Raw genomic sequence first — 144,179 nt, 5'->3', positions numbered from 1 at the left:
TGACCACAAATTTTCAATCGGAGTCAGGTCGGGTGATTGCGGTGGCCAATCCATCAACTTCACACGAGATTCAAGAAAGTAGGACATCGTTTTGTGTATGCTTTGGATCGTTGTATTGCTGAAAGATCCAATCCAAACCGATCTTGCGTGCAGATCTCTTCTAATTGTACATAAGGATATCGATGTACTTGCAGCATTCGTTATACCATCGATCTGAACCAGGTTTCCAACACCGGCCCAAGCAAAACACCCCCAGACCATGATGTTGCCACCACCGTGTTTCACTGTCTTCTAAAGGTTCATATCAGGCGGCTCCTCTCCTCGCTTAATCCATGCCCTCGGGTGTTGTTTCGTTCCGAAAAGCTCGAATTTGCTTTCGTCTGACCGCAGCATTTTTTCCAGAACGAAATTGGTTTGTGGATGTATTTATTGGCGAACTCCAAACGTTTGATCTGGTTGACCTGACGGATTAACGGTCGCCGAGACGCAAACTTGTTCCTCAATCCTTCTGTTGCAGTCTCAATCGCACTGTTCGTTCCGATATGTTCAATGATAAGCTTTCTTTTATAGTTCTGCTTGTAGCTGTCAGGTTTTTCACACTTCTCTGACGATTCCGGGATGATCCCGGTACAAGGCAGCTGTTCATACTTTTGACGTAGGACTACGTCTAACCGGAAGATATAGGGGGTGAAATGGAAATCTAGGCACTAAACAAGTAGGAAAAAATGCAAGATTTGGAACGCTTATAACTCGAGCATTTCTCAATAGATCGCAAAGGTTTTTGCATCAATTGATAGGAAATATATCTACGCATCTATCATAACGAATAACATTTCATTTTTCTTGAGATAAATAATTGAATAATTGTGAAATATCAAGCATTGTCAAAATGCACTATGTGCCCATTTTTGATTGGTCCATTTTGTGCTCCTCAAATCGTACCGACCAAAACGGGCAACCAGAGCAGCAGCGAAATAGAATGAAGCACGATTGGGAAGGAAAAAGAAAAAAATGAACGAAACATTGGTCGCAGTCTCACACATGCGTAACTCTCGAGCCAGCCAGTCAGCTTAAAAATCCCCGCTCCGCTGCCGTAACGATCATTCTTTGTGTGGACACCGACTGGACGAGCTGAACGGCGAAGGATCGACTGCCTTTCTCAAGGCAAGAGGCCGGAGGTGGTAGCGCTGGAGTAGAGTAGCGTAGAGTTTTCAAAGGGCCTTTCTCAAAGCTAGAGACGAATGAAGTGCAAAAGTCTCTATATTTCAAGACCTTCCTTCCGTAACGATCATTCTCATCCAAACCGTACACCACATCGATTCGCATCACAACACATCAACAAACCAACCCAAGCAGCCATGTCTGGACATGGTAAAGGAGGAAACGTGAAGGGAAAGGCAAAATCCCGCTCGAACCGTGTTGATCTGGAGTTCCCCGCAAGGGTAGCTAGGCCGAGCGCGTTAGTACCAGTGCACCAGTCCACCTAGCCGGCGTTATATAGTTTCGGCCGCCGAAGTTATCGAGTTAGCTGGCAAAGCTGCTCGCGACGATAAGAAACCCCGCATTCGGAACAGAACACATTCGGTTCGGTGGACATCAAGACAACAGGTAGTTGCAGCGAGTGGCGAGTGGCAAACGCAATCGCAAAACGGCATCAGGTAGCAGAAGAAAAAAGTTTGTTCTTTATACAAACTGCTTTGGTGGCAAATCCAGAACAAGGCGGCATCGAAGGCGTTCGAAATGGTTTTTTTGAAAACCACGAGTGCTAAGTTTTCTAAATTGGAACCATTCCATAAAACAAGGCGCTTTTCAGGGCCATTAAACCTTCCAAAAAAGAGTTTAGGAAATACAGTTTAATACTTTCTAAAACAATATCCAAAATAATAATAAAACACAAATTGATTTTTTCATGATTTGTTTGCCAGGATATGATGAGTATGTGAATTTGGCAGTTGTTCTGAGCTTATTGATTTTCACCAATTCTTAAATTGCTTCTAGATTGAAAGTACAGTAATTTACACTTATCTCGACATTTAGCTAATTGGACGGACCTGTAATGCGACATATTTAGTTGGACATTTTTGTAAACATAGAGTTCGGGGTCCAAATTATGACCCCACATTGAAAGTCAACACTGTACCACTGTCATCACAAATGTTCAATTACAGGTTAAAATTACCTCCAATCCGATACTGAGTGGTGGTAATGCGACGTGCCATTGAATGTAATTTACTGTAAAATATGTCACAAGCTGGATGGGAAGAAATTTTCCAACTGTGAAAGCTGTGGCGAGTGGCAAATACAATCGCTAAACAGAAAGGTTTAGCCGAACAAGATGGGGATATCGAGTGATAACAAAACAATAAACTCTTTAGATTGAAGATAATTTTGTGATCCTGAAAAGGACCCTTTTTAGCCTGCATGTGAATCCAACGAGCGAACAAATCGTAATGAATGTATTTTTTTGCCATCGCTCCCTTTTAACGCTCATTCGTTCGTCTCCTTGGACTCGCCCCTCTGGCCGAGTCTGCCGATTTGTCTCTATCCTGTGAGTGTGTACCGCTAGAGTATAAAACACGCGGACCCCAAAAAAATATCTTATTTTCTTTCAAACCGTAAACCCGTGTGGTTGTACGGCATCGGCATCGTGGACGTAACAAAGGAGGACAAGTTAAGGGAAAGGCAAAGTCTCACTCGAACCGTGCAGGTCTCCAGTTCTCTGTTGGTCGCATTCACTGATTGCTCCGCAAGGGTAACTAGGCCGAACGGATTGGTGCCGGAGCACCAGTATACCTAACAGCGATTATAGAGTTTCGGCCGTCGGAGTGCTCGAGTTGGCTTGCAAAGCTGCTCACGACAATCAGAAAACCCGCATCAAGAACAGAGCAGCTTCGGTTCGGCGCTCATCAAGGCAACAATTAGTTTCAGTGAGTGGCAAAGTGTTTCTCCGGCACGTCGCATTAAATGTTATTTACTGAACAACATGTCACAAGCTGGATGGGAAGAAATTTTCCAACTGTGAAAGCTGTGGCGAGTGGCAAACGCAATAGCTAAACAGGAAGGTTTAACCGAACAAGATGGGAATATCGAGTGATAACAAAAACACAACACCAAAGGTTCTTTTCAGAACCATCAACATATTCATAAAGAGTAAACAGTAAACTAATCCATTTTTCAGGTAGATAGGTAGGTATTCACGTAGGAGAAGAAAATAAAACAATATATTTAAAATATATATTTAACAAAAGCTATCCCCTTTGTATAGTCCTACGTCACTCCGGTTATGTCCCCGACATTACCCACCCGTCTTTTTAGTTACAAAGCAAATACAGGTAAACTTCGATATAACGTACATTTCACTTTCAAAATTGTACGTTGTATCGAATTGTACGTTATATCGAAGCATAATAAAGTACTCACAAACGTAGTCTATAATACATTATTGTGTTGCTGTTTTAGTAAAGTTAATGAACAACTCCAATCAGAAGACGAAGCCAGCCTTTCTCATGATGTTTCCCTTCGTACTGTTGATTGAAGCTTGATTCATTTAGAATCCGGATTCACAAAATCAGCTGTATTTCGGGATTGATAGAAGGTACAAAACTTGTTTTAGCATCACAATACAGATAATTCATTGTTCTATCAGGAAAAAAAATATTGAAATTTTTTTCCTTTACACTTTGGAAATGTGCATTATATCGAGGTAAAATGTACGTTATATCGAGGGTACGCTATAACGAGGGTACGTTATATCGAAGTTTCGCTGTATGTTGAATTCAATTGAATTCGAAAATTGTTTCATTCAATCAATAATTTTAACAATACAAACAAATGCTTACTGAGCCAACGGTAGTCCCACGTCAACGTTGCGGTTATTTCAGAGATATAACCCACCCATTTCTTTTTCAATATCGTTCTAGAAATGTTGATGTTAAACCTTGAGATTCGAAAAAAGGGTACAAGTAGGTTGTACTTATATTTGTACTCGGATCACAGCGAGAATGGCTAATCACCACTACATCATGACTACTAATTTATTTCACCTACTTAGTCTTATCATAAGATCTCCGGAAGTCAAAACGATGAAATTAGGATTAAAACAATTTAAAATTATCCACAAACTGCTGAGCCAAGTTCCATTTGGAACTTCATTAGACTAATGTGACTCCAAAACAGCAACCCACCACCCGAATGGATACGATAATTCCGGACAAACATAACTTCTACCGCGTAGACTACATACTACGACGCAACGGATGCGGGCCGATAGCGTTCCCCCGAATACACCTGAGAATACAGCAAACCGAAACCGGAGCGACAATGGGTGATGATGGTTCACCCAGTCACAGGGCGGAACAGGGACATAGGGATCAACGAATTTAACAAATCATCATTATAAAAGCGAAGCAAAGATTTTCACCGAACACAGAATTCTCGGGTCCGGGAGGTGTTTTTTTGTTATTTGCATATATACATCGTCGTTTCGTCTCCCCTAACCCAAGCAATTTCACATTTCATGCTGACGCTCCGGGATGATAACAATCCGGAAAGGATCTACTCCACGTGGGCGGTGACAGGAAGTAGGAGGAGAAAGGACCTTCGTGTGTTGCTAGCGGGCGTATGTTGTATAATAATAACAATAATGCTAGTGGTTTGTTCTTGTTCCATTTTTCGGTGATGTTCATTCGATATGATGGGAGCAAACACAGTACGTGTGCTATCCCGCATCCCCCCTACCTCCCTCACTTTGCGCTTTGCTTTACTTGATGAAGTAATTAATTAATTATAATCAGTAGTTTCAATTATTCAACGATGTTTGGCGGATGATACACACCCACGCTGGATAAACTGTTGCCGTGGGATTGCAAGTGGAGTATTCATTATTAAACATGAAAATGATCGCCTAGCGAGAGATAATACAGGTAATTAGTTGCAAAGTTAGGTTCCTCTTTTGGTAACGGGAGAGTTTTCATTAGATTTTTTTATTTCGTTACAATTGAAAATAAACACTATAATTATTCACATCAACAAAATATCGAGAGCTCAGGTTCCACCGAGATTTGAACTCGGATCGTTGGATTCAGAGTCCAAAGTGCTAACCATTACACCATGGAACCGCTTCAGGCATTTACAAGTGTGACTGGGAAATCATTGGGAATGAGAATCCCCTCTCCCGTAGCCTTACAATAAATCAATGTGAGAACTATTCAATCAGACTTAACAGGTTGAGCACCGAGTTACCCTTGCTGTGCTTCCTATTCAGCCTGCATCAAGAGCGTTTGCACAACATCTGTCTCGGTCCCAGCTCCCAAAGATACTTATGGAATGAATAGAGATCTTCGACTAGAAAGTAGTTAATTTCTGTAAAACATCCGAAAACAAACCATATATATTTTAATATTTTTATTCTGTAATTGTCAGTCCCAGTCATTCAGCATGTTCCTACCAAAAAGCTTAACGTCGGCCCCGCGGGGCTTAACGTGTTATTGAACGCTGCTCGCTGGCTAGAGCGATACTGAAATAGAAACCGAAAATAATATATTATGCTCTCACTCGGTGTAATATGCATTGAACGAGACCGACCCGAACAGCAGAATAATAACAAGCACCAAACACATAACACATAAAAAATCTTTAGTAGAAATATTTGGTACATCCAAATTAATTTTTGGCACATGTTTTGGCATCTCGATTTATTTCATTAAATGAGCTTAAAAATAACAGCAAATGTGCTACTCCCTCATACTGTTATAGCATTTGTATAATATATATGCTATGGCAATATAAAAGCAATATAAGCGAGCGAAACAAAAGGAAAATTGCAAATAAGTACGCATTAAAGCTTTCCGCTTGACGTTCAGTCTGAGAGAAAGAGAGCAGACATCTCAATGCATACAAACATTGTGAAGCTTTTGAAAAATGTGGTTTTATTTGTTCATTCATCACACGAAAAATCATTTTTTCTGCCGAAAATGAAATGTTTTCTTTCAACGCTAGTTTGGGTGTGGAATTAAAAAAGGCCCGTGGTTTGCGTCGTTTTGTCGCAACTTTCTCGCAACACTTGGAAAAGATGATTGGAAAATTAAAGAATCAGTTCACAGTGCGAAACTGGAATAGAAATGGTTGTTTTTTTATACCGGTGCAATTGTTGAGCAAAGACACGACTCACGTTGTAAACGTTTCCCCTTGTAAAAGATAAGTACTTATCAATTTATGCGAACATTAAGCAATGGTCGAACTGTTTAAAATTTTCCAATATTTCGTTTCACGTTCAATTTTCAGATTTAGGTGCTTCATAAGAAATCCAGCAATTTTAACTTTTAATTTTTACATTTTATATTTAATTAAAAATTACAATTTAAATTATTGAAATAATTGTCCTGGTGGGGTTGAGTTGGAATGTTGAGTTTACATCCAATGCATGATGGGAAGTGTATTCATCTCTTTTTTCTATCGCTTTCTCTGTTTTAATTACTGGACAGACAAACTATGATAAAGAACGAAATTATTCCTCTCGCGAGCGGCAATCTTCTACGCGTCGTATATCACGAAATAAAATTGACAAATGAATTGACGAGTGTTGAGAGCGAGGATGACTGATGAGCTATTCTAGTCAAAGGTTATTCTAACTGACGTGACTAATGAATTCCCTATGACTGATGAATTAGCATTAATTAGTGATGCGTTATCTAATCGAGTACGGCATTGACACAAAACTTCAAACGTGTTTTCTCGAAACTAGTTTTTTCAAGCTGATGTACACGATATCTCAAGTTCTACTGAACCGATTCATTCAAAATTTGGCGTAAATAAATCTTTCTACATCTCTCTATCGCATGAACCAAATAAAAAAGTATTATTTTTTTTAAATTTCAATAAAAAAAATCTAAAGTAGTCATAAAAAACGTGCTGAAAAGCAAAATTTTCTTTTCAAATGGCCGCCATTTTGTCAAACAATTTTTTAAATTTGTCCGAGGTTCATACTACAGACGAATTTCATGCCAACTCGACTGGCCATATGTAGCACTATCTCAGATGGCAGTGAAACGTTGTGGGTGTGAAGACATTGGTCATCTAAACTACTTTGCATACTCGGAGTCTTCGAAAAAGGATTAAACTACTTTTTGAAATAGGCCAAAATTGTTTTCTTGAAATATTACAAAAATTTGAAACTCAAAAACTATAATATCTGAACAATTCTGGTCAAAGAATCAAATGTAGGAAATTAGATTTCATAAAAAAGTCCCAAACATTTTTCAAAGAAGAATTACACTGAAAAAAAAAGTTATTTCAAAAAATTAAATTCGATTATCTCAAAAACACATTTCTTTAAAATCTCAAAAAAAAATGTGAATGGCCATTGCAACTCCAACAAGTCACACATACATCAGAAGATGAAAACTTTTACAGGAAAAAAGTTTTTTCTTACAACAATTTATCATGTTTTCTTTGAAAAAATAGCAATATAGCGTATTCGAAAAGAGTTTTAGATCTTACTTAAATATCTTATTAAAATACTTTTGTCGGAGACATTATCTTTCTATCTTTTATAGTTTCTGGTATACGACAGAATACGACATTTTGAAAATTAAAATTCATTTTTCTCAAAAATATGTTTTTATAAATTCTGAATAGCCATTATAATTTCCAACAAGTATGTATGGGTGCATCGGAAGATGAGCACTTTTACAGAGAAAGAGTTTTCTTCACAATTTTTTTCATGTTTTCTTAGAAAAAAAATTATTATTAATGTTTAACTGATTAATGTTTAACTGCTGTTGTTTTCACCACAAAATACCCAGTGCAAAATATGAGCTCAATCGGGCTTAATTTGCTAGTGTCGAGGACGTTGAAATTTGAGTTTTTTGAAAACCGAAAAATCACCGGAAATCGGGATTTTCAAAAAAATGATGCCAAATGCCCTAGAATTGCACGAAACGTTAATATTTACTCGATAAAAATGTTTTTGTCAAAAAAAAAACAATTTTTTTCGCACTTGATCGTTTTTCCATCCGAAAGGTCGATTTTGGACAATTTTTTTGAGATAACAGTAAATCTCGACGTGTCATTTTAAGATACTTGGCACAAAAAAAATTTTTTAGACTCCGATTTCCGGTGATTTTTCGATTTTCAACCTTAAACATATTATTTAACGTACTTTTCATTTCTTGCAATACAATCCCAGTCGATGAAGAGATTGAAGTTGGAAGTCCACAATTCGCATGCACCATGGGTAACAATCGAACTCTTCGCTGCCTTCTGTCCTAGTTTTCGTCCTTTATCCGACAAACTAGGAAGAAATATTTTCCAAGAAGGTCGTATATAGAAGATCGCTAGAATTCAACGAAGGAAAACATTTTTGTGTCCTCCCGAGTTTCTTTTTCATTTTTGTTTCCATCCCTTGTTCGTGAGCTCTCCCCTTATTAGCGGAAGCATTCGGAATGTGAATATCCGAGTGAATTTGGATTTTTAAAGATTCGACCTAATGAGTAGCATTAGGAAAAAAATACAGCCACAGATTTCGCAATGTTAATAAATTTATTCGACTATCATTCATAAAAAGAACCTAAATTATGCAGGACAAGATATTTCTGAATGAAATCCATTTTCTTAGCTGTTCAAATGCCACATACTTGGAAAATATTTTTTCATTTGCACCTGAGAGATGTCCCCCATAAAACGCTACAAAATCGATAAATGCACAAACCTTCACTTGCATGCATATCTTTTCTAGAGAGGCTGCATTCGGTGAGCAGCAGCAGCAGCAATGCTACACACATATTTCCGGAATGGACGGCGTCGAAAATTTGCTGTTGCTTAATTGAAATTCTTATCATTCCCACATGGAATGAAATGCGCTGCTACCGCGCGCGGTATGATGCCGTGTGGAGTGTGGATTGAACTCCATCATCAGCACATCGATTTCAGATTTGGTTTGCGGACTCTGCAGTTGCATCTGTGCGCGCAGTGGGTTTCCTCTACCCGCGCCAACGCCTTCGATTATGGTGCAATTCCAAATGAAATCGAACTAAAAATGTAGGTTCTACATTTTTGATTCGACTTGAATTTGTATTTTTGATTCGAACGAAAGTTTGTATTCCGTTTGGGTTGGAGAAAATATGAGTTTTCCACAGCATTTGTGAATTTTTTGACTGAAGTGATGTTTTTGAAAAGGGCGTATCGATTTTAGTAAGAGAGGTCTTTGATAATTTATATCTCAAAAACTATGAGTCCTACCGAAATAGTGTCTTAGAAAGAGTATAGGAGCATTGATGTCCAAACGTGAGAAAATATACACTGAGAAAAAAATTAGTACGTTTTTATTTATTTACTTTAATTTGCAATATCTAAAATATATAGGGGAAGGTTGCCCTAATCCGACCGGTGGCCCTGAACCGACCACCCCATGGATCTCGGGAATGGCACAACCTAACGAACTTAGAAGTGTCAAATGAATGGCTGACAATTTGATTGTATAGTGTCCTTTTTCCTGCTCCCTTCATTCTAGCGTTTAGGCGTCGTTTTGTATTTTTAATGCTTAAAAACAGGAAAAGTTAGATTTTTTACCTGTACGAAAAATGAGTTAAATATTCTTGTATATTTCGATAAATTACAAAACTGAGCAATTTAGATTGCTTATGGTCAAGCTATAAAAAACAAGCTATATAAATTGAATTTACCTGTTACCTGTAATACATGCCGTTAATTGAAAAAAGTCAGGATGGGCCAAAACCGATCCTTTGTTTTTGCTGTGTGTGGGCGTTTGTGCTTGCGCGTTGACCGTTGAACGTTGAGCGCAGTCGTTGCCTTTGTTTTCGTTTCCGTTTTCATTTCCGTTTCCGTTTCTGTTCGTGCATGTGTTTTTTACTACCGCCATTTCGCTTTCAAAATGGCATCGGAATACGATACACTGAAGTCGCTTTTTACGCGGTTTATTGTTACGCGGATTTCGGAATTTACGCGATTTTTTAACGCAGATTTCGAAATTTACGCGATTTTCTTACACGCCACGTATCAACCGCATAAAAATTCAATATGCTAATTTATGTGATTTTTCACCAAATAAGTTTGTATTGTATCACTGATAAGTACTTGAGAAATAAAAGGAGATACAGATATCATGATTGCAAAAAAAAAATCAGTAAATCAATTGTTAGAATATGGGTTGCATTTAAAACTAATAATTCGCTGTTTGTTAAATTGTTACACGGATTTGGAAAGCTACCCGATTTACGCAGATTTTGAAATTGACGCGGATTTCTTAAACGTGGTTTAAAGCTATTTATGTAATTTAATTGCAATAGAGAGTATATTCGCTGCAAAAGAGTACATGGCCGGTTCAGTACCATGGGAAAGTCGGTTTAGGACCACCATTTTTGAAGGTGTCGAAAAATGGAACTTCCGATTTGGCCTCAGTTTTACCCTTCTTTAGCGCTCCTGAACCGCACTGCCTAGTATAAAACATAATTTGAGAGTTATAATATTCATTTCAATGCCAAAGTTGCCAAAAAACGAACATTTTATGTGATGAATGGCCGTTGTAATTTTGGGAGTCGGACTAAGGCCACTTTCCCCTATTTTTGTTTATTTGTTCATATAAAATAGAAGTCATGTAGAAAATTTGAAAAATGGATACAAGATGGCAAAACTATTTTTGACAAACTTTGTGACACATCGAATTTTTATGAATTTCGAAACCTCGAATTTTTGTATGTTAACAATCATTTTTAGCCACAAAATATGAATCCTGATGCGATTTCAAATAAAAAAGCTCTCTATCAATCTCTTTCTAAATGCAGCCTTTCTCGAGATATTTAGAAACATATTTCTAATTCATTGTCTTTTTAATAGCTCTTTCAATATGTTTGTCGTGTTATATCACCCTGTAAATGAAATTTTATGAATTTGCTTAAAATTTTCAATAACTTTTCCAAATGCATTATGGTAAAAATATATGTTTCGGAGTTACGTTAAAAAACATTGAAGACATGTGGGTTAATACAAAACGTAGCGATAAAGTTTTACCATAATGATGTATTTGGAAAATTTGTTGGAAATTTTAAGTAAATTCATAAAATATCATTAACATGGCGGTACAACACGAACGTATTTACTATAAAAAAAGACAATAAATTAGAAATATTTTTTTTGAATGTTTCGATAATGGCTGCATTTAGACGGAGATTGATAAAGAGCTTTTTTGTTTTAAATCACATTAGAATTCATAATATGTGGCTGAAACTGATTGTTAACATACCAAAATTTGAAGTCTCGAAAATTAATAAAAATTGGATGTCAAAAATAGTTTACCATCTTGCATAAAATTTTCTACATAACTTCTATTTCATCTGAAGAATTAAAAAAGAAAAAAAAATATATTGAATATTGAAAACATAAAATTGTGTTTTGTAAATAAAAAAAGTACCAATTTTTTTTTATCGGTGTATATTTTTTTCACGTTTGGACATCAATACTCTAGAACTCTTTCTAAGACACTATTTCGGTAGAACCCATAGTTTTTCAGATATAAATTATCAAAGATTTCTCTTACTAAAGTCGATACGCCCTTTTCATAAGTTTCACACTTGAGTCAAAAAATTCCCAAATGCTCTGGAAAATTCATATTTCCTTCAACCCAAACGGAATACAAACTTTCATTCGAATCCAAAATACTCATGTTTAGTAATTTGACGATTTCATTGGGAATTGCTCTATGACCGAGTTCACCTGGAGGTTTTTGTCAGGTGGTGATGATTATAGGATATCAAACCGGCCATGGCGCGTGCTTCGCCGAATCGCTGGCGCTGCGTTTGGTGGGCAGCTAGCTGACCCCACTCCATCCATATGAGCTCATCCCTCTTCGGTGATGGATATTCGACAGAGAAAGAGCGGCGTTGGTATGCAAAATATTTCACTGATTGATTTTCTGACATTTACGAGGCCGATGCAACCCATTTTGACGCTTTTCAGCCGTCTCCGGGAGTAAAAAGATTTGCGAGGCTCAGTCACGTACTCATATGGTTCAGCCGAAGGGGGTCTCAGCGGAAGAGGAAGAAAATTACTCAGTTCCTTGTGCTCGAAACTACTATCCGGAGGCTGATATGATTGCAGTTAGGCTTCATCTCGTGCGCCCAGTAGATAATAGTGGCTCGGGAAATTTTCCCAACCGTACAGAGAGCACAACGTTTCGTGACAGTGAAAATAACGGCAATTTACCGTGAAATATCACCTTCATCAGGTGGTTCTATTGTGGGCGAGCGAACGAGTGAACGAGAAGCCTATCTTAAAGTTCTTCCCTTATCTTCTCGCGCGTTTTTACCCATGGGTAATAAAACGAGGAAAAATGATATCCAACATGAAACTAAGCAAGATAAATCTGTAGTAATTTCCTGCTCATTCTGCAGCGAGAGCGATTTCATCGTGATGCTGCTGTAGTTCATATTCCACCGTAGGACACCAAGAATAAAGGGGAGAAATGGTTAGAACCCTAATAGAAAATTTCAGCATAAAGTGGACGACCGGACGCCACTTTCCGATGTCAAATCGGCTCCGATTTTGGGTAGCCAATAAACAGGGACAAAATGTAGATTCACAGAGTGTATCATCTATCAAATTCAGCTACGAAAGTAATTTCATTACCAACAATATGTTTGCTCCTAATGGGGGAAGGGGGGAGCTATAACGTGGAAAAAAAGCAAATTCCTGCGAACCCAAACCGGTGAAACGCGCAATCAGGTTCCAAATTTTCCGCCAAAAGAAACGCAACAAAAAAAGTGACGTTTGGCCAAAACTCCAAGATAAACATTGGAAATAATTATTTCTTTCCACCGTATCGAAACCATGGGATATGCTGCGGAGTCCTTGCGCACGTCGAACCCGAACCCGAACGCGCCAAACTTTCGGCCCATCAATAATTAATGCAATCTTGCGGTGTAACCCGAGAGCTTCTCTCCATCATCCTTCCAGATGATGATGTATGCACAAGGTGGTGCGAGATTTATGAAGGCAAAATTGAACTCTTTTCGCTTCTCTTCCACTCCAGCTCCGACTCCGGCTCCGGCACTGGGTAAACGTAAGCAAAACAGCAAACCATACGCATTGGTGGTGGCGAAGTCAGTGCAATTACACGTGCCAAAACCGAGTCTGGGCCAGAGCTTGGGTTTGTTGGATTTTTGAAAAAATAATGAGCGAAACTTCATTTTGTGAGAATGCCTGCCATTTCATGTCTCTTCCCCCCGTCGCGTCGCCGCCTAGAGAAAAATAAACAACTCGGAGTGTGCGAGTTGGTTGTGTTTAAAATTGAAATGAAACATTAGTACACTCCGGGGAGCAGCAAAAGGAAAGATCGACCCGAGACAGGCGACACAATTCGCACGTGTTATGCCTAATGTGGGCGCACAAGGCTAGGCTAGCGCCCTCTCGAGCATACAAAGTTTGTGCCTTGCTGTTGCTTGTTAAAACTAGCCGAGAGTAATCTTTTAGCTCGACTCCTCGGTGGCAGCAGAACTCATCCAACGAGATGTCATTAGTCACGTCCGAGCCAATGGGCACGATCTGCGCCCCGAAATGGGCTACACGGGAGAAGTAAGACACCTTCATGGAAATGTGTGAATGAACGTCAAAATCCGTCGGCAGATGGACGTTTTTAACCGTGGGAATAATATTATATGATGGGAAAATCCTACATGTGATTAATATGACAGTCAGCCCTTATAAAATTGGGATCACTTTGGCGAAAAATCATATATACTGCAGGATCGTCGAAGTTTTTGGAGTAATTCCTCGCTAAATCAGCCGATTTTGCCGCGACTTTTTGATTTTTCACGTAGGACTACGTCTTTCATTTCTATACTGAAGTGTAAGATCAATGTTTCGAAAACAAGAGCGTTACGCCGGAGCAACGAGATTTTAAGCGTTAATACCTCCTAAACAACTAAACGAGATGGTATGATATACACTTCATTTGAAAGATTAAATGTCTACGCGTTATATGCTTGTTACTCACTGATCCAAAAACTTGTTTCAATAGTTCAAAACAGGCTATTGAAATCACACAGTTCTGTATATAAGCGGGTGCCCGCTCGGAAATCCACTCAGTTATTATTGCGCAGCCGTTGATGTACGATTGTTAGAATCTGTTTGTTTCCCTAACACAGACAAAGTTTCAGCTCAATCGGACATGATTTAGGGGTGCCTCAAAGCACTCAAAGTTTAGATTTTTTGACCACTCAGGCTAAGTCCCAAAAAGTCGATTTTCGGCCAAAAATTTTTGTTCGAGATAACACTAGATCTTGACGTTTCATGCATTTTTAAGTCAATTGGCATCGAAAAAGTCACAGGAGGGTTGTGTCCGAGACACGACCGCATAGTTGACGAAGGATTCCGTTAGGCTATCTGTTGATTTTGGGTATGTTTGAAGAATTACATCGTTAAACTCTTTGATAATGATTTGGTGGCCCTGAAAAGGGCTGTGTTGTTTGGTTGTTGGGTGTTGTTTGTTCACTCCTCCAGTGTTTACCGAGTGATGATGACAGAAGGATGGTAAACAGTCGTTGGATGGTGCGTATCAGATAAAAGATACTGAAGTGGAACGAGATATGACGAAAACCGCCCTTTGTGATTCTAGATCAGATGCCTCCTGTGATATGTATGGATGAAATAAAGGAAAAAATTGAGTAATAAGATAATTATCAACACCGAACACAATTATCAATCCTTCTCATCAGTAAAAATATGTTACTTTAATATAGCGAAAACCTTTTTGAAATGGAAAAGGTAATTTTCTTTTAAAATTTTTCCATTTTGAGATTCTGAATTACCCAATGCCTATTTTAATTGGACTAACAACATCTAATACTATATGTAGAGCACATGAGAAATCAGTTTTTCAAATAATTCTTCACTTCACAATTTTTCTCGACGTGAAAACAGACAGCTTAAACCAAACGACCCGCTCTCGAGAGGGAACACACCTTGGTTTTTATTTATGAAAATTGAAATATCTCGTTTCATATATCAACTCATTTTTAACACAACGGCTACTTTACACTTACACTTGTGCTAAATTTTTAACAATACACGATCGGTCATTGATATGCAATTTCATGAAGCAATCAACATTAAAGTTCCAAATTTAAATTTTATTGGCTAGAATTAATCGTATCTCTCACCTTACATGCAATACAAAAATGCCACCGACTTGCATATATTTGGATTGTCGATTTCCCCCAGGCAGCTTGGTTTTGATGTTTCTGTTAGGGAATATATTTCGGTAGAAACAAAAGTTCCCCCAACTTTCATGTATTTGCAATGCAATGATTTCCCCCAGGTTTTAATGTCTCTGTTAGGGACCCGCCGCATGTGTCGTCAATTTCGACCAATCAGAAGTGGGTATTTCCGTTATGATAGGGGTTGAGATTTTTCAATTGTTCGACAGTTAGTTTCATGACATATATTATCTTCTTCAATATAAAAAATTGTTATGGAGTGCCGAAATCGGTTGACGCAAAATTTCATCAATCCATCATGAAATGACTGAGCAATAAACGTTTGAAATTGGACAATTTTCACGATGTACTAGATTATCGATTTTTAATTTGTACCCCAATATGTTCCCGAAAGACGTAATCCTACGTAAAAAAAAAATCGATTTTCCAAATTTCTTTTAGTCCCCCCCTTGGAAGATTTTCGAGGATAATAAAAATTGGAAGGGGTTGTATCTAGGACACGACCGCATATTTTCGACGTAGAACTATTGAATTCGAATATCATTTGAAAATCGAAATTTTTGTAATGATTATGTTCTTCATTACAAATAAATTTGATAAACGTCCTTTTACGCTTGATGATGCCTAGGACTACCAAAATATAGGACCGGAAGAATTGTCAAACGATTTCCCTACATTTCCCTCAGAAATTATTGCACATCTCATGTTTACGTAGTTCTCGAACCGCGAAAGTTCATTCACCTCTAGTATCTGAAATAACGATTTTCCCAGGCTTCTCAGTTTAAAAATACCGTGAAGTCCGTGTTAGGGAAACACAGCCCGACTTGCATGTATATTTTCAGAGCGGATTTCCACACGTACATCGATTTTGAAGTCTGTGTTGGGGCAACCGTAAATCGGGCCAATCAAAACTTGGCAGTTAGGGCGTTTAAGAAATGCTTGACATTTTACAGTTATTCAATTGTTCATCTCATGAAAAATTATATTTTATTAATTGTAATAGACGCTTAGAAATATTTCCTATCAATTGATGCAAACATCTTTCTGGTCTGTTGAGAATGTTCGAGTTACAAGCATACGAAATACGGGTAGGGTTAGCACACAAATCGGCAGAACAAATGTATGGGAAAAAAGGAAGTTCTTCCAGTTTTCATGAATTTAAGCCGTTTAGAGATGAGCGAATTGTAATGTATTGTAAATCAAACGCAAATCTTAGAGAATTTCCGATTCGATTGGTATACAATTCATGAGAATTCATTCACAGTGAAAATAGTTATTAACGTTAACTTTGTTTCATAAAAACGTGACCTGTTTTCTGATTTGGCACCCCTCCTGAAAGACGTAGTTCTACGTCAAAAATCAAAACTTTGAGAACTTTGAGGCACCCCTAAATCATGTCCGATTGAGCTGAAATTTGGCACAGTTCATTTTTGGGCCAATAAACAAAATGTACATGCCCACCATGTAACCTTGAAATTTGACATGACCATTTTCGCTACCACCCTAGTGTAGAGTGAGGTAAAAATCGTGATTTTTGAAGATTTTGCTTGAATTTTCTATTTAAACTAATTTAAACTAAATTTTAACTAAAACGATACTAAACTAATATGTACAGTGAGATAAAATTCGGGATTTTTTAATGTTTCGCTTGAATTATCACCAGGAATAGTTTATATCGACATTGCAGCGAAATTAAGAAACATAGAAGTTGGGTGTCAAAGAACAAATTGTACAGCGATTAGAAAGCTTTAATTCATTTGATAGAAAGAACGAAAACATACCTTTTTTTTGGCATAAAAGAAGCCGTTTTCGATTTCTATTATGAATTCTGGTGTCACAAAAAGCGATGCTTGATACGGAATACGAGTGAAATCTTTCATTCACAATACACTGTCGGAGAATCGATAACTCTCAGTGGCTCGATTAAGTCGACGAAATGATTTTTTCAAACATTTTTTTTCTAATTTACTTATCAGCACATTTCCATTCTTCATCTATTTATATTTTAATTAACTCGTTTCAGGGGTCTGCTAAAACGACATAAAAAAATTGATTTGATGACAAATGTCTTAAAATTGTATAGACGTCGAGATTTACTGTTATCTAAAAAAAAATTTTTTTTTGTCAAAAATCGACTTCTCAGACAGAACGCCACAAAGTCAACTTTTGACGAAGAATGACTCGATTTAGTCGACCAAACTTAACAAAATCATTCTATTTTTTTATCGGCACATTTTCATTCTTCATCTATTTATATTGTAATTAATAGAATCACAAATGATTTAAATTTGTTTTGATGACAAATGTCCTAAAATTGCATGAATCCCAAACTGTACGTTCCGTATTTCGAAAAAAAAACCACTGAATCACTGAAGAGTCGATTTTGACAAAAAAAAATCGAGATGACAGTGAATCTCGTCATTTCGTACAATTTGAAGACATTTGGCATAGAAATATTTTTTTAAATCTCGATGTTCACCCTCCCCTATTGAGAGATTTTCGAGCGTCGAAAATTCGAAACATTGAGCGCTCTCAGACACCCTTAAATCATGTCCGATTGAGCTGAAACTTTGCACAGGTCATATTTTGTGGGCCAATAAACGAAGTGTAGATGATCGGTTCTTTACTTTCGCTGATGAAATTTTTCCATACATTCATTGCCACCCTAATTTATATATTTGTAACTATGTAGCACTGTTTCCAATTCTGGTATTACAAAGCATCTGTACGTAACGTGGTTCCATGGTGTAATGGTTAGCACTTTGGACTCTGAATCCAACGATCCGAGTTCAAATCTCGGTGGAACCTGATTGTGAACATTATTTTATATTCTGACGAACCACGAGTAAGTTTAGTGAAAGTAATCTAGGATAGTTTTACAAAAGAAAAAAAAAGATAACTGGATTACGCACTTGTGTGAGTGCATCGCAGTCTATAGAAAATAACTTATTGATATATTTTGACACCACTCCGTTAATCTAGTGGACTGTCCAGGTAAATATTTACTTTATACGTTGAAGTAGATTCTTTCGAGGGATAATCATTATTAAAATGGAATCAAGACACTTTTAATTCAAATTATTTTTTATTGATTATAGCGATTTGCATGTCCAGCTAAAGTTTTAGATTATCCGTAGATATGTTGTGGCTTCAAGAATGTCGTGTACATTCTGAACGAGCCTTCCCGTTGGCAGCACTCAATTTTTTTCATGAACGTATCCATTTTCCGGGAATCAGATAGCGTTATATAGATTTTTTTTTCGTCAATTCGAAATCGATAAAATCATTGTTTTATCTAAAGGTGTGCGTATTCCACCTGAAATCCATTATTCAGAAGCGAGTGAACTGAGCAATAAATGTTTTACGGTGGTTAGACACAAAGTTAAAATTCCCTTTAAAACAAACAACTAACTAAATGAAAACCTCTTATTATTTTCATAATAATGGAACATTAAACTCAATGTCTTCAACGGTAATTCCATTTGAAGAAATAGAAATCAAAATTGAATTCTTTGGGAACTTTTCACTATAGAACATATGTGTAAACGATTTTCTTTTTGAATATTCCCATTTTTCTTCAATACAGGTCGGACTCGATTATCCGGAGTATTGATTTTTTTTTCACTTCGGATAATCGAATCCTCCGGACAATCCAATCATAAAAAAACGATTTTTCTCTCGGTAAACGTAATATAATCATAATTTGCACTTATTTAATAAACGGTTTTATCTAGCTTGACCCGTTTGTATGTTTGTGACTTTGAAACTTTGTAACTTTGTCTGTAGCGCTGTACCACGTTAATAGAAATTTACCCCCTTCCTGTTGACCGATTGACCTGAAGTGTGGAACTCATCTTTATCTCTGGTGTCATTATAAAACTGCGTATTCCATGATCTTTACGTATTTTCTCAGAACCGCTTCAATGTGGTTATCTAATGAAAGGGGTTGACTAGTAGAACACAGTTATTTGTGAAAAATGTAAATCCAAAGTGGCCACCACCACAAAATGGCGCCAGCTTGACCTGTTTGTATGTATTTTTGAATTTTTGTAGGGCTGTCCCACATTAATAGAAAATTGACCCCGTTCCAGTTGACTGATTGATCTGAAATTTGGAAGACACCTTTAATTCTACTGTCATTATAAAACTGCGTATTCCATGATCTTGAAAGATTCAATTTGGCCGTCACTAAAAAATGGCTGGTTGGCTTGATTTGGAGAACACAAAACATAATGAACAACATAAATTCAAAAAGGTCGACGGCACTAAATGGTCGATTATGTATTTTTTGCAATCTCCTCAATATCAGTATCAGATGAAATGGTTTGACTAACGGAGTACAGCACATCATGAAAATATTCCGAAGAAAATTAGGTAAGAAATAAACATTGGATTTCCATTATCCACAGTTAGTTGTTTCATCATATACCCCACGATTTTATTTTATTCTCATCTTTGTCCTAGATTAATAAAGTAATGGATGTGATAATTACTAACTGCTACTTGCTTAATTATTTTTTTTTATTGTACTAATACAATAAAACGTTTAAGTTGAAAAGTTTTTTTTAATTATTTTATTTTCTAGTTTTTAGTAAACTATCTGTATCGTTAGTATACTTCTCTACAATAAAACCATTCAACTTTTTATGTTATTCTTATTTCTTAACTAACTTTCATCGGAATATTTTGATGATATATTGTATTTTATTAGTCCATTCATTTCATTTCATACCAATATTGAGAGGATTGCAAAAAATACATAGTCGACCATTTTGTGGCGGCGATCTTTTCGAATTTATGTTGTTCATAATGTAGTGTATTCTCCAAGTCAAGCCACTCAGCCATTTTTTAGCGGCGACCAAATTGATATTTTTAAGGTCATGGAATACGCAGTTTCATACTGACAGTAGAAGTAAAGGTGTGTTCCAAATTTCAGATCAATCAGTGATCAGGAACGGGGTCAAATTTCAATTAATGTGGGACAACCCTACAAACACTCGAACATACATACAAACAGGGCAAGCTGAATGAAACCATTAAAAAGTTATTGTTTATTTGGGAATTGCGGCCACCTTGGATTTGAATTTTTCATGATCTACTCTGTTCTACCATTGATGGGGCTTTGAAAATAAAATATGGCACCATTTTGTGGTGGCGGCCATTTTTGATTTGCATTTTTCATAAATAACTGTAAAATAATAAATCTAAATAATTTAAATCTACTAGTCAAAACCTCTCATTTGATACCCATATTGATGGGGTTGTGAAAAAAATATATATAGCACCATCCTGTGTGGCGGCCATTTTTGATTTGCATTTTTTTGTGAATAGCTGTGTTCTATTAGTCAATCCCTTTCATTTGATATACATATTGATGAGGTTCTGAGAAAATATGGAAACCGCCATCAAAATATGTAGTGGCGCCATCTTCGATTTACGTTTTTCGTAAATAACTGTGTTCTGCTAGTGAAGCCCTTTTCATTTGATACCTATATTGATAAAAATAAGAAAAATCAAAATTAAAATATTCCGGATAATCAAGTCCGACTTGTATTCACCAATTTATTCTACCATTCTAATTGGGGTGAAGACGAACACAACGATATACAGCCATTCCATGTCAAACCGATATAGTAGTTTTAAGATTTGCGTGAAAAGTGATATATTTGTTCCTTATCGCTTATATTAGACTCGTATTTTTTTTTTCATTAGGGTGCTCATTTTCATTCGAAAAATCCATTGTTTCGCCTTTTTCTTAAAAAAGACCTTTTTCGAAAATTTATAATTGTATTTATTTTTTGTTGTTTTAATTTCAAGAAAAAATATAAAAAAATATAGCGCGCTCTATCTTTAACCGAGAAAACTATGAAAAACTAACACAATAAATAATTACTAAATCAAAAATCCAGATTTTTCGCAAATGTAATATTTTTTCAACGAAGACTAGGCTCATTGGCTTCAACTTGATATGTCGATCATCTGAATCGGTTCAGTTGTCCAGAAGTTACATTTTTTATCAAAAAAATCTTTTTTGGAAAAAGGGAGAAAAATATGATTTTTTAACCATCGGTTAACTTTGAAAATTCATTACAGAAAAACGAAAAAAATCACATCACATCTTTAGATATGTTATGTAAAAGGTATTCAGCTATCAAGAAAAAAAAATCAGAAAAATATGGCGTCCTCTAGTCCAAAGCCATGAAAACAACAAAAAAACAAATACAATCAATAATTAAGAATAAAAAATCCAACCTTTTGGTAAACGTGATATTAAGACTAAGTAATTGGCTTCAATTTGATATATCGATCATCTGAATCGGTCGAATAGTTCAAATGCTATGAATTTTCAAAAACAGTCATTTTTGAGAAAAAGGCGAAAAATTCGATTTTTCGGACCACCCTAAAATGAAAATAGTCACCCTAATAAAAAAATAAAAAAAAACGGGTCGAACATTTTGCGATAAAGAACAGATCTACTACTGGTTCACGAAAATCTGAGAACCACTATATCGGTTTGACATGGGAATGGCTGAATGCATATATTTCAAGGGATAGTAGCGTTAAAAATGAAAGATACAAGTATGGAAAAAAGTGACCCTCGAATTTTCAAAGCGAACTTGATTAAAAATGTTGATTTCCACGAAAAACTACCCTATGTAAAATATCAGCTCAATCGGACTTCATTTACTAGTGTCGCACAGCGGTCAAAGTTTGAGTTTTTTGAAAATCGAAAAATCACCCAAGGGGAGAGTAAAGGAAATCGGGGTTTTCGAAAAAAAATTGTTGATGCCAAATGTCTTTAAATTGCATGAAACGTCGAAATCTACTGTCACCCGGAAAATTTTTTTTCTCAAAAATCGACGTTCTGGGACCTTGTCGTTTTTTCGGAATACGATGCAAAAAGTTAAGGATGCCAATTAAAACCGTCATGTCGATTTTTCATACGAGACTCCCTGCGGAATGTTGTTTCATTCGGACGTCATTTACTAAAATTTAAGTCAAAATTTAAGTTTTCTGAAAATTCAAAAATCCTCCAAGGGGAGTGAAAGGAAATCGAGGTTTTCAAACAAAATTTTTTGATGCCAAATATCTTATAATTGCATGAAACGTCGAGATTTACTGTTATCTCGAAAAAAAAAATTTCGTTAAAAATCGACTTTTCAGAGAAAAAAACGACCAAGCGCCAAAAAGTCAATTTTTGACAAACAAAAATTTTGAGATAACAGTAAATCTCGATGTTTCATGCAATTCTAAAGCATTTGGCATCAATTTTCCTTTTTTAAACCCCGATTTCCTGTACTCTCCCCTTGGGCGATTTTTCGGTTTTCAAAAAACTCAAACTTTGACCGCTGTGCGACACTAGTAAATGAAGTCCGATTGAGCTGATATTTTACATAGGGTAATTTTTCGTGGGAACCAACATTTTTAATCAAGTTCGCTTGGGAAATTCGAGATGGCCATTTTCATTGACACTCTACTGACTACCCTTCTTTGAGCATCTAGAAAGCTAAATATTAACATAGTTTGCACTCTCTGACACTTTTGGATCAGGATTTGTTGCTGTATATGAATATGAATCATTCGCTTTGCGTAGTCCGTATGATTTTACTGCTTTATGATGCATGGAGAGGTTCGACATGTAATGAGTCAGAGGAAAAGAAGAATATAAACTTTCTACGTCGAAACCATTCATGGCGGTTCTGGTTTGCTGGCTCGTGTATCATGAAGTGCAAATCGAGTTGCATCGTTCTCTTTTGTATCATGATTTGTAGCACGTAAAAGCATAAGAATGCCACTGGGGGAAACGATTGCTGTAGGATCATATTTGAACAAACGATAGCGAATTATTCAGTTCTCGATAAAAATTCGATACAGAAGATTTGAGTATGATTCTAAAAATGATGTGCAAAAAAACAAAACTAACATTGAAAACCATCTAAACGGACCGAAGCATTGCATCTTGTGTTGCGGCCGGGTATTCATTTAAACCGTGTCGCGCATAAATCGAACCAATTTGGTCCACAGTAATAACTTCGAATTTGAGCACAGTACTTAACACTGATGGTTATTTTTTTATTGTTTCGCCGGTTTCTCTCTCTCTCTTTCTCAGAAGTGCAACTTGGGCAAAATCTCTGTGTCTGACTGTGGAACACAGCGCACGCCGCACTACAACAATAGTATGTAAAACATTTATATTCCCATGAATTTCTAATCGTGTTTTGCGGATATTTCCCTTAAAGCGATAAATTATTAACCGCTTCATTTCTCTCAATTTCCCTCCTGCTCCTCCTCGGAGGCTTTGGTCGGAACGAGCAGAAGATTAGGACTTTGGACTTCGGTGTAGCTGGAGGAGAAGATGGTCAAGGTACGTGTGGGATGATGACGACTTGGGGGGCGCCACCGTTGTTCGATGGGGTTAAGTTCAGTACTAATGGTTTTTGGTGAGTTGCAGCAGCGGTAGCGTTCTCTTCCTGGGGTTGGTGGTTTTGTGCGAAATCGAAAAGACAGTATAGTGTAATGGCTTTTATTATGCTGATAAAAAATGCAGAACGGACCAAACCAAACTCCCAGCAGTCCGAGTGAACGGAATGCGAGAGTAAATCTTTAGCTCAACCCGAAAAACCAACCACAAAGAGGGAGAGAGCGGGGGAGGAGTTTTTGGCTCAGTCGCACTCGTTTGAAGTAGTTTTAATCCTCCACTCGGCGATAGGATAGAAACCTCGAAGACTGTCTCCCAACTCGATACAAAGGGGTGCAGGCAGGAGAAGAGGTTCTGATCCTAAAGCAGTCTTCCTGAAGGTGAGAAAATGGCAACTCTTGACCGCAACGGAGCAAAACCCGTTCGCCGATTTTTTTTTTGTGTATTCTCGTATTCTCGAAATGGAATTTTGTACCTTTCTGAGCTAAACAACTTCTTCCGCTGAAGGTGGAATGAATTTTTCAAGTATTGTTACACTTACTATCCGGCGGTGTAAATCTCCAGTGTTCAGGGTTCGCTGAAAGCAATTATGGAAATGTTTTTTTGCTCTGTTCGTCGTTCTCGAGGCTTGAGGAGGGTTGGATTATGTTTCAATTAAACGCTACTGCAGGTCAGCCGAAAGTCTTAACAGGTTCCGACGAAAGTATAATCCACTGGAAAAAAGGCAATCGCTTACGAACGAATGAGATGAACAATTTTCAGAGAATAAATTGCCTCTGTTTCGATTCTTAATCAGAGAAAAATAAACACGGTTACGACAACGAAAATAGACAATTTTCATCACCAAGAAACAAGTATTTTAATTATAGTTTAGGTATTCAGAGGACCTGTATTGCAGTAAGTTTAATCCAACAAACACACGCTGACCCAGGCGGGTTTATTTTTGGAAATATTGAATCAAGCATCGATATCCCTATGTTATCAGTTCTGTTGCATCAGTAACGGTTGTCGTGTGCAATTTCGCAACATTTTATATTACCCACCAGAGGGGTGGCTTCCATCAAATGTCAGCAGGATGATTAGCTAACAACGAACACGGGGATCGGGATTAATTTATCGATGACAAAATGTTTTATAGCTCGCATCGAATCAATTACTCCAGAACCTGAGCTGTCACCAGTAACGAACCGGAAGGATGTGAGATGATCACGACCCCTTTTCTATCCTGTTGTGGGAGGCATTCAGCTATCGATCGCATCATGTTAATCTATGGCGATGGGTCACTCTTGACAGTGACATACAACAGTGCAGAATGTGATGGACTGGCAGACACGAGTGATAACCCTCTGCAGATAGTCTTTTAATCCATGTTCTCATAAGTTCTTTGGAGACTCGTAAGAGAGATGTACCATCCGCATGAAAGTTCTCAATCTGAAACGTATTGAAGTCTCGTTTCCCGGTTAGAATGTGTTAACAAACTGGAAAACTCAACTGAGTTGCAGAGCTGCTCAAAATGGATGATCAGAACGGCTCGTGAGTTAGCAACATTCACATATTAGGTGTACTGTTCGCTTACCCAAATAGAGTTATTAGTACGAGAGTTTGATAACTCGGGACAGAAAAACAAAAAGTTTCCTGGCTCCAGAGAGGATCGAACTCACGACCTTCGCGTTATTAGCACGACGCTCTAACCAACTGAGCTATGGAGCCGCTTGCGATGTTTGGCAGAATAATTTGAAAAAAAAACTCACATTCGAATCGATGGAACACATTAGAGCAGTTCCAAATGAAATCGTCCTAAAAATGCAGATTTTACAAACATGATCCCTCAGAAAGGGGGAGGACTATCGAAACGCCATTAAAACATTTATTGCCCCCTAAAACTTCCACTTGCCAAATGTGGTTCCATTTGCTTGATTAGTTCTCGTGTTTTGCAGAAAGGGTCTGGCTGAGTAAGGAAGTAAAAAGTTATTTAAAAAGTACGTTTTTTGACAAATATCCCATGGTGAACGTCATGGGGGTTCAAAAAAAATAGTTTTCTTATTTGGTATCCTATACAATATTTTCCATAGAGCGGGTGATTTGGTTTGGGGTCGCTTTTTACTTCCAGCCAGGCCCTTTGTGTTTAGGGAGAAGGTGGAGAAATGTTCACTTCACTTGCAAAATTTGAGTCCGTTTGCTTGATTAGTTTTCGAGTTATGAGGAAATTTGTGTTTCATTTGTATGGTAGCCCTTCTATTAGAGAGAGGGGATGAGTCTCGAACTAAGTCTAAGAACCTATCCCGGCTCCAAATACCCCTAACACGAATTTTCAATATTTTGTACCTGATGTCAGGTCCAATCTAGGCATAACATACAAAACTTCTATGTTTCGAAAATTCATAAAAAATCGATATTCCACAAAGTTCGTCAAAAGCCGTTTTACCATCTTGGACTCATTTTTTGAATTTTCTACATGATTTCTGTTTTACATGAAATTAAAAAAATTTTTTTTCAGATTTCTTGAAGTTTTTTTTGTAAATAAAAGAGAGTACTAACTTTTTTCTCAGTGTATATTTTTTTCACGTTTGAACATCAATGTTCTATAACTCTTTCTAAAACACTATTTCGGTACGACCGATAGTTTTTAAGATATAAATTATCAAAGATTTCTCTTACTAAAATCCATACGCCCTTTTCAAAAGTTACACTTGAGTCAAAAAATCCCAATTGCTGTGGAAAACTCATATTTCCTCCAACTCAGACAGAATACAAACTTTTATTCGAATCGAAAATACTCATGTTTTGTCATTTGTCTTTTTTATTTGGAATTGCTCATATTGGATATTGCAACGATATTGGATATTGCAACGCTGACATGCCGCTTGATATCAAATCAAAAAGTTGCATAGTAAAGCAATTCCAAGCAAAAGAAAACCGAAACAGAGCCGATTTTGATTCAACTTTGTACGTGTTTTTTTAAACTTTGACTTTATGCTAAATTTGAGTTGCAACTGATTTTTCAGAAGAACGTATTCATAATCATTGACCTTTTTTTTTAATGTGACACGAATGCATGCTATCGGATTTAAATATGATGTTGTTGGAAAATTTATTAACCAACTAGGAAAAATAAAATATACCGTTGAAAAATTCGCTCAAAAATATAAATGGAATTTAATAACTTGTGTGTCTCAAAATACCCCTTTTTGATGTTTTTATACAATTGCATTAGAGCACTGTTTGAATTTATGAAATTTTGATGTTTAGTGATACCGTGCCGGACGAAAATCAAAAAAATATAGATTTTTGAAAATGTATGATATTTTAATACTTTTCAAAACCGTAACTATCTAAGAAAAGTAATATAAAAATCGAATCAACATGCAATTCTACATGAAAACATATATAAAACGTTTTATTCTGAGAATAACCACCCTTGAAATAACAATTGGAAATGGTTTTTGTCAAATAAATAAAAGATGTCACCAGTGTTGTACACATTTAAATCTGTACCAGAGGGTTAAAAAATCTTACTCATCTGTACTTTTTGTCCAAAAATATGTACCATCGAAAATATTTGCTGTAGAGAAAAAAATAATTTATTTGTTGTAGTGAATAAAATATTTGTTGTAGAGAAAAAAATAATTACATTTACATTTGCAAGTCATTCGTGTGTTTGATACTTAGTTTTTTGACGTGGGACTACGTCTAACCGGAATATATGGAGGGTAAAATGAAAACCTAAACACAGAACATGCACGAAAAAATGAAAGATTTCGAATGCTTATAGCTCGAACATTTCGTACTGGATAGGAGAGATGTTTGCATCACTTGATAGGGAATATTTCTACGCATCTATCGCAACTAACAAAATGTTGTTTTTCATTAGATAAACAATTGAATAACTGTAAAATATTAGGCGTTATCTAAACGCCCTAACTGCATCGTTTTGATTGGCCCGATTTACGGTTTCCCTAACACAGCCATCGAAAACCAAGCAGCCTTGGGGAAATCGGCATTGCAAATACATGAAAGTAGGGGGACTTTTGTTCTCATCGAAAAATGTTCCCTAACACAGACTTTAAAACCAAGCAGCGAAATCGGCATTGCAAACACACGAAAGAGCCTAGAGGCGAGTGAACTGAAAAGTTTAAACCCTCTTAAAGCCAAAAAGAAGAAGAAGAACACACGAAAGTAGGGGGAGCTTTTGTTCCCACCGAAATGTGTTCCCTAATAGAGATTTCTAAACCAAGGTGCCTGGAGAAATCGGTATTTCAAATTCATGCAAGTCGGGGGTATTTTTGTTGCGACTGGAATGTGTTTTCCTAACACAGACTTCAAATCCATGGAGCGTGGGGAAATCAGCATTGCGAATTCATACAAATCGGGGGTATTTTTGTTCCGATTGAAATGTGTTTCCCTAACACAGACTTCAAAACCGAGGTTTCTGGGGAAATCGGCTCTGCAAATAAATGCAAACTGCGAGTACTTTTGTCCGACGCCAATCCTTTCAGACGATCCTTGTAAGGAATTTCGTCCTTATGAAACTGATCAATCATTGCATTGTAAATGCTTTCATAATCAGCATAACCAAACGATACTGCGGCGTAAAAGTCGTCATGTACCTCAATGTTGATTTGTTCAAATGTAAGAAATTTCACAAATGGAAAAAATCTGTACCAATCTGTACTTTTTGACGAAAATCTGTACTCCGCACCGTACAGAATCTGTACCAAAAATAACGAAAAAATCTATACCATTCCAGATAAATCTGTAAGGGAAGTGGGGGTAAAACGGATATGTTAAGAAGAACTTCAATTATATCTTTGGAATCTCATGTTTCCCAAAACTTTTATGCAGTTTCTTGCAATTCCATATACTGTTTTTCTACCTAATTGGTCAAATATTTTCCAAAAAAAAAATTTTTTTCAATGTTTTTTACTGAATTAAAACAGACCGAAAAGTACAACATTTTTTTCGATGCAGATATAATGGACATGTAGTGAGGAGAATATGGACAGATTTGTAATATATGAAGCGTAGAGGTTTATTTATCGCGAGAGGAATAATTTTATTCAACCAAGGTCTGAACTCATCACGAATGTCCGTTAAATGATGAAAAAAAAATCGAATTAATCTACCTAGAAGTTATATCGTGCTTCTCAGCAGTATAAGCGGACAGACCCTCAACTATTTTGCTTTTGGGTCCAGTCAGCTTCTGAACAGTTTACATTATGCTATTTGATTTCCATTTATAGACGCAGAGCATTCCTTAGGAATAGATCAAAGAGACTTTTCACAGTCCATCTCACTCCCACTGGCAACTGTCCGTTTTACCCCACCAGTACAATTATTTCAAAAATTAAAATTTCCCACTCAAAAATGAATTTACTTTTCCGTGCATACCTAATATTGCTTCTCTGTTAACTCACAAACCGAAATATAACCATCAGCGAATTGAATTTTGATATTAAACCACTCAAAATACTTAATTTTGACTCCACACGCGGAATCATGTGTGATTTTCGGTTTTTGTTTCCCTGTTCCACTTTTGATTAGTATTCATTGCCATAGGGTGGCCTAAATATTATAGAATACCGTGTAGAAGGTGTTCTCATTAACAGAAATCTGAAATTCAAAATGTAACTATACAAATCAACCACCTGTCCATATTATCCCTACTGTCGACATTACCCGCGGTTCCCCTACGTGTGGCAACACTGGTTGTCACATAGTTTTTCAGTATGCCCTACTAAAAATTTTCATTAATCGAGTGAAAATAAACTGATTAGAACAAATTCAGTGTTTCGCGCCTTTCGATTTCTAGGCAAAATTTTGTACCTTGGATTCCTATATTTTTTTTCTAAAAATAACAATCCCATTGACCCCGACGTGATTTGAACACGCAACCTTCTGATCTGGAGTCAGACGCGCTACCGTTGCGCCACGGAGTCATATGTTAAGTTATAAAGTGAAGAAAGATGTTTTGTTAGTTTGTACTAATTGTCTCAATATTTGCTTCAATTACACTAATCGGCTCAAAATAGTTCAAACATATGAGTTCCGATTAGTGTGTAAACGCACATTTTTTTCGAATTGTTCCCCTATTTGAAGAAATCACTATAGCTCGAAAGTCAGATGAAGTTCTGACTTAGCTCTGAACAGACCTTCGATAGCTCAGTTGGTAGAGCGGTGGACTGTAGAGAGAAAAACAAACATTAGCGCACAGAAATCCATAGGTCGCTGGTTCAAATCCGGCTCGAAGGATTTTTTTTAACTCAGTCTTTTTACTTACGCGGACCAAAGGGGTATTATCTAATGCGCGGGATTTCCAGGGTAACATAGTTTCTGAATGAAGGGAGAATAGTGAGAAAAAATTAAATTTACAATTCAAAGAAAAAGTAAGCATATTACGATCTTGACGATCAATACTAATGGGGAAATCAGGATAAAACTGACACCTCTTGATTTTAACAGTTGAATGCTATTTTTGGGTAAATTTTCCGATGCCCTTTGTACAGACATGTAATTTCATACGCTTCCCTTACGACTGCTGATGTCAAATGACAATTTAACGTGTTGAAAAATGCTCTATTCAAACGTACGGACTATAAAAAATATGACTAAAATTTAGCTTTTAGTCATTATATGTATTAATACTATGTTTACTTATGTATGAGAAGCATCGCGGAAATAAACTATCCCTTATTTATTTAGTATTCCTTTGTGTTTTAATTTTCTAAAATATTGTATCCAAACGGTCTTTCTCAAGACTAAAGTACCAAATTTATCCAATTCCGGAGCTATCCATATCGAGGTCTCCTTCAGCCGAAGGATCCGCCATTTCCAACAATGCTCAGATCCAACGTAAGCTTGAGTGTGAACAAGTTCGAGCAAGATAATGTGTTTGGGTGCACAAGTCCTTCAGGCACGTTTTGACTTGTGCTCTATTCGAAACATATACGCGCTTGAACAGATGGAAGTTAAGATCAAATTCAAGTCCAAACATTCTCCTAATATTTTACTGTATAACAAACTTGCTTTTGGGTTGCAAGTTTTGAAAAAAAAAAACATTCGTAGGCATTTTATCTTTCGAATGAAATGATTACCATACCACTTCATTCAGCCGTCAAAGAATTATTAAGGCTCAAAACCTTGCATCTTCGACGTAACCACTTGTTTTTGAAACTTTGAATTTACACCCCGGTACAGAAATTAAGGACGTCGCACAGTGGTCCCTAAGAAAATTTAGGCGGCCAAAACTCAGATTTTTGAACTAAAAATACAATTTTTGGTAGACTGGGGTTTTCGGATACGCTGAGTTCATTTTTCAACTCTGTTTCACCAAAAAACCAAAAAGGGGGAGGGGCAATGTAGCAAAGTTCAAAATTTACATTTTTTTACATTCTTCGTAATTTTTTTTCACTACTCGGTGCCGCAATCCCTAAAAAACATAAAAATTATTGTAATCTATAAAATATTTTTAAAGCATCATTTATAATACGAAAATACTACAATTACCAGTTTCTGAAGGAATTACAAGTTCTAATATCAGCCATGTATCTTCTTTATTTGTAAATCGGTTCACCATATTGTTTGCATAGCCCTATTTCTCTACTTATTTACTAACAATCACTGTTTCAGGTCAATCACTGAGAGCAACTACGAAATGTACAGTCTACCTAAGCCCAAGCTCAAGCTAATAAATAATAAACTGAGCTAAATTGCGTAGCTAAATAAAGTGAACTGAAGTAAAGTGATTTGAAAAGAATTGCTTAGTTATCCACGAGCGTGGCGTAGCTCATTTCTGCTGTTCATGAAAGAGTAACAGAGTAAATACCAAAACATGTTTTAATATTTTTCTATGCTATTTTTCCAAGCTACTTAAATTACTACTTGTTACCGAAAAGTTATAAATGATTGGTTTTCTGTGCTTTCATTTTTATGGCGCTGTTACACAAGGATTTTACAAAGAGGATTGAGGATACCCTAAATTTACAAATTCCTTAATGAAAGAAGCCAATATGACGATGCAGGAAGAGTTGATTACCTTCTGCACAGATGAGCCAACTTAGCCAATACTATCAGAAGCTCTGGTTGCAACGCAACATTGGAACACTCGTCACAATTTCACACGCAATTTTTGGCTCATTTTCGAAAAAATATCGCGAAAAAAAACTGCGTAAAAATCCAGTGCACACTGAAGTCGCTTTTTTCGCTTTATTTGTTTACGCGGTTTTAGAAATTTACGTGGTTTTTTTACGCGGATTTCGAAATTTACGCGGCACGCATTAACCGCGTTAAAAATTTAATGTGCTAATTGATGTGACTTTTCACGAAATCAGTTTGTATTATAATACTGATTATGTAGTAGCTGAGAAATAAAAAGAGAAACAGATAACATGCAAAAATGCAAAACATCCATTTAATGAAATGTTAGAATGTGGGTTGCATTTTAAACAAATAATTCACTGTTTGTTGGATTTTAAACGGATTTTGAAATTTACTCGGTTTATTTTTACGCGGATTTTAGGATTCATGCGGTTTTTTTACGGGAATTTTGTAATTTAGGCGGTTTATTTTACGCGAATTTTGAAACTTTTTTTTACGATTTTCTTTTACGCGGTTTTTGTTTACGCGGCACGTATCCCCCACGTAAAAAGCGACTCCAGTGTATTGCGGAACATTGCTGAAAAATATATTATCGATTCTCCATCTTCATTGCTTGTCGAAAAAGGTAAAATATTCGAAAAACAAAAAAAAAAGTTTGAAAATCAACGAACGTGGAGATTTAAGTCCAGTATGTGATCGAGTCAAAAAAAATTTTTTTCTTCGTTTTTTATTCATATATGTTTTGTTTATTGAATATAAAAGAATTTAATTTTTGATTCATCCCCTTAAAGTCATATAACACCTTTCTCACATGAAAAAAAAATTATCCAGAATCTCTCAGGGGGTGATAGACGATCATATTTGACGAAAAAATTTTAACAACGACAGAGTAATAGAACTTTTTCTCTGTTTCGGACTCTGTTGCCCCAAACTGGCCCTACATAAAAAACTACACTACGGAAGACAATTCTGGGATTCATGCGATTTTTTTACGCGGATTTTGGAATTTACGCGATTTTCTTTTACGCGGCACGTATCCCTCGCGTAAAAAGCGACTCCAGTGTATTGTGGAACATCGCTGAAAAATATATTATCGATTCTCCATCTTCATAGCTTGTCGAAAAAGGCAAAATTTTAAAAAAAAACAACAAAAAAAAGTTTGATAAACAACGAACGTGGAGATTTAAGTCCTGTGTGTAATCGAGTCAAAACTTTTTTTTTCTTCGTTTTTTATTCATATATGTTTCGTTATTGAATATAAAAAATAAGAATTTGATTTTTGATTCATCTCCTTAAAGTCATAAAACACCTTTCTCACATGAAAAAAAAATTATCCAGAATCTCTCAGGGGGTGATAGACGATCATATTTGACGAAAAAAATCCTTTTACGCATATGTACGAATTTTCACAACGACAGATTTATTAAACTTTGCCTCTGTTTCAGACTCTGTTGGCCCAATAAAAAAACATAAAAAAAAGTACGCTACGGAAGACAATTCTGTTGCTTCTATTTGAAAGATGAGAAAATTTAGTACGGGATATAGGTGTGGAACATCTAAATTAGTGGATTTAAGTAACATTTCGGAAGTGAAAACTTGAAAGTTTGTAATTTTTTAATGTGTAATTATGAACTTTATTCTGAAAATTCATATTAAACTTGATTGATTCTATCAATTAAATTAAAGATCTCTAACCGCTCTACAATTTGTTCTGACACCAAACTTCTATCTTTCTTAATTTCGCTGCAATATCAATACAAAAAAATCCTGGTGAAAATTCAAGCAAAATCTTCAAAAATCATGTTTTTTTTCTCACTGTACATATAATAGCCACTTAAATTTCACTTTAACGTTGAAAGGTTACGTTTTTGCTGGAAATAAGTCATATTCGAAATATATATTTTTTTCCAAACTGTATATAATCGAGTCCAAAATTGTATATAATCGAATCATATATAATCGAGCCTGTATATTACCGAGTCTGACCTGTTTTGGTAGAAAATCACTAAGTTCGTCTAACACACTGAATTTTTCATGTTTTTTCTCTTCCTTTTCGATTTTTTATACCTATTTTTTTATGATAATTACATTTTATATCCACCAAATTTAATGTCAATTTATTGTGTAGAATTTCGATGAGGAATAATGTCAAGTCACCTAAACAGCCCCAATTTTTTTAAATGTTAAGTATTTCGAATGATTGAGAAGTTTGGCTATAGGGGACTGATATATCACTTCATTCTGGAAAAGGGGTCTTTTGACCAAAATAGTGTGTACCAATCAGTGGCAGCGACCTTTTCGAATTTATGTTGTTCATAATGTAGTGTACTTTAGCGGCGACAAATTGAATTTTTCAAGATCATGATATACGCAGTTTTATAATGGCAGTAGAATTAAAGGTATATTACAAATTTCAGATCAATCAGTGATCAGGAACGGGGTCGAATTTCAATCAATGTGGGACGATCCCACAACCACTCAAACATACATACAAACATGGCAAGCTGAATGAAGCTATTTAAAACGTAATTAGTTATTTGGGAACTGCGGCCATCTTGGATTTGGATCATTTTGTGGTGGCGGCCATTTTGGATTCGCCTTTTTCATAAATAACTGTGTTCTACTAGTCGATCCTTTTCATTTGATATACATATTGATGGGGTTTTGGGAAAACCCATATTGATGGGATTTTGAGAAAATATGTACATAATCTGCCATTTTGTACCGGCCGCCATCTTGGATTTTCAATATCATGGAATAAGCAGTTTTATAATAACACCAGAGATAAAGATATGTTCCAAATTTCAGATCAAACGGTCAACAGGAAGGTGGTTAACCCTTTCACGTACAACATCGAGTCTCACTCGATTTGAAATGATTGTGCCAAAACGTACAACATCGAGTCTCTCTCGTGGTGCGCTTGCAACGCAGGAGGCACAGAGACGCTCAGCAGAGAAGTGAAATTACTCGATGCGTGATCCATCAGAGCGTTTGCATTTGGTTCGCTCTTTCGAAAATTAAATCGTACGGGAAGGACTTAAATTTCTATTAATGTGGTACAGCGCTACAGACAAAGTTACAAAGTCACATACAAACGGGCCCAAGTTAGATAAAACCGTTTAATAAATAAGTGCAAATCATAATTATATTACGTTTACCGAGAGAATTTTTTTTGTGATTCGATTATCCGGAGGATTCGATTATCCGGAGTGAAAAAAATCAATTCTCCGGATAATCGAGTCCGACCTGTATATAAAAATCTTTTTAGAAAGACATTTCTGATGGCATAAGATTCACAAAAAAGCAAAAATTAAAAATTCGATGTTTTCGACCTTCCAGACCGGGCCTCCCTTAAACCAAGTTTTGAATTTAACGAAAAATAGTGGATTTCTTTTTCCCTAACCTACACACAACTTGATTCGTCACACCAAACTAGAACATTATATTCAAAAATACATATAAAACATATCCTTCTTAAGAATAACTACTAAAAACATTTGATTTAAGCTGGGATCAAATCTTCTCATGTTTCAGTCCTTTCGAGCCGGCAACCCTATCGGGAGACGGCGAGAGTGAAAGCTTTCTGCAAACAAAAACATCAGAGATCACGACAGCAAGCTGGGCTGAGCGCCGCTGCTGGAGGAAAAACAACTTTGGCTGGTCGGGCAGCTTCAAAGAACAGGTAAATCCTGAAAGGAAAATCAGCACTGAACACTCTCACACATACCCGCGTATATCCACACAAAAGCAAGGAAGGCAAACGGCAAAATATGCACACTAACACGACTTCAGAGGCTTTATTCGGGCTGAATTTGGCCCAAAGTTGCCATCAGAATTCCCCGCGAATTACTGAAATGGTTACGATAATGAGCATATATCGGAAATTATTTATTCCCGTGACAAAATAATCGCTGAAAAGAAAAGCACCTACCAATACAAGCCGTGCCACTGGCGATAATAAAAACGGCGGCTGGCTGTTGCTTTTGCTCACGCGGAGAGCTTTCGCCTCTTGTTGCTTCACAGAGAATAGGTTCACGCAAACCAGCGCACCGAAACGGAACACAGGCCCCAATAGCAAAAGCAGCTCTAATAGTGGTAGCTCGGGAGGAATTTTCCCTAGGCAGAGAAACTGGAAATTTTTCACTTGTTTCCTACTTGTCAGTGGTAACTAAATTTCAAACTTCACTGCCACTAACGAGAACACGTGCGTTTTATCTACTCCGAGGGCAAAAGTTAGACCGCAAACGTCACTACCAGCGGCTGGAGAACTGTCAAACAAGTGGGTAATAGTTCTGCAGCAGTAGATTTGCACTCGTGCTTTTTTCCAGTGGGAAGACGCGCAAGGGTTGAGGGGTTGATGGGGGGTCGGTTGGTCGGGAAAATCGTCGCCGCTTGTTGCTTGTGTCAAAATTTCTTCCTTGAGCTGCTCTCTAGCACCAATACAACAGAGTCACACAATCACATATGCTACTAACACACGGCGGTGGCGTGCTGTGTTTCGCGCAGAAAGATTTTCCACTTGCTGATGTTGTTTTTGTTGTTGCTTTATCCTCTAAAACGAATGGCAACCGCGAATAGCACAAGTGCCACTGTCAATGATAATGTTTTCAGGTTGAACAAGCACTTGGCGGTTAAATTGATTGAAATAATTACACCTGGATTTGCTTGAAACGCTCTGCTCTTGGTGACGATTCACTGTTTGTTTTTGTTTACAAGTATGTCAGCAATATGGCGTTAAGATGTAGAGAATCCTGTTGGGAGAGAAAGCCCCTCGCACAGTGCCGTCCTGTTGAAGAACGGCAAAACGACACTCACACCAATGAATTGGCACCCTTCCGACCGCGGTCTCACACACACACACACACACACAAAACGGAGGCAGCAATAGGGGGTGAAATTTCCACCCTCCTTGATAATGAGGCGCTGCTGCTGCTTGTACACTTTTGATATGTGATTTGTTGAGGTCTGTTTTTCCTGCCGAGTTATTTTTAACCTTCACTGGAAAAAGAACGCGAGCTGCGAGTGGGGGCTTTCAAGTTCCACAAGGCGCCAATATTTTCACACTCTCTTCTGCACACAATTGATTGTTGTTTGATGGTTTTTCTGGCACGAGAATCTTCACAGATTCCCCTGGAATCGAGGAAAAACACGTGAACGATCTCAGCTTCGACTAAACTACGACTCGATTGGGACGATATACAGGAGACGCTCACGATTCACGAAATCCAGGTTTTTACTACCCAACAAACGCGTTTAAAATCATCGAAAACACGGTAGACGAATTAGGTTTGCTACGATTTTGCTGGATTCAAGGGTTTTTTGACAGACAGTCTCACGGTTCTTGGTTGTGTAGCGCTCTCTCTCTCTCACAAACACGAGGAAATATTCACGGTACACCTACACAGTCACTCGCTCGCTCGCCCGCGCTCCTAGCGCATGTTACAATGGATACAAAATGTTGTTGTTTTGATCACGTTGCCTTCTGTATTTAGTGTCAGAGACTCGAAATAAACGAAAACCTATTGCCGATGATGAATAACATCAGGGTAGGAGTGATTGAAAGCCTGATCATTATTTCATACGATAATATATCTGAAATATTGGTGACATGGTGATTCTAATTTCCTCCCCCCATTCGATGATGTCATCCAGTTTACCGAAATATATCGTGCTGAGTCGAGCAGTGGCGCGGACAGCGAGACTCTGCCGCGACTGTGTCTCGGCTTACAACAAAAATATATGTGCTCGAATCGTTTTTCTTTAACCTACAAAAAACCCCTGGCGGAGAGTAGAGTCGAAAAATGATGCAAAGAAAGTGATTCGAAGGGACACGGCATCGGTGCATTTCGCGTCGAATGGGGACGGACGATTTTTTGTTATAGATTCGCCAAAGTATGCATTTTTCGGATTCTTAATAAAATATGTAAAAAAAAACTTTTTATGTAACTAAAATGAAATAAAATCGCGGGGCAACCATTAAATGCGGATAATGGAAATCCAACGCGCCCCACGATTTTATTTTAGTCTCATTGATATCCTTGATTAATGAAAGAAGTGGTATGATAACTGTTAGCTGATACTTGCCTAATTATTTTCTAGCTTTTAGTACAATACCTGTATTATTATTATTATGTTCAATCACAAAGAAACTGTTTAACTCGAAAAGTTTTTTTTACATACAGTGACTCAAATCCGTAATCGTACTCCACCATGCAGATCTCTTTTCTCTTTTTTTGAAAGTCGAAAACGAGCTTTCGGAACATTCTATTTAGATAAAGTCATAGTGTTAAAAGGTTTGCTATCTGTTTTCAGAATAATGGTTTTTATTTCTCTACAAATGGCGAATGTATGTGCTAATGTATGAAAATCGACTCAAACTCATAATCGTACGCTGGTTGAAAACTCTACTCGATTTCGAAGGCGCTGGTCAATTTTCGAATTCCATCATTAGTATGTTATCCCTTGTTCATTGCAACTATCTTTAGCTGTCTATGGCCTTATCTATGATTTTTTGGTATATTCGGAAGGAGTATTTATCAATTTTTTCATCAAATGGTTTTTAAAACCGTTATTTTTAGAAATTTAATGGTTTCTAAATTTCCTACACAGATAACTTCTCCAGTTTTTTTTTACTGGGATTGATGTCGGAAGATTGTGGAGGAATATCAATTACTTTGGAGCAATTGTAATGTAACCATTTACGAACTTTATATGTCTTGAGCTCTGGGTCATTGTCTTGGCAAAACTTGAATCGTCAGGATGTTCAAGTAAACATTCTGATCCATTACACCATCGAGAAAAACCAAATTGAGCAAACAAAAAAATTGTAATGTGCCTAGGAAGGGCAACTTGAAGCCCAAGCACAGACAAACCGTTTCTTAGTAAAAAGAAATCAGCAACTCCAATTTGATTATTCCAAACAGCATGAAACACATCAATGTCTTACTGGTAAGATGTTATTTCCATAGATGGGTCCTAATTTGATATTTTTGGCTCCGATTGTTATCGTTTCGTATGGAGGAAGCCTACGACGAATTAAATGTAACAAAAATCTGAGAGCAACGTTTAAACATGATGATGGGGGAGGGATGGTATGAGGGTGCATGTATGAGCAATTTGCTTTTCATCGATGGTGTATTGGATCAAAGTGTTTACTTGAACATCCTGATGGAAAATATGGAGCAAAGTGTCAACAAAATGGGATGGAATCGAGGTTTTAAGTTTTTCCAAGACAATAGGCCGTATGAATAAAAACAAAATTCACCTTTACTTTACTTCATTCGAGCAGTCGAGCAGTGAGATTAAGTTTTTACTACGTTTGGTATGAATAAAAGAAATAACAAAGTATTTACTTTTCGAAAATGGATGTTTAGCTGATTTCGTATGAATAAAACAGCATTCATCAAGTATTTACTTCGTTATTATCAAGTATGCTCATGAGCATACTTTGGATCTGAAAACACTATCATTCGTTTTGATGTCATATCCGATTTATGTTTAATGCTGCTATCTTGCGCTTGAAGTTAAAAAAGTTAACGATCCGCATTGATGGCATTGAGCTTCGTTCACTAGTTCAGGGGAGCGTAAAAAAATTGATTGATTTTCAGGCGGAATGAACACGTTTTTAAAATTTAAATTATGAATGAAAAATAACCTTTCCGTACCAATTTGGCATTCTGTTCAAATGGAAAACACTTTTGTTTACAGGTGGTGAAAAAATCTTGTACGATATTGTTTTTGAAGACAACTTTATATTATAATGAAAAGTTTCAGTAATGATGTTGGAAATGTATAGACAAAGGGTTAAATAAAAGTCGGAAGAAAGTGTTTTAAGTGATTAAATAACATGATGCGAACATTTTCATTCAAATTTGAACATTTGAAAACTGGCTTCGTGTCTTCTAATATGATAGGTATCACACAAACGAGATAGGGACCCAAACTATGGTCCCTAATTGAAAGTCACCACCAGACGTCGACACTATTCCTTTCTCATCGCGAATTCACGCTTTGTCCAAAAAAACGTTTTGAAACGAAACCTAAACAATCAGTTGATAAATGTTTGACAAAGTAAAAACTATGTTCGAATTCGAAAATCAAATTAGTAAAGTAAACTTTTATTCATACGGATTCAAGTAAATACTAGGAAAGTTTATTTTACTTGGAAACGGGCAGAATAACTAAATACTTTGTTTTATTCATACGACCTAATGACCCTTGAGCTCAAGCCATATAAAGCTCGTACATAGTTACATTACAATTGCTCAAAAGTTATTATTATTCCTCCACAATCGTCGGACATCAATCCCAGTAAAAAACTGAGGAAGTTATCTGTGTAGGAAGGTAGCCGTGATCCTGATCTTCTGCTTCATCTATACCTGTTCCTCAGAAACGCCGATGTCAACGTTTAATGATGTTTCCTACTACTGTGTCCCTGTTTCATATCCCTTCTATCCGATCTATAAACTTTTACTTAGTCGCGGCAATACATACACACACTCTTTACAGATACACGGGCCAAAGGTTGTGCAGTCCACTGATGATTTAACAAGAGCCAAAGATTGTACCGCTCATGACAACTCTACACGAGCTGATGATTGCGCCGGCTAGTGTCCATTCTATCCTGGATTCCTCGAGTCGAGAAGACGCACCACGCTAGATATGGGGTACATACTAGGGGGGCGTTGCTGATTAATGGTCAGCTGCATCCCAATAGGAAGTATCCCGTGTCGGGTACACGTACAGAGCATTGGAGGCAGCAACATCCCAATTATGAGAACACTTGTAATACTAACCTCGAGCCGACCGCGAGTAATCGGTTACATATTACTAACATAGATAATAAGAAAAACTGTCAAAATATTGAACTCCGGCCCCGTCAGGCTAACGCCATATGAGCCTTGATAAAAATATATATTTTGGAAAAAAAAAAATCTGTGTAGGAAATTTAAAAAGCATTAAATTTCTAAAAATAACGATTTTAAAAACCACTTGATGAAAAAATTGTTAAATACTCCTTCCGAATATACCAAAAAAATCATAGATAAGGCCATAGAAAGCTAAAGATAGTTGCAATGAACAAGGGATACCATACTAATGATGGAATTCGAAAATTGACCAACGCCTTCGAAATCGAGTAGAGTTTTCAACCAGCGTACGATTATGACTTTTAGTCAATTTTCATACATTAGCACATATATTCGCCATTTGTAGAGAAATAAAAACCATTATTCTGAAAACAGATAGCAAACCTTTTAACTTTCATATGACACTATGACTTTATCTAAATAGAATATTCCGAAAACTCGTTTTCGACTTTCAAAAGAAGGGAAAAGAGATCTGCATGGTGGAGTACGATTACGGATTTGAGTCACTGTATTTTATTTTCTAGTTTTTAGTACATAATTTGTATCACTAGCATATTTCTCTACAATAAAACCATTCAACTTTTTTTTTTAAATTTTTTTATTTATTACCTAATTTTCCTCGGAATATTTTTATGATGTACTGTATTCTATTAGTTAAATCGTTTCATTTAATAATGACATTGAGGGGATTGCAAAAATACCTGGTACCTACCCCACAGACATTCTAATATACATACAAACAGGTGAAGCTGAATGAAGCCATTTAAAAAAGTAATGGATTATTTAGGGACTGCGGCCATCTTGGATTTGGATTTTTCATGATCTACTATGTTCTAATAGCATTTCCATTTGATACCCATATGGATGGGGTATTGAAAAAAAATATTCACCGTTTTGTAGTGGTGGTTATTTTGGATTTGAATTTTTTAGAAAAAACTATGTTCTACTAGTCAAGCCCTTTTATTTGATACCCATATTGATGGGGTTTTGAGAAAATATGTACTCCACCATTTTGTGGTGGCGGCCATTTTGGATTTGCATTCCTCATGAATAACTGTGTTCTACTAGTCAAGCCCTTTCATTTGACACCCATGTGATGGGGTTTTGGGAAACCCCATACTGATAGGGTTTTGAGAAAATATGTAATCCGCCATTTTGAAGTGGCCGCCATCTTGCATTTTCAAGATAATGAAATACGCAGTTTTACAGTGACTGCAGAGATAAAAGTGTGTTCCAAATTTCAGATCAATCAGTCAACAGAAAGGGGATCAAATTTATATTAATGAGGGACAGCGCTACAAACATGTTACAGAGCAAGCTAAATAAAACACCGTTAAAAAACAGACTTTTGTGGCTCCAGAGAGGATCGAACTCACGACCTTCGCGTTATTAGCACGACGCTCTAACCAACTGAGCTATGGAGCCGATTGAAATGGATATAATTACCCAAAGGTGAGGCTCCAAAGTTTACCTGTTTTGCAAAACTTTATTTAATACTAGCTGATCCGGCAAACTTCGTCCCGCCCAAAATTATTTTTTGTTATCAATACCTTCAAACATTCACGTTTTCTTAATATAAGCAAGTTCATGGGTCGAATCGCAGAACTGTTCATTGATTGATCTTCTATTCGACCCCGTTGAATTTACCTTTCTCTATAAAATTCCTAGTATTTCTAACAAAACTCATCATTATAATATCAGATTATTTTCAGACACAATTCTCGTTCAAGATTTTTCAACCACTTGTAAATAACATGTTTCTTTCCAATTTCGAACAAAGATCAATTTCGCTAGCGCAAACATCAAATGGACTAACAGCACTTGTCCTGTAATTATAGAACATATGGGAATTTAATTTACCGAATTTTCCCTTTTTCCTTCAGAGTTTTCTGAAAATTTTCAATTGTCATGTTTGGTTGGAATATTTTTGGTTGAAATATATGTAATATTTTTATGAGACCCCCTTTCTTCAATCCAGAGAAGGGAGGGGTGTCATACCATTATAGAAACATTTCTCATAACCAAAAACCCTCACATCCCAAATTTAGCTTGATTAGCTCTCGAGTTATGCAGAAGTTTTTATTTCGTTTGTATGGCAGCCCCCCCTTAATGAGGGAGTGGAGAGTCTTACTATCATAGAAACATTTATTGCACCCTAAAACCTCAATATGCCCAATCTGGTTTCATTTGCATGATTAATTCTCGAGTAATGCAGAAATTTGTGTTTCATTTGTATGGCAGCCCCCCATTAATGAGGGAGTGGAGAGAGTATTTTCCGAGTCCATAAGAAACAGACAGACAGACAGAAATCCATTTTTATATATATGGATAGATACTTAATATAATACTCAAGAAAATTCAAGCAAAACAATTACAATCAAAGACATTGGTCCATAACGATAGAACCGCACATGTTTTTCAGTTTCTAGATATATTTAACTGACATTCTTCCTTCAGAATGGAAGTAAGGCCGTGGCCCGAGAGACGAACCAACCAAAAAGTTGAAATTCAAGTTGAGAGTTTACTTAAGCGCGAAACATTCGAATAACAAAAACGCTATTGTTTCAGAGCCAGATGGAAAACTATCTAGATGAAAAAATATCCCATCTTTACAAAATGAACATTAATTTCACATGAAGTTCAAAATCAGTTAAAAAATTGACGATCAATATGATTCTTTAACATTAGTATGTGTAGCTATTATCGTGTGAATTCCGGCTCCATACTACTACACATGGTATAGGAGCGTCTCAAGAGGAAGAGTCTGATGATTTTGATTATTCATGAAATAAATAACTTCGTTGCAGTTTGTTGCTACTGGGTTTAAATACAAATGTTTTTCACTTCATTGTGAGATGGTTAAAATATCCATCGGGAAAATCGGAAAGAGAGGAGGAATGAAAGGAAGGAAAGAAATAAGAAAGAGAAAATTATAAAAAGAAATGAGAAACAGAAGATGATGAGTTACCCTAAACTTTTTATATTTCTGTTAAGGCAGTATTCTAGTCTAGAAAACTCATTTTTTCCAATCAATTTTTTTCCTTCATATTTCTGTAGTTTATGCATTCAAGAATATATCCTAGAAAGGATTTTTCGAATATCTCATTATTTACCGAGTTATAGTGTTTTTAGTGATGCGGTATCTAATATAGTACGGCCATAACAATGAACTTCGAGCGCGTTTTTCTCGAAACTACACCCAAAATTGATTTTTAGCTCATGTTTTCTCATCCCGATTTAAATGGGACATAACATAACAGAAAATGTCATGACTCACAAATACTGGTAAGCATTTCTATAATATACATGGTACAGCAATATAAGATTAATACGAGCGAGCAAAACAAAAGACAAATAAGCTTTCTGCATACCTTGTCACATTCACGGCCCAGACCGAGATACATATTGTTCTCCTTCATGCCCTTTTTTTTACTCTTAGAAAACACTTTCCAACTTCATTATAAAATCAGGTGCAATATTATCACGTATTTGCTGAGCAACTGCTGAAGCATTACTAGCCATGTGGATAGCGTGGTCGTATAAAATAGCTTTGCATTCCAGCCGGCCTTGGTTCGATCCCCATTGACGTCGTATGGACTTTTTTTCGGCACAATCTCAAATGAAATGAGAAAAAAAAGTCACAGAAGGTTGTGTCCGAGGCACGACCGCATAGTTGACGTAGGATTACGTTAGGCTATCTGTCGCATGCTGATTTTGGATGTTTGAAAAAATATATTGTTAAACTCTTTGATAATGATCTGATGGCCCTGAAAAGGGCCGTTTGGTTTGGTTGTTGGGTATTTTTTGTTCATTTCACCAGTGTTACAATCGAGCTTTCGGTATCAGTGATAGAAAGTTTTTTCAGCTCCAAGGCACGTTTACGAGATTGGCGCTCATATTGCGTGAACATATATTCCGACATATTTACTCGCGTAAAAATTTATGAAGCAACAAAAACAACAATTCACTTCTGTTGTTTTTTTGGCAGCGGTAGCTTTTTCGGAGCCGCTGCTGCTCATTTGTGTTTTTATTTTAGTGGTTTTCGTTGACACCATCACGTCGAGCTAAACGGCGAATAGCGAGTTTGATACACTGGATATTGTCATGTTGAATCTTGCGATACGCACCGATCCTCCTTTGCCTTCTTTGCCGCATGAAGTCATGTTGGTTGATGTTGATCTGATGTGACCACACTTAAAACACTAAAAACATATATGTTTACCGATCTGAGCGTCGATCAAAATGAGAAATCTGACTGAGCAGCAGCATCAGCAGAAAGAGAGAACATGCCTGAAACTTTCTGCTCCTGATGTTTGCTGTTGCCATCAGTACTGGACCGATGCGGGACACAGCTCGATTGTTGATGTTAGGCCTCGATGTTTACCGCCGCTGCTGCTGCTACTGCCACTTAAGTTCGAGACACAGCTCAATTGTTGGCCGCTCAGATTCGATGCTCGTCTTGAAGTTCACTGCTGCACTTTCACGATTCCAAGAAGCGTGTGCTCGCACTTCTGATGGAGAGAGCGTGCCCGAAATGCTCCGCTCGCGATGCTTGCTGCTGCCACTAGTAGAGTAGTAGTAGTTTGCCTCTGCTTATACTGCCATAGAAGCTTGATGTGAGGCACAGCTAGCCTATTGACCACACAGCTTCGATGCTCGTCTATATATTAGCCGCGTCCACTGCTGCTGCTCTCCACTGTTGTCCGTTCCACGTCCGTTGTAAAAATGAATAAAATCCACGAACGCTCCTTCCTTTTATATCATTTAGTATGTGTGAAGTAGGCGCTTCCTACTTGATTGTCAAGCAGCTTGCCGGTGAACGAACGAATCAGGCGCGAAAAAGAAATGACGTCAATTTCGATCAATCAGGCCTAGGTATCTTCTGTTTGGATAGTGGTTGAGATTTTTTAATTGTTCGATTGTTAGTTACATGATATATATTATTTTATTCAACGTGAAAAATTATTATGGAGTGCCGACAACGTATGATGCAAACATCTCATCAATCCATCATGAAATGAATGAGCAATAAGCGTTTGAAATTGGACGGGTCGCTCATTTATTTTCTAACCGGGAAGCAGTTGACATACTACGCTGCGCTTTTATGTACATGAAAAACCACTTTTAACATGCGGGGGAAAAATCTTATATGAAAATGTCAAAGATGTCAATGTTGCCAAGCGTAGTTATGGATGGTTAACCCTTCCGTTACGAGCGTCGTCTATAGACGACATTCGCGCGACGAGCTGTGTGTACGAGCGTCGTCTTTAGACGACATGAAATTCATACTGCTCTTCGATCACACCAGCGCGATGTGCATACTTTTCGGCGCAGTGCTCCGTACAGGGGTAGCACTTCGGCGGAGCACACTGCCGTAATGAAAGGGTTAAACCGACGCCGAACCGATTAGCGATGAACGCACCCATATCACGAACTTCGACATTTGATTTGCTATTATGGTGCTACTCGCTCGTGTAGTTCGCGCAAAGGCATCGGCAAAATATTATTTTAGAAAATTCCTTGAGGCATGACCGGAGCCGTTTCGCTATATATATATATATATATATATATATATATATATATATATATATATATATATATATATATATATATATATATATATATATATATATATATATATATATATATATATATATATATATATATATATATATATATATATATATATATATATATATATATATATATATATATATATATATATATATATATGCATACATATGTCATTCGCCTCCCTTACCGCATCCAGTCAGGTTGGTTGATGGAAAGTATGTTTCTGACGTGATAAGTTTCCTGTTAGTTGCACATGATCAAAGAAAATGTAAAAGTAAAGTAAAAGTATTTTTGATCGTAGTTTTATATCATTTTTATGATAAGTGGAAAACAATAAATTAAACTCTTTCGTTTCAAAGCAATATCGAAAGTCCTGAAAAGGACTGGAATGGTTAAATGGGTTGTACGGAATCTGCTGCGTTCTAATGTGAGGTTTCAGTCGGATGTAGCAGTTGTTAACTTTTTGGCAGCGGTAGTTTTTTCGGAGTCGCTGCTGCTTTCCTTGGCTTTGGCATCTTCGGCTTCTGTGCGTCGGTTTGCAAGGGTTTTGTTGACACCATCACGGTGAGCTAAACAACGGATAGCGGGCTTGATACACTGGATGTTGTCATGTGGAACCTTGCGATACACTCTTCCTCAACCGGATCCTTTGTCTCCTTTACCTCCATAACCGCATCCAATTGTATTGGTTGATGTTAACAGGAGTACCAGCAATGCACACTAGAAACACATATGTTTATCGATCTGAGCGTCCAACAAGAATGAGAAATCTGACTGAGTAGCAGCAGCAGCAGCAGCAGCAGCAGCAGTAGAGAAAGAGAGCATGCCTGAAACTCTCTACTCATGATGTTTGTTGTTGCCAACAATAGTGGACCGATGCGAGACACAGCTCGATTGTTGAGGTTCAGCCTCGATGTTTACCGCCGCTGCTGCTGCTACTGCCACTTATGTGAGACACAGCTCAATTGTTGGCCGCTCAGATTCGATACTGCACTTTCACGATGCCAAGAAACGTTCTCGCACTTCTGACGGAGAGAGCGTGCCTGAAACGATCCGCTCTTGATGCTTGCTGCTGCCACTAGTAGTAGACCGGTTTCAACAACCGTTGCTACTGTTTACCGCTGCTTATGCTGCCATAGAAGCTCGATGTGAGACACAGCTCGCATTTTGACCGCTCAACTTCAATGCTCGCCTATATATTAGCCGCTTTCACTTCTGCTGCTCTCCACTTGTTGTTGTCCGTTCCACGTTCGTTGTAAGAATGAATGAGATCCACGAATGCTCCTTCCTTTTATATCATTTGGTATGTGTGAAGTAGGCGCCTCCTACTCGATTGCCAGCAGCTTGCCGGTGAGAGAACGAATCAGGCGCGAAAAAGAAATGACGTCAATTTCGACCAATCAGGACTGGGTATCTCTGTTTGGATAGGGGTTGAATTTATCCAATTGTTCGATAGTTAGTTATATGATATTTACTATTTTATTCAATGTGAAAAATTGTTATGGAGTGCCGTAATCGTTTGATGCAAAAATCTCATCAATCCATCATGAAATGAATGAGTAACAAGCGTTTGAAATTGGACATTTTTCACGATGCGATCGATTTTCATTTTTCAATTTGTACCCCAATATGTTCCCGAAAGACGTAATCCTACGTCAACAGAGAGAGATGTCTGCTCGCATACGTACAAACCATTTTTAAGCTTTTAAAACAGCTCATTATTTGCGCATTTGACTCTCTAGCACACGGAATGGCATCATTTCTGCCAAAGATGAAATGTCAATGCCAACGCTGGTTTGGGTGTAGTTTCTTCAAACTGGCGTGCTCGATTACTCAAGTTCTACTCAACCGATTCATGTCGAATTTATATGAATACAATCTGTATGCATCTCTCTATCGCATGACCTTTAAAACAATATTTTTCAAATTTCACTATTTTTAAAAAATCGGGAAACGTTTTAAACCTCATTTCGTTTTTCAAAGGCCACCATTTTGCCAAAAAAGATGTTTTTGGCTTGTTCGAGGTTCATGCGATAGCGGCACAACAGAAGGGCTGGAATCGTGTACGCCATGGCACAATTTTTTTTTTTAACTCTCAAACTTCATCAGCTCTCAACTATTCTAATTACGAATATTTTTTCTCCATTCAATTTTTGTTTTATTGTGAAAAGATAGGTGAACAAATAATGATATAATGGATAGTAAAAATATTCTGTGTTTTATCTTTACGAAGCTCGAAAAAACGTCCGAAGTTCGTGTCACTACAATGGAATACCCATTTGAGAATGTTAAGAATAAAATAACTATTCAAGGAAAAAAGACAGACACCGTGAGACTATGCAATGGAAAAAAAAGGAAAGCTTAAAGATTGGGAAAAGGAAGACTGCTATATCCCACAGTACTAAGGTAATTGCCATAGTCGATTCAACGAAACTTATGTGATATATGTCTCTTGGAATCACAGGTTTACATGACTCCGTGGCGCAACGGTAGCGCGTCTGACTCCAGATCAGAAGGTTGCGTGTTCAAATCACGTCGGGGTCAATGAGGACTTTTTGTAACGTAAGACCCCACATTCAACAAGTAGGTTTTGGGTGTGAGATGAAAGCAATTGAACAGGTCAATAAATAATGAAAGAGTTCGAATGCTTACAACTGGACCATTTCTTAATAGATCGCAAGGATGTTTGCATTAATCGATTGGAAATATTTCTACGTATCTACCGCAATTTAGAAAATTTTATTTTTTAAAATTCAGATGGTCCAATGTGTGCTTCTCAAACTGTGCTGTTCAAAAAAATCGAGGTGAAGGCTTGATAAAAAGATGTACCGCGTCGGTTTTCATACCGACATGTGGAACAAAAATATAATAGCGTGTGGTCGTATTGTGTGTCTAACAGAAAAATGTTCGATGCAAATGCTATCTTGTGTATTGTTCTCGTAAGAAAAGTATGAATCATGAATCAACCATCTTCAGCTGTTTCTACAAAACCACAAACCATCGAGCCTTTCTAGGGTTACCTAAACATTCTACTGAAGAGTTATTTCTAAAATTATATTAGAAACTAGCTGACCAGGTGAACTTCATCCCACCCACAATTGATATTTTCATTTAAATAATTTCGGACACACAAGTTCCAACAGAAATTATATTTCTGTACGTGATCTATATTCGTGATATAAAATTTGCTGAAAAAAATGTTCAAATCCATTGTTTCGTTATCGAATTAAATCATGAGGAACGGACACCAAATCAATGTGATTTATATAAAATCATCAAACCTGATACTGACTATTGAAATTCGTTCTCGAGTTAATTCGTGAGGAACAGATACCAAATCATTTTTATTCATATAGAAGATAAACAAAAGATAATTGAATAAAATAAATCCACAGTCCTACGTCAAGAATCCGAATTTGATGTGAATACCATTACGTCATGAAGCAATCTTATGTTCGTCTTACATATCATTCATTTACTTCGACATGTGTTTTTGATTAAATTATTGTAATAAAAACTTCAAGTGGCTCCATAGCTCAGTTGGTTAGAGCGTCGTGCTAATAACGCGAAGGTCGTGAGTTCGATCCTCTCTGGAGCCAGCAAGTTATTTTTAGAACTCCATCAATATTAGCTTATTTCCTGCATGATCAATCTCAAATGAACTCCTCATAAAACAATGAGAATCATATAAATAATATTAGTAACGCTACTACACAAATTATCAAAAAACTAATGTTTTAATACATTCAAACACAAGCAATTCCAACCCTGTGATTACTGTTCATAGATTTTTCTAAGCTTCTTCTCCGATAATTGAGTTTAGTTCCATTTTTTTTCTGTTCAAAAGATCAACAACATACATACCAATAAACAAGAAATAAAGTCGGCCCCAGAGAGGGTCAACCATATTGGCACAAAGTCACAAAGTTCCAAATTGTAACTCAATAAGGAACCTACTGCATTTCAAGATGCATCTTATTCACACTGGCTCAATAGTTTGCTTCTTTTCCTTCACGCTCCATGAACAAAATATCTTTTCTCCTTCGTGTACACGCTCCAGAAGGCAAACATTAGTAATCAGATGCCGACGCCGGTGGTGTAGTGGTAAGCGTGAGTACCATTACTAGAGGCATAATGCCAATTTTTTGGAAGATGGACTGAAATAATCCATTTTGGTGAAATGAAACATATGAAACAAATGAAACATTCCATTGAAAGCGTCGAGCGGCCTTTAACATGCGAAATGTAACAGTGATAAAGTTTAACGATAAAATAAACGATGGATGAAGATTGCGCGGTCATATCACGTCGGAAACATTGCTGGCATATCCCTTTAGTTGTTCTGTTATTGTTCATTCTCTGAAGAGAAGAAATAAATTACATCGCAAGCTCCACCTCTTTGTTATTCTCCTGCCAGCTATCATAGCGGCAGTATGTGAAAAAAAAAAGAAATTAAAATGAGTTTTGCACGTTATTCCATATTCAAATTCGGTTGCTTAGAAACATTCAAAAAATAATTCTCTGATAATTAAAACAAAGAACCTTTAAGTACCCAGGCAGAGTAGGAGTGGCAGACTCTCGATAACCTAGATTTTTTTTGGAAAATAATAACTTCTTGGCTCCAGAGAGGATCGAACTCACGACCTTCGCGTTATTAGCACGACGCTCTAACCAGCTGAGCTATGGAGCCACTTGCGTCGTAATATTGGGCCTTATTATGATCGTCACGCCACGGTGTAAACGAAGTGTAGTGAGTACAACCTTTTTACGAACACTACGTGAGTGAGAAAATTTCACAGAGCTTATCCGAAGTGTAATCTTGCAATCACGGATGACCTCGGAGTTATTATGATTGCCATGACGCTACCACGACACCAAAACAGTTTACACTTGCCGTGCATTTTTGACACTTCAGTTTTGGAAGGCGAATTACGAATCACGAGAAATGTGGTAAGTTCGAATTTAATTACAATTGTATTTGTTCGTTATCATTTTCTGAATTTGGTTACTTGTTAGAGCCAAAAAAAAAGCAAGCACTTTACATCTCACGAAGTTCATTTTGTCGTGTCTTGTAAGTGATGATCGTATTAAGACCCATTATTTCATTGGCAAACCAAAACTGTAATAAAATTGTTTTAAGAAATCAAATACTACTTAGGAACCTACATTCTAACAGACTCCGTGGCGCAACGGTAGCGCGTCTGACTCCAGATCAGAAGGTTGCGTGTTCAAATCACGTCGGGGTCAAATTTGGTAACCTTCTGTTGCTTGCTCTCTTTTATCGATGTTGATTGAAAAAAACCTTTTTTGAACCAAAGCTTTGATGGACGATTATTTCATTCGAAATATTGTGATAAATAATTTTTTTTTGCCATTATTCTCATTATTCTCATCTGGATTTGCCGTGGCAAATATGCCAACCGTTACATTAATTTTCAAATCTATATGCACTTGTATATCATGTTTTCTTTCTCATTAATATACGTTATCCCACAAACGAAAAAAAATCTAATAATAAAATTACAAACAAAGCCGAATGTTTTAATCAGGCTTAAGCCTTCTTTATCGATATTTTGACCTTGAATCAACAAAGTCGATTTATGGTTAAAAAATCACATTCACATTAATAAATAAAAACAGAGTTGGCTCCAGAGAGGATCGAACTCACGACCTTCGCGTTATTAGCACGACGCTCTAACCAACTGAGCTATGGAGCCACTTATGAGTTGTCCCTAAATTACTCACGTAAAAAAAAGAACGAAACATAGTTGAACATAAGCGTGTGGTATCCGAACCCGAGTGTCAGCGATATCCGAATCTAACTATCAGCGGACTCCGTGGCGCAACGGTAGCGCGTCTGACTCCAGATCAGAAGGTTGCGTGTTCAAATCACGTCGGGGTCAATCTTCAAACACATTTTTAGTCGCCACTTTATCGACATTGGTTAAAGGAGAATTTCGTGTTCCACAAAAATGTTCACTGGAATATTAAGTTGAACAAAAACTTTTCCGGATATCATAAAAATCGTACTTCGATCAGGAATCGAACCCAGATGCAACTTGGAAGCAATACGATGATCTGGATAAAAATGGTACTGACAAATTTTACCCGTTCAAAATTTTTAAACCAAGATTTATTCATTTATATATTTCTATGTTATCAGCTTATGTGTTATAAAATAAATAACTAATTCATGACAAAAAAATATTTTCGTACACAAACTACTACATTATCGATAACGATAATTGTCGGTTCTATGAAAATCTTTATAGATTTTCGCGTTTTGCCTGAGAAAAATTTTTCAATACCTTGCTTTCTCGCTTCACCCATGGTGTAGTATAGGGTAAATATTCCAGGTATCTTCAGTTGTATGAAACAACAGCTTGCCTTCAACGAAACGTCGATAAAGTAGTGATTTAAAAGATATATCCAATTTGACCCCGACGTGATTTGAACACGCAACCTTCTGATCTGGAGTCAGACGCGCTACCGTTGCGCCACGGAGTCCGCTGAAATGCGGAAAACTAGTTTGTTATGGCGTTCTGAGTAACTTTTTATTGATGATGTTTTTTTGATGTGGGATTACGTTTAACCGGAATATATGGTGGGTAAAATTAAAACCTAAACACAGAACATACAGGAAAAACTGAAAGATTTCAAATGCTTATAACTTGAACATTTCTTAATAGATCGGAAAGATATTTGCATCAATCGATAGGAAATATTTCTACGCATCTATCACAGTTGATCAAGTGTTATTTTTCCTTAGATAATCAATTGAATAACTGCAAAATGTCAAATGTTATTTACACGTCCTAACTGCTTCGTTTTGATTGGCCCGATTTTCGGTTTCCCTAACACAGCCATCAAAACCAAGGTGCCTTACATTACATGGCGTTTGTTCAAATTGTTTACTTACACGGCAAATATGTTTAATTCGATTGAATTCGAAAATGGTTCAATTTAATCAGTACAAACAAATGATGACTAAGCCAACGATAGACCCACGTCAATCTTGTGCTTTTATCATAGATATAACCCATCCATTTTTTTTCGCCAGAGTAGTCATTCTAGAAATCACAAGTGGCTCCATAGCTCAGTTGGTTAGAGCGTCGTGCTAATAACGCGAAGGTCGTGAGTTCGATCCTCTCTGGAGCCAGTTTTTTTTTATTTTTAAGATTTAAAAAAAATCAGAAAAACTGTGTCTTCTAATGATGAAAAGCGTGAGTCATCCAATATATTTTATTTATGTTTTACGAATGAGGTTTCGAATGATTCCTAAGTTGAAGAAATAGAACGAGCCAATCGGTTTTAGCGCAATTTTCTATGTTCAGCGTGTAGCGTCGGTGGTGTAATGGTCAGCATAGTTGCCTTCCAAGCAGTTGATCCGGGTTCGATTCCCGGCCGACGCAGGATTTTTTTTATCGATTTGAAAAAACCATAACCGAAATCAATTTTATTCAACCTCATATATTTCTGGAAATTTACGGGGAAACATTTTCATTGTCGATAAAACAGAGCAACTAAAATATTTGCCATTGATTTGATTTGACCCCGACGTGATTTGAACACGCAACCTTCTGATCTGGAGTCAGACGCGCTACCGTTGCGCCACGGAGTCGGCTGGAATGAGGATTTCTAATTTGGTTGTAATCGTTTTCCTTGCATTTATTCTAACTTAATTGTAGAACCTTTCAGCTGTCGACTTGTTTATCGTCTCTTACTTTTTGCATTTTTCTTTGAATCAAATTAGTGGCTCCATAGCTCAGTTGGTTAGAGCGTCGTGCTAATAACGCGAAGGTCGTGAGTTCGATCCTCTCTGGAGCCAGTTTCAGTTTGTTTTTATCATATTATACAGGAAACATTAATTGTTGCTTTTGTTACTGGTTTTGTAGCTTCTGTGCCGAATCATCGATAAAGAAGATGAGCCGTTGAGTAATCAATGAATTCCGTAATCACCATGGGATTTTCCAACTCATTGAATGTATGAGAGCATTTGTTGGGCTCGATCCGTCTTATTGATATTTTTATTGGTCGTTAAAATTAAAACAGATTGATGCGAATGAAAATGTTATACACCCAAAACTAATCATTAGCTATTATTAAACTAGTCAGTCGAATAATGATCGAAGAATATCATTGAATGATTTTGTTCAACTATTTATATTTATACGCTAGTGAAACCTTTGAGGATGTTTTAATTTCGGTTAATTCAACAGCTCCTAATAAAGTTTAACAGAGGCGATTCAACCCTGGAATATAGCTTTTATTCGACTATTTATTTGAGAAGCTATCATTAGCTCTAATAAAAATCATCGATTTTATAATGGTCGCACAAAAGCATTGAGTGCTGAATAAGACGATATTCTGAACTATACGTTGTATAAAAGTAAAATTGAACATTTGTTCAACCATTGACTAGACTGTGCACTTCATAGTTGCTTTCCGTGAATAACCTAAACCCGCGAAATTGAACAAAGAACACACTGAATGACGCAACATACTGAATGACGCTTTGGTATTTCGATGGATATTTACCTGGAAAACATGTCAGAGAAACGTTCTGGAAGTGCTTCTTCAACGGCAAAGCAGCTTTTGTACAACACATGACGAACTACTGGAATGAGCGCTTGCTGCAAGCGTTTTTAAGCTCATGTTCGACGGCTTGTCGAATTAAGGGGGTATTCTAGTGTAGAGACACGAATTTCGAACGTTTTTCGAGCTCCGTAAAAAAACAAAGAATATTTTTACTATCCATTGTATCATTATTTGTTCATCTATCTTTTAACAATGAAACACAAAAATGGAACGGAGCAAAACAAAATCATAGCTAGAATATTTAAGAGCTGATGAAGTGAGGGGGTTAAAAAAAGTTGTAGAATGGCGTACACGATTCCAGCCCTTCTGGTTATCTGAAACAAAAAAATCGACGAACAAATTCTCAGTAATCAACAGAATCAGTAAAGATGCCGCTATCGCATGAACCTCGGACAAGTAAAAACCATATTTTTATGACAAAATGGCGGCCGTTTGAAAAATAAAAAGCGGTTTAAAACGTTTTTTCTTACGTTTCCAGATTTTTTTTTCAAAATAGTACAATTTAAAAAATATCATTTTCAGAGGTTCATGCGATAGATGATAGATGCAGATTGTATTGATATAAATTCGAATCGGTTCAGTAGAACTTGAGATATCGTGTACGCCAGTTTGAAAAAACTAGTTTCGAGAAAAACGTGTTTGAAGTTCATTGTTATGGCTGTACCAGGTTAGATACCGCATCACTAAAATGGCTCTAACTCGGTAAATGATAGGATTTTCGATAAGTCCTTCCTAGGATATATTCTTGAAAGCCTAAACTACGGAAATATGAAGGATTTTTTTTAAATTTTTTTCAAAGTTCTAGACTAGAATACTGCCGTAACTAGAATTAAATCGAACGAATATTTGACTAACTTCTAAAACGTTTTTAAAACAGCTGCATTTGCCAATGATTCCTTTGGATATCATGCTGTAGTAATAAAATAGAAGGTAATCTTACTCGGTCATTTTATTGATTTTTTTACAAAATCTCATCAAAAGGTGAACAAATTTTACACCTATCAGACACTCCCTAGCGATCTATTGCAATATGGATAATTATAAAATTTACAACAGGTACAATGTAAAAATAGAGTTGAAATGAGAGTTTCTTATTTTCCTTACATTTTTGTAGACCGCAAGGCGATTCCTTAACACGTGGTTGCCTGGACGACTGTGGCGCAATTCGATCAAGTATATTCAAAATCAACATGCAACAGAAATCGTAACGTTATCCTACGTCAACTATGTGATCATGGCTCGGACATAACTCTTCAAATTTTCATCGAAACCTAAGAATAATTATGAAAGATTTTATTCCGAGTACAATTTTGTATTCCGAGTACAATTTTGTATTCCGAGTACAATTTTGAATACTATAGGTTTCGTTTACGTTGGACTAATTCAGTTAGCAAAAGCAAAGTAAATGAAATATTCAATATCAGGGGAGGTGGGGGCAGTACGGACACGTTAAGAAGAACTTCAATTATATCTTTGGAATCTCATGTTTCCCAAAATTTAAATCCAGTTTCTTGCAATTCTATAAGTATAAGGGTACTAGTCCAAAAGTTATGAATTTTTGAATGTCAATTTTGTAAAAAAAGGGAAAAAGTGGATTTTTCGGACCACCCTAAAATGGAAATTGTTACCCTAATGAAAAATTAAAAAATATACGTCTAATGTTAAGCCAAAAAGAACAAAATTACCACTTTTCACGAAAATCTGAGAACCTGAGAACTATATCGGTTTGGCATGGAATGGCTGTATAAATAAAAATGGAAGGCCAAATGTGTTGGTAAGCGCAAAACCCGACGAGGGAATGGTCCAAATTAAACCGTCTTTATTTTGTTGTATTTGTTTCATCCAGTAGATCAATATAACGAATAGGAAAATCGGAAAAAAACGAAAAACTCTGAAGGAAGGTCGGAAAATTCTGAAAATTGTCCGATTTGGGCTGTCGTTATTTTGTTGTATTCATCTCTGCCTGTAAAATATATGTTATGTTATGGTTCAAATTTTGAAAACTTTGAAAAGCTTTTAAAGAAATGTCAAAAAAAAATTCCTATATGTACTACAATTCGTTCGAGCATGGTCACCATAAGCTTCCACCAAAATGCGATGACTTTCCGCAGCTTTTTTCTTCATATCGAAGTAATGAAGTAACACTCCCCGCAAAAACGCTCTCGTTGGTACGAAATTCGACATATTCGAAGTGGCAAAGAACTATGTTGTTTGGGCTTCAACTTTTTTACACATACTGAAAAAGACGCGCAATGACAGCGGCTTTCCAACGAATGTCTGGAAATTTTATTCACTGGAATAATAATCAAGTTACGCCATCTGTTGTAAATCCGAAGAAACTTACCTAATATAATGAAGTGTTGGTAGAGGTAATAGGAAAATTATAATAAAAGAAAATTGTAAAGGGCCAATTAGAGGATCAATCAATGGCGAATTCGGCGATTGAATCCACGAACGTTCGCTTAGTAGGAGCACGTGAATTATCGAAATAATTCATATCGAAAAATAAATTTTGAGCGGGACGAAGTACGCCAGATCAGCTAGTTGAAAATAAATATCCCAGCTTACGTAAGTCGCTATAATATAGTGGGGCTCGCTCGTTCGTTCGAACATTCAGGTTATGAAAAATCACAGTTTTTCGTCAATTGATACATTTTTAAAACTTACTTTGAATTACATAAATAGTTTTGAGCTGAGAAATCAATCAAAACAAAGAGTAGATTTTTGTACATTTTCCAAATCTATCGTATAGGCGTCGGTGGTGTAATGGTCAGCATAGTTGCCTTCCAAGCAGTTGATCCGGGTTCGATTCCCGGCCGACGCAGTATCTTTTTTTTGATCCGAAAAAATGTCAACCGAAAATAGATTTCAATCAGTGCAACATTCCAGGTCAATTTATGATGCAACATTCAACCTTTAACAACGTCGATATAACAGAACAAATATAAAAAGACGTTCCAGCAGGATTTGACCCCGACGTGATTTGAACACGCAACCTTCTGATCTGGAGTCAGACGCGCTACCGTTGCGCCACGGAGTCTGCTGAAATGCGGTTTCCAATTTGTAATCGCGTTCTAAACAAATATCTCTGCTTTATCGTGGTTTTTTTACAAGAGTAGCGATCTTAAAACTTACGAGTGGCTCCATAGCTCAGTTGGTTAGAGCGTCGTGCTAATAACGCGAAGGTCGTGAGTTCGATCCTCTCTGGAGCCAAATGACTTTTTTTTGTTGGAATCAAAAATTGATGGATTCCCCACTCTCAGAAGGGGATCCATTGGATCACGAAAAGCACATAGATCGCAACAGCTTTACAACTATAAACCGTATAGGCGAGAGGAAAAGAAGACTTAAGTGAATTTTAATTAAAACTACAACGATATTTTACTGAATAATGCTAGGCATGCAGCTTGGAAACAACAGCCGCACAGGAGGGAAGGATCGTACACAGGAAAAGAGAGAGGGAAAAAGCAAGAGTTTGCTACTCTATAGTTTAAGAGGAAACTTTTAATTGAATTCTTCATCGAGATTTTTTCTCTTCTCGATTTCCGATTTAACACTACTCTCTTTTGCTTAAAATTAACATGGAACTAATTAAAAATTCACACAAATCCGCTTCGTCTGTCGGTTTGACTTTTGACGGAATTGATGAAGAGAACAACCTTCCGACGGTCGAACGGAGGAGGAACGGTGATGATGGATGGGAGGAATCGAGATGGCACGCAAAATTTCCCATCGGTACTAGATTAATTATTTACGGCTCCTTCCTCCGGTATTAAGTCAGGAGATGCTGCTACATATACTGCTTACAATCATTTCCTATTACTCTTCTCGCCTGAATGGAAAATCAACCTGGTAATTTCGGCTTCTCGGTATTATTTGCGCTTGTTTGCACACACTAATCGCTTACACAACGCCCCCTACATTTGCACGCCAGGAGAAGGATACGACGATAGGCTCTTCCACTATTTCTTCTGCCATTGAACCCTCCTCCAACAGGGGGAAGGAGAGATACCAATCTAAGCGCGGGCCGTAAGAGAGTAGCACTCAATAATTCAAAATCATAATTTCCGCCTCACTGTTTTCGGGAAACGGATGATGTATTTTCTACTGTGTCTAGAGCATTGGATTTGAGCACACGCTAATGCACGCATTGAAATCACCTCCTCATCTTTGATCGTGACTGTAGCAATAATTTGAGTTCTCTGCGATCAATTTCAAAATTACACATATTTCACATTTGAGTAATTCCAAATGAAATTGATAAATGACAAAACATGAGTATTTTTGATTCGAATGAAAGTTTGTATTCCGTTTGAGTTTTAAGAAATAAAAGTTTTCCAAAGTATTTGGGAATTTTCGATTCAAGTGTAATTTTTGAAAAGGGCGTATCGATTTTAGTAAGAGAAATTTTTGATAATTTATATCTTAAAAAATATGAGTCCTACCGGAATAGTGTCTTAGAAACGTGAAAAAATATATACAATGAGAAAAAAAATACTAATATCAGATAAGTAATCTTGATCAATCTCCTCCTAAATGCAGTCGTTCTCGAGATATTTAAAAAAATATTACTAATTTATTGTCTTTTTTATAGTAAATAGTAAAAATAGTTATAGTAAATAGTGTTTTACAGCCATGTTCATGAAATTTTATGAATTTGTTTATAATTTTCAACAACTTTTCCAAATACATCATTATGGTAAAACTATATGTTTGGGAGTTACGTTAAAAAACATTATCGCTACGTTTTCTATTAACACACATGTCTTCACATTTTTTCAACGTAACTCCCAAACAGGAGTCCCTTTACCCTATTATCGTACCGAGACGTGTTTATGTCCGTTGGTTTTGTTTTGGTTCGAATCTATGTGAAAAGGAGTTATTTTGATTCGAATCTATCTGTGAGTGCTTTTGAGAACGAGCTTGTGCTGGAACTGATGGAGTTTTTCTGATTAATCAGTGTAAATATAGTGCAAAAGGAAGTGAAGTTAAGTACTATTTGGTTCTATTGTTTAGTAATCAAAAGTCCACATTCACGCACAAAAGTTCCGTACAAGCGCATTGCTCACACACAAGCGCGTTGCATGCAAGTCAAACTTGCACAGAGAGGCGAATCAAAATAAATCACTTACAAGTGCAGTGGAACAGATAGTATTGTGATTTGTTTTATCGTTCATTTTCACAACTGATTTTACTGATTTGCTTGGAGATCACAAACATAATTTTTCGTGTATATTTTGTGTGCTCGTATATTATTTGTAGAATTGTTTTAACTGTGTTCTTCCAGCATCTATTATCAGAGGACACCTATATTAATGTTTTTTCTTTCTTCCGTTCACTTGCACGGACCGGCAAATGCTGAGGAAAACTCATATTTCCTCCAACCCAAACGGAATACAATCTTTCGTTCGAAAGTTAAAAAGTTTTTAAAATCTGCATTTTAAGTTCGATTTCATTTGATGGATCTCACGCCAACTCGACCAGATGTTGGCATGACCCTCTCAAAATTGAATTAAGCTTTCAGGGCGTCAAGACCTTACCTAATTAAGCAACTTGACATACTTAGTTTTCCGAAAATTTATCCAGACTAACATATGGAAACATTTTTTTTTACTCGAAATTGATAATTTCTACAAAAAAGTGATCTACGCAAGAGTTTTAGGAAAATAATTGAATAAAAATACTGAAAAAATATTTTTTGAAATCCTACACTGATAAAAATCGATTTCAAAAACTAAAAACCGATTTTCTCCAAATGGTCATTTCCGATTTTGATGAAATGGTAGATAAATATGTGCTCTACAACTCTTCCATATATCGCAACCTAAGCATATTATAGGCAAAAAAGTTTTTCTAACAGAAACCTTTTCAATATTTTATTGAAATTAAGTTTATTTCTTTTTTTCAGTGCAGAAAGGCAACTCAAAATGAAAAAAATTATAATAATAATAAGGTTAGTTAAGCCTGGTGCACGTGTCTCGTAGTTCTCATTGCGACCTTCAGCCTCTGCCCAGGAACTCCGATCCCTACCTTCACGAGGTACTAGCTGAGATGCGAGCAACCCTTGGAAAGATCGGGTAACCAACCCCGGTGGGACCTTGGGTCGTATGCAAACAGGGAAGGGGGACTAGTGTAGCGTCTGTTCTCCATGTTAGGAGCGGCCCACAACAGCGTCTGTATTCCAGGTTAGGAACGGCTGAGATACCGTCCTTCAGGCAGGTTGAGGACTCTAAGAAGCAACCTGTGCCAACCCGTGTTTTCCCGGGAAAAGGAAAACTACCAATAATGCAATTGAGAAATCGGAGAATTATAGTAATGCGATCGCCTGAGGAGGGCCCCCGGACTGGAGCTGGTCCTGGAACGGGCGTACATGCGAGCGGCCAGCGGCTAGAGGAATTGGTGCAAGAGCGGACCCCTAGTCATCGGGCTCAGCCCGTAAACCGAACGCTAAACAGAACCCGCAGCACAAGAAATCACAATGGCAATGCTGCACCTGCAAATGATGCTGCGATTGGACGACGTCAGTCGCTCACATTGACAGGCCGCCAACGGCAACGAATCATGTGGACGAGAGAGATGAATGAATTCGTGATTCGTTGCTATTATGTCTGCACAAGATTGGAGACGGACATGTCCGGCAGACCAAGAATGCTGGAAATGTTCAACGAGCAGTTCCCACGATTTGCCGGCCAACTAGATCGGAATAAGCTCTACACACGGAGACGAGCGATTTTGTCACACAACATGCTGTCCCCGGCTGAAATAGAGGCCATCAGTGGAAGTGGAAGATCGAGCGATATGTCGAGAAGGAGCTCTGCTAGGCTGAGTGCATCGTTCGCTAGTGAAAGGCGCGAATCTATTGCACCACCACCGGATCCAGTGGATGAGCCTAGAGGACAAGAGCCGGCAGAGGATCAACAACGAGGTCAATTAAAGAACGAATTGGCTTTCCACATGGATGCAGCAGTGACCCAGTTTTACGGAACGGACCCCTTAACCCGACACAAGATTCCGAAGTTGCAGTATTCCCACCGACTAACGAGTGCCGTCCAAGTACTCGACCAGGAAGTACTACCTGTGTACCTGGAAGTGGTAGAGAATCTAGAGGAGCTGCAATTTATCGTTTATTGTGGAACTGTAGCTGTTGTACGGACGTTAGGAATGCGCACCTTTCACCAAGACGATAGACAGAACCGCGTACTCTCCAAAAAACCGAAACCTGCTTGGATGAGACGCCTGGAAGGTCGTATCCAAACGCTCCGAGTAAAAATCGGTCGACTAACGCAGTACAAGAGGGGAAGTCGATCGCGAAAGCTGATTCGTGGAGTTGCTGAAATTGTGAAGCCGGCAGAGCTCTCTGATCTTAATGAAAACCGCATCATTGAGATCCTCGACACCCATGTACAACGGTTGAGTGCTCTATCAAAAAGGTTAAGACGTTATACGGAATGTACGAAAAGGCATGCGGATAATCGTATGTTCAGTATGAACGAAAGGGAGTTCTACAGCCGCATCAAAAAGAAACGCAATAATTACGATGGTGGTCTTCCTGAGATTGACGAAGTTACCCAGTTTTGGTCAGGCTTATGGGAGCACCCTATTCAACACCGAAGTAACAGGATGTGGCTGGCAGAAGAAGAGGAATATGGAAACGGACTTGAAGCAATGCCTGCCGTTATGGTAACCGCCCATGATATCAACGAAGCCATTCGATATTCCAGGAATTGGGCTGCGCCAGGACCAGATTTCGTGCACAATTTCTGGTACAAAAAGTTTTCTTCAACTCATGGGCGAATGGCAGAGTGCTTCAATAAGGTATTAGAAAATCCCCAAACAACACCGGAGTTCGTGACCAGGGGAATTACTCATCTGATGCCAAAGGATCAAGACACAGCGAATGCGGCGAAGTACAGGCCAATAACATGTCTAACGAGCCTGTACAAGCTACTTACGTCGGTGATTAATAAAAAGATACAAAACCATTGCGAAGTTAACGAAATATTAACAGAAGAACAGAAAGGCTGTAAACAGAACACGCGGGGCTGCAAAGATCAAGTCGTTATCGATGCAGTCATCGTCGGACAAGCAAGCCGAAACAGAAGGAACCTGAGTATGGCGTACATTGACTATAAAAAAGCATACGACTCAGTACCGCATACGTACCTGATAAAGGTACTAAAAATGTACAAGATACATGATGGCGTCATCAGGTTTATGGAACACGCAATGGTAAACTGGAGCACCTCGCTTAGTATCACCGACGGAACAACTATGTTGAGATCCAGAACTCTCAATATTCGCAGGGGAATATTCCAAGGTGACACATTCAGTCCTTTGTGGTTTTGCCTTGCGATGAACCCCTTGAGCAGAGCACTCAACCGAAGCAGCCATGGCTACCATATCAACAGAACAACGACAATAAACCATACCTTCTATATGGACGACTTGAAACTGTTTGCGGAATCAACAGAAGCGCTACATAGTCTTCTACAGTGTGTTAGCGACTTTAGTTCCGATGTGCGGATGGAACTCGGAATCGAAAAGTGTAAGGCAGTACAGCTCCACCGTGGACGATTGGTGGAGACTGAAGGATTCCGCATTAACGAGAGTGAAGTGATTCAAGATTTGGTGGAAGGCGAATCCTATAAGTACCTGGGATTTCTGCAATTGAAAGGGATTTGTCACACAAAAATCAAGAAGGAACTCCAGGAACAATTCTTGATCAGAATCAACCAGGTTTTGAAAACAAACCTCTGCGGCGGCAAAAAAAATCAAAGCCGTCAATACGTTTGCCGTTCCTTTACTCACGTACAGTTTCGGGGTGCTGAAGTGGACGAAAACCGATTTAGAAACAATAGAAAGAGCAATGAGAGTGACGTTCACAAAGCACCGTATGCACCATCCAAAGTCGTCCATAGAAAGATTCACCTTGCCACGTGTTGAAGGAGGAAGAGGTGTCACTGACATTAGAGCGCTTTGCAGTTCCCAGATCCAGCAGTTGCGGAGTTACTTCGTGGAAAGTCAGACCCGTCACGATATCTATCGCGCTGTCTGTGAAGCGGACCGTGGATTCAGTGCCCTGCATCTGGCGCAGGAGCAGTACGAACTTAGCTGCAATTTGCAGACCATAGAAGAAAAAACAACATCATGGAAGCAAAAGGAACTTCATGGGACACACCCCCATCGTTTAGAGCAAGCGCATATCGACAAAGTATTATCGAACACGTGGCTGGTGCGAGGTGAACTCTTTTCTGAAACAGAAGGGTTTATGGTAGCCATCCAGGACCGGATAATAGCGACCAAAAACTACCGGAAGTACATCTTGCACGAAAACGTTGTTGACTGTTGCAGAAAGTGCAATAAAGTAGGAGAGACGATAGAACACGTCATAGCCGGCTGTGGAGCGCTAGCCGAATCAGCTTATCTCAATCGTCACAACTTGGTTGCCAAGATTGTTCATCAACAGCTAGCATCAAAACGAACTTGGTAAATCAGTTGGTACCCTACTACAAGTATATTCCGGATCCGGTTTTGGAAAATAGCTGCTACAAGTTGTACTGGGATCGCGAGATTATTACGGATGTCCGAATACCAGCAAATCGCCCTGATATTGTGGTCTACGATAAAAATAAGAAAGAAGTGCTGATAATAGACATTGCAGTACCGTTAGACCACAATCTACAATCTACGTTTGCTGCCAAGATAACCAAGTATCACGACTTGGCAGAAGAACTAAAACAAATGTGGCATTTGAAAGGCATCCGTATTATACCAGTAGTGATCTCTGCTACTGGTTTAGTTCCACACTCTCTCACGCAGTCATTGGAGGAGCTGCAAGTAACAGAGCAGCTTGCGGTTATGCAGAAAGCGGTGATTCTTGGAACGTGTAACATAGTGCGACGGTTCCTGAATCACCATAATTAGAACACGATGATTGTGCAGACACTATTATAAAGAGAAAAAAAGAAAAAAAAAGATACCACAGAGCCTAATCCCCCTTTGGCATTTAAGAAGCCCGGGGGTAGTTGAATATTCCAGCTCAATGCTGAGAAGTGCCATAACTCTATATAATAATAATAATAAAAATGTTGAATGAGCGTTTTAGAAGTCTTTATTTCCAATCAAATGTAATAAAACTAATGGCATTTTTTGACATTAAATTTATTTTTTCATCTGATCTTATACCATGTACATTAGGGTGGCAGCGAAAATGGTCTTGTCAAATTTCAAAAACCGACCATGTACATTTTGTTTATTGGCCCAAAAACTACCTGTGCAAAGTTTTAGCTCAATCGGACATGATTTAGTGGTGCCTCAAAGCGCTCAAAGTTTCGCTTTTTTGATTCTCGAAAATCTTCCAAGGCGGGGCTTCCAAGGAAATTTGAAAAAACGAAAAAAACGATGCCAAATGACTTAAAAATGCATGAAACGTCGATATCTGGTGTCATCTAGACAAACAATTTTTGGCCGAAAATCGACCTTCTGAGACTTAGCCTGAGTGGCAAATGAAGGTATGGAAAATATAATTATCGAATTTAAAGAACCGATCAAATACATTTTGTTTATTGGAAAAAATTACCTGAATTTCAGCTCAATCAGACAGGATTTAGGAGTGCCTTAAAGCTCTCGAAGGTTTGATTTTTTAATCCTCGAAAATTTTCCAAGAGGGGCGTAAAGAAAATTTGGAAAATCGAAACTTTTTTTTCGATGCCAAATGACTTAAAAATGCTTGAAACGAGATCTAGTGTTATCTCGAAAAAAAAATTTTTGCCGAAAATCGACCTATTGAGACTTAACCTGAGTGACCAAAAAATCAAAACTTTGAGTGCTTTGAGATCTTGTCCGATTGAGCTGAAATTTTGCACAGGTCATTTTTTGGGCCAATAAACCAAATGTACATGGCCGTTTCTTTGAATTCGATAATAATTTTTTTTCGAGATGACACCAGATATCGACGTTTCATGCATTTTTAAGTTTTAAGTTAATTTTTAAGTTTTTTTTTTGGAATCGTTTTTCCAAATTTCCCCCCTTAGAAGATTTTCGAGAATCAAAAAATCATGTCCGATTGAGCTGAAACTTTGCACAAGTAATTTTTTTGGGGCCAATAAACGAAATGTACATGATTGGTTTTTGAAATTTGACATGACCATTTTCGCTGTCACCCTAATGTACATGTTAACCTATATTCTAAGGGATACAATCATCATATCTTTCCTATTTTTTCTTTTTATCTAACATTTTGAAGATTTAGGGATCATTTACTGAATTTGAAAATCTTTTAGCTGCGATTTTATTTTCATCTACAGGAATAAAGCAATGAATTTTTTGTGTTCCCGATATTGTTTTCGCGTGATTGAATAGTTCCTCAAGCTCACTCGCCTTTTTTACATGCTCTTCTTTGGATACATAACAGAAATTCAATTTCGTTATACATTTGTCATTTTGTTTAACTGCCCAATCATAAAGCTCTAGTGCTGTTTGGATTGTGTTTCCGTAATTTTGGGCAAGATTTGCTTTTTTTGCCATTCGTTTTAGAGTCCCTCCTATTGCATCACAGGGTCCTTTCCCATGGGAGGTGACAAAGAAATGCCATTCTGCTTCTAGTCCGTAATCTTTTTTGAAATGACACAGACTGGCAAAATTCCTTTTGTTTTTGTAGTGCTCCATCGGACATGCAAGTTATTTTAGTAAAATCAATTATTTTTCTGACAAATTCTATAAATTTTTCTATGACAACTACACTGCCACAGTGTCGTGTGCTAAAACTTCTGGAATAATTATAAAGCTTACGTTTTTTTAGTTTACCATCTTTTTGTAGTATATTTCAAATGGGTGAATAATTGCTTGCGAGTTATTTCAGTGATAACCCTATGCCACATTTTAAATTATGAATGAATAATTCTCTGAAAAATCACAAATTACTATTATTTCTCCTTGCGTCAAAAATTCTTATTGGGCCTGATTCTCGAATACACTACGAATACACTTAACGGTGGAAACGGAATGAAACGTATTCGCGATGACAACGGTACGGTGTCGACATCTGGATACGAGATTAGTTTCCCACTAAACTTATCATTATAATATCAAATTATCTTCAGATGAAGTTTCTGTATGAGATTATTATATCACATGAAGAAAACAAAATTTTCCACTCACATTGAATACCAGTTTGATACGAAGAAGTTAATTTTCATTAATGATTTTTTATTTGAAAAGTGCTCATCCTGCCTGAAAACTCATCATTATCTTCGACTCTTCACTAACTCGTAAAACGTAGTTTAATGGCGTGCCGTTTATTTCGTTTCCACCGTAAAGTGTATTCGAGAATCAGGGCCATTTATTTCGCAAAAAAAGCAGACTGCTACAAACAGCAACAAAAATGAAGTCATGCTCTATGAGTTTGTCTACTCTATCAACGAAATACGGCACAAATTCATCGATTGCCATTGTTGCAAAACGATTTCTTTTTTTCTGCTTTCCTTTAATAGAAGAGTTGTCTCTTCATGAATCGATGTTTTGGAAACACAATCCTTACAAGCACGAAGATGGCAATCTATGGTCCGTTTTGGAACACTACATAGCATTTTTTACATGACTTCTGTATGCGAAATCGTCTCAAGCGTTAATCCATTAATTTTACATTTTCATGAAAGGTACATACACAAACATTGTGGGTTCATGTACTATCAAGTAATATTCAGTGCTTTGGTCTCAACTGCATAAACAGTCCCCTTTATTCCGCGCGGCGAGTGAGGTGAGATGGCTCCAGTTTCTGCATTCTCGTAGGCGAATGGCGTGACTATAGTTTGTCACTAAGTGAGATTTGAAGTCGTGTCCTCATATGTTATCGATTCGGGTATCAAAAATAAGTTCAAAAGTAATGTAGCTTCCACAATGAAGCGAGAAACTTTGCTATCTCACGTCACTCGCCGCGTGGAATAAGGGGGAGTGTGAATCCCACATTTCTGCTCCAAGTTTCTCGAAAAATCATGAACGCCTCTTCGAGAGACATCATCAAAAGGCGCTTCTGGACATGCCCTTTCTTACCATTTCGAAGCTCAGATACAAAATCGTTAGTTCCAAACATTGTCCTGCTGTTATCATCACTGTCATAGAACTCGCTAACTTTGAGTTTATCTGTTTCATCAATTCCATGTATGGCAACGCAAGTGGAACGAAGATGAATTGGGCCGGTGGTTTCACTCGATTATCCCTAAGGTTAGCCTTAAACCATGGTTCAAAAGTCTGGACTTGAGTCGGGACTTTATTCGCACCTTCTTTCGGCTCATGTCCAATCACTGTTCGTTAGATTCGCTATTCTTTCGTATTAATCTTGCAATATCTGTGTTTGTGGCCAAGGTTACCACGACATCGAACACGTTGTTTGATCATGCGAGGGGTATGTTGTTGCCAGATCGAATTTAGTAAACTCTCTTCGGGCCAGAGGAAGGCAGCCCAATGTGCCGGTGAGAGATGTGTTAGCTCGGCTGGATCTTGATTACATGTCCCAAATATATGTTTTCCTTAAAACTAACGATCTTCGAGTGTGATTGTTCTTACATCCTTTTCCCCTTCTTTTCGTCCTTTGCGCGCAAACTTGTTGCCATTTAGAAGGCAACTTCATTATCCCCCCCCCCCACTCCTTATTTGCAAAAAACTCAGGCAGCCCATTTTCGCAAGCCTCTTTTGAGGCCAACTTAGTATCACCAAGAGCGTTTTGCATGGACCGGAAGAGATGACAATCACTTGGAGCCAGGTCCGAACTATACGGTGGGTGCAATAGGACATCCCATCCGAGCTCCCGTAGCTTCTGGCGGGTCATCGAAGATGTGTAAGGCCGAGCGTTGCCCTGGTGGAAAACAACACCATTTCTATTGATCATTTCTGGCCGCCTCTGGTCAATCGCCTGTTCAAACGATCAAGCTGCTCACAGTAGAAAACCGAGTTGAGGGTCTGGCCATAGTTGAGCAGCTCATAGTGGATGATTCCCTTCCAATCCCACCAAACACACAGCAAAACCTTCCTGGCCGTCAATCCGGGCTTGGCGATGGTTTGGGCCGGCTCACCGCGCTTCGACCACGACTTTTTTTCGCTTTAGGTTGTCGTACGTGATCCACTTTTCATTACCAGTCACCAGCTTTTTCAAAAATGGGTCGAGTTCGTTACGTTTCAGCAGTGCATCGCAGGCGTTGATTCGGTTTAAAAGATTTTTTTTGTGTCAACTCGTGTGGCACCCATACATCCAGCTTTTTTTGGAATCCAATCTTCTGCAAATGGTTCCAAACGGTTTTATGGTCTATACCCAGTTCCTGGCCAATCGAGCGAGTGCTCACATGCCGGTCTACTTGGATGATTTCAACGATTTTATCGGTTTCCACGACGATTGGCCAACCAGTACGGAGTGTATCTTTGACAGCCACTACACCAGAACGAAATCGATCAAACCAACGCTGTGCTGTGCGAATCGTTACAGTATCGGGTCCATAATCTACACGATTTTTTCGGCCGTCTTCGTTGCAGTTTTACCTCGCAGGTAATAAAAACGTTAAATATGGCGAATTTCTTGCTTGGTGGACTCCATCTTTAACGCGCTATAACTTGAGACTGAAAAGGACAATCACAACACTGTCAAAACGACACTTGTAGCAGAGATTGTCGTCTTTGAATAGCCGTATAGTATGACCCGATGCGATAATGTTTAAGTGTTGCCATATATTGACAATATACGACATTTCTTTTTCCCCAACCCAATACATATTAGATGTAAGGATAGTTTTTAAGTATTGAGTGTGAATTGTGTGAGTGTATGGGAATGTGAGTATGAGTGTAAATATTGTTAGAATCTTCTTACATCCAATCTTTTTCCTAATGAAAATGTGCCACCCTTCTAAACTCGAGTCGACCGCGAGTAATCGGTTTCCTATTTTAATAACCATAGAATTGAGGAACACGTTTATATTAGGCTGTCAAAAAAGTCCTGCGGTATTTCCGCGAGGTGTCGTTGTAAGCGCGTAGTTCTAGTTGTATTCATTGTATCGAGTCATACTATAGCTTGTTGGAAAGGTATTTTTGCGCGCTATAATATAGTCCTTGACAGTGTTGTTTGGTTAAGTAGTTCGTGAGTTAAAGTGTCGTCAATATGGAGCAAAATAAAGAGAAAATCCGACATATTTTACAGTACAACTATGACAAAAGCAAAAATGCATCTCAAGCTGCCAATAAAATTTGTGCAGTTTATGGACCCGATACAGTTTCCATTTCCACCGCACAACGATGATTTCAACGTTTTCGTTCTGGTGTAGAGGTCGTCGAAGATGCGCCACGCTCCGGAAGGCCTGTCGTCGAAAATTGCGACAAAATCGCTGAATTAGCCGAGAAAGACCGGCATAGTTGCAGCCGTAGCATCGGCCAAGAGCTGGGGATAAGTCATCAAACCGTTATTAACCATTTGAAGAAGCTTGGATTCACAAAGAAGCTCGATGTATGGGTGCCACACACGTTGACGCAAAAAACATCTTTGACCGTATCGACGCATGTGAATCGCAAAAAAATCGACCCGTTTTTGAAGCGGATGGTGACTGGCGATGAAAAGTGGGTCACTTACGACAACGTGAAGCGCAAACGGTCGTGGTCGAAGCCCGCTGAAGCGGCTCAGACGGTGGCCAAGCCCTCATTAACGGCCAGGAAGGTTCTGCTGTGTGTTTGGTGGGATTGTCAAGGAATAATCTATTATGAGCTGCTTCCCTATGGCCAAACGCTCAATTCGGACCTGTACTGCTAACAACTGGACCGCTTGAAGGTAGCACTCATGAAGAAGAGGCCATCTTTGATAAACAGAGGCCGCATTGTCTTCCATCAGGACAACGCCAGACCACACACTTCTTTGGTGACGCGCCAGAAACTCCGGGAGCTCGGATGGGAGGTTCTTTTGCAGCTAGGTAGTCAGAAGTTAGCCACAAAAGAGGCCTGTGAGAATTGGCTATCCGAGTTTTTTGCCAATAAGGAAGCGAGCTTCTATAACAGGGGTATTATGAAGTTGGCTTCTCGTTGGGAACAAGTCATCGAACAAAACAGCGCATATTTGACTTAAAACAGATGATTGTAACTAATTTTATGAACAAATGAAAATTCAAAAAAAAATACCGCAGGACTTTTTTGACAGCCTAACATATTCTACTTAAAATATAGTTAAGATTCTGGCTCCTTTAAACTTATGTTACTGAAACTGTAAAAATAAACGATTTAATAAAAAAATCAATTCCATGTCCACTTCGCGCACTGGAACTGCAAAGAATGCTCTGATCATGCACTAGTTTTTTTCATTTGCTTAACCATAACTTCTCATACAGAACCGATCAGCAGAAAATTTTATCGATACTCGATACTCCTAATTCATGGTCGTCGAATAAAATCGCGGAGGAGTTCTATGCACGGTTCTATGAAGTCAGTGAATTGAACTTCTCTTTCAATTATGTCATTATTTCGTTAAACCGTGCTAATATCTGAAGCCTCCAAACTGAAAATATTTCTCTGCACTGCTGAACGGAAAAAAGCAACAAACTGAAAACCTTACCTTAGCACCCAAAGGCCGCAATAAATCCATTTCTACCTGTTATTGGTTTTGATGTACACCCAAAAAAAATAGAAAATTTTCGAGAATAAATCTTGAAATAGTTTTTGTTAGAAAAACTTTTTTGCCTTAAATATGCACAAATTGCAATGTATGGAAGAGTTTTAGGGCACATCTTTATCTACCATTTCATCAAAATCGGAGATGAACATTTTGAAAAAATCGACTTTTAGTTTTTGAAATCGATTTTTTTTTTCAGTGTAGTATTAAAAAAATATTTTTTTAGTAATTTTTTTTTAAAATTCAATTATTTGCCTAAAACTCTCCCAAAGATCACTTTTTTGTAGAACTTACCAATTTCGAGTAAAAGAATATTATTTAAAAAAAATGGTCAAAAATATTTGGCCCTTTCCATGTCAGTCTAGATAAATTTTCGGAAAACTAAGTATGCCAAGTTGCATAATTAGGTGAGGTCTTCACGCCCAGAAAGTGTCATTAAGTTCTGAGAAGATCATGCCAATCGGTCATTTGGAATTGCACATTTCTAAAATGGTCATGCTTTCAGATGAAATTGAACGCGAGGGAAGTCGGGGAGTCGGAGATAGCAGAGTGACGCTTTTTTACCATATCGCTAGCACTTCTTCCGCGTTTGGGCGGTGAGGCTTGAGCCACGTAGGCACGCCTGTAGGTATGCAAAACACTACTGTGACCGACGACAGATGTGCCAATTGCGTTCTAATGGAGTGTATCCGTGGAGGATTTTGACTCTCCGCACCCCGATCTATCGGGACAGACACTGAAAAAAAACGAGAGGGACCCAAATGGATTCACATGTCACTGGCGGGAAAATTTACGGCATTTAATTAACTTCCAACAGTCAAAAGATGAATGACATTGCTGGTGATTGTTGCCGTTAGCAATTCTACAAAAGTAATAGACGAAGCGAAATAAAGTAGACGATTAGCGCGAGGGACGATGACCACAATCTGTTTTCCATTTGTGGGGAGCAAATGGAAAATGGAATTATTTTATATGTTTCATCATTCGCCGTCGGCTTAATAAGGCAGCGACTTATCATGCGAAAAATACATTCTTTTCTTAATTTGCGTTAGAGATAATTGGACTTGAGAAAAATAAATCAGGATTGCAGGTTCGTCTGCCAATATTTAATGCGTTGGAAGCGTACGAAAATGTTCCATGAAACATTCCATATAACAAGATTCTCGTTATCAAACAAATAATATTTTCATTTAGTCCCGCTTATGTTACAAGCAAAACAAAAAACGGTTGCGAAAAAAGAGAACGACACAAAGCAAATTAGAATAAACCCAACAACTTTTGATAATTCGGAAAGTAACCCCTTCCCCGCACCTGCACCTCCATCATTCCCAGTTCAGCAATGTCCAAACCAGGATTGTGATAGGTAAAACATCCCAACCGACAACAAGAGCTGCTTTCTGCTGTGAAAAGTTACACACAAAAAAAGACGAGATAAACCTAGCGTTGTCAGCAGCAAAACATATTCTCCCCACCGCGCAGCAGAATTATGTTTTTGTTCTTGTTAAAAGTTTTGTTTGCCATAAAGCAGCCGACATGATACTCCACAAAAACCAAACAAAAAACATCCATCATCGCAAAACTATTTCCAATGTAAAATATCGAGAGGCTGGAGGGGCTCTTTCAATTTCAAAATTGTGCAAATGGTCGGCCATACGACGCTGAGGATTGGTCCAATTCACACACACCTTAACAATTCAACATAGTTCTCTCGGAAATCGGGAATGGGTACTCGAAGGGGCTCGAAGCTGCGTAAAATAAATAATTAAACGGACCCATTACCGTCCGTTCGTCCGTCCTCCCGGCTTCTCCAATTGATGGAAATTGGCATTAATGTTGAACATTTGGGAAAGCGCGAATCGCAAGACCATGAAATGCATCGAAAAACGATTAAATCCATCGGGGAATAATTATTGCGAAATTAACGGATCAGAGGTCGCCCGTTTTTTCGGCTGGTGTAAGCTCCGGCAGAGGCAAATTTCGGAAACGTTGATTACATTTAATTTTATCTCTTTTGATGAAATCAATACAATTATTATATAGCTGGATCGAATAAAAATATTTGAGGTAATCTGCATTGCAATTGTGTTTAATTGAGTTTAGATTAAAACAGTATAAAAATAGAAAAGGATATGGAAGGGTATACAAAAAAATATAAATACAGCAATTCCATAAAAAAGGATCTATAAAAAATAAAAAATCACTCAGATTTTGCTCAAATATTTTTTTGACGTAGGACTACGGTGCAAAATCAGAAAACAGGTCACGTTTTAATTAAATAAAGTTAACGTTAATAACTATTTTTGCTGCGAACGGATTTTAACGTTTTGCATGCCAATCGAATCGGAAATTTTCTAGGATTTCTTTTATATACATTACAATCCCATAGTCTGTATATGGTTTGAATTGATGAAAATTGGAAGCATTCCCATTTTCCTATACATTTGTTCTGTCCATTTGTGTGCTCTCCCGAACAGAGCTGTCAATAAGGCCAACTTAGCCGCTAGAATATAAACAACGAAGGGCGAAATAGTGAAAAGAGAATATTTGCGAAGTAAACCCCACCCTTGCATAGCAAGTAAGCTGTCGCTAGCGTATAAATATTGCATCTCCTCTGTGGAAAATTCTCAGAATCTTTCTGTGCCCGAAACAACAAAGGTCGCTTATTCTGTTCGTGTTGTGTTTTATGTTTCCCCTCGAGCTGTGAACGCTAGCGAATATTTCACTTGAGGTGCATACGGCTTTGAGTGTGTTGCTTATTTTCGTTGCGCGAAACTTAACACTAATTCATTTCCTGTACATGTGAATAACACACTTTCGATACCTTGCCATTCGTATTTGCTCTCGTGCGCATCGGCTCTGTTCTGATGCAACAAGCTCCTAGCTTTGTTGACGGTTTTGACCAAGAGTCGAGAAACGATTTTTCATAAACGGTCATTCTCGCGATGTTTCATTTTTATCACTGCGACTGTGTGCATCTGTTAAACATGTGTTTTATGCTTGTTGAATGGCGATGCACGAGAATGCCTGTCGTTAAATACTCAGTGCAATGCGTGCCTTGATATGAAGAAACAAATTGCGACATATGACCAATTAGTGTATTGTTCTACAAAGACAAAAAAGAATCGTTGCTTTTCGAAATGATTCTACAAAACCACGCAGGCCATCAAACCTTTTCAGGGTTCCCGGAATTTTGTACTAAAGAGTTATTTATGAAATTTCGACGTATTCGCAAATAATATCCGAAATGATAAACCAACAAATTTTCAAAAAAAAAATTGTAAGTGGTTGTATCTAGGACACGACCGCATATTTTTGACGTAGAACTACGCAATTATATTATGCAATCCACTTGTTTACCACTTCGAATATTATTTTAGAATTCATCGAATTTTTTTGTAATAGGTTATGTTCTTCGTTACAAATAAATTTGATGAACGTCCTTTTACGTTTGATAAGATGCCTAGGACTACCAAAATATGTGAACGAAAGAATTGTCAAACAATCATTGTATTTTACATTTCACTCTGAAATTATTGCACATCTCATGTTTACTTAGTTCTCGAACCGCGAAACTTCATTCACCTCTAGTATCTGAAATGACGATTTTCCCAGGCTCCTCAGTTTAAAAGTACGTTTTAGGGAAACATATTCCGATCTGCGCAACGACAAACGAGTACAAAAGTACTCAACACCAAAAAATACCCCCGACTTGAATGTTTTGATAAAGCGGATTGACCCAGGCACATTGATTTTGAAGTCCGTTTCAGAGAAACACAGCTCGGTGTGAACAAAAATACACCCAACTTGCATGTATATTTGCAGAGCGCATTTCCACAGGTACATCGATTTTGAATTTTGTGTTGGGGAAACCGTAAATTGGGCCAATCAAAATTTGACAGTTAGGGCGTTTAGATAACGCTTGACATTTTACAGTTATTCAATTGTTCATCTTATGAAAAATGATATTTTATTAATTGTGATAACCGCGTAGAAATATTTCCTATCAATTGATGCAAACATCTTTCCGATCTGTAAAGAAATGCTCGAGTTATAAGCATTCGAAATATGGGTAGGCTTAGTACACAAATCGGCAGAACAAATGTATGGGAAAAAGGAAGTTCTTCCAGTTTTCATGAATTAGCGATTTGTAATGTGTAGCATATCAAACGAATCTTAGAGAATTTCCGATTCGATTGGTATGCAAATCATGAGAATTCGTTCACCGTGATAATAGTTATTAACGTTAACTTTATTTCATAAAAACGTGACCTGTTTTCTGATTTGGCACCCTTTCTGAAAGACGTAGTTCTACATCAAAAAAAAAAGATTGCGAGATTATTTTCTAGTTTTGTCCTTCTGTCCTTCTGTCTTTTTGGCTTTGTGTCTTTTTGATTTCATGATTTCATATCTTTCTGTTTTTCTGTCTCTCTGATTTTATGATTATCCATCTTTTCGTCTTCCTGTCCTTCTGTCCTATTGTCTATCAGTCCTTCTGCCTTTCTGTCTTTCTGTATTTGATTTTATAATTTTTCTTATTTTCTATTTTCTTGACCCTCTGACTTTCTGATTGTCTGTTCTTATGTCTGTCTATCTGTCCGTCTTCCTATCTTTCTGCCTTTCTACCATTCTGTCTTTCTGTTTGTCTGTATTTTTACCTTTCTTTCTCTATATTTTTCTGGTTTTTATTTCTATCTTTCTGTATTTCTGTCATTCTCTTTTTCTGAGTTTCTGTCTTCCTGTCTATCTCTTTTTACATCTTTCCGTCTTTCTGTCTGAATGCCCAATAAAAACTCGAGAAATATTTATTGGATCGTCTTAAAGATTTGTGTAAAAAAAAGGTTTTTGGAGTACGGCGAGCATGATTGAGCTATTAGTTTTATTCTGTCGCAAAGGGGGATATGTTTCGCCATAAACCCATTTTTTTGCGGATTTTCCGATTAACGCAGATTTTCCAAATAACGCGTTTTTTTCTTACGCGAATTCCCCAATTAACGTGGTACCTGAGCAATATCACATCCCTCTCTCAGCTCCAAGCAAACCATTTGTCATGACAATGTCATGCGAAAATGCGGAAACAGAATAGAAACTGAGAGAGGTTGGCGTCGACATCATGCCTCATACCGTATGAGCGCCAACCTCTCTCAGTTTCTAGTCTGTTTTCGCATTTTCGCATGACATTGTCATGACAAATGGTTTGCTTGCTCAGCTCACATTTCTTCTCCATGCTCCCTCATAGCATACGACTTATGACGAAAATTAGTGTCGCACTCTATCACGATATGTACGTAGATTTTAGGTGAGCTGTTTTTTTACGCGGATTTTCCAATTATCGCGGTTTTTTACGCGGATTTTCCAATTAACACGGTTTTTTTGCGCGGTTTTTCCAATTAACTTCTTCTTCTTCAATGGCACTAACGTTCCTAGAGGAACTTCGCCGTCTCAACGCAGTATTACTTGCGTCATTTTTAGTAGTATTTAGTTGAGATTTCTATGCCAAATAACACGCCTTGAATGCATTCTGAGTGGCAAGCTCTAGAATACGCGTGATCACAGTGCAAGTCGGAGGAAATTTCTTTGACGAAAAATTCCCCCGACCAGAACGGGAATCGAACTCGAACACCCGGCATGTTAGTTATGACGCTAACCACTCGGCCAGTGGAGCACATTTTCCAATTAACGTGGATTTGTTTACGAGGTTCGTATCCCCGCGTAAAAGAATACCTGAGTGTATATTAATCTTAACATGCGTGGGGCTGAATGCAAAAACTGCTTGTTAAGCAGTCGACGTGATCCAGAAAAGGTGAAGTGTCTGAGCCTAGGGGCACGGACGTAGGTTTGATGTAGGACTGTGATTGTTCGGAACAATTGTTTTTTATATAATTCTTTTCATTGTTTAGAAATCGGTTATTTTGACTCTTTTGAAACCAAAATGGTGGCCCTGAAAAAGGTCGTTTGTTATATATACTCATAACCGTCAAACGGGTTGCCAGAAGTCCAACTTTTCAACTGTCTAACTGAAAGTGATTAATGCATATCAGTGTAACATATAATAGGATGGAATGGCAAATGAAGTATATGTGGATCGGTAAACATAAAAAATGGTCATTGATTACATTGAATATGAAAAAAAAGGAATTTGGAAAATACTTACAAATTCGTGATATTTTGAGGCAAAATAAACATGAAATCATAAAGCTGATTTATTTTTAATGAATAGCTATGGTATTGTAAGTCAACCGGAGTAGTAGCTTTTTCGGTGAAATAATGTTTGGTTGCATCAAAAAGCTGATTTATTTTTAATGGCTATCCAGCCATGGTATTGTAAGCCATCCGGAGTAGTAGCTTTTTCGGTGAAATAATGTTTGTTTACAGACTATATTTCACGTCACAAACACTGACACTGTGAACCGTGACGATTCCACCTTGGTATCGCTGAAACAATGATTTTCTGAAATAATGGGCCTTGAGCGTCAAGTCATTGAGTTACGTTTTAGGAATATAGAAAATGTAGCCATCTCTCTAACATACTCCGCCATCTACATCACCCTTATCCCTACACATTGACAGGATGTCCAATTTTTGACGTAGGACTACGTCTAACCTTTCAATATAGGGGCCCATTTCAATATTTCGGTGTGAAAAAGTGTTCAGTTTTTGAACGCTAATACCTCCTCAATTAATGAATGGATTTTGGTTCCAAATACACACATTGATAGGAAATATCCTCAGCAATTGTTTATATGCTACACATTACGGTTTTTCAGCTCATATGAAGTTCAAATTGATGAAAAATCGAAAGAAATAATTCCCTACTTTCCCATACATTTTGTCTGCGCTCCCGCAGCAAACAGCTATTCATTACAAGCAACCACGGGTACGGGCGAAACGTACGGACAAGGGATTATAAATAAATACAGGCGGTCGCTACAACGTTAACTATATGGCTATATAAAGTGAGCGATGGTGGGGCTTGGCCACATTCTATCATCGGACGCCAAGCAGGAAAGACGCTATCTTTACCGCTGCATTTGCCGGGGATGTATGCGGTGCGATACCGAAAGAGTAAGAGACAGGAGTTTCAATGGGATGTGGAGCAGGAGAGCCCATCGAAGTGTGTTAAAAGCGGTGGAAGCGTCGCGCCGGGTGAATGAGTGACTAATCGCGCTCGATTTGATATAATGCTGAAGTTTTGAAATGGTTTTATTTAGCTGTGACATATTTGTATGTTTGTATGTAACATGTTTGTCAACGGCGCTGCACCACATTAATTGAAATTTGACCCCTTTCCTGTTGACCGGTTGATCTGAAATTTGGAACAAACCTTTATCTCTGCAGTCATTATAAAACTGCATCTTGAAAATCCAAGATCTTGAAAATCCAAGATGGCGACCGCTATAAAATGGCAGATTACATATTTTTTCAAAGCCCCATCAATATGGGTATCAAATGAAATGGATTGACTAGTAGAACACAGTTATTCATGAACAATGCAAATCCAAAATGGCCACCACCACAAAATGGCGGATTACATATTTTCTCTAAACCCCATCAATATGGGTATCAAATGAAGAACTTGACTAGTAGAACACAGTTATTCATGAGGAGTGCAAGACTCAATTATATCAAGATACCAGACGGTAAATTCCTATTACGATATGCTTGCCATCAAGTGTGTGTTCGTTGCCGGCTGAACAATAACCCTCACAAGATTTGCACCGCACGACATTTGCACGACAAATTTTGATTTTTTCGTATTTGAATCTAAACGTTTGAGTGTTTGCTGAGTGTTGAGGTTTTATTTTATCCTTTGATCTGTAATTTTGTACATGAAAAGTTGACCATCCTGGGATCTATGCTCCATGATATTTGAATAATGGACACCCCTTGGTGTAGTTCTACGTCTCTCCGGTTATGTCCCCGACATTACCCACCCGTCTTTTTTGATAGAACCAATTATTGCACACAGTCTTCTGTTGCATACAGCATTCACGGGAACCAAGTTGTAAGAAAAAAGGCATAATACATGATTTATCGTTGCATTCGCTCGTAAAAAATACCTTTTTTATTCGTTAAATTGCTCACTTGTTTTACTATTTCCACTGTAGAAGTTCCAGACGAAAAAAATGCTAGAAAAATTTAGTAATATATTGGTATAATGGTATATTCTTCATCGTATATCGTAAGAACGATTCAGCAAAATATGCATTTGAAATCTCTTTCATCATATGCATCGTTTTCGTTACATTTTTCGTAGAGTGACCTCCTATATAGAAATCAAAGACGTAGTCCTACGTCAAAAGAAAGATAGAGAGGGTTGAACAATTATAAAAACAGTGACGGAAGGAACAAAAACTAAATTTGGACAAAATTTAGAAATATGACAAATTTCATAATGACAAATATAATTAATTTTATATGGATGCTCGACATCATTAGCATTCGATTATAATTATTCTTTGAATGATTATGTTGAATTATGTGGAACTATGAATTACATGTGAATAAAAGTCCTTGCTGCCACATACCAATTTACTATTGTCTTACAGTAATTTTTTAAGCAATCGTTTCATATTGCAATGGATTTAATGAGAAAAAAAAACAAGCGGCTCCATAGCTCAGCTGGTTAGAGCGTCGTGCTAATAACGCGAAGGTCGTGAGTTCGATCCTCTCTGGAGCCAAGCCAAGTTTTTTGACGTAACGGTTGCATTAAAAAAAATGGACAAAAATTGTCGATTTTTCATGGGTTTACCTTCACACGCACTGACGAAACCACCCATGCCGATTCAATCATAGTAACCGATGAGTCAGCAGAAAAAAATTGACTTCGTTCCGAAGTGTGCGCGTTCAAAGAACGGTTCCCCGCCGCGTCGAAAACGGACATCGTGCGGCACTTTGTGGACGCCGAACCCGCCCGTTCCGGCATCTACATCATCTTGGCACTATTGGACAACAATCAGCAAACATTAAACATTACATTAGAACTGCGATATTTAAAGAATTACAGTGGATTTTGTGAAACACTATAAAAATCCTGTTTTTGGCACTTTTTAGAAATCGATGCAAAAAATTTGAAGAACTTTATTTACGTCAAAGTAACAAATTATCCTTGTGCAGAATTTATTGGAGTTTTCAAAACTGCTTTTCGATTTGCTGTGCGGTGGTTGTTTATTGAATAATTCATCATCAAAGACGAAGGGATAATTTTTCATTCAAACTGAAATATCTCTATGTGGGATGGTCCTACAGGAACGTTCTTGAACCGAATGAAAGCTGGTGGATAAGGTTAACTGGGTTTACTGTTGAGTTGGCTAGCAAAAAAATTGTGTTAGTCCAGAATATTCTTGAAAAAACTAAGAAAAATCGATTTTTCATTTCTTCCCGATGTTATTGCCCACTACACCTACACATACCAAGATAAAAATATGTACGTAGAATATTCTAATACCTGGAAGTTGTAGCTTCAGAATGATACGCATCTCATCGATATGCGATGATTTTTCACGAAGTTAGAGCATGTCAAAAATCACTTAAAATTTCCGAATTCGCACTCTGTTTCTCTATTTTTTTTGTCGAGTGTATTTAGATTGTACATCACTGCATCTTTCGTCGATCGTTTTAATCGATACTATTTGAGAAGTACAAATTAGGCCAATCAGATTATGGGGTTTAGCGCGTTTATATAACGTTTGAATTTTTAGGATTCAATGGCTCTGGGTAATCGGCTACAAAAAAAAACTTGTTTTATTAAACAATTAATTCAATCTCAAGAATCAATACGATCCCGCATTCTCACACTATGTGTCAATCATTTCGCTGACTAATCTGCCCAATTGGAAGTATCTCGTTGAATTGCAACATATCCCAGAAATTACTGTCACAAAACGATGTCCACTACTCATTGAAATTCTGCCGGCCCTCTGTCACATAGCTCCTCGTTGTGGGTCGGCTTTTCTAGACGGGTTAAAATGACCGAGCTGTGGAATAGTTAGTGTTTCATTTAGTTTCCCAACAGCTTTTCCCACTCTTGCAAAGGTGATACGAACTGAACAGTCAGTTCAGTCAGCAGAGCGATTGGGGGCACAGAGACTTGTATGTGACTAAACTGGCATGATTCAATTCATTAAAAATAATTGAACAATTCTATTCCAGTCAGTAGTCCTCCACAACTGAGTGCCGTGTTTGTGTGTGAAGCTTTGATTTTCATCGTCGTCCTCATCAACCACCACCATCGGCATCAACCAAGAGGACCAAGGACCAGTATTAGTTAGCTGCTGGTGACGATAATCCTAACTCGGTGTATTCTAGCCTAGCGACTGCTATTCGGGAACTAATGTAGTTAAGTTTAAATGAATTCATTCTCATCAGCCTCGTCATCACGCTTGTTGCCGTTCGAAAGCTCAGTGGAAGTGCTTTTCTAAGAACACTTATGGCAACACATACTGAGGATACCGTTTTCCAGAATGATCCCGCATTCCGCTCACGTGCGCAACTGGTAAATGCTTTCTTCGTTCGGTTTCACGAGATGGTAACTAAATTGATAAATTAGAACTTAATGTTGCCAGTTTCCAATTCCCTGCTGCTTCCCCATTAAGCTATGCTTTGGAGCGCCCCTGTTTGAATTATTCACTATCAGTATTCATCAGCGTCATTACCTTCGTCACCTGTTGCGGTGGGTGGGGGGTTTTTCAGCCCCCATGAATTCCCTGTGGGGAGGATCATTTCATCGTTTCGTTGCGACCATTATCACCACAGCGCTTCCGTGATTATTGTTATTATTATGAAAAACATACAAATTTGTTACCGACAAAGCTTGACCCAGGAGAGAGAGGTCATCGAGGGGGCACTCGAATGGTTTCGCGGAAGGTGGGGTGACACAGGATAAGTGGTGGAGAAGAGCGAGTAAAAATTGCCCGGTAATTATTTTTAATCAGCTTATCTTTTGAACGACTCAAATGAGCTTGGACTGTCGTCTCCCTTTCCACGCGGCAGATGACAGGGATCGCATCGCAGAGGCTGCAGTCAGTCATGGAGTGGCGGCAGAAAAGCACAGCAGGCAGGCAGGACGAATGTAAAGCGTTCAATTATTTAAATGACAAAGTTATTATTACCATCACCGTAAAATAACAGGAGGCAAATATTTGAACCGCATTTTCCTCCGCTTCGGGCTTGCTGCTCGACCCCAAACTTCCCCCAGTTCCCAATTTTCGTCATGTTTTCCGGGTTCGCTGTTGCGATTGTAAAAAAAACAATAATGACAGAGAAAAATGTTGGGCTTCAATTTGGGTATTTCCTCTACAACATTGTTTTTATTTTATTTTTATCCGTCGCATTTAATCTGTTCGCATTCCCGTTGTTTCCACCGCCGGCGGTGAGCGAAGGATCAACCGTGGAAGCTGGAATTTCATCGGGACTGTAATTACATTACATGGATGGTGTTATGTTTTCAGGGTGTTTATTTTTGGATTGATTTTGAGAGGCTTCAACTTTTGTTCGAGATGTGTTGTGTAGTTATAAAACAAATAAAATCACATAATGAAAGCAATGATTCTCTCGGTACCGAGTACGTAATTTGTATAATTGGTTGGAAGCAACTGCGATTAAATGTGTTGTTTGAATACATTGCGCTCTCTCTATGTTCATAACAGTAATCTTTAATCCAAAGATAGGAAGGTCACCGGACAAAACTACAAATTGAAACTGCCCAATTTTGCATTATATCTTACACTATGACTGTTCTGAGATGTTTACATAGAAGTTGCATTTGGATGCCGCTCATAAGATCGGGGTCCGGATCAAATAGTAATCTGAGGCAGCAATGTCGACAAAATATGGCGGGCGAGGCAGAATTCAGAATCAGTTCACTCTTCCTAGACAATTCTTGACAGACCCATGAATATGTGGTCTGGCGTTGTCATGCTGTATAATTATCTTGTCGGGACTATCCTCTCATTCGGTCACATTTTCATGCATCTAGGGGTCGTAATAGACTTAACCTTTGATTATATTTTCATAGACTTTGAAAAAATGAAGCTTCTTGTTGATTTCCACAAACACACATGTATATTTTCCGCCGCCGCGTATTGGAATACACCATAGATTATGAATGTTATTTTTGGAATCATTCAACCCTTTCGCTACGGCAGTGTGTGCTGGTGTGATCGATGTGAAGCATCACCCTGATGTCTTCTATAGGCAACGCGCGTACACACAAGTCATCGCTCGGATGTCGTCTATATTGAATTGGTTCAGATTAATAATAGAGCAGCTCATATTTTCATATTATTCCTTATATTGACAACTTTTTTTTCTTCTGCGAAATCGGTAGCCTCAGAACCGTGCACTCAATGAAAAGAGCTGATTTTTTCGGATACGTAAATAATGGAAGACGTAAAAAATAAGGTTTAAAACAATAATCAGTGCAAAGAAATAGAACATTACTTTACTGAAAGTTTTCTCTGATATATTTCTATCACAATAATCTTCCTTACCTTAATAAACATTATCTTTCCAATGTTACCTGATGAAAGTCTACTAGGGTAAGTGACTCAATTATGGAGGAGATATATCACCAACTTTCAGAAATTTGCGAATAAATACTCTATTTTAGTTTAGAAGTATACAAAAGTATATTTTTTTTCTGGCAGTTTGAACTCTGTTTTTGAAGATTCTCACTGATATTTGATGATTAATTGACTAAATTATATAAAAACATGTTTGAAAATGTCACTTCCTTGTACCCATTATGATAATAGTCGGTGTCACATGGAAAAAGTATTTATAGGATTCAAATAATACTTCGATTATAATTTTTAAATGAAACTATGCCTCTAAATCGTATTCCTAGTATGCAATACTATGTCGTTTATTCTACACTCGACAAAAATTATGGGCCCGGAGCGCGAAATCGAAGTTTTTGAGTGATTTTAGAAACGCTGCAACTTTGTGAAAAACCAACGCATGAAGATGGGATATACATTATTTTAAAGCTTAATTTAAAGCTTCAAGTTTTGAGGTTTAATACTTGAATGTTTCTATCATTTTGTGTGTAGGTGTAGTGGATAACAAACCTGGAAAGAAAAAAAATCGATTGTTTCTGTTTTTTTTAAGATTTTGTGGATTTTATTAAACAAGTCAATAGTAAATCTAATTAACCTTATCAATCAGCATTCATCTGATTTCAAGAACGCTCCTGTAGGTCATTTTACTAATTTTTTGATAGAATAAGAAAATTCCCTTCTTCTAATGAATACTAATTCAATAACACAATTATTCCCAAATCAGAATGCAGTTTCGAAAAATTCAATAAATTCTGTACAAGACTCATTATTTATTACCTCCTTATATCCGGGAAACTTCGTCCCGCCCAAAATTTATTTTTCGTTATCACATCCACGTTATCTTACTAAGCGCACGTTCATGAGTCCAATCGCAGAACTGTTCATTGATTAATCTTCTAAACGACCCTTTAAAATTACTTTTATTATAAAATTCCGAGTACTTCTACCAAAACTCGTCATTATAATATCTAATTATTTTCAGACACAGTTCTCGTTCAAGATTATTCAACCACTTGCAAATAACATGTTTCTCCGTTACATGGAATCAATGTTTGGATAAAAAGAGCCTTCAATCGACAATTCTTCGTTCGAGTTTTGCTCTTATCAACACATCCGGCGATCCATTTCCATTTATATAGATAGAAGACGATATAGGAGTGTGTTTTATCACATTAAAATCCATTTCCACTTCTGAACGAAGATCAATTTCGTAAGCGCAAACATCAAATAGACCACCAACGCATGTCAATATGTAAGTGTAGAACATATGCGAATTGAATTTTTCAAATTTTCCCATTTTGCTTCTGAGTTTCTGAAGTATGTGTATTATTTTTATGAGATCCCCTCTCCATTCCAGAGGGAGGGGTCTCATACATACCATCAAAGAAACATTTCTCGTACCTTAAAACCCTCATATCAGAAATTTGGCTGCATTTGCTTGATTAGTTCTCGAGTTATGCAGAAGTTTGTGTTCCATTTGTATGACAGCCCCCAAGCCCTTAGAGAGGGGGTAGATGTGACGAACGACGGTAAAAACATTCATTGCTCCCTAAAACCTCCACATGCCAAATTTAATTTCATTTGCTTGATTAATTCTCGAGTAATGCAGAAATTTGTGTTTCATTTGTAGGGAAGCTCCCCCTTATGGAGGGGGTTTAACCACCACAGAAACATTCATTGCACTCTAAAATCTCCTAATGCCTAATTTTGTTTCATTTGCTTGATTAATTCTCGAGTAATGCAGAGATTTGTGTTTCATTTGCATGGTAGCTCCGACCCCCCCCCCCCCCCCCATATAGAGGGAGGAGGGTTCTCGAACTATCATAAGAACCTTCCCCGACCCCAAAAACCCCTACACATTTTCATGTCTATCGATTCAGTAGTTTCCGAGTCCATAAGAATCAGACAGACCGAAATTCATTTTTATAGATATAGATTCATTATTCGGCTATTTTTGCCTAATTTTTGCTCGTGCTTTGAACGATTCGCTTAATTAACTTTCTCTTACGATAACCATGGCCTTCCAGACAGATTTTGTGCCACATAATTTCAATATGCAAAGAACGTCAACCAATTATTTGTATTCAAAATAAAAAAAAAACTTAGAACTTCCGGGATGATAATCTGAGAGAGGGTACATTAACTACAAATCATAAATGAATTAACAAGCATTATAAGTTCCGGTTATGATTTATTTTTTGTTAATGGGAAATTATTGTTTTTTCTAATATCCGGTATCCGACCGGATACCAAATATTAACAGGATAGGCAGGATACCGTCTGTTAGCTGACAGAAGAATCACAAAGGCGTGAGGGTTGTGATGCAGTTTTCGCTTCTCTCCAGGAACTGAACAAAGCATATTAACACATTCACCTAAGATTTAATTTTCAACAGAGTGGATCAAACAAATATGCTTCGGTCGGACACACATAGTGCTATTTCACTACACTACTGAGCGTTCAAAAGCGCCCTATGATCTGCAATTGCACAGCGTGAAAACATGAGGTACAACCATAATAAAAAATTTTGATATTGCGATAATTGGCACGTGGATGTAAAATTGTATCAATTATGGTAATACAAAAATACATGTTGGTCGCATCACAACATCAAGTAAACCGCTTTACCAGCTCCGAAATCAATTCATTACAGAGCTTTTTTATAATCACTAGAACTGATTTCTCTTGATCCATATAATGTTGATCACGTCGAATTATCAGTCGGGAGAGCATAGCAGTTTTCGATTACAACACAGTTTTCTCCACGTTTTATATCCCAAACATTTTTAAAATGTTTCGAATGTAATGTTTTCGTGATTAACTGTATTATATTAGTCAAATCATTTCATTCGATACCCATATGCGGGAGTTGCATAAAAAAAGTAATTGGCCATTTTGGATTTACACTTTTCTTAAATAACTGTGTTCTACTAGTCAAGCCCTTTCATTAGATACCCATATTGATGGGGTTTTGACGAAATTTGTTGTCTGCCATTTTCTAACGGCCGCCATTTTAGATTTCCATTTTACATAAATAACTGTGTCCTACTAGTCAAGTCCTTTCATTAGATACCCATGTTTATGGATTTTCGAGAATATATTTAATCCGCCAAAAATTTACAAACATACAAACAGCTAAATAGAACCGCTTAACACATTCGTCGCCCCGTCACCTAGATTCGTTCAAATTGAATAGGATTTTTAAAAGTTATTTGATAGAATAGGCACCTAAGTGTAACTATAGGATATGTGGAAAAATAAAAAATTGTAACCATATCATTATAATGTTTATAGTATGCTTCTTATCAATTTATAGTGCGGATTATTGCGGAATTGTACTGCATCTTTTTGCGAGACCCTTATAATATGACTTTGGCATGTGTCATTGTTGTCAATTCATCTTCAAATTAAATAGAATATTGCTAGATCATGTAAAAGTTGTTTACAAACTAAGTTTGATCTTCATTTAATCATTTATCCGCAAGAATCTAAGAAAAGTCATTTTGGGCGACGAACGTGTTAAAAGCAGCATGGGAAACATACATTTCTTCCGCACTGCCGCAAGACACGATTCGTCAGAACGAGCGTACGATGGGTAAGATTGGTAGTATGCGGTTCTCTACCAATAAGCCGGCTCTTCAAAGAAACACGGTTCTTTTATGAATCGCAGTTCTTTTCTGAACCGTGGTTCTCAAATGAACGGCTCTTAAATGAACCGCGGTTCATTATTTGTGGCGATTAATGGTATCGAATAGCGAACTGCTGAAAAGTATTCGATTAGCTGATGAACGATTAATTTCAAAAATCGGGGATCACTAATCGATATATTTTGATTCTTTGTACATCCAGGCTTTCAATGTTCCAGAAATCGATTCTCTGGTACTGATTTAATCAGTGAATCGATCTCTACGCTGTTTAGAAAATCAATTCGTCAAGATCGTTTTTTTATAAAGATCGCTCAATCCTAATCAAAATGATACAAACCAAATTTTAAAAAATCTTGCGTCGGCCGGGAATCGAACCCGGATCAACTGCTTGGAAGGCAACTATGCTGACCATTACACCACCGACGCTTATGGAATAAAAGTTGTTAAGTGTATAAGTTACCAAGAAAAAGAGTCTTATTGTTCTGCTGTCCAAAACGAGCAAGCAATGTAGCGACAATCGTCAGAGAAGTTTTTCGTAATTTCTGTTTCAGTGCCGCTCTAGACAGCGACCCGTCAACAGCGTAAGGTAAGGCTGAGTTAATTCGATTTTTTTCAAATTGACTTTGTTATTTTGCGCTTGAACTGCAATTATCATAGAGTAAGAAGCAGCACAAAAAATATGCTGCTCGATTCTCTTCCGACGCTTGGATCAGACGCGATCAATGAACATTGCACCGGACCGGAGAGTATAGAAGATGTTATTTGCATACTCTATTCCATTGTTAACATTTGTATTATAAAAATGGCCTTTTTCGGATGGTGATAAAAAAACTAAAGGGTGTGTCACATCAAATTGCATCACGGAAAAAACGCTGTAGAAATTCACCCAGTAGACCGATCCTTTAGAAAATTTTAGACAGTAAAATAAACACTATTAAACAACTTTTGGCATTTTCTCTTTATTCATACTTCGAGCCCAAGCCCGTATGCTCGCACCTTCCTCTTTACCCCGTCCATAAGGTTCTGTACAACGTCAGATTGTAGTTTTTTTTAACAGAAATCCATTTTCTCTTGAAGTCGCCTCCGATTTGACAACTTTTGGGTTCTTCCGGAGGGCCTGCTTCATAATCGCCCAATATTTCTCTATTGGGCGAAGCTCCGGCGCGTTGGGCGGGTTCATTTCCTTTGGCACGAAGGTGACCCCGTTGGCTTCGTACCACTCCAACACGTCCTTTGAATAGTGCCACGAAGCGAGATCCGGCCAGAAGATGGTCGGGCCCTCGTGCTGCTTCAAAAGTGGTAGTAAGCGCTTCTGTAGGCACTCCTTAAGGTAAACCTGCCCGTTTACCGTGCCGGTCATCACGAAGGGGGCGCTCCGCTTTCCGCAAGAGCAGATCGCTTGCCACACCATGTACTTTTTGGCAAACTTGGATAGTTTCTGCTTGCGAATCTCCTCCGGAACGCTGAATTTGTCCTCTGCGGAGAAGAACAAGAGGCCCGGCAGCTGACGAAAGTCCGCTTTGACGTAGGTTTCGTTGTCCATTACCAGGCAATGCGGCTTCGTCAGCATTTCGGTGTACAGCTTCCGGGCTCGCGTCTTCCCCACCATGTTTTGCCGGTAGTAAACCGAAATAATCGCCATGGTGGACGAAAACATGCGTGTGGCCATGTTTTTGAGTTCTTTCTTTTTTTTTATTTATCAATTCCTTCTCAGTTTTCGCGACAAAATTGTTGGAGTAGATCTTACGCTTCAAGTTCGTCGACTTGGGTACCACATCGATATTCAACGGCTCCATTTCTTCTAAGGATCGCTTCGAGTAGTGGACCAACGCCAGATCCGACCAGAACATCGCGTCTTCGCCCTTATGGCATTTCTTGATGAACGACGCAACTTCCGGCAGGCACTTCGTACTATAAATTTACCCGTTCACGGAGTTCCGGAGCTAAAGAAGAACGGCTTTGACATCTCCTTCTTGCTGATTGTCAGCCACAACAGCACCTTCTCGGGGAACTTGGTGTGTGAAATAAACTTCCTTTCGGAGCTCACTTCCTTCGTAGGTAAATAGTAAAATACGAAGCAAAGTAAAATACAAAGAATGTAAGGTAAGGAAAATATCATTCTTTGTGTGGACACCGACTGGACAACATCGTTGCTGGACGAGCTGAACTACAAGGGATCGAGGGCCTTCCTCAAGGCAGCGAGGGTGGAGGTGTAATGCAGGAGTAGAGGAAAGTTTTTCCAAGGGTCTTTCTCAAGGCTAGAGACAAATGAAATGAAAAGTAATTTAATACAAAAACCTAATCTAACCTAAGAAAAAGAATAAGAATACTTGCCTAGAATATGAACAGTGGATCTCGCTGAGGCAAATTTTCAGTCACGTTCTGTACTCAAGGCAATAAACATCGCTTGTTCTTCCTTGTTTTGCGTCATCACATGTCTTCGTTTCGGATTAAGCTGAGGACGCGACAAAATTACTCACGCGCTGATGTCTCTGGCATTGCAATTTTTGCATCAAACTGACGTCATTGCATTAAGGTTTTGAGCTACACAATTGTGTGGGGAATCATCAAGCTAGGTTATCGTCGGCCCATCAAGAAAATAAATGTTCTGGAATTTTGGTTTCGCAAACTCTTTCCACAAAGGATGAGAGCCGCTGCTTTAGCTTATATTTAAGCCGCTGCTGAATAGCTTTTTGTAATGATTAAACATAGTTTTTCGAATAATCCCATCTATATACGTCTTTTTTTTTACAAGACCACACCACTTGTTTCTGGCCTCACCTTTTTCTAAAATAATTCTCTAGTCAGAATAATCTCTCCATCCGCGAAAAAATATCGATCCGGAAGAGTGCAGATGTTCATTCATACCAAAAAATAAAGCCAAAAATACCCAGACCCATAGAATTTTCGCAATAGAGAATTATCTTAACTATTATTAACTGCTAGAAGATGTATATTACAATTGAATGAATTCCGAATCTTAAAATAATTAAAGCTTATATTTTAAAAAACACTTTACCATTGAATTATCCGTTTTACCAGGCAGCACGAATACTCATTCTTTGCAAGACTTTTGTACTTATACATTTCATCCAAAAATAGCCCCTCTTGTTTTAGTTTTAATTTTCTCCCAACTCGGTTTGAGTGGCGAACCCAAAACAGAAAGAAACAACAAACTTTCTTATCTTTATCAGTCCCCGGTGGAGGTAGCAGAAAAGTTTTCCCTGAATCAAAGCTAGTCTCCCATCGGGCATTGACAGCTGGGTGCCTCCTCGCCGAAAGGTGAATAAACAGTAACCGATTTGATGTGGGTGCGTTCGTTTTCACAACAAATTAAATCGTCATTCTTCAAAGCGCGGACACAATGCACGAATTGGCGCACTTTATTTAGTTGATTTTGCACTTATCATCCAGCGGCAAGGCAAAGTAGCGGACACAATTTGCGAGAGCGAAACCGGGCGCTATATTTATCCGGGTAATCACAGTGAAGGGCCATCTCCGCGGGAACAAAACCCTGCCGTAATCGCGCTTCTTCGGTACACACAATCCGCGGCTGCTGATCGTTTTGGTGTGGTTGGAAGCGACAGAAGTGAAGGCCCGACACCGCCTTCATCCTTAATTAACGGCCAAGTCTTCATTACCCTCACAACCCAATTTTAATTAACTCGCCGTTTTCCGCGAACCCATTCCATCCCCCCTTGGCCGAGAATCGATGAAGTAGGAAAGATTAACACTAAAGTTTTCCCCCCTTTCACTCGATTTTGCGACGCTAAATCAGGGCGATAAAGCGACAACTTGCTTACTGAATTAAAGGATAATTTTAATTGGCAAGTATTGGAGAGTAATAGTTTTAAGCCGCGCGCGGTCCAACGAGGGAACTTGTGTTCGATGCCAGAAGAAACTTTTCTCATTAGGTTAGCAGCCATTGTGACCGACACAACTCAAACCTCAACAGATTGTAGTTGCCAGACTGTGTGCGAGAGCAAAACTAATCCCCTAGAAGGTAATTTAGTAATTAAAATTCACCAGATCTGTCTAATTACTCATTCAAAATTCACGCATTCACCGCCGTTTCCTCAAAATGGAAACGAGGGAGCTTTCGACGTTTGCAACTGACTGCTTATCGTGATGCTCTCTGATTGTAATATGCACACAAACACACCATAAACCCGCACCGCGTCGGATGCAAGGTTAGAGAAACGTTCGGATCTAAATATTCGCAGAAGTTGTAACCAACCGGTTGCCACTGACTCTGTCCGGCTATGCTAAATTCACATGTGGCAGCACTCACTCATTTGCACATTGTAGTGTTGTCGAACAAAACCAACCACCTCTCCGCTAACTACTGCTAAGAGGATTTGAAGCTGCGAGCATTGTGTCCTTTTTGTCAACCGTTTGGTTATTTATTTATGTAGAATTCAGTGCTGGGGCTGGAAAAAGTTCGTTTCCGTACGTGCATTGAGAAAAAAAATCAAAGTTTTGACTGTGAATACCATATTTTAATGTTCACTTGCCGAATTTATGCTGTACAACAGTATTTGTTTGGGTATCACAATTTTATCAACTTCATTTGGGTTCATTGCGAGTGATAACAAGTGTTTCAAAAATAACATTCAAGACCTTCGATAGCTCAGTTGGTAGAGCGGTGGACTGTAGAAGGAAAGCAGAAATCAGTAATCCATAGGTCGCTGGTTCAAATCCGGCTCGAAGGAGATAGATATTTTTTTAAGGTTCGACGTACCAAATGCGTTTGATCACCTTGAACCGGAGGTAATATGTTGAATCGAAATCAAACTTGCATTGATTGATCAAACTTGCAACTTGATCACACATATGTTCAAATTGCAAGATTTCATGCATCACTCAAATTTCATGCAAGATTTCATTCAAGCAACGAGGAAAGTGTCACCCTTTCCGTGGTCGTTCGTTAATTGGGTCGGAAAATCAATACAATTATCGAATTTTACTCGCTAACTGGACTGTAAAACAGCAAAAGCAATACTTAAAATTGAAGATGACATCTATTATTGATACATAACTGTTTTGCAGCCCAGTTAAAGTACGCCCTGTTATAGATAAGTCCGGTTGAAGATCGTCCAGATAGCGAATGACTTCTGTATATGACGGGGTGACGAACATCTTAAGCGAGTGTGTTCCGGACTGCGACAACGTTGGCAATTGTACAGCGAAAAATGATACTACTAGGAGACTACTGATAATACTAGGAGACTGGCAACGATTATCATGCGAGGACTTTTTGAGATCGGCACTACATCGCATCACAAAAATGAAACGAAATGAGATATTAATAATCTTCATGACTCATATTCATAATTCTTAATGACTCCATTCCTTCTATGATAGATTGAGCAGTAGAACCAATACGAATGGATTGTGCTAGTCTGAAACGAACATTATTTCACCGAAAAAGCTATTGTTCCCGATGCCTTAGAATAACCGATCCACATATACTTCATTCACCATTCCACCCTGTTGTGTGTCACACAACGTAAGGACAATTGTCACCACTCACGAGACGCGACAGGAGACTAAGACTAACTATGTATCGGCTCAAGGAGGAGCGTCAAGGACGAAGCTGAAGAAAAATTTGAAGACGCAGTTCAACAAAACCATGTAAAATCATCATACAATTCAGTAGCGAAAAACCTTTTTTATGATTATTTTGTTGTATTGACACGACTTTAACAACCCATAAATAAAAAAAAATAAGTTTAAAGCGAAAATAAACCTGTATTTTCATTGTTTTCCCTCAAATTTCGGATACAGATTTTTTATACAGATCTTTTGGTTAAAATATTGATGTACAGATTTTTTTAGAAAATTATACAGAATTAAATGTGGCAACCCTGCTCTTAACACGTCTACGCTATCCATATAGCCACTGGTGCTGTTGCATAAATGCGTGATAATTATGCAACAGCACAACATTATAAAATGAAGTTGGAAAGTGTTTTCTAAGAGTAAAAAGGAGAGCATAAACGAGAACCTATATCCTTTTTGGTCTGGTCTGTATATGTGACAAAGTATGCGAAAATGTTTAATGGATGCCTATTTGCAATGTGTCTCTTGTTTCGCTCTCTCATATTGCTCTTATATTGCTAGGGCATATATATTATATTAGCTGACCCGGCAAACTTCATCCCGCCCAAAATTTGTGTATTGTTATCAATACCTTCAAACATCCACGTTTTTCTTACTATGAGCAAGTTCATGGGTCCAATTGCAAAAATGTTCATTGATTGATCTTCTAATCGACCCGTTGAATTTACCTTTTATTATAAAATACCTAGTATTTCTAACAAAACTCATCATTATAATATCAGATTAATTTCAGACACAATTATTGTTCAAGATTTTTCAACCACTTGCAATAACATGTTTCTCCGTTACATGGAATAAATGTTTTATACAGAAAATATTATAGAATAAAGACAGCCCTAAATCGTTAAATTCCTTGAGTTCTGCTCTTATCAACACATCCGGCGATCCTTTTTTTTTTGTATAGATAGAAGAAGATATAGGAGTGCGTTTCATCACATTAAAATCCATTTCTAGTTTCGAACAAAGATCATTTTCGCTAGCATAAACATCAAAAGAACTAACAGTCCTTGTCAATATGTAATTGTAGAACATATGAGAATTAAATTTTCCGAATTTTCCCTTTCTCCTCCAGAGTTTTTCGAAATTTTTCAATTGTCATGTTTGGTTGAAATATGCGTAATATTTTTATGGGACCCCCTCTCCATTCCAGAGGAGGAAGGGGTGTCATACCATTATAGAAACATTTATTGCACCCTAAAACCTCCACATGCCAAATTTAGTTTCATTTGCTTGATTAATTCTCGAGTAATGCAGACATTTGTGTTTCATTTGTATGGCAGCTCCCCCTTAGAGAGGGGGGTGGAGAGTCTAACCATCATAGAAACATTTATTGTAATCTAAAATTTCAATATACCTAATTTGGTTTCATTTGTTTGATTAATTTTCGTGTAGTGCAGAGTCTATCCACCATAGAATCATTTATTGCACCCTAAAACCTCCATATGCCAAATTTCGTTTCATTTACCTGATTAATTCCCGAGTAATGTAGAAATTTGTGTTTAATTTGTATGGCAGCCCCCCCTTAGAGAGGGAGGGGTCCCAAACTATCACGAAAACCTTCCCCGGCCCCAAAAACCCCTACATACCAATTTTCATGTTGATCGGTTCAGTAGTTTTCGAGACCATAAGAATCAGACAGACAGACAGACAGAAATCCATTTATATATATATAGATTAATCCAGTATGGGAGAAAAGCACATTTTCTGTTATTTTTACGTTCATTTTATATAACAGATCATGTAAATTAAATGAAATAGAAAATAATAAGAAAATAATAATAAGAGAAAATAACAAGATAAAAAGAAACAGGGTGTCCATCTGATAAGGTTAACGACGAAAACATCGATATACTAGAATGATTTCATTCTAAGAAATCGTTAATTAGATTGATGGAAATAGAGGATCAATAGACGAATTTCATGCCAACTCGACTGGCTACATCTCAGATTGTACTGAATCATTGTGGGCGTAAAGACATTGGTCATTTAACCAACTTTTGGAAAAGGCCATTTTTTGTTTCTTTACTTTTTACAAAAAAAATATAACTAAAAAACTTTACAAAAAATACAAAAAAAAAATTTAAAAAAAATTAATTGAAGATTGAAATTCATTCTTCTCAGCATCGTATTTTTTAAAACACTCAAAAAAATTATGTATACAGCCCTTACAATTTTCAATAAATCACTCATACAACCAAACACTCATATACGACAAAGTTTTAGATCTCATCAAAATATGAACTGTTGTCGAAGACATCAACTTTCTATCTTTTATAGGTTCTGGAATACATGGCATTCTTATATGGATACTCCTGAAAAAGTAATGTTTTACTTGTAAAATTTTTATGTGTAATTATGTTTAACATAGTTCTCAATAGAAAAAAATGCAGAACATGTAAATCGCGATAATTAAATAATTTCCTACATTTCATTTTCTAACTAACATTTTGTTTTATTTAAAAAAATATCAAATAATTTTTTAAAATTTTCATTGAAAATAAAATATTTTGAAAAATTACTATTAATGTTTAACTCGTAACATTTTTATGTGAATTATTGCGATTTGCATGTTTTTCAAACTTTCTCTATTCAAACACACGTGAAGAGCATGTCAAACGCGAGAATTTACACACAAAAAAGTCGCAAGTAAAACATTATATTTTCAGGAGTATCCATAAAAAAATTCCATGTATATAAGAAACTAGTTGTTGTAACAAAACTTTTTCCCTGTAAAAATCCCTATCTTCCGATATATCGGTGACTGGTTGAAAATTGTAGGGGTTATTCCGATTATTTTTCTGAGAATTTACAAAAAAAATTGAGAAAAATGAGTTTCAATTTATTTTTTTAGAGTAATATTTCTTTAAAAAAAATTGGTATTTTTTATGGAAATTTAAACAACTTCCTACATTTCATTCATTGACCAGAATTCAGTAGGTATCATAGTTTTGGGTCATAAATTTTTTGTAAAAAATAATCTTATTCTTTTCTAAGATGTCAACTATTCAAAGTTGTTTAACCGTTTGGACATGGGGCAATTTTTGTGAGTATGAGGAAGAGGTTGTTTATATTTGAATGACCCAAACTATTCAAATGTTTCCAAACGGTTAAAGGCCAATGTCCTCTCACCCACATCGTTTCACTGCTATCTGAGATGGTGCTGCCAACTCCGAAGACGAGTTGGCATTAAATCCGTCAATATCGAACACAACAATATATTTTAAGCTTTTTCATTTTATCGAAAGCAATGAGTGCTGCAGTACGAGCTGCTGAAACATAACTGTTACTGTTAATTGACAGATTTGTTGACAAAAAAAAATAAACAGCCATAACGAGTAACAGGCGCAACATTATTGTCGGTCACGACAACGCACCGCCACACACTGGAAAACCCGTCAAGAAAACACTGACTCGGGCTTGAATGAGAATTTCCTTCTCGTCAAGCGCGCTCACCAAACGTAGCGCCTTCTGATTGTCATTTGTTCAGATCGTTTCACGCTATTGATATTGAAAATGCAAATATAGGAGCACGAATCGTTAGTATCGAAACCGACATCGTTTTTTCGAGCATTGCTGGAACTCCAATATGTTGGTATAACGAATAGTTTTTGTTGGCAACAAAAAGTGAAAAAGTGAAATGTATGTCGAATATTATCCAAAATTCATTGATTAATTTTGCGTTTGAATGACTCTGCTCATACTGACCTACCACCTATTATTACGTTATTATACAACGAAGTTGGATTTTCATATAAAACTCTTTGTAAAAAAGTCGAATATCATGACATCTTAACAAGCACTAGTACATATTTACATAAAAAACGGGGGTTTTCACAAAACGCTTTGCATGACGTCCGCTTATTATGACCACCCTTCGATGTCATTATAAACGAATTCCACTGTATTTTGATTTTATTTTTAACCTTTTTTCTTTATTGACAACTATTCCTCAAGTTTCTAACGCCTTCGATAGCTCAGTTGGTAGAGCGGTGGACTGTAGCAGGGAAGGAGCAATGAAAGGAGCAGTAATCCATAGGTCGCTGGTTCAAATCCGGCTCGAAGGAACTTTTTTACCGCTTACCATTGCAGTATTCAAACAATATTGCGCTCAAATCCGTTACTGGAGGAACCTTATGCTAACAGAGGAGAAAAAATCGACGGGTTGTATCGCAATCTTTTTTTAAAAAAAAATTTATTAGTTTATCATTTCCGATATTATTTGCGAATACGTCGAAATTTTATAAATAACTCTTTAGTAAAAAGTTCCGGGACCCTGAAATGGTTTAATGGCTTTTTTGGTTTTGTAGAATCATTTCGAGAAGCAACGATTCTTTCTTGCCTTTGCGAGAACAATACGCTAATTGGTCATATGTCGCAATTTGTTTCTTTATATCAATGCACGCATTGCGCTGAGTATTTAACGAGAGGAATCTTCCGTGCATCGCCATTCAACAAGCATCAAACACGCGTCTAAGAGATGCAAAGATAGGAGCTTGTTGCATCAGAACAGAGCCGATGCGCACGAGAGCAAATACGAATGGCAACTAAATGTACCGAAGGTGTGCTATTCACATATACAGGAAATGAACAAGTTCTATTTTTCGCGCAGCGAAAACAAGCAACACACACAAAGTCAAACAGTGATGGCTAGAAGCGACCTATAATTATTTGCATTCTTCTCTTTTTTTCGCCTGCTTTGTTATGGCTCGGATGGTTGTGTTAATTGCAATGCCAGATGCACATCAAGTGAAATATTCGCTAGCGTTCACAGCTCGAGGGGAAACATAAAACACAAAACGAGCAGAATAAGCGACCTTTGTTGTTTCGGGCACAGAAAGATTCTGAGAAATTTCCTTAAAGGAGATGCATTACTTATACGCTAGCGACAGCTTACTTGCTATGTAAGGGTGGAGTTTACTTCGCAAATATTCTCTCTTCGCTATCCCCCTTCGTTGTTTTTATTCTAGCGGCTGCATAAGTTGCCCGTTATAGACAACTCTGTTCGGGAAAGCACACAAATGGACAGAACAAATGTATGGGGAAATGGGAATGCTTCCAATTTTCATCAATTTAAACCATATATAGACTATGGGATTGTAATGTATAGCATATAAAAGAAATCCTAGAAAATTTCCGATTCGATTGGTATGCAAAACGTTAAAATCCGTTCGCAGCAAAAATAGTTATTAACGTTAACTTTATTTCATAAAAACGTGACCGGTTTTTGATTTGACACCCTTAATGTAAGAAGTAGCCCTACGTCAAAAATCAGCGTCGGAGAGGTCACGGAGCAAGTCTCTTCAGCAGGCACACGAGAAAGCATCGCTCCAGCAGCTGATGTACGACATTGACGTACGAGGATCACAAAATACTGCATATTTCACTACACTTCAGTTTTATTCAACTTTAGGAAAAATTATTTTCGAAAAGAACTTTAACCTTGAGAAAGGTTTTTCCTTGGTTATATTGTTTTCCAATACAATTTCCTTATAGTTAAAAATAGTTTTACCATCTTGGACTATTTTTTGAAATTTTCTATATAACTTCTATTTTATAATATTTTAGATATTGCAAATTATTTTTTTTTGTAAATAAAAAAGAGTACTCATTTTGTTTTTCTCAGTGTATATTTTTTCACAGTTTAACATCAATGCTTTATAGCTCTTTCTAAGACACTATTTCGGTACGGCTCATAGTTTTTGAGATATAAATTATCAAAGATTTCTCTTACTAAAATCGATACGCCCTTTTCAAAAGTTACACATGAGTCAAAAAAAATCCCAATTGTTGTGGAAAACTCATATTTCCTCCAACCCGGAATACAAACTTTTATTCGTATCAAAAATACATGTTTTTAAAATCTGCATTTTTAGTACGATTTCATTTGGAATTACTAAATAGATAAAATTGTGAATTTATCAATAGTAAGTAAGTTAAAGTAGCGTTGACATGCAAGCTTCGAATTTCTCATACAGTTATGCAGATCGCATAGCATTTCCCTAATAAGGACTCAAGAATCGGGCACCCTGACGATACAAACAAACGGCGAGAGCTCTTGTACTCGAGTAAAAGAATATAATTTCTCACACATTTGTGCAGACCGCTAGGTTACTAAATTGAGCAGCGTAATGAAATTGGACAAAAAATCATGCACCGTGACAAATCTTATCGTCAATGCTGAGTCTGTTGCTGGGGCTCTCGTACTCGAGCGAGAGAATATGAAAGAGCGTGATTGAAGTCGACCTGGTACCATAGAATAAAAGACAAAAATTGAACCTGTTGATCCTGTTATATTATTTTGTCGTTTTGTGTCATGAATGACGATGTTTTATGGCAGGCAATAAAAATCTCATTCTCATCAACAATTATGATAAGTTGCTTTAAAATACATCAACTGTTCTTATCTAAGTAACCCGCTATCAAAAAAATCATAGTCACATTAACTTTCATAATTTTTTTGATTTCCTGAATAAACTATAGATCAGTCTGAACGCGATTTGTTTTTTTTTTCTTGTTTTTGAAGCGTTTTTCCTCCATAAACATAATAACTTATAATATTTCAATACAAGTGTTTCATGGCGACTTAAACCACATTAACTGATACAATATTCGTTCTGCTCAGTCCAATTCCAAAACCAAAACATTTGCCTAAACGAACGTGGGAGGGTAGCAAAAAAACAGCTTTGTAGATAACTCAATCTTCTCGCGGTCCACGTATGTGAAACAATATGCCAGCGAACTTGTGGGACAGATCAAAAACATCACCGAAAGTAGAGGGGGGAGGTTGGTCCACCCAGAAGAAAAAAAAAACATTATTAGCAAACCACCGGAGGAACCCCGAGAGCGCGGTATCCGCGGAGAGGAAAATTAATTTAATTCAATTGTGCCTGCGAGTGATGAACTGTGTACTTTTTATCGTTGTTTTTTTCATTCCTAAGTAAATGTACGAGATCCCTGCCCAATTTATGTTTGCATTTGACGGATCATATTTAATTCATAATCTCCAGCGCATGACGACGGGGAAGATTTTCACTTAAACATGAATTAATCCGCATTAAGCGGAATAGCTGATGGGAATTTACTGTTGGCTGAGATGTGTCAATATTTCATCTTAGAAATTGACCGTTGGTTTCGGATTCGCGCAGAGAGGGGAGAGAATAATATTTTAGCGAAGTTTGTTGTTTTTGTCGAAACAAACACAGATTTTTGAAAGTCGATGAGCACCATATTGTGTTCTAATGTGGTTTTGTGGTAAGCGAGGAGCCAAAGAGATTAGAACAACTTTCGAGTGGATCCACGTTTATTATCTCTCCTGCCCAACAAAAGCTGTATAAATAAGCGATAAACAACTGCCAACTGCAAGTTTTCCGGCGGCGGATTGGTTTGGTCTGCTTTTGGGGAAGGTTCATGAATTTTCAAAGCCGGCCACCACCGTCAGCTCAGGTGTATCTTAGCTCCGGGGAAGAAAAACAATCAACCACAAATGTGCGCACGAGGGATCGCCTTCGGGAAGAAAACAAACGATGCGTGATTCGGTTGCCTTGGGAAATTTGTAATAATTAACATCCTCTCCCCACGGCAAATGGGGTAATTTATATATCATAAATACAAGTAATTCCACAAACAAACCGGAAAAAGTGCAAAACAACAGCAACAAACACGACGATCACGTTTGGTGCTCTAGTTGTTCTGCAACAAAGTTGGTCTCCTAAATTTCCAGGTTCAGAACCACCAGCGCAACGAAGCAACTTTTCGGTAACTGAATTATCATACCATCATAATAGTAGACACATACACACTCATTGGAAAGCCTCCGTCGAAAAACGACTGGTCCTCGTTAGGCACACCTTTGCAACTTTGGCGCATCCATTACCGCCACCATAATGAAGACAACAGACAAAGTTCTGGACAAAATCGAGAAAACAACAGCCACAGCTGCCGGATAATTTACATAGAGCGCACTTGTTGCTGTCAATTGTCGGGAGATTGAAATTTATGAAAATAGGGTCATTTGTCACTGGAGAGTGCAATTTTCCGCTTCCCGACGCCGTAATCCATATTTGTTGTAAAAGCAATATTTTTTCTCCCTTAGAGGCCCCATATCATCTGAATATGGTGCAATTCCAAATGAAATCGACAAATGACAAAACATGAGTACTTTTGATTCGAATGAAAATTCATATTCCATTTGGGTTGGAGGAAATATGAGTTTTCCACAGCATTTGGGAATTTTTTGACTCGAGTGTAACTTTTGAAAATGGCGTATCGATTTTAGTAAGATATATTTGATAATTTATATCTCAAAAAATATGAGTCCTACCCAAATAGTGTCTTAGAAAGAGTTATAGAGTATTGATGTCCAAACGTGAAAAATATATACACTGAGAAAAAAATAGTACCGTCATCCGGGGGCAAATTGATCAACGGGGTGAAATTGATCAAACGTATTACTGAAAACAAACCCAAATTATCAGAGGTATTATGCAATTTAATTTTAAACTTTTTTAATCTGAAATGATCAATAATCGTCTAAAGGTTCTTTTTGTCAATGGATCTCAACGAATCTATTATTAAATTGCATGAAAATTAACATTTTTCTGAATACAATATTTATAGACGCTAAATAATTAATTCAGTTCTAGCCGATACTTGAAGAGTTGAATAAGTAATCAAATACTTGTAATTACTATTCAAACAAGTGACAAAAAACTATTTAACAAAAAAGCACCACGAATGAACCGAATCCCATCATGCGACATATCAAACGTCTTGGTTTGTTAAAACTAGCTCATTGGTGACCATTTCAAGAGTTTTTGGCCACATTAGGATAACCCGAATGGTCTCCGGATGACCTGCAGATCAGTGTTTAAATCGAGTTATGGAAAGGCATGACGAACCCTTGAATTATCACTAAAATGGCCGTAGGTGAAGAAATAATTGACTTTCTATACATTTTTGTGCATATGATACTAGAAAATCCTGAAAAACATAGATTGGTCAATTTCACCCCGAAGCCACATTTTGAAATTTTCAGCTAAAAATTTTCCAAATTAGCGCTTAAGGATTTTTTTTGAACAAAACTTACAATAACGTTTTGTAGGCTTAGCACCAGTACTGATTTTAAAAACAATTGGGTATAAATCTAACAAAAAAATTCAGAAACATTCACATTTTTCTGAAATTAGTGATCAATTTGCCCCCGGTTTACGGTACTATTTTTTATTTGCAAAAAAAAACTTTAATTTACAATATCTAAAATAGATATATTTTTTTTTTTCACTTTTTTCATATAAAAAAGAAGTCATGTAGAAAATTTAAAAAACGGGTACAAGATGGTAGAACAATTTTTGACGAACTTTGTGGAACATCGAATTTTTATGAATTTTCGAAACTTCGAATTTTTTTATGCTAACAATCATTTTTAGATCCTCCTTCTGCAGCCATTCTCGAGACATTTGAAAAAAAACCTTTCTAATTTTTCAATATCATTTTTTTTAAATTTACATGTGTATTTTTTTTTTCTTATTAAAAAGAAGTCATGTAGAAAATTTATAAAATGGGCCCAAGATGGTGAACCTATTTTTGACGAACTTGGTGGAGCATCGATTTTTTATGAATTTTCGAAACTTGGAATTTTTGTATGTTAACAATCATTTTTAGGCACAAATTATGAATTTTGATGTGATTTAAAACAAAAATGTTCTGAATGAATCGAGAACTAATCAAGCAAATGGAATCAAATTTGGCACATAGAGGTTTTAGGGGTCGATAAACGTTTCTATGGTGATTTGACACTCCTCCCCCTCTCTAAGGGGAGGCTGCCATACAAATGAAACACAAATTTCTGCATAACTCAAAAACTTATCAACTTAAAAACATGATTGGAGAGGAGGTCCCATAAAAATAACACACATATTTTAACCAATCATATTCCAACGAAACAAGAAAATTGAAAATTTTCGGAAAGCTCTGAAGGGAAATGGGAAAATTCGAAAAATTCAATTCACATATGTTCTGCAATTACATATTGACAAGCGTTGTTAGTCCATTTGATGTTTGCGTTAACGAAATTGATCTTCGTTCGAATGTGGAAATGGATTTTAATGTGATAAAAAGCGCTTCTATATATCGTCTTCTATCTATATAAATAAAAATGGATCGCCGAATGTGTTGATAGGAGCAAAACTCGAGAAAGGAATTGTCCGATTTAGGGCTGTCTCTATTCTATCATATTTTCTGGATCAAACATGCAATAAAATGTAACGGAGAAACATGTTATTTGCAAGTGGTTGAAAAATCTTGAACGAGAACTGTGTCTGAAAATAATCTGATTTTATAATGACGAGTTGTGGTAGAAATACTAGGAATTTTATAGTAGAATGTAAGGGTAGATTCGAAAATTGGTCAATGAACATTTCTGCGATTGGACCCATGGATGTGATAACGAAAAATAAATTTTGGGCGAGACAAAGTTTGCCGAGTCAGCTAGATTATTATAAAAAAGACAATGAATTAGAAATTTTTTTTTCAAATATCTCAAGAATGGCTGCATTTAGAAGGAAATTGATAAAAAACTTTTCTGTTTCAAATCACATCAAAATTCATAATTTATGGCTAAAAATGATTGTTAACATACAAAAATTCATAAAAAATTGATGTTCCACAAAGTTTGTCAAACATAGTTTTACCATCTTGTACCCCTTTTTATAAATTTTCTACGTGACTGCTATCTTTATATATAAAAGAAGGATTTTTCCACGTACTTGTAAAATATCATCACGGGAGAACGGAACGGTATATTTTGTGAGTTTGTCTTCACCCAAATTAGAACAATAGACTACTTTAAAAATATTTAAGATCATTAGAATGAAATGACTATGCGTTTCTTTATATATAAAAGGATATTTCAAATAAAAAGGGAAAATTCGGATAAGAGGTACGCATATGTATGTTTCGCAGTGAAAATCATCATTTGGATCAATTTTACAGATCTGAACGATTACATACAAACACTCTTAAAATGTATTCGTTATATTTTGCTAACCAAAAATATTCTCCAGAAATAAATTATATGGCAGAACAACGTTTGCCGGGTTAGCTAGTTTTATATGAAAAAATTAAAAAAAAAAGTTAAAAATATCTATTTTAGATATTGCAAATTAAAGTTTTTTTTGTGAATAAAAAAAAGAGTACTCATTTTTTTTCTAAGCGTGTTGCGTTTGCAACCGGATTTTCCAAAATGATAATCAAACACAGTTTTTATGTATAGGTTAGATTATAATTTTCCTACGAATATATACATAATTTCTCAATTTATCAGTAGTTTGCATGTAATTTATTCCGCTTACGTTTAGTTCCTTTTAATAATTCGCGATATAAGTAATAGTATAGGTAAGGTAAATGATTTTGATTTGTCCAGTCGAAAATTTGATCATGGTTTTCCCACTTTTTGGAATGCTCTAATACAGCGCTCCTGTGTCAAATAAGATATTCGAATGTTTCAAAACATATAAATAAAATAATTTTTTCATGATTTACAGTAGTTTTATAGTATATTTTTACGGAATCACATGTTTTAAAGAATTATAAGATACACCTTCTGTTTGTGTCAATGCGCCCCTCATTCGAGCTCACTTTTAATCGATCACCAGCTCATTATTTGACACGTATTCACTCTTTTTCTGGATTATAACACTTACAAATATTATAAACATCATGCTTGCACACAATTTGTATCAGATTTACATAGCTAAACCATTAAATTAATGCATTTTGATGAACTCAATTCTGATCATGAGTTGTCCAATTCAATAATGTTGTTTTGTCCACATGATTTCTATGGCAACCGCTTCGCGCGCTGCGGTTTGTTTCTTGTGTCCTTCGCGCCTAGCAGAAATAAAGTTTCTCTTTGTTGAGTGTGTTGAGGGTAACACTTTTAAAATGCCCAAGAATAGGCAATATTCTGAGAAAAGCCTAAATTATGAATGGATCAATATGATTACAGTAAACTCAAACAATGATAAATGCAACATCTACTTTGTGAATTCGAATGTTTTCATTCAAAAATGGTGATTTCTAAAACCGGAAAAACCATGATCATAATTCCTCTTTGAGGAAATTCATTAAAAACAGAAAAATTTGAATAATTTCAACACCTTATGGTAATATTACCAACTAGAGACTTGAGGCTTTTCAACAAACCCAAACTCGTATCGATTATGTGTGATTTTCATGAACAAAAATCGATTTGCATTTACTAGTTGCGTAAAAACATCCCAAATCGGACCCTAATAAATAAGTATAAATAGTATAAGTAATGTGGATCAGGTAAAAAAATAATTTCTATAATGCTTCAGTTCAGTTTGGTGTTGTTTTGTATATTATTGTTCAGTACAAACCAAGATCTCGACGATGGTGAACCGGCCGGGGAGCTACAAGGTGATGGGATACAAGGTGATGGGATATATTTTTTCATGTTTTAACATTAATACTCCATAACTCTTTCTAAGGCGCTATTTTCGATACGACTCATAGTTTTTGAGATATAAATTATCAAAGATTTCTCTGATTAAAATCGATACGCCCTTCTCAAAAGTTACACTTGAGTCGAAAATTTTTCAAATGCTGTGGAAAACTTATATTCCCTCCAACACAAACAGAATACAAACTTTTGTTCGAATCATAAATACAAGTTTTTAAAATCGGCATTTTTAGTACGATTTCATTTGGAATTGCACTATGGTGTGATGATGATGATGATGTTGAGGCAGGATACCCCGTACGGAATGAACACCCCCGCGATCGACGTGACTTTATTAGATTTGCATAGGTTAAGTGGGAAAATGTCACCGAGTTGCAGTTCCTTCCTTGAGGTACGAGTATATGAACGAAGGAACGTCAGACTGTGCGAAAATATTACCGTGACTCGGAGCTTCTCCAGCAATCGAGGCCGTCGTTGTTTATTCATGCCCTTTCTTTAATGTGCTGATGAATGATGGAAAATCAAACACAACAAAGCCACTCCTTTTCTGCTTACAGCTCTCACCAAACACAATCTAGAAGGAAAGAGTGCAGCACCGCACTTTTGTCATAAGTTGGCATCGAGGGTTTTTTTTGTTGCGTCTGAAGGAGCCGAAGTGACGATTGTTATGAATAATGATAACGATGATGATGACGAGGACGATAGATGTATAATAAACGACGTCCCGATCGGGTGTGACACCCTCTTCACGGGCTACTCCTGTGCGCCCCTTTTTTCGGAAGCAACAAATGATCACATTGAATGAAGTGGCGAGAGCAGAAAAAGTGAAAGTAAGGATAGCATGAAGCGTGAAAGCAATGGATTTTCCATCCATTTACGCCGTTAGGTGATGGGAAAAGGGGATGAGACAGATTGAACAGCACCGATTGCTATCATCTCGGGAACGTCAGATCAAAAAGAGTGTTGCGTGCGAAGATCGAGCAAAAGGTTCATCCTTTGTAAATGATGTGTTCGGGCGCTAATTGAGCGGAGGGATGGAGATTTCCTCTTCTCTATGCACCGTCCCCACATTGATCAATTTGGAATAAACTTCGAACTCGTTATTGTTATTTCTGTGCAATATTGCTCTAACAGATTTATCGTTAACCGGTTCCATGGTGTAATGGTTAGCACTTTGGACTCTGAATCCAACGATCCGAGTTCAAATCTCGGTGGAACCTCATTGTGTGTTTTTTGTTATTGTGATATTGTTTTATATTGTGGAAACCAGCTATGGTCCCCTGTCTCATTTCTGTTCAATAGAATCATTATCAATGTGGCAGTATATATTAGGGGATAGATCAGTGGTGGCCAGGTATAGACACGGTGCGGACCGCATTAGAGTTTTTGTTATAGCCGGGCCGCAATGATTTTTTTCTAACTTTTCTAATGAAATGTGAAATATACGTATTTAACTGGTACTTTTTTGACTTACTTTTTATTTTAAATTAGAAAGAATTCAATTCTATACCTGTGAATCTCATAACTCGAGAACAAAATAAGATAAAAACCCAAAACTTTTATGGAAGGTATAAAAGTATCCAGAATTAACATTTTTGGCAAATTTATTCGCTCCTTCACGCATAGTCGAAAACACTAAGGGCAATCGTCAATCGCTGCAGCTTCTCGATAGAATTCTTTAACGATTGGTAATTCCAATGAGAACATCCACAGGCACGTAATTTGGGGAGATGAAGTCTGGCAGGTTTGTTGTCAGTCTCGTTTTTTAACCATTCCAGGAAATTTTTGCATCGTTCCAAATATATTCGCTTCAATCTGGCCGTCAATAATGACTCACACATCGATGTACGCACCAATTAATTTCGACTGATAGACACTTTTGTTTCCGAAGAGGATTGCGTTGAACGCGTTCATGAAAACGTAGATAACATTGTACAGCCTACCGACCTCGGACTTCCCTTTATGAGACTATCGCCCACAACAGCTGTTTCTTTGTACTGTTGTAGTGTACGGAACACGAATCGTTCATCGATAGGAAACGGTTTGAGCAGCTCGTAGATCTTTGCCGATTTCCCGCATTTAAATAACGTGACAGTTGCCACATGCTTCACGTACAGACCGAACTTTATCGTTGCTAGGAAACAGAACAAGTATCGATGGGACCATGAAACTTGGTGAGAGAGAAGTTCAACACTGTTTCGATTTCATTCGATCTACTTTTCTTGAGCCATTTTATCTAAATCAGCTTGAATGTGAGAGATAAGGTAAAAACAGAATGCCGCGTTGTGCGTTGCTTCTCATCAGCAGTCATTGCTTGCGTTTTGTACTAAAACATTCGCCCGACGCAGTCTGCTGATTTGCAGTCACAAACTAGCCTTCGCGTCACCACTTTCCATGTAAACAAAAACAAAATAAAGTTCGTATGAAAATCTTATTCTTGTTGTGTCCACGGATCAGTTAAATGTTTTTAAAAACAACACATTGACATATCCGTGCCGGCGGCATTGAGCTTCGTTTACTAGTTTAGGGGAGAGTGAAAGAATAGCTGATTTTCAGTCGGAATGAACACGTTTTCAAAATTAAAATTATTAATGAAAATTAGCTTTTCTATATCAAACTAGTATTCTATTTAAATGAAAAACATTTTTGTTTGCTAGTGGTGGAAAAGTCTCATACGAAAATTGTTTATGAAGACAACTCTATATTATGATGAAAAAATTCAGCAACAATCTTGGAATTGTTTAGCCATATGGTTGAATGAAGGTCAGAAACACGTGTTTCAAGTAATCAAATAACATGATGTGAAAATTTTCATTCAAATTTTAGAATTTAAAAGCCGGCTTCGTGTCTTCTAATCTGATAGAGATTACACTAATGAGTTTGGGACCCAAATTATGGCCCTAATTTGAAGTTGTCACCATGCCACTGTCATCGCGAGTTCGGCGCAAGCAGTTTAGAACAAATGTTAGCGTTTAGTAAATGGGAACACAAATATTTAAAATAAAGTGTCAAAGCTCAATTGTCGCAACGCGACACATAGCGCGGCATTCTGGTCCCACCTATAGCGATGTGAAGCGTGTCTTCCAAACGACTTCCAGTGATTTTATTCCTTGATTTTTATTTTTATTCTTTCATAACTAAAACAATTGCTCACAAATATTTGCGGATTCAAACAAAGAAGTAATAAAATGAGCATGTTTTATTAGTTCTGGCAATCGCGCTTCTGGAACATATCTGGAGTAGGAATCCAAGACATCATGGTTTTGAAATTTGGCACACAACTCTAAATCACACTGCGTTTCAATGAGATCCATCTGCATGTTTTCTGAATCGAAACTGAATGGGGTAGAGAAAATTGGAGAATTATTTCATGGGCTTGGTCAATTTTCATGGTATGGGTACATTCGTAATTGTTCGGATCATTGACGTTAACTCGCCAGCGAGTAACTGACAACGTATAAACCCGGTTTTACTGCCGTTACTTGCATGAATTTATGTGAGTATGAGCAGATAAGAACCAAAAACGTGAAAAAGTCTTTTGAGTACTAACGAGAACGATTATCAGAAGATTAAATTAGCACGAAAAAAAAGGGAAAAGAAAACAGAAAAAGATTAGTTTGGATACACACGATTAACAAGAATTACTCGCAAAGTTATTTCTAATCAATTGTATGGAAGAATTTTCAACTATATTCATAATTTCGCTCATATGATATAACCGCATAAACAACGTCGGAGGGCCGCAGGATGGCCACCACTGGGTTAGATAATCAGTTTTAGTCTAGCAAAATCCGGAGGGTATGTAAAAACTGCATTCCCATCGCGTGTATTTTTTTTCTAATATGTTACATTAGGGTGCCAATGAATGTATGGGAAAAAATCGACCTTAAAATGTTCAAAAGTTACCCCATAAAAAATGTTCACCACCTCGAAAAAACACCTTATGCAAAATTTCAGCTCAATCGGACTTTGAGTTCTTCTAAAATCGAAAAATCACCCAAGGTGGGTGTAAAGGAAATCTGGGTCTTCGAAAAAAAAATTGTCAAAAATTGACACTCTGGGACTTTTTTTCGGAATACGGACAAAAGGTATGGTTTGGGGTGCCAATGAAAATAGTTATATCAATTTATCGTTTGGAACTTGAAACGAAATGTTGATTTGCACGATAATATATCCTATGCAAAATTTTAGGTCATTCGGACTTCATTTACTAGTCTCGCAGACGTTAAAAGACGTTGATTTCGGGTGATTTTTCGGTATTCAAAAAACACAAATTTTAACGTCTGCGACACTAGTAAATGGAGCCCGAATGAGTTAAAATTTTGTATAGGGTATATTATCGTGCAAATCAACATTTCGATGCAAGTTCCGAATGAAAAATCGAGATAACTATTGTTGCCGCACCCACCGGTTACCAAGTGAGTCCCGGTTACGCCCTTCACAAATGAATGTGTCATATTTATGGGAGATTTGTCATGATGGGAATGAAGGATGAAGAGGATGAAAACAAACAATAGATGGATAGAGTACATTGAATTAATAGAAAACTGAAATTAAAAAGAAAGTCGTAGTTTTGAGAAAAATACAAAAAGTTTGTGAAAATTTATTAATTAAAGGATTGAGACAAGGAATAAGTAGAGACCGGAGGAGTTAAGGAAAGAGACAGAAGAAAACCAAATGTAAGAATTTATATTTGTATGAAGAATTGATTGTCAATCTAATTATTAATAAATTCTAGCTTAAAGCTGTGTTACTATATACGTAGCTAAAAAGAGGTTTCACTCCCATCGTTCTCCTGAAATTCGTCCGGCAACAACTATTTTTTTGGCACCCAAAACCATACGTTTTGTCTCGTATTCCGAAAAAAAAGTGTCGATTTTTGATAAATAATTTTCTTTCGAGATAATAGTAGATCTCGACGTTCCATGTAATTTTAAGACATTTGGCATAATTTTTTTTTTTTGAAAACCCCGATTTCCTTTATTCCCCTCTAGAGTGATTTTTCAATTTTAAAAAAACTCAAACTTTGACCGCTTGCGCTACTCGGCCTTAAGGGGGGACCCCTGTCTAGAAGGTCGGAAAATAATGAATTGTGAAGTGAAGTGTTCGTAACGATAATGAGTAAAGCTGTTGGATTTTTTCCTACTATGTGATAATTCAAATGTAATTCTCATATGAAATGATAGTGAAACCAAGGGATTACTGTAAAGAAGCAATTGTGAATTTAATTTTATAGTTATATCATCAGTGCATTAAGCAATTTCAAAATATAAGAACAAAGTGTCCGAAATATGATTCATAACGGTATTTACGAGGTATGGCTATTAAATAACGAGACTGGTTATGAAAAAGGACAAAAAAAAAGACACTTCAAGCTACCGAACGCACTATTCGTTTACCACCCCCCCCCCCCTCCACCCCCTCAGGGCGCCCTCCAGGCACGCAAGTCTCGTTATTTAATAGCCATACCTCGTATGATACGCATCGGGTATTGAAAAGACCACTATTTTTCGGAGGTCATAACAACTTTAAAAACAAGAAACTCTAATTTTTTCGATATTTTATAAAAATATTCTAATGTCTAACGTCTTCAAATTGCATGAAACGTCGAGATCTACTGTCATATCGATTTTCTGTTGTCAAAAATCGACTCTTTGGATGGTTTTTAGGAACATCCCGTGAAATCTTGACTTGCGTGATAAAATACCCAACGCAAAATTTTAGCTCAATCGGACAAACGTCAAAATTTGAGTTTTTTTAAACCGAAAAATCACGAAAAATCGATTTTGACAACAAAAAAAAAATTCGAAATTACAGTAGACCTTGACGTTTCATGTAATTTAAAGATATTTGGCACATTATTGTTTTCTAAATTCCGATTCCATGTACTTCTTCCACCCCCTAAACACCCACCAATTTTCGAATTTTTAAAAACCCCTATCTAACGCTTGAGGTATTGTTCTAAATTTTCAAAATATTAGTTGGAATTCTGTCGCAGAACGAACTCGTTGCTTCAGAACCGATACCACCAGTAAGGTACCGATTTTCAGACAGCTTCTACGCATCCAGCTGTCATCAGCGTAATAATCATTATTCGCGCACTCAAAAAATGGAAAATACATCTTCAAATATACCTTAAACAATAACCCGAACGCTTCACTTCATTCCTAACACCCGAAAGAAAATAACGAAAATTCGACCTTCCAGACAGAGGTCCCCCCCTTAAAATGATTTATATTTCATCTAGATGTGTTCATTTACCACCTTTCCGTATTACTTTCGTATAATTTCCGATGTTGCAGGCTAGCTCCCCTATTTTATTAGTTTTCATTTAATTAGCTTCCTCACACATTCAAAAAAAAATGTGGAACGCTTCACGATTTTGCGTGTCATCCTTGCGCAGGGGCCATGCTAATCTTCTCTGTATCGTTCCAATTTTAGTATATGTCCAGCCGAAGCTAGGACAAGCAATGCAGCTAGAGATGATGTTTATATAGCGAGTGAGTGCCATCTCAGTTCTATCGATGGTTAGCCTCCCGCACGAACGCATTCACTTTTCAAGGGTTTGAACAGCCATCCAATAAGGGTAGGATTCCCACCCGTCATAAGGGTAGGATTCCCACCCGTCAGTGGAAAGATATTTCAAACAAGAATCCATTGTCAAAACTTTCTTCCTTCCGCAGACTTCCTATTGGAATCCGGTTGAATTGAAGGTATCGATTTAGGACTAGAACTGCTAATGAAGGCAACGATTCTGATCAAAATTCCTGTCGAAATCAGACCAGCTGCTGATAGGTATTTAAAAAAATAGCACAGAACCCCAAAATCAAACAGTGCCATTCGTAAATTCAGAATTTTTATCCAAATATGCACTCATCATGAGTGGAATCTTGGAATAGCCCTACTGGACATAAAAGCCGTTGATGTTGTCATGGGTTTTAGCAACGAGATTTTTTTTGTTGAAGTGTTGCTAAAATTGAGTTGAGTTGAATTGGATAGACTGTACACTTCGTAGTTGCTCTCCGTGATTGACCTGAAGCAGTGAAATTGCGCACAAAAACACACACTGAATGATGCTTGGGAGTAAGAATGGAACGGATAGTAGTTTGGCCGGATATTCGGCTCTTCATCTGCGAATATGAAACTGGGAGAAATTGCATGTGTGCATGAAGCTAATAAAAGATTACATTTTAGGGAGTAAACAACACATCTTTACATAAAAATAATGAACTACGAATAACAGTTCGGCTGAAAAGTTCATAAGGTTGACGTCTAGATGGCGCCTCTTGCAAAAATCTACTTGACTATCACCAAGCACCATCTTTCAATGGATACGTGTCAAAATTTGACAACAATCGGTCGATTGGTTCGTGAGGTACAGCATTGAGAGTGAAACAACTGTTGTTGTTGTTAAAAATGGAAAAATCCGAATTTCGTGTATTGATAAAGCATTGCTTTGAATTGGGCTTCGAATTGCTTCCGCATCCACCGTATTATCAAGATTTGCCCCCCAGCGACTATTTTCTGTTCGCAGACCTGAAGAGAATGCTCACTGGCAAGAAATTTACCGACCGATGAAGTGATTACCGAAACTGAGGCATATTTAGAGGAAAAACCGAAAGAGTACTATAAAAATGGTATCGAAAAGTGGCAAGATCGCTATAATCGCTGTATCGCCCTCGAAGACAATTATGTTGAATAATAAAATTGAATTTTGCAAAAAAATGTTTTACTGTGTTACCTTTAAACTTTTCTGCCGAACTGTTAAATTGTTCGTATAGAATGAGTATCCCTTAATAGAGTATTAAGTTTCCTGCAAGGAATATTGAACTCAGTTTTCCTGTCAATAATTTTCTATATGACCGAACATTTCATCATTGTAATGTTTGGCGATATATTCAAATAATTTTAATACTGGTCGAGTTAGAGTAAGTAAAGGGTGTGTCACATCAAATTGCATCACGGAAAAAACGCTGTAGAAATTTAATTTTTAGGAATTATATCTTCAGCTGTCGCTTATAATCAGATAAGAGTGTATAGATCACGTTGGCCATGCTTCACTGACAATTTTTCGTAAATTTGGAAAAATGTCGTCGAACGAAAAAGAGCGTCGTGAATTAATCCTGTGTACTCATTTCGAGAATCCGGAGTTGTCACATCGGGACATCGGTAAGATGCTGGGAATCGTCCAATCCACGGTCAGCAGAGTACTAAAACGATACTTCGAAAACCTAACCATCGACCGGAAGGTGAAGAACGGCAAAAATGGATGCTCCGTCAGTGAAAAAGATCACAAGCGCGTAGTTAAGCAGTTTAGACGTGATCCGAGAAGTTCGGTCCGGGATGGCGCCAATAAGCTGAATTTGTCAAGTTCATTCGTCCAGCGGACCAAGCAGCGGGAGGGCCTGCGTACATACAAGGTTCAGAAGGCTCCTAACCGCGACGAAAGGCAAAACATGGTGGGGAAGACGCGAGCCCGGAAGCTGTACACCGGAATGCTGACGAAGCCGCATTGCCTGGTAATGGACGACGAAACCTACGTCAAAGCGGACTTTCGTCAGCTGCCGGGCCTGTTGTTCTTCTCCGCAGAGGACAAATTCAGCGTTCTGCTCTTGCGATCTGCTCTTGCGGAAAGCGGAGCGCCCCCTTCGTGATGACCGGCACGGTAAACGGGCAGGTTTACCTTAAGGAGTGCTTACAGAAGCGCTTACTACCACTATTGAAGCAGCACGAGGGCCCGACCATCTTCTGGCCGGATCTCGCTTCGTGCCACTATTCAAAGGACGTGTTGGAGTGGTACTAAGCCAACGGGGTCACGTTCGTGCCGAAGGAAATGAACCCGCCCAACGCGCCGGAGCTTCACCCAATAGAGAAATATTGGGCGATTATGAAGCAGGCTCTCCGGAAGAACCCAAAAGTTGTCAAATCGGAGGCGGACTTCAAGAGAAAATGGATTTCTGTTCAACAAAAACTACAACCTGACGTTGTACAGAACTTTATGGACGGGGTAAAGAGGAAGGTGCGAGCATACGGGCTTGGGCTCGAAGTATGAATAAAAAGAAAATGCCAAAAGTTGTTTAATAGTTTTTATTTTATTGTCTAAAATTTTCAAAAGGATCGGTCTACTGGGCGAATTTCTACAGCGTTTTTTCCGTGATGCAATTTGATGTGATTTTGAACGGTTCATGTCCTTATTGGACAGTCAAACCCTTGAAAAATAGCGGATAACCATCGATAGAACTAATTTCTCTATCACTCACTATATAAGCAGCGTCCCATGGTTAATTGCTTGTCCTAGCTTCGGCTGGACATATACTAAAATTGGAACGATACAGAGAAGATTAGCATGGCCCCTGCGCAAGGATGACACGCAAAATCGTGAAGCGTTCCACATTTTTTTTGTCGTAGGACTACGTCTTACATTAAGGGTGCCAAATATCAGAAAACAGGTCACGTTTTCATGAAATAAAGTTAACGGTAATAACTATTTTTGTTGCGAACGGATTTTAACGATTTGCATACCAATCGAATCGGAAAGATTTTTTCTGTCAATTTGTGTGCTTTACCGAACAAAGCTGTCGATAACGGGCAACTTAAGCAGCCGCTAGAATAGAAACAACGGAGGAGGATAGCGAAAAGAGAATATTTGCGGAATAAACTCCACCCTTGCATAGTAAGTAAGCTTTCGCTAGCGTATAAGTATTGCATCTCCTCTGAGGAACATTCTCAGAATCTTTCTGTGTCCGAAACAACAAAGGTCGTGGACGCTAGCGAATATTTCACTTGAAGTGCATCTGGCATTGCAATTGACACAACCATCCGAGCCATGGCAAATTAAGCGAAAAAAGATAAGAGTGCGAATTATTATAGGTCGCTTCTAGCCATCAGTGTTTTACTTTAAGTGTGTTGCTTGTTTTCGTTGCGCGAAACTTAGAAATTGTTCATTTTCTGTACAAGTGAATAGCACACCTTCGGTACTTTTAGTTGCCATTCGTATTTGGTCTCGTGCACATCGGCTATATTCTGATGCAACAACTCTTAGCTCTGTTGGCGGTTTTGACCGAGAGTCGAGAAACGATTTTTCATAAACGGTCTTTCTCGCGATGTTTCATTTTCATCGCTGCAACTGCGTGCATCTGTTAGACGAGTGTTTGATGCTTGTTGAATGGCGATGCACGGAAGATGCCTCTCGTTAAATACTCAGTTCAATGCGTGCCTTGATATAAAGAAACAAATTGCGACATATGACCAATTAGTGTATTGTTCTCGCAAAGACAAAAAAGAATCGTTGCTTTTCGAAATGATTCTACAAAAAACACGCAAGCCATTAAACCTTTTCAGGGTCCCCGGAACATTTTACTTAAGAGTTATTTATGAAATTTCGACGTATTCGTAAATAATATCCGAAATGATAAACCAACAAATTAAAAAACAAAGATTACGTAGTCCTACGTCTTAAGCGGTCGTGTCTTGGATACAACCTCTCGTATTTTTTTTCTTCAATTAAGAGATTTGGAAAATCCTTCTAGGGAGGATGAGTGAGAACACCTATTGGTTTGGTGGGGGAATTGAGGAATGTATATGACATTTTAAGGCTTTCAGATTCATCGGCTCTCGCAGCAAAAAGCATTCTGCGTCGGCCGGGAATCGAACCCGGATCAACTGCTTGGAAGGCAACTATGCTGACCATTACACCACCGACGCGCTGAGGGCTACAAGGAGGAACATTGCAGCGGTCGATGACGAGTCCGTTAATATTGAATTGATTAAATCTCTACAAATTTACATTTAGATTGTTGAACTACATTACTAACAATTGTTTCAACACCCTGCTGCTGTGAAATAACTTATTATACAATCAATTTACCAGTCCAAGTTCAAGCTTTCCTTTCGGTGCGGCGGCATAGGAAGGATAACGCAGCCAATCTTCAAAGCGACCGAAGAAGCTCTGCTTTGGTTGAATGATTAATTAGCCATTTGCTGCGCGGACGTCAGAACTCCACCCATCCACTCAGCAAATCCTTTCCAAGTTACAGTGAGTTCATCAGCAGCAACACGACCCTCTCCTACCACTGAAGGAAGCATCGAAGGATTAGGAGGGACGATTTGTTTGGAATGTAATTAACACCGACATCGGTGGAAGGGCGGCGGCGGACACACACACCGAGTGCGAGCGCAATAATGTTATGTAAATGAAACTCACTCCCATCCAGGGTTGCCAATAATATTTTTCAAAAAACTGGAAGATTGCTCTTAAAAAACTGGAAGAAAACTGGATCCTGAAAAATCATCTTATTTCAAGAAGTTTGGCTTTGATTTATTTAAAATCTTTTTTTAACCTACTTTTTTTTAACCTTAACCTACTTTCGAAGCTTTGTGGAGTAGTTATATGTAACGTGGAATCCGATGTCATTATATCCTGAGAGAGAGGAGCCAGCTCGCGTTTGTTGTGATCACCCTTATGTCAGCGCGAACCAGTCACGGTGAACCAAGGGGAAGTATTGAAATATGTAGAAAATTTCAACATGACATTTTTTTGCAAGACGTTTTATGTGAAAATAATGTTGACGTCGGACTACATCTTTCATTTCTATACTGGGGTGTAAGTTCAAAGCTTCGAAAACGAGAGTGTTACATTGGAGAAACAGGATTTTGAGCAATAAACCCTCTTCGCCGGTTGAAAGAAATGGTATGATAACCGCTTCATTCGAAAGATAAAATGTCTACGCGTTATATGTGTGTTACTTATTGATCCAAAAACTTGTTTCAATAGCTCAAAAATTGTTTTGAAAGCAAGCTATTGAAATCACAAAAATCTGTATATAAGTAGGTGCCAGCTCCACTCAATTATAATTGTACAGCGGTTAGATCATTTTGGAACAGTTATTGCTGCAAAAAAAACAAACTTGCTGCTGTGAAGAAGGCGACCAGCAAGAAGAAAGCTGCTGCTACTGCTGGTGTGGCTGCCCGAAAGCAAAAGTCAAACAAATCCTCAAAAATCGTTGCATGCAAGCCGAAAACGCCGAACTCATAGAAATCAGTAGCAGCTTCGAAAAAACCTACCATCGCCACACATAACGCACAACTAGAGAGAAAACAAGATAGTGTTTTCAGCAAATCAAATCCAGTTCTTTTCAGAAAGAGTTTATCAAATACTGCGGTCAAATACATTCTTTTTTAATTTCTTCGATCAAGTGCGATCAACGTAAGATTACATCTTTCGAGCACTTATTAGGAGTACAGTGAATCTTGAGAAAGACAATTCATTCCTGCTCGACACTCGCACAAAAAATGTTCACTCATCAATGTCACAAACGGGAAGTGGGTGTTGTGAGGGAGGGCAGAGTGAGCGCAACATTTATGCAGACTGATTGGAAGCGACAGATATGTTGTATATGGGAAATGGTATACAAATTATATCACACATAAAGGGGAGAAAGAATCTTGACCCTTTTAGTTTTTTGGACAAGACTATTGGTTCACCTTCACTATCGGTCAATTCGATTGGATCTTCAGTGATACTAGTGCATTGATTAAACCTACATGTCAAATTTGAATATTGCATATGAATGTGAATATCATGGCAAAGATGACGAGTATTCTCATCTTCATCCGAATGCCTGTTAAAAATGCAGACACAGCATCCTTTTTAGTCAACCTAGTATTATTTCCATCGGACACAAACAAAATTCCCTCAAAATACACCTGAGAGAAATCAATGTTGGCTATTTTCATTGGAAGATTAGCTCTTATTTTATGTATTCCACATACACACAGTTTTTTTTTACGCGGGGGATACGTATCTCGTAAAAAAACCGCGTTAATTGGAAAATCCGCGTAAAAAAACCTGGGTGTACGCTGCATATTCAAATTCCATCGAAGATAGACAATCATCGCCCACATTGCAAAAATCGATTCGTCGAGCTTGCAGTAATAGATCAACCTGGAACCAGTGAAAGAATACAAGAATTCGCGAAAACTGAATGTACGATCGGAAAAAGTCACAAATGGGCCCAAAACACCCATAAATTCACACAAGATCTCCACCGACAAACAAATCATAAAAGTCAGTTTGCTTCTAATTTTGGATTTTGTTTTAGAAATCATCGAAATAATTCTTTAGGACAACTATATCGAAATTATCAAAAGTAAAAAATGTTTGAATGGGCCGATGCCGCTAGAAGCCATGATGTGGGCTGACCTGGTACATCTTTTATTATTTCCTACGTGATCAGTGTTCAAATTTTTACCCCCATATATTCCTGTTAGACGCAGTCCTATGTCAAAAATCAAATCGGGAATAAAACGCACAAATGTACTCACTAACAAAGGTTCACGTCAAGTTTGAACACTTTTCTCATAAATGAATGACAACAACTTGCTTGATTGAAATTGTCAGTTTGGAATTTTCTTGATGAGAATGCGTAAAAAGAATAAGAAGAAAACAAACTATCTGTCATTCAGCTGGCTCCTCTCTCTCAGATTATATCGAAAGGAGGTAATAATAAGCGGACGTCAAGTAATTACGTGTAATTACGTATGAATAGGCGGTAGGATCAGTATAAGCGGAGCCATAATAAACGGATTCTACTGTAGTTCATAAAATAGCGAAATAAACCATTGATTAACCATTCGAGCAGATCAAAATAACGTTTCCCACCACTCGAACATTACTGTAAAACAATATTTGAAAATCTTTTCTTCTTGAACCTCTAAAAAAGAGGTTTTTTTTTTTGGATAACTCTTTAAAAATCTCGTATTTATTGCTCGACAATGTGAATAATTGAGGTGCTTGGGGACACGGTTTCTGATTCTAGATCACTGCATCAAATCTAATCTCAATCCTCTATCCTTTTCCTCGAGTTTTGATATTTTATTAGCGTTTCTTTTTACCATCTTCGCTCCATTAACCATTTTTTATAAGATATCTTGTTATGAACATTGCACCATTCGTTGTTGAAATGGTAAATCAATTGATCTTGAATTTAGAATGTTTTGGAGAACCTATAACATATAATATTTATATAAACTCAAGGACAAAGTAGCGCGTTGTTGCCTGCGTAGTCACCACACGCACTACGCGCTGACCGTATGGAATTCGGAAGTTTAAGCAGAAGAAAAATAACATTGAGAGTATGTAAGAAAATAAAGATTGATCCAAAGTAAATACACCTTGGATCGATCGAACGTTAATCAAAAATGTCAAAAAACATAATTAATCAAGGAAAAGGAAAGGTGAAGGCGGGATAATATTTATGCATTGTGAATTTATTTTGCATGAAATTGGTGAAACTGAAGCACACACATAAAAAAACTGGAAGAATCCAGTTTAAACTGGAACATTGGCAACGCTGCTCCCATCCATCCAGCCATGGTGTGCGTCGTCACCTGAATAATTTGTTGCAGTGAATCTTCACACTTTTAAAAATTCACTTTCATCTTGACGGTGCTGGTGCTGTTTCCCCCCCTTATATCGGCACCCAGATTCGGGAAATAGTCCCACCTCCTGCGAATGTTTACTACAAGATGACTGCGTTTTCGGTGGGAAATCCATCCGACCATCCCATCCTCCATTAGAGTCGTAATTAGGGATAAAATTTTATGTTAATTTCCTAACCACTTTGAGAGTGCTTCATGCCAAAAATCCCTGTGATGATTCCCGTTATGATTGGGGTGGGGTGGGTTACGTTTTGAGTGAGAGGAGTTTTTAGAGTTGAGATCAAAGGCCATGTCAGTGTCGAGCACTGTTGTTATTCAGTTGTATCCAAATAATTTCATCGGTGGAAATTGGATAACGATGTAGAATTCACAGTAATTTGATATAAAACATGTACAGGAAAACATCGATATAACGTACATTTTACTTTCAAAATTGTACGTTGCATCGAATTGTACGTTATATCGAAGCATAATAAAGAACTCAGGAACATAGCTTATATTAAATTTTTGTGTTGCTGTTTGGGTAAGGTTTGTAAATAATGATGAAATAGTCCAACTAGAAGATGAAGCCAACCTTTCTTTACTTGATTCATTTAGAATCCGGAATCATAAAACCAATTGTATCTCGGGATTGGTTAAAGGTACAAAAAATGTTTATATCATAATATAGACAATTTATGGCTCTTTCAGAAAAAATATCGTAAAAATATTCCTTTACAGTTTTAATGAATTTTCGTTCTTTTCTTCGGATACCCTCCATCCAAGTTGGGACTCTCTGTTAGTCAATCTCAGCGAACATTTTATTCCACTATCTCTTCATATCTGCATCATCCCGAGAAACTTTGGCACAAAATCCACAATTCCACTTCACAATTGCCCAATATTTTTCGATTGCGTGGAAATGGCGGCAAGGATTGAGGATTGAGGTCTTTTTCAATGTAACCCCATTGTGACGGGGGACTACTGATGTACCCTTCAATTGTAGTGTTACCTTACCAAGTCTGGCCAAAACTCCACTGGACGTTTCTGCAGGCACTCTCTCCTTTACATTTTCGAGCCCATTGTCTTATTTGTTATGAAAACCTTGATTTTTTGTCCACAGTCGCGAATACCTTGCCAAATCAAGAACTTTCTGGCAAATTTATCAGCGAAAACAAATTTAAATTTGCAGGGAATGTCTCGTCTAGCAGTGTCTTTCTAGAATTTCAGGCCTGGGAGCTGTCGAAAATCCATCTTCATTATTATTTTTTTACCCATGTCGTAGTCAAAGAATTTGTGTGATTTACCTCAATCTCTTCAACCTCATCTTCTGATCGTATGTGCCACTATGTTACGTCCTCTGATCCATCAAAACAACACTTGCATGTTCACGAAAACGTTCCATCATATACTCTCGATTTAGCCACCTTCAGCAATTTCGTAATTTGAGTCCCTGATAAAACGGATCAACGTGAAATTTTCATCGTCGAAAGATACAGGGTTTCCAAACACTTTGCTGTCAAAATGTTTTAGATACGCCTACTACGACCGCTGTTAGAAAACGAACTGGAGCCCGGATTCTAACTGAATTAAACCTTAAGCGTAAATAGATAAAGTGACCGCTTGTACCTTTATTCCAGCACAAGTTATCAAGCCATATGCAAAAATTCTAATTTCATATGGACGTCCTGATTATGGGCATGTTGTTTCAGACATTAGACTATAATCAGATTGTTCAGAATGCACGATACACAGATAGATTGTTTTTATGAGGTTTCCTATGCTCTAATTAAAATTCTGGAACCTTTGAAATTGACATGAAACTCTCAGTACCTATTCCGAAAATATTTTTCACACATTGAAAATGTGTACGTTATATCGAAGTTCCCCTGTATTTCATCAAATCCATGAGTTGATTTTGTTGAGAGTTCAGCCATTCCATGCCAAACCGATATAGTGGTTCTCAGATTTTCGTGAAAATTGGTAGTTTTGTTCTTTATCGCAAAACATTTGACCCGTATTTTTTGACGTAGAACTACGTCTTTCAGGAAGGGTGCCAAATCAGAAAACAGGTCACTTTTTTGTGAAATAAAGTTAACGTTAATAACTATTTTCACAGCGAACAAATTCTGATACTTTCCACACCAATGGAATCGGAAATGCTCTAAGATTCGTTTGATATACTATACTATTACTAATGCCTAAACAGTTTAAATGAATGAAAACTGGAAGCATTCTCACTTTCCCATACATTTGTCCTGCCGATTTGTGTGTATTCCCGAACAGTGCTGTCAATAACGAGCAACTGATACATTCGTTTCTGCCCTGATGCGATTCGAACCAAATAAACGAGAATTGCTGATAGCTTTCGACTCTAAAGGGTGTGTCACATCAAATTGCATCACGGAAAAAACGCTGTAGAAATTTAATTAAAAAAGTTGTCAAATCGGAGGCGGACTTCAAGAGAAAATGGATTTCTGTTCAAAAAAACTACAACCTAACGTTGTACAGAACCTTATGGACGGGGTAAAGAGGAAGGTGCGAGCATACGGGCTTGGGCTCGAAGTATGAATGAAAAGAAAATGCCAAAAGTTGTTTAATAGTTTTTATTTTACTGTCTAAAATTTTCAAAAGGATCGGTCTACTGGGCGAATTTCTACAGCGTTTTTTCCGTGATGCAATTTGATGTGACACACCCTTTACTCGACTCTTTCGAGTCTACTGAAATAATAAAAAAATAAATAGCTAAAAAGATATTACACAAATTTCGATGCATTCTAAAACAGAGGCGACGCGTGACCAACTGAGCTACCTGTTCAATTTTAATTACAACATTAAAACAACAGTATTGCGATGACAGATTTTAACATTTTTATGTCTCAACATTTATCTAAACAGTAAAACCAGTTTTTTGTGCGGTTTTTTTTGCGATTTTTTTTGTGCAATTTTTGTGGTGCGACTTTTTTGTGCGGTATTTGAAAAAAATTAAATCACCGGTAATTTTTTTCTATCTTTGATATGTAATTTATCGCGCTACATAGTGACTGTGTCAGCTAATTCCCATTCTCATGTTTTGTTTTGTTTATTTTAAGGTGTCAGTAGGTAGTGATGTCTAAATTTTTCATTTATTCGATTATCGATTAATCGTTGGGGCATTTTTCAATATTCGATTCATTCGAATAATTGCCTTTCAATATTCGATTAATCGAACGAATATTTATTTCTTGAAATAATCACGTATCACGATGTCATTCTGGTCGCGTGGTCTATCGGGTTGTCGATGTTAGATGGTTGGATAAAAAATGTTGGATACAAAATTAATCGATTATAATTTCAGATATTCGATTATTTGAATTAATCGAATGATTCACCGACGTCTCTATCAGTAGGAGCTTATTGACAGGAGCAAAGAGTTGATTTTATTATCTGCGCAAGTGAGTAGGCCGCTTATGAAAGTGAAAAAAGGAAATTGAATGTTGATACGAATGGAATCATTAGGAACCTTTTTTTATGCGGTCCCTATCTACTACATAACAAAAAGTTTTTTTTCAAATTGTTTAGCGACCACGATTTTTTGTGCGGACCCTATCACCCGTACAAAGACAGGTTTGCCAAAAGAATCCTACGGTCAACTATGATCGAAAACGTATCAATGATTTCCTCATAAAATAAAGGCATCTGCATTATCTCATAAAGAAAATATTTTTCCACAGTCATCATCATAATTCCGAATAACCGTTTCTGGTATCTCGACCGCAAATAATTCTTGATCCGTCGAATAACAAAAAGAGTTCTTTCAACGGATGCCGTTGTATTAGGCAATGTCAGTACCACTCTGGCCAGCCGTTTCGTAGAAGAGTTGATGCAGGTTTTGTCCAACGATAATCGAAATAATGACTATAATTTAAAAAGAACCGTCAGCTTATTACGAAGCTTCGCTTAATCGAATTTCGAGTGGTATGAAAAAGCATTTCCAAATTCCCAGTAGGTAATGCGACGTGGAAGTTGGCAATTGATGACGTTACTGCCATTCATAGTTTCGCCAGATACAACAATTGCATGTTTGAGCATACTATCGAAATGATTATCTGCTTTGAGCTCCTCTATAGAAGCAAGGCACGTTACGCACAAATTCTACTACGTCTAATTCCTTTTTTACTAAGATTGATAAAGAACATCCGAATGTGCAAATATATTCGCAAAAAGTTTTAGCAAGAATTTCAATACGTGTGCGCGACAGTGAATATATCCAATGAATAACCGTTGTTTCACCAATGTTTGCATACCAGATTTATCGCCGGACATTACAGTAGCGCCATCATAGCTCTGGGCCACAATTTTGTCAGCATTAAGACCAAAGTACGCAGCTATTTCATTCACAAGACCGACCAATGCAGCGTAGGTTTTGCAACGTAAGCAGACAAACGTGTACTATATATGTACCGGGTTCAAGCTGTCGAATGAACAAAATCGATAAGAACGCTTGAATTAAAACCACACCTCAACGAAAGAATACCAGCACATCCATAGAAATCATGAATGAATTTGCTCGATTTTTTTATTCACGTCATGCTCGCTCGGGGTGTTTGGTGCTGTATACGCTCGCGGCTCGTGCCCTCTCTCAAATTTTAATGACGTCAGGAATAGAAAGAGAAACAGAAAAGGAAACGATGACAACCACGAACAAACACTGAAGAATGGTGGTGTGTATTTTCCATCGTTTGCATCGGTTTTGTTCAGCAGAGATATTGAACCGAAAACATCATTTTTACCCAAGGTGGCGCATTAGTAGTAGTGCTCGTTTCATACGTAGTTGGCTGTGTTCGCCCTATGTTTGGATGACGGCGGGTTCAGATGAATGGTTTGAACCCAGTAGTCATTACTGCTTATTTCGTAGCGTTAAGGCTGTGTTGCTAGACTAGACCGATTCAGATGATCGACATACCAAATCAAAGCCAATCATCTGCCCATTTCTAAAAAATTACTATACCTGCAGAGAATTCGAATTCTGCTTTCGTTATTATTGATTATATTCGTTTTTTATTGTTTTTATGGACTCGGGACCAAAGGCGCTATATTTTTGACGTAGGATTACGTCTTTCGGGAACATATTGGGGTACAAATTGAAAATCTAAAATCGAGCACATCGTGAAAATTGTCCAATTTCAAACGCTTATTGCTCAGTCATTTTATGATGTATTGATGAAATTTTTTCGTCAATCGATTTCGGCACTCCATAACAATTTTTTATATTGAAGAAAATAATATATGTGATGAAACTAACTATCGAACAATTTAAAAATCTCAACCCCTATCCTAACGGAAATACCCACTTCTGATTGGTCGATATTGACGACACATGCGGCGGGTCCCTAACAGAGACATCAAAATCAAGCTGCCTGGGAGAAATCGACATTGCAAATACATAAAAGTAGGGGGAACTTTTATTCCTACCGAGATGTGTTCCCTAACAGAGACATCAAAACCAAGCTGCCTGGGGGAAATAGGCATTGCAATTACATGAAAGTAGGGGAAGCTTTTGTTCCTACCGAAATATATTCCCTAACAGAGACATCAAAATCAAGCTGGCTGGGGGAAATGGGCATTGCAATTACATGAAAGTAGGGGAAGCTTTTGTTCCTACCGAAATGTATTCCCTAACAGAGACATCAAAACCAAAATGCCCAGGGAAATCGGCATTGCAAATATATGCAAGTCGGGGGCATTTATATATTGTAAGTAAGGTGAGTGATACGACTAATTCTAGTAAATAAAATTTAAATTTGGAACTTTAGGGTTTGCTGTTTCATTAAATTTCATATCAATGACCGATCGTATATTGCGAAAAATTTAGCACAATGTTAGAAAAAGTGATTTCCCATATGCTCTACATGTAGTATTAGGTTTTTTTAGTTCAATAAAAATTCGCATTGGGTTGAATAAACACTCAGAAAGTAAAAGTCATAAAAGAAAATTACCTTTTCCAAATCAATTATGTTTTCTCTATATTAAAGTAACATGTTTTGACTGGTGAGAAAAATTGATAATTGTGTTCGGTATTGGTAATTATTTTATATTGCATTGGTGAGTTTTTTTTTCTTTATTTCATCCATACATAACAACAACCAAACAAAACGGCCCTTTTCAGGGTCACCAAATCATTATCAAAGAGTTTAACGATGTAATTCTCCAAACATATCCAAAATCAACAGATAGCCTAACGGAATCCTACGTCAACTATGCGGTCGTGTCCCGGACACAACCCCCCTGTGACTTTTTTTTTATTTTTCTGGAAAGCTGAGGGGTTTTCACATAACGTATGTCGCAACCAGAGAGGCGTTTTTTTCCGTTTTTGAGTTATGATTTTCAAAGTTAACCGATGGTCCAAAAAATCAATTCTGATTATTTCATTAACTATCGCAAATAAAATTACACAGAAAGACCGTCTTGTTAAAATAACACTGGACAAAAATGCTTAGCAGGAATAGGAGCATATCACACGAAATGAAGTAATTGATGACTCAATATCTGACTTCTTTTTCTTTAAAATGCGTCCCATTTTTACTCCATTGCCTTGATTTACTTGTTTCAAACCGTATATTAGATTTACATTTCAACTATCAACCTTTTTTTTCAAAGATATGAAAGTTTCTTTTGGATGCCATAATAAAGCCATGAGAGATGAGAATGTGAATTAATCGTATTATGCGTTATTGCAATTCCAGTTCAACTTTCAACACTTTTTGAGTATTTCAGTTTTCACGTCCATTTTCTCAAGTTTTGAAGCGAAAGACGGTGTTAAGTCAGCGGGGACCAAGTCGCAGAATTAAGAAAATCGTTTTGCATTTCGCAAGCTACATCCCACATTCCTTAGATTTGGAAAATCATGCATACAGCAGGAATAACAGATAGAAATTGTTTTGAATGATCAACGAATACTATGCACTCAGAGCGAACCATGGGCTATTAATCGTGGCGAATGTAAAAAAGTCACGCATTGTTGAAATAAAAAAGTTTTTATCAGATTTTTGGGACTTTTCTGTATCAGGGGACTCTTTTTTCTACCCATCATCGGATTCTAGTAAGTTTTATGCACTGCAGTGCATTTCGAGTGTACGGATATTCATTGCTATCGGTAAGATCACCAGATATCACTCTGCGTAATGTGCAGATAAAGTGAACCATGCGTCAATCAATTATATAGTGAATTTAAACAATTTCCAAGCACCAAACTCAAATCAACAAAACTTTTTCTTGAAGCACCTTGCTGAAATGCGCTTGAACCCGTTAGCTTAGAAGGTACACATTTTGATTATATTTAAAAATGAACTTGGTCCACTTTGACTGAACACGTCGGTGAAAAATGCTGACCTCCAGTGTTTGAAATTCTTAAAAATGTAACAGATTTTATTTAATTTTGAATGTATAGGTGATTGTATTTAAAAGATATATTTGTTCTTCCCGTCCACGTGGATTAAGTCTGTACCCCCTCCCCCCTCTCCGTGGACAAGCGTGGACATTTTCGTGGAACAACTCAATTAGTGTGTTTTAATAACATTTTGGAAGTGAAAAACTTGATAGTTAATAATTTTTAATGTGTTATTATTAATTTTATCCTAAAAATTTATAGTAAACTAGATTGTTTCTATCAATTAAATTGAAGGTCTCTAACCGCTCTACAATTTGTTCTTCGACACCCAACTTCTATCCTTCTTAATTTGGCCGCAATATCGATATAAACAACTCCTAGTGAAAATCCAAGCAAAATCTTCAAAAATCACGATTTTTACCCTACTGTACATGCCACATGCCAGCCACTTCAATTTCACCTTAACGTTGCAAGGTTACATTTCTCCTTGAAATAAGTCATATTTGAAATATAAAAAAAAAACTTTTTCAAACTGTTTATAATGGAGTCCAAAAGTGTATATAATCGAATCACATATAATCGAGTCCGACCTGTATACCCATTTTTAAAAAAAAAGTTATCACCCTTCTACTACAATTCATCTATTTTGATAAACTGTTACCTTTAGCGTCGTTATCCTATTTCCTGCTAGCATTAATAGATTACGACTGCAATCCCCATATCGAGCAAAGCCAGAAAAGCCCACATATCACAAATTGATTGAACCATTTCCCACGAATCGAATCAGAGCGGAATGAATTGCCCCATGCCATCGGTGAAAGTTCCTCATTTCTCCTCCCCCCTAACGCCTTATCATGAGGTTCCATCTCCACACGCACGCCAAACTCCCGGAATTGGCTGAGGACAACGTTCCGCCACAGAATAAACATTAAAAACTAGAGCAAATTGAATTCATTTTAATTTAATTATGAAACTTTCACGTACGAAATAGTCCGGTCTCGACTCGACACATCGTTCTCCAACTGCCACCCTCCTCCCCTCTCCACCCCAGAGGAAGAAGACCAACGGCAAGTTTTCCAACATATGGGAAAAGTTTTCACGCGTGATTCCAACGGCATTCGGGGGCGGGGAGTCGGGAAAGAGATCGCCCGCAGCTGTTTGATGTGTGTACTTCTTCTAGCCGGGATAAATAGACAGCCCCTCCCATTCGTATACAAAATGTGGCGATGTGTGATGAGACTAATTTGGACTCTAGTTCTGCAACTGTTGAAAAGTGGAGAAAAGAGCTCGTAGCTTTTAACAAACGCGTAAACGATATGATACAATTTCTGGGGAAGTTCACATGTTGAGGTTAATTTTAAAAATACAATTTAAACGCCTGAAGCTGGAATTCCGACGAAACACATTGTTACGGCAGAGAACATGAAAATTACCCATATCACTCTTTCACGTCAAATTAAATTCATACGAAAACTTCCAGCAGAGTTCCACTCCTTCCCTTTCGCTTTCAAGTCAAACCCGAGAGCAAAAAGGGGGACAAACTCGGTTGAATGCGTGTAACTGAATGGGTTCCAGGAGAGAAAAGAAAACGGAAAATTTGCCAACGGCTGAAAACGCAATGAAATAATCCTTCAGTGGCAGCAGTTTGTGCTCATTTTATGCCCATTTAACGATTAAAAAGCTTGAAGAGGCAAAATAAATGTGAGCCCTCACAGCAGAGAGGAGTCATTTTTTAACCTCTGTTCGTGCATTTGCTGGGCGTCAGTGGTGTAATGGTCAGCATAGTTGCCTTCCAAGCAGTTGATCCGGGTTCGATTCCCGGCCGACGCAGGGATCTTTTGCCTCCAAAATCAGCCCAAATTTGTTACGATCGATAAATCCCCTACAATCAGTAAACAGGTGCAGATTATGAGCGTGTTCAAAATTTTGAAATTAAAGTTTCCTAAACTCACATCTTCTAGCAGCTTTGAAGCGGATTATCTCCCAGAGCTATTTTCCGATGCCCGACTTGGGAAACGAATCATGCGAAACATCTCCGAGCGGAAGAAAAACGCAAAACCTTCCGGTTGACCCCCATCTCCTTCCCAAGCACACTCCTCAGGGGACACACATAGAGTAATGCCAAACACCGTAAAATTACGTTTCAATAATTAATTAGCTCTTCACAACATAAAAGGTCAAAGCATCATCACCGTCACCGGCTGCTGCCACTTTGCAAGCTTCCAGAGCTACCACCAGGTGCGCCTCGAGATAGGTAGACAACACGGACGCACATCACACAATTTTGCTCGAGTGCTCTCCTGCGGAATATTGCGCAGAATTTAACGTTCTCCGCGCGGCACACGTTACATCACTTACAAGTGAATAGTCAACTGCACCCTCCGGCAATAGGCACTAGGGACCGCGGTACAAACATTACCCTTTTGGGTTTGACTTGGGCATAGCTCATTCACTTCCAGGAGTGGGCTGGGGGGGGGGGGTGTATAAGCAAACCGCAAAAACCGCCAAGAGTTTGCTTTTCGGGATACGGATCGATTCGCTTCGGTCGATGGGTTTGCTCTTCGCCCCCCCCCCACCTTCCCCTCCCATTCACACACAGGGAGGAAACCTGTTTGCGCTGATCCATTTGGCTTAGAAAAGAGGTCTGCAGGGCCTATGGCCCCAAAAACCACAAATGACGACATAGATGGAGCAAAGTGATAGGAAATCCATTAGCGGTTGGCGAAAGATTGGTTTTATCAGTGCAGCGAATGGTTTCCCCGATTGTTTGCATATCACCACATGAGTTGTTTGTTTTTGAACTTACATACATTTGCGGCGAAACTCGCGATTATTTGATTTGACATCCGCGAAAAAGCTGTCAGCGCCTAAAAGGTATGCAAATTCGTGCACCCAAACTATGAAGCTGGAAACTTTTTCAATAGGTACTGATTTTTGCTGCTTCGATTTTACCCAAACTCTTTATTCTAACATTATAACTCCAGTAAGTAAAATTCAACTAACCTTAGAAGCCGTTGCCTCAACAAAATTCTCCTGTTATACATAGGATACGATGACTTCGACATTTTGTTCGGTATGAACATTAATCACTTTCGAACACTAACCACTATGACTCACGTGAATTCTCACACGAATTCTCTCACTTGGCACAAACTCTGCTTTTTATATCACCACTTAAATTTCTCGAATTGAATCAAAAACACATGGGACGCAGCAATTCAAATCGAACACGATGCGGCGAAAGCCGCCATTATGTAATGACGAAGGCAAATCTCCGCAACGTAGAACGCGTTTTTCTGCCAATGAACTTCGGGAGCGATTCACTATTCTTTCAAAAGCTTGATTCAATTTCACCCATTCTTACACTGGTTTATGACACGGCAAAGATGTAATCCACGACGCAATCCTTCAAAAATTAATGAAATTTAACCGAACCCTACGGCGGAAGACCGATTACTCGTGAAAATGAAACCGTTATAATTTTTTTACGAGGGATGCGACATTGGTGATTCCGAAACGTCGATATTTTTATCTTTGTACAATCGATTTTTCAATGATATCGATGTTTTGAAAAATTAAGATCCAGGGATTCCAGGATCAAAGACATGTCTCATTTTGAAGACATTTGACTTACTGTGAAGACATTCTGAAGACATTACGAAATATGTGAAGCAGGTGTAAGGCACGATTATCGCTATCTCACTCTACCTACCGTCACCGCCTACCTCACTATCCCTCTGCTGTAAAAGTTCATCACTGACATCATGATATGTCAGATGGTGGTAAATTGGTAATTCGCGATGACAGTGGCATGGTGTCGACGAAGCCGGTTTTAAAATTTGAATGAAAATTTTCGCATCATGTTATTCAATTACTTGAAACACGTATTTCTGACTTTCATCTGACCATATGGCTATACAGTTCCAACATTGTTGCTGATTTTTTTCATTATAATATAAAGTGGTCTTCATAAACTATTTTCGTATGATACTTTTTCACCACCTGCAAACAAAGATGTTTTTAATTTAAATAGAATACTAATTTGATATGGAAAAGCTAATTTTCATTCCTAATTTTAAGTTTGAAGACGTTCATTCCGACTGAAAATCATCTATTCTTTGACACTCCCCTAAACTACCCAGCAAACATTAAATCGTATAATTTTGCACGTGTGAAGTCTTACAAGAAATCCGAATAAATCATAATCGCATATAATATCAATCAAAGTATGCATCGTGAATATTTGAAATCGCATTAAATGTAAAAACTCGATTTTAAATACCATTATCAAATTAAGTCGCAATTCGGTATAATAAACATCAATTTTATGATGCACATTGTCGTAAAATATATTTAATCCGCATCATATGGGTATATTACGCTGATGCAGTTTGTGTATCGTATAAGCGTATAATTTAAATCGATTCAGTGACTTCCATGACAAACTCGAGATCAATGTACATCTTGTAACATTTATCGATCGATTGTCGGTACTGGGGAGACTCCGGCAAAATCTATTGCCAGAAACTCCGCGAAGTTTTGCAAACCCCCGCGACGTCTAAACCAGCTCTTCCGGGAAACTACCGCCATGTGTTGAATTATATTAGATCGGTTAAAACTTCTAAGTTGATTTCTTTTATCTGAAAACAGAAATTCATTGAATGTTATGAAACTCCCAAAAAAAAAACAACAAACTAACGTTAATCTTCACGAGAAGATCAATTCCAAACCTGATTACCAGGTCCTTTAACCAAGTCAGTTGGTGCATATTGAATTTATTTGGGCAGCCGTTCGGAATCGGCAGTGAGTTAGGTATGCATCACCGAGTTGATATCATCAATACAGAAGGCAATGTCGGGTGATTCGAACCGTGTTGATGCATACTTCTAGCATATTGTCTGCAGGTTGTGCGCTTCATCTTGAATTATTATTGTGTCCGAAAACCTAGCAATTAATCTCAATAAGAATATAATCTTTTATAGAAAATAATAAACTTACCTTTCGGCCATATTGCGAAAAGATTACTAATGTTTACTTTCAGGCATGAATGCCAGATGCACATATTGATCCATGTTGCTCAATTTTTTCAATGTATCTCAGGCCTGAAATTCATTAATCATTTTCGTTTGGGTTGATGAAATATAAAGAATGACAAACTCGGCTGAACAATTCAAATAGAAAATACTCAGATTACACAGATTTTCACTGATTTGGAAATGAATGAATAAAAATTACAATAAAAAGATCTGGCATTCCTTTCGGTAGTTTTATTTGCCACTTGCCACTTTGTTTGCCACTCTTCAATTATCAATATGACAAACATCAAAAATACAGAAAGTTTGATTGAAATATTTAACGTACGTCAGTACATTGTTTGGCAAATTGGTCTAAAAAAGTTTAAGCAAACAAGTACTAAATATTTGCTCGTCGTGTTTTGTGTCGAAAATATTTGATCAGTACACGTTGATAAAATTTTATAACTATTTTATAAAATAGTCAAATATTTGGCTTCGGTCAAACAGCGTATGAGCACCCTTAGGCCGATTACACATTATCTGGTTTCTGCCGGACCGGTTTCAAAAAGCGCCGCTGGGTTTGGATGGATAACCGGATAATAATGTGAAAGAGACCTCGCCCAGCAAACATTAAATCGCATAACAAGCGTATATACAACATCATATGCCCTAAAATTTGGTTGGCATATAATGCGCCTAACTGGCATATGCATGCAAAAGTGGAGGCCATATACATACATGGCAAATGCTTACCGAATTTGTTTGGATGAATATGCAACTTTGACCGGCTGTAATAGCGACTTTTGCCATACTCATATACAATTTATTACAGACATAGAAAAAAAAAACAAATGGCGCAAAATATTTTCGTGAAATGTTTATTATAGCCTCACGAATCGCCATTTTTATATATGAATATTTATATTTGTAGAAATAATAATTGTTTGATTGACTTGTGTTGGGCGTGGAATATGAATGTTTAAAATGGCACATATTAATGTTTGGTGAAAACTGCTCCGATTTTGGTTCGAACTCCGGTCGTCTGGATTATCATCCACCAGCTATCTCGCGCGGCTATCTGAAGATTAATTTAACAGCGGTTGAAACTTTCGAGTGCATGAGAATTTCATTGACATTTCAATATGATGTAATATGTTCTTTATTAGGATCTAATATTATTTACTGTTTCATGATTTTCTTCAGTATGCAACACGATTTGCTACAGTACTGAATCGATTTAAATTATACACTTATACGACACACAAATTGCATCAGCGTAATCTACGCATATGATGCGGATTAAATATATTTTACGACAATGTACATCATAAAATTGATGTTTGTTATACCGAATTGCGACTTAATTTGATAATGGTATATAAAATCGAGTTTTTGCATGTTATGCGATTTCAAATATACACGACAAATATCTTGATTGATATTATATGCGATTATGATTTTTTCGGATTTCTTGTAAGACTTGGCACGTGCAAAATTATACGATTTAATGTTTGCTGGGCGCACTACACAAAACCGTACATCTCTCACATACACATACATGCATTTATTTATATAGTGGATTGATGCCTCTCACGCTGAAGGTCACGAGTTCAATTCTCACTCCCGACATTCTTCCAAAAATGGAAGTACAAGTGACGAACCAGCCAAATGAGTTGAAAATCACTATAATACAGATAAAAAAAAAAAAAAAAAAAAAAAATAGTGGATTGACAGATAAACATCTCTGCAAATATTCCTGCTACATGCAGCTAATTGCTGTTGGTCCATACCACTTGCAAATTCTATTTGATTTCAAAATCAACAAACAAACGTCAAATGGCACACACATACTAATATATGGGGCGAAAAATTGCCTGAATTGTACTAATACTAACAGACATGAAAAACAACTGTCAATTCGCGTGGAGGTTCGTGCTCCGCTTTTGGGAAATGATAGTGATAATTGATTTTCGGGTGCAGTTAACACATATTTAAAAATAAAAATTATGAATGAAAATTAACGTTTTCTTATAAAATATGTTCTTAATGCAATAGAGGTACACGTTCTTTTGCAAGTGATGAAAACCCCCTGAACAAGAATGGTGTTTGATAATAATTTCATATTACAATGATGAGTTTTAGTGACAATATCAAGAAAATTATACAAAAATGGTGAAGTAAGAATCAGTATTACGAGTTTCAAGTGATCACATAATATAAAGTAAAAATTTGAACAATTTAACTGTCTTAAGGTCTGATATTCTCATAGAGAATGATTTACTTTCCCAAACCGGTGTCTGTACCAGACGTCGACACAATACTACTGTCATCGCGTATAATGCTTGTCCGGTCACCGGACATTGCAGTCGCAGTGGACGGCTGCATCACGGCGCCGTGAAGAGGTTGGTGTAGAGTCGGTAAGCGATAGCCAACTCATGGCCGTTTACCCTATTAGTTTTCGTGTACTTGGTGCGAGAGAGAATAATGCGAGGCGAGCGATTGATTCGAAGAGAGGGAGAGGGAATCGCGTGGAGGTAGAGAAAACGATTGTGATGTTCGGGGATTATGAGGAGTTTAACCGTTGAGGCGAGTGGAAGCAAATAAAAGGGTTAAGGACAATTTACGGACTTTCAATTATTCCGGGAAATAGGAGGATACTTTCAGACGAGACGCTACAAATTGGCGCAGTCGGTAGGATCATTTTTTGTGGTAAGTTTCTTGTCAAGAGGAAATCAAGAGTTTGTGTTGAAATTTGCCTTCGACAATTTTGGTCGGCTATTTTTTTATGTTGTTCGTGGAAAAGTGCTACAGTGGAGAAAATTTATTCATTGCCAGTAGGATTGAATATGTAATTTGTTTAGTTAATTAAAAAAATAATAATAAATAAGTGGAAAAGACCGGTTTGTGATAGTGACAATTTACAGAATGGCGGACGAACAAAGGCCTGCAAATTTACACACCATAGAAAGTGAGGTTAAAAGATAATATATTCCAAGCGAAAAGATGCGGGACCGGTTGATGACCGAAGCGCACACTAATACAAAAAGATGTGAGGTTGAGGCACACAAAACAACCGAACACATAAAGATGCGAGACCGGTTGAGGACCGAAGCGCACACTAATACAAAAGATGTGAGGTTGAGGCACACAAAACAAACGAACACATAAATATGCGAGACCGGTTGAGGACCGAAGCGCACACCATTGAAAGAAATCCGAGGCTGATTGAAGACCAAAACATCATATGCGAGACCGCTTGATGTACACACCAATACCAACCGATGCGAGGTCGGTTGAGTATCAACTTTCACTAGAAATGCGATGCGGTGAGAAACGGAAGCGAAAAAGAAAAATAAAGAAGAACAGAATATAGGTTGAGAACAGCAATGTGAACAGATGTGAAGAGATGTGAAACCGTTTGAAGACCGATTTACTGTTAGAGGTTTGTTAATTGGAACAAAATGTTTAGGGAGCCGGCAGATTTTAGAGAAATTAATGTTGATTGAGTGAAGCGTAAATCAGAGAGGCGGATTTTGATCATGCAATTCGTGAAGTTTTAAGATATTAAATAAACAAATTAAACATCAACCTCAGATGAATTATTAATAAATATGAAGTTATGCCATAAATATTTTCCTAACATAATCAACCATGAAGAGGCAAATTTGACGAGAACATATGACTCTTTTCAGATGGATAACGACAAAAGCTTTTCTTTGGAGCAATTTAACGATGCAGTTGATGCATCGGATCTCCGCCGGGAGTGGGAAGAGTGGCTTAGGTCATTCGAGCTACTGATGGAGTTGAAGCAAGTTGGTTCACAGCGTGAGAAATTGGTTCTCATGCTCGCACGCGGTGGTCGTGGCCTTCAAAGGATTTATTACAATCTGAGGCCTGTTCCAGAAGAAATTCAACCAGGACCGACAAAAGTACCACTGGCACCCCAAGAGATTCCAGAGTATAATAACGCTGTCAAACGTCTGAATAATTTTTTTGTTGGTAAGCGCAACGAGCGTGTTGAGCTCGAAGTTTTTCGCTCACTAAAGCAGTCATCCGATGAATCGTTCAGCCACTTTATCCTCAAACTACGAACGCAAGCCGCCCGTTGTGATTTCCGGGAACGCGAGGAAAAAGAAATTTTACATCAGGTAACAATGGGCGCTCGAGATGAGAGGGTAAAGGACAAGGGCCTCGAAAACGTGATGGAACTTGATGAGCTGATGAACTACGCCATCAATCGCGAACTTCTGATGAAACAGAAGGAGAAATCACAGTCGTTTAGAGCAGTGATTGAGACACCTGGGGTTTCCGCGGTGAGCCGGGAAACGGAGAGGAAGCCACAATATAGAGAGAAAAACACCGGTATGCGCTATTTCAACCGTGAAAAGCCATGGAGTGGAAAAATGTCCGTCAGGCAGGAATGTGATTGCTGTGGTTCCTGGCAACACCACAAAGATTCACGGAACTGCATTGCTCGGAACTCACGATGTAACAATTGCGGTCGTACAGGCCATTTCGCTAGGAAATGCAGAGCCATGCGAAAGACACAGCTTAAAGCACGCACCACTTGGAAGTCCACCAATAACGAGGCCGCCTACGCCATACGGGAGGAAAATCACAGCGACGAGGAGCCACTACGCCGTCGTCCGAAACCGGAAGAGTCGATGGAGGTAGAATAATGTTTATACTTTATCTCATTCTTGCAATCAATAGATTAGAATTTCTTTTAATATCATCTGTGAACCTCATGTTTCTTTGAGGGATTGTAGTGTCTCGTTGATTTTTTATAATAAATAAAGCAAAAGTCAGGATATTGGTTTGATTTCCTCCTATTTCGTTTAGATGAATCCAGAGAACGATGGAATTATCACCTGCAAAATCGATCAGCATCCAGTAGACTTCTTGATCGATTCAGGAGCAGCAATCAACACGATTACTGAACAAGTTTGGGAGAGACTTGTGAATGTCAATGCAACTCTGTTCAAAAAAAGATTCCACTGTGACCGAAAGTATCTGGCTTACGCTACCCAAGAACCATTGCAGGTATTGGTAATATTCGAAGCATGGATTTCGATAAATGAATCCAAACCGAAGAGTTACGCCGAATTTTTTGTCATTGAAGGGTCCCAAAAATCACTACTAAGTAAAAGAACGGCAGAAGATCTAAAGGTGTTGAAAGTCGGGCTTGAGGTACAGCATATTTCAGCTAAAAGTGAATCATTCCCAAAATTCCCCAACGTTCAGGTGAAGTTGTCGATAGATAAAAGGGTACCGCCGAGAAAAATCGCATACTTACGAATTCCTGTGGCTATGGAAAAGAAGGTCGATCAAAAATTATTGGAAATGTTGAACGGTGATGTTATTGAACCGGTCGTAGGTCCCTCGGAATGGATATCACCAATGGTTGTAGTACCCAAGGGCAAAGATGATATTAGGCTGTGTATCAACATGAAATACCCCAATGAAGCAATAAAACGTGAGCATTATCCTCTCCCGATGATTGATACATTCTTGAATAAACTCAGAGGGTCTACCGTCTTCTCAAAGCTTGACATAACTTCGGCATTTTACCACATTGAATTACACCCAGACTCTCGAGATATCACTACATTCATGACGAGCCGGGGCTTAATGAGATTCAAACGGCTCATGTTCGGAATCAATTGTGCCCCGGAGATATTTCAGCGGGTGATGACCGAGATGTTAGTCGGAATCGAGGGCGTTGTGGTGTATATCGACGATGTTGTAGTGGCTGGAAGCTCAAAAGGAGAACACGACGCCCGTCTCCAGCAAGTACTGGCTGTTCTCAACAAAAACTGTGCCACTTTGAACAAAGCCAAGTGTCTTATTGGAGTAACCGAACTAGAGATCTTGGGTTTCAATGTAAGCGCAGCGGGTGTATGTCCTTCTGATGAGAAGATCTCAGCCATTCGTAATTTCCGTAGGCCAGAAACTAAAGAAGAAGTGCGGAGTTTCTTGGGACTGGTCAATTTTGTTGGCCAGTTTATTCCAGATTTGTCAACGAGATCTGAACCATTGCGGCAATTCATGAGAGGGGATGTTGAAATCTTTGGGAAAGATCAACAAAGAGCCTTCGATGATCTTCGAAACGAGCTCTCTAAAACCGTCCACAGACTAGGATTCTACGACCCAAATGATATGACAGAGCTGTACGTTGACGCTTCTCCCGTGGGCCTTGGGGCAGTGCTCACTCAGCGAAATGGTGAACAGATTCCGAGGATTATAAGTTTTGCTTCGAAGGGATTAACAAAAACCGAAAGAGTGTATCCCCAAACTCAACGTGAAGCGTTGGCAGTTGTATGGGCCGTCGAGAAATTCTACCCATACTTGTTCGGCATCCAGTTCACAGTGTTTACCGATCATAAAACATTAGAATATATCTACGGAGGGAAACACCAACAAGGAAAACGTGCATGCTCAAGGGCCGAAGGATGGGCATTACGGCTCCAGCCATACGATTTCCGCGTAGAACACATTCCTGGTTGCAAAAACATTTCAGACGTTCTCTCGAGATTGATGGTACACCCTGATGCATCTTCAGACACACCCTTCGACGAAGCTACTGAGCATTACCTTTACGCAGTTGGAGAGGGACCGACGGCAATTTCTCTGCAAGAGATAAAAAAGGGAACTGAGCAGGATAAGGTTCTTAAAGCTGTGATAAAAGCAATATACGATCAGAAATGGCCATCCGAACTTTTTCGCTATCAAGCGTTTCATGATGAACTGGGAATATTCGAGGGAATTATTGTCCGGAATGATAGGATCGTCCTCCCGTCAAGCCTTAGAAAGAGAGCATTGGCGATTGCTCATAGGGGACACCCAGGAGTAGTTACCATGCGCCAAAATCTGCGAGAAAAAGTTTGGTGGCCACATATGGATCGGGATGTCGGGGACCATGTTCAAGAATGTGCTGGGTGCGCTGCAGTTAGTTCACAAGGTCCACCGGAACCAATGCTTCGCAAGAAAATGCCAGATCGTGCCTGGCAAGACATAGCAATTGATTTTTTTTCGGCCAAGGAATGTGCCACATTCCTTGTAACTGTGGATTATTACAGTCGCTTTCTGAGGATAACCGAGATGAAGGGAACGAACGCTGCGAAAACTATCCATGCTCTCGAAGCAATTTTCCGGGAGCACACATACCCAGAAACCATTCGGAGTGACAACGGGCCCCCGTTTTCCAGTGAGGAATTTTCGAATTACTGTGAATCTAAAAACATTCGACTGATTCGTACAATTCCCTATTGGCCACAGATGAATGGTCTGGTGGAAAGACAAAACCAGGGTATTTTGCGTACCCTGCGTATTGCGAAAGCCATCAATACAGACTGGCGCAAAGCCATCCAAGATTATGTATATTCATACAACACGACGCCCCACTCCGTGACCGGAAAATCACCAATGGAATTGATGACCAGTAGACCGGTTAAGGATCTACTGCCGTCTTTGCGGACTGAACCATATTGGCGCCGAGATGAAGAAACCCGTGATAACGATGCGATAAGGAAGATGCAAGGGAAAATCTATGCGGACCAGCGAAGACACGCTAGAACATCAGACATCAATGTTGGAGACAAAGTCATGCTGAAAAATCACGAAACTGGAAAGCTGGAGCCTAAATTCAAACTCGACAAATTCACTGTAGTCAAGAGAAGTGGCAATGATGTGGTCGTTACAAATGACGAGGGCGTTCTATATCATAGACCGGTGTCTCACCTGAGGAAATGGCCTTTGGAAAAAGAAGTTCTACTAGAGGAAGCTACTTCAGCAGACGATTATCATCTCACCCTTCACTCAGATGATACCAGGGAAAAAGGAGAAAGGACGAGCAACCTAACTACAAATACAAATTTACAACATCATACGGTATTTTCTAGAGTACGTTCCTCAGCTACAACGAGCAAAAGTGACGAAGACGGAACAAACGAAAGCAGCGTCGCAAAGCGCCCCAAACGTGACAGAAAAATGCCAACAAAATATAATTCATAGTTTAAGTCAGTATAGGAAGAGTTGCAGTTATTCATAACTTGTATCAAGATTTGTTTTATTTTGTCAGAGTAGAAAAGGGATGTAGAGTCGGTAAGCGATAGCCAACTCATGGCCGTTTACCCTATTAGTTTTCGTGTACTTGGTGCGAGAGAGAATAATGCGAGGCGAGCGATTGATTCGAAGAGAGGGAGAGGGAATTGCGTGGAGGTAGAGAAAACGATTGTGATGTTCGGGGATTATGAGGAGTTTAACCGTTGAGGCGAGTGGAAGCAAATAAAAGGGTTAAGGACAATTTACGGACTTTCAATTATTCCGGGAAATAGGAGGATACTTTCAGACGAGACGCTACAGTTGGTACGGTCGAAATTTGCTATTTGGGATTCTAACCGGTCCGGCGGAAACCGGATAATGTGTAATCGCTCTTAAGGTGGCCTTACACTGTTTGCCCGGAGGTAAAATATTTGATATTTTTTGACAGATAAGGTTTGATTTGATATTTGTACAAACACTATTTTGTTTGTCACTCTTCAATCTTCAACAGTGGTAAACAATTTCAAACACCGAACATGGAATATTCAAGGTAACCTAACCATGTACCGACAGGTTCGAAGAACAAACTGAACAAATATTTTAGACATCAAATAATTGAATATTTGCTTGTCGTGTTTTGTGTAAAATATAATCGATCAGTACACGTTGACCAAATTTTATCTGTCAAAAAGAGTCAAATATTTGGCTTCGGTCAAACAGTGTATGAGCACCCTTAGTCTTGCATTTTTGCATTTTGCATTGGTTGATAATGCATATAGGTTATGAGTACTAGCTTCCGGATTTTTTTTCAGAAGCTCATTCTGTGGATAATGGTGATGAAGTCGATATCACATTATGTTGGTTGATATAATTGATAATGTAGGGGAATCCGTTTGGCTGATACGTGCAAGATCTGCAGTATTTGAAGCGCAACACATGCTACCCATTGTTTACCCAGTAAAACTATTTTAATTACAACACTTCTACCAAGCCATCCTTAATGTGTTATGAATGAAACAATGTAAAATGATGATTTTCTAACCTTTTCAGCGTGGAAAATATACTTTAACCGGGAAATTTGAAGAAAAAAACAAATTTTTCTAAAAAAAATTTAAACGAATTGCAAACCAAATCATTTTTTTCTCGCTGCGCCATCTGATTGAAAATCTAACTTAGATTCGTCAAATGACATTTTAGCAGATACTTAAAATCTCAGAATTATTGACTTCTAAATTTCTCTAAAGTTGAATATAATTCAATGTTATCGGCTTGATGAATGAAAAAGCGATATATTTTAATTGAAGAATGAAAAAAGACTGTTACAAGTGAGCTCGAATGAACGGATTGTAAACAGTTTTTCGATACTGAAGCTACTTTACAACAAAAGCGACCTTTCAACGAAAGAGACAGGACTCTCACCCCTATTATCTGATTCTACCTACAGATTTATGGTTTCATAATAACCTAAACAAAAGCAAACCCTTCAATCCATTTAAAGGTTAAGTAAGCCTTTGTTAGGACAAACTTCATCAATATTTCTATATCAAAATGCTCCTGTTCCCCATCCTTTGAACTCTTTTGACGAAAACTTTACATCATCGTGGTTATTATCCGAACCATTGACAGAGACCATCCCCCTGTGTTTCGGTGCGTTCATTGGTCCTGGCCATCATCACCTCTTGTTCACCCCTCAGTCGATTACTCTTGAAACAAGAATAAAATCCTTACAAGGGCACGATGGGGTCGAGTGTTTTAGGATAATAAAATTTTGCTCATCCCAATCTAATAAACCATACACTTCTGTGAGAGCGACAATGGCAAATGCTGTTGGTAAAGCGCCGATTGATGCCTTTGCAGGATTAGTGGGGTTACGTTTTTGACGTAGGACTACGTCTAACCGGAAGATATAGGGGGTGAAATGGAAATCTAGGCACTGAACAAGTAGGAAAAAATGCAAGATTTGGAACGCTTATAACTCGAGCATTTCTCAATAGATCGCAAAGGTTTTTGCATCAATTGATAGGAAATATATCTACGCATCTATCATAACGAATAACATTTCATTTTTCTTGAGATAAATAATTGAATAATTGTGAAATATCAAGCATTGTCCAAATACACTATGTGCCCATTTTTGATTGGTCCATTTTGTGCTCCTCAAATCGTACCGACCAAAACGGGCAACCAGAGCAGCAGCGAAATAGAATGAAGCACGATTGGAAAGGAAAAAGAAAAAAATGAGGGAAACATTGGTCGCAGTCTCACACATGCGTAATTCTCGAGCCAGCCAGTCAGCTTAAAAATCCCCTCTCCGCTGCCGTAACGATCATTCTCATCCGAACCGTACACCACATCGTTTCGCATCACCTCACATCAACAAACCAACACAAGCAGCCATGGTTGGATATGGCAAAGGAGGAAAAGTGAAGGGAAAGGCAAAATCTGGAGATCTGGAGTTCCCGCTCGTGTTGATCTGGAGTTCCCCGCAAGGGTAGCTAGGTAGCTAGGTGTACCAGTCCACCTAGCCGGCGTTATATAGCTTCGGCCGCCGAAGTGATCGAGTTAGCTGGCAAAGCTGCTCGCGACGATAAGAAAACCTGCATTCGGAACAGAACACATTCGGTTCGGCGGACATCAAGACAACAGGCAGTTGCAGCGAATGGCGAGTGGCAAACGCAATCGCAAAACGGCATCAGGTAGCAGAAGAAAAAAGTTTGTTCTTTATACAAACTGCTTTGGCGGCAAATCCAGAACAAGGCGGCATCGAGGGCGTTCGAAATGGTTTTTTTCAAAACCACGAGTACTAAGTTTTCTAAATTGGAACCATTCCATAAAACAAGGCGCTTTTCAGGGCCATTAAACCTTCCAAAAAAGAGTTTAGGAAATAAAGTTCAATGCTTTCTAAAACATTATCCAAAATAATAATAAAACACAAATTGATGTTTTCATAATTTGTTTGCCAGGATTTGATGAGTATGTGAATTTGGCAGTTGTTCTGAGCTTATTGATAGTTAGGGACTTTCCTGATTATTCAATTTTCACCAATTCTTAAATTGTTTCCAGATTTAAAGTACAGTAATCTATAATTAGTTCGACATTTAGCTAATTGGACGGACATGTAATGCGACTTATTTAGTTGGACATTTTTGTAAACATAGAGATCCAAATTATGACCCCACATTGAAAGTCGACACTGTACCACTGTCATCGCAAATGTTCAATTACAGGTTAAAATTACCTCCAATCCGGCACTGAGTGGTGGTAATGCGACGTGCCATTGAATGTAATTTACTGTAAAATATGTCACAAGCTGGATGGGAAAAAATTTTCCAACTGTGAAAGCTGTGGCGAGTGACAACAAATCGCTAAACAGGAAGGTTTAGCCGAACAAGATTGGGATATCGAGTGATAACAAAACAATAAACTCTTTAGACTTTTTGTGATCCTGAAAAGGACCCTTTTTAGTCTGTATGTTAATCCAACGAGCGAACAAATTGTAATGAATGTATTTGTTTGCCATCGCTCCCTTTTAACGCTCATTCGTTCGTCTCGTTGGACCCGCCCCTTTGGCTGAGTCTGCCGATTTGTCTCTATCCTGTGAGTGTGTACCGCTAG

At 37.7% G+C, this 144,179-nt stretch overlaps 3 protein-coding genes and 29 non-coding genes across 35 annotated transcripts in view; 19 read left to right on the top strand and 13 right to left on the bottom strand.

Moving 5' to 3' along the window:
- LOC129775128 (polypyrimidine tract-binding protein 2) overlaps positions 1–37,040 on the bottom strand; it is a 658,886-nt gene extending 621,846 nt beyond the window's left edge. For all 4 annotated transcript variants that reach the window (XM_055779479.1, XM_055779504.1, XM_055779496.1 and 1 more), the window contains exon 1: positions 35,672–37,040. The gene's annotated coding sequence lies outside the window, so the exon portion shown is untranslated. The remainder of the gene's footprint in view (positions 1–35,671) is intronic.
- On the bottom strand, positions 5,046–5,117 carry Trnaq-cug (transfer RNA glutamine (anticodon CUG)). Its single transcript has one exon. It is a non-coding gene; the product is annotated as a tRNA-Gln (tRNA).
- Trnaq-cug (transfer RNA glutamine (anticodon CUG)) lies at positions 17,964–18,035 on the top strand. The gene has a single exon. It is a non-coding gene; the product is annotated as a tRNA-Gln (tRNA).
- Trnai-aau (transfer RNA isoleucine (anticodon AAU)) lies at positions 25,283–25,356 on the bottom strand. Its single transcript has one exon. It is a non-coding gene; the product is annotated as a tRNA-Ile (tRNA).
- Positions 29,511–29,582, bottom strand: Trnaw-cca (transfer RNA tryptophan (anticodon CCA)). The gene has a single exon. It is a non-coding gene; the product is annotated as a tRNA-Trp (tRNA).
- Trnay-gua (transfer RNA tyrosine (anticodon GUA)) lies at positions 29,795–29,895 on the top strand. Its single transcript has 2 exons — positions 29,795–29,831; positions 29,860–29,895. It is a non-coding gene; the product is annotated as a tRNA-Tyr (tRNA).
- A 4,918-nt stretch (positions 37,041–41,958) lies between the features above and the next one.
- On the bottom strand, positions 41,959–42,032 carry Trnai-aau (transfer RNA isoleucine (anticodon AAU)). The gene has a single exon. It is a non-coding gene; the product is annotated as a tRNA-Ile (tRNA).
- A 6,621-nt stretch (positions 42,033–48,653) lies between these two features.
- Positions 48,654–48,725, top strand: Trnaw-cca (transfer RNA tryptophan (anticodon CCA)). The gene has a single exon. It is a non-coding gene; the product is annotated as a tRNA-Trp (tRNA).
- A 981-nt stretch (positions 48,726–49,706) lies between these two features.
- On the top strand, positions 49,707–49,780 carry Trnai-aau (transfer RNA isoleucine (anticodon AAU)). Its single transcript has one exon. It is a non-coding gene; the product is annotated as a tRNA-Ile (tRNA).
- Positions 49,781–50,797: 1,017 nt separating this feature from the next.
- Positions 50,798–50,871, bottom strand: Trnai-aau (transfer RNA isoleucine (anticodon AAU)). Its single transcript has one exon. It is a non-coding gene; the product is annotated as a tRNA-Ile (tRNA).
- A 485-nt stretch (positions 50,872–51,356) lies between these two features.
- Trnaw-cca (transfer RNA tryptophan (anticodon CCA)) lies at positions 51,357–51,428 on the top strand. The gene has a single exon. It is a non-coding gene; the product is annotated as a tRNA-Trp (tRNA).
- A 396-nt stretch (positions 51,429–51,824) lies between these two features.
- Positions 51,825–51,898, bottom strand: Trnai-aau (transfer RNA isoleucine (anticodon AAU)). Its single transcript has one exon. It is a non-coding gene; the product is annotated as a tRNA-Ile (tRNA).
- Positions 51,899–52,012: 114 nt separating this feature from the next.
- Positions 52,013–52,084, top strand: Trnaw-cca (transfer RNA tryptophan (anticodon CCA)). The gene has a single exon. It is a non-coding gene; the product is annotated as a tRNA-Trp (tRNA).
- A 532-nt stretch (positions 52,085–52,616) lies between these two features.
- Positions 52,617–52,688, bottom strand: Trnaw-cca (transfer RNA tryptophan (anticodon CCA)). Its single transcript has one exon. It is a non-coding gene; the product is annotated as a tRNA-Trp (tRNA).
- A 578-nt stretch (positions 52,689–53,266) lies between these two features.
- Trnai-aau (transfer RNA isoleucine (anticodon AAU)) lies at positions 53,267–53,340 on the top strand. The gene has a single exon. It is a non-coding gene; the product is annotated as a tRNA-Ile (tRNA).
- Positions 53,341–53,521: 181 nt separating this feature from the next.
- On the top strand, positions 53,522–53,593 carry Trnag-ucc (transfer RNA glycine (anticodon UCC)). The gene has a single exon. It is a non-coding gene; the product is annotated as a tRNA-Gly (tRNA).
- A 137-nt stretch (positions 53,594–53,730) lies between these two features.
- On the bottom strand, positions 53,731–53,802 carry Trnaw-cca (transfer RNA tryptophan (anticodon CCA)). The gene has a single exon. It is a non-coding gene; the product is annotated as a tRNA-Trp (tRNA).
- Positions 53,803–53,935: 133 nt separating this feature from the next.
- Trnai-aau (transfer RNA isoleucine (anticodon AAU)) lies at positions 53,936–54,009 on the top strand. The gene has a single exon. It is a non-coding gene; the product is annotated as a tRNA-Ile (tRNA).
- Positions 54,010–57,531: 3,522 nt separating this feature from the next.
- On the top strand, positions 57,532–57,603 carry Trnag-ucc (transfer RNA glycine (anticodon UCC)). The gene has a single exon. It is a non-coding gene; the product is annotated as a tRNA-Gly (tRNA).
- Positions 57,604–57,747: 144 nt separating this feature from the next.
- Trnaw-cca (transfer RNA tryptophan (anticodon CCA)) lies at positions 57,748–57,819 on the bottom strand. Its single transcript has one exon. It is a non-coding gene; the product is annotated as a tRNA-Trp (tRNA).
- Positions 57,820–57,918: 99 nt separating this feature from the next.
- On the top strand, positions 57,919–57,992 carry Trnai-aau (transfer RNA isoleucine (anticodon AAU)). The gene has a single exon. It is a non-coding gene; the product is annotated as a tRNA-Ile (tRNA).
- Positions 57,993–80,016: 22,024 nt separating this feature from the next.
- Trnai-aau (transfer RNA isoleucine (anticodon AAU)) lies at positions 80,017–80,090 on the top strand. The gene has a single exon. It is a non-coding gene; the product is annotated as a tRNA-Ile (tRNA).
- Positions 80,091–87,970: 7,880 nt separating this feature from the next.
- Trnag-ucc (transfer RNA glycine (anticodon UCC)) lies at positions 87,971–88,042 on the bottom strand. Its single transcript has one exon. It is a non-coding gene; the product is annotated as a tRNA-Gly (tRNA).
- Positions 88,043–92,235: 4,193 nt separating this feature from the next.
- On the top strand, positions 92,236–92,328 carry Trnay-gua (transfer RNA tyrosine (anticodon GUA)). Its single transcript has 2 exons — positions 92,236–92,272; positions 92,293–92,328. It is a non-coding gene; the product is annotated as a tRNA-Tyr (tRNA).
- A 4,873-nt stretch (positions 92,329–97,201) lies between these two features.
- Positions 97,202–97,302, top strand: Trnay-gua (transfer RNA tyrosine (anticodon GUA)). The gene is made up of 2 exons: positions 97,202–97,238; positions 97,267–97,302. It is a non-coding gene; the product is annotated as a tRNA-Tyr (tRNA).
- A 9,565-nt stretch (positions 97,303–106,867) lies between these two features.
- Trnaq-cug (transfer RNA glutamine (anticodon CUG)) lies at positions 106,868–106,939 on the top strand. Its single transcript has one exon. It is a non-coding gene; the product is annotated as a tRNA-Gln (tRNA).
- Positions 106,940–112,077: 5,138 nt separating this feature from the next.
- Positions 112,078–112,184, bottom strand: LOC129763858 (U6 spliceosomal RNA). The gene has a single exon (XR_008741044.1). It is a non-coding gene; the product is annotated as a U6 spliceosomal RNA (small nuclear RNA).
- A 2,826-nt stretch (positions 112,185–115,010) lies between these two features.
- On the top strand, positions 115,011–115,117 carry LOC129763857 (U6 spliceosomal RNA). The gene has a single exon (XR_008741043.1). It is a non-coding gene; the product is annotated as a U6 spliceosomal RNA (small nuclear RNA).
- Positions 115,118–116,351: 1,234 nt separating this feature from the next.
- On the bottom strand, positions 116,352–116,423 carry Trnag-ucc (transfer RNA glycine (anticodon UCC)). The gene has a single exon. It is a non-coding gene; the product is annotated as a tRNA-Gly (tRNA).
- Positions 116,424–129,264: 12,841 nt separating this feature from the next.
- Positions 129,265–129,336, top strand: Trnag-ucc (transfer RNA glycine (anticodon UCC)). Its single transcript has one exon. It is a non-coding gene; the product is annotated as a tRNA-Gly (tRNA).
- A 5,757-nt stretch (positions 129,337–135,093) lies between these two features.
- Positions 135,094–137,219, top strand: LOC129763275 (uncharacterized). Its single transcript, XM_055762172.1, has 2 exons — positions 135,094–135,230; positions 136,214–137,219. The coding sequence occupies exon 2, from the start codon at positions 136,214–136,216 to the stop codon at positions 137,198–137,200; it is 987 nt and encodes a 328-aa protein (XP_055618147.1). The 5' UTR covers positions 135,094–135,230; the 3' UTR covers positions 137,201–137,219.
- A 144-nt stretch (positions 137,220–137,363) lies between these two features.
- Positions 137,364–140,534, top strand: LOC129779704 (uncharacterized protein K02A2.6-like). Its single transcript, XM_055787336.1, has one exon. The coding sequence runs from the start codon at positions 137,364–137,366 to the stop codon at positions 140,532–140,534; it is 3,171 nt and encodes a 1,056-aa protein (XP_055643311.1).
- Positions 140,535–144,179: the final 3,645 nt, after the last annotated feature.

Source organism: Toxorhynchites rutilus, chromosome 1 (genome assembly GCF_029784135.1).
Source record: "Toxorhynchites rutilus septentrionalis strain SRP chromosome 1, ASM2978413v1, whole genome shotgun sequence".
In the NCBI taxonomy this organism is placed as follows: Eukaryota; Metazoa; Arthropoda; class Insecta; order Diptera; family Culicidae; genus Toxorhynchites; species Toxorhynchites rutilus.
This window is presented reverse-complemented; position numbering and strand designations above follow the sequence as displayed.

Bases quoted from the DNA above. Each gene is read 5' to 3' on its own strand.
- LOC129779704 (XM_055787336.1), top strand. From the start codon at position 137,364: ATGAATCCAGAGAACGATGGAATTATCACCTGCAAAATCGATCAGCAT.
- LOC129763275 (XM_055762172.1), top strand. From the start codon at position 136,214: ATGGATAACGACAAAAGCTTTTCTTTGGAGCAATTTAACGATGCAGTT.